Below are 144,179 nucleotides of genomic sequence, written 5' to 3'. Positions count from 1 at the left end.
CCATGGATATGCCTCCCCAGACCATCACTGACCCACCACCAAACCGGTCATGCTGAACAACATTACAGGCAGCATAACGTTCTCCACGGCTTCTCCCGACCCTTTCACGTCTATCACATGTGCTCAGGGTGAACCTGCTCTCATCTGTGAAAAGCACAGGGCGCCAGTAGCGGACCTGCCAATTCTGGTGTTCTATGGCAAATGCCAATCGAGCTCCACGGTGCCGGGCAGCGGGCACAGGGCCCGCTAGAGGACGTCGGGCCCTCAGGCCACCCTTATGAAGTCTGTTTCTCATTGTTTGGTCAGAGACATTCACACCAGTGGCCTGCTAGAGGTCATTTTGTAGGGCTCTGGTAGTGCTCATCCTGTTCCTCCTTGCACAAAGGAGCAGATACCAGTCCTGCTGATGGGTTAAGGACCTTCTACGGCCCTGTCCGGCTCTCCTAGAGTAACTGCTTGTCTCCTGGAATCTCCTCCATGCTCTTGAGACTGTGCTGGGAGACACAGCAAACTTTCTGGCAATGGCACGTATTGATGTGCCATCCTGGAGGAGTTGGACTGCCTGTGCAACCTCTATAGGGTCCAGGTATCGCCTCATGCTACCAGTAGTGACACTGACCCTAGCCAAATGCAGAACTAGTGAAAAATAGTCCGAAAAAATGAGGAGGGGAAAAAAATGTCAGCGGCCTCCACCTGTAAAGCCATTCCTGTTTTGGGGGTCGTCTCATTGTTGCCCCTTTAGTGCACCTGTTAATTTCATTAACACCAAAGCAGCTGAAACTGATTAACAACCCCCTCTGCTACTTAACTGACCAGATCAATATCCCAGGAGTTTATATTGAATTTATTAATAGATAGGCGTAAAAAAATTTAAGTAGTCGTTGAAAATACTCTGAATTGGCCACATAGTAAACATAGCCCTACTCCTGATGGGCAATTTCAGTTACTACTACTCAGAGGAAATTTGAATTTATAACAGATTTGTACTTTAAGAAAATGTCAAGAGCCTTAAAACAGTTTTATCTTGGTCAGCTCTCCAGTTTTTTTTTTTTTTCCCCCTCCTTCTTTCAGTTAGCAAGAGAATTGCTTCAAAGCTAACCAAAGTTATTACTAAAATAGTTTTACCCTCAAGCCCTTAGCATGAGGGTAAAAATATGTATGCCAGGTAATTCAAACACTTTCTTTATTCTGCACTCTGCAAAGTTATTTTCATGGCTATTCCAAATGGTTTTAGTTCAAATAGTGCTTCATAAAATGACCATTTTTAGTTCAGCATCAAATTTATATATATATATTTTATTGGAAAATAAGCTTTAAAACACAAATACAACAGCTCTTAAAGATGGGAGGACTTGCTTTTCCTTGACATCATTTAGAAAAATACCAACGCCTCCCCAGTTCACATCAGCAATAGCCATGTTACTCACCGGTGTCTTCATACACCAGCCTAATAGTTCAGTGAGAAAATAGCATGTCACCACATTAAACCACTTTTTCCAGTGATCCAGAGTCAGTCCTAGAAAGCATAAAAGAAGCAACAGGGCAAACTGTGTGTGGGACATCAGTCACACGTTCTGTCATGCAAACAAGTGGCAGTTAGTGCTCGCTGTGGTTCTTTGGAGACCCAGAATCTCTGAAATATCTTTGTAACCATTCCCAGACTGAGTTATTTCAATCACTTTCTCCTCCTCCTCCTCCTCCTCCTCCTCCTCCTCCTCCTCCTCCTCCTCATCATCATCATCATCATCATCATCATCATCATCATCATCATCATCATCATCATCATCATTTCTGGAATTTTTTTTCAACTTAGCAGACTGTGTTACTGGGTAAGACCTGTTAACCAACTTCATGCTGTTGAAAAAGTTTTATTTAAGTGTTGATTTGATTGAACAGGGCTGACAGTAATCAAGCCTGATTGGGTCTAGTCCAGCTGAAACTTATTATGAATGCAGTTTCAGAGATTTGGTGAAATCTACTATGGAGGCAAATACATTTTCACACAGCTGCAGTTGGTACTGGATAACTTATTTGCTTCAATAAATAACATTATGATTTAAAAACTGTATATTGTGTTTACTCAGGTCGCCTTTGTTTTATGTTAGATTTTGTGTTAATTTCTGAAACAATTCAGTATGAGATATACAAAAACAGAAGAAATCAGGATCAGGGCAAATACTTTTTCACAGCACTACATTTGCACATTCACTTCAGTATGAAAGCAAACAAATCCTCTCTACCCTATCTTCCTCCCTTGACTCTCTGTCCACTATTTTCCAGACCAGCATGCCCCAGTGCCATCCCATGGCTGACTGATACGTTACATACTAACAGGACCAAACTCCGGGCTGCAGAGCGAATATGGTGAAAATCCAAGACTCGCTCGGACCTGGATGCCTACAAACTACTCTTAGCTACTTTTCACTCTGCTGGAACACTCTGCAGGGCTCATTACTGAGTCCTTTTCTCGATCTACACCTTCTCCCTTGGCCCAGTTATAAACTCTCACGGATTCAAGTACCACTGCTACGCTGATGATACCCAGGTCTTCCTCTCCTTTCCACTTGGAGCATCAGACATTTCTGCATGCATTGCTGCCTGCTTGTCAAACATCTCTTCATGGATGTCTGATCACCACCTCTAACTCAGCCTCTCCAAAACAGAGGTTCTTCACCTCCCAGCTGGCCTGTCCTCCTGTCACGATCTATCGATCAAACTGGACAACTCACTCATTTTGCCTACGTCCTCAGCTAAGAGTCTGGGAGTGATGATTGACTGAAGTAAATCTTTCTCTCAACACATCGAAGCCACAAGCCGGGCCTGCAGATACATCCTGCATAATATTCAATTCAATTCAATTCAGTTTATTTTTATAGAACGCTCTTCTCACGCAATGACACAGAGCGCTTCAACTCAGGCATAAGGCAAGAAAAACAAATACATCAAATAAGAAACAAAGAAGACAGTTGACTAATAACTACCATAAGACAGTACTTTTATAGAGCTATAAGTATGCCTTCTGGCCACAGAGAAAAGGAACAAAAATTCCCAACTGAAAGTCGAGGGAGAAAAAAATCCTCTGGGGGTCCAAGGGCCAGTGGTTGCCCACCCCTCCTGGGCATTCTAGATTAAGTAACAATTCTAAGCCAGTTAACAAGTAATAATGATATTGTTGCTAAATGGTATCTTTAATCCCCAGCTCAGCACGGAACGAGACGTCCATCATGACAGTTGGTCATCATCTTCAGTCAGCATAGGATTCATCTATCACCACTGGCCGGCCTCCTCAAGTCTTTGTCAAGTCAATGCTCAACAAAAAGAAACAACAGAGTTAGTAATTTGTAATTTAAACAAGTCAATTTAATATGCATTGGTATAAAGTTGGTAAAAACAAACACAGGCAAGTGGAATTACATTTCGAGGTGGAATGCCTGAGTGAATACGTAAGTCTTTAGTCTGGATTTGAAAAGAGAAACGGACGGGGCATTTCTGACAGTAACTGGCAAAGTATTCCACAGTTTAGGTGCTCTATAACTAAAGGTGTGACCTCCTACTGAGGCCTTATTGATCACATTACTTTAAGGTAACCTGCATCCAATGAACGACAATATCACCCTGGGATATAAGAATCAATAATCTCACGAAGGTAAACCGAAGCAATGCCATGTACTGCCTTATAGGTGAAAAGAAGGGTTTTATAATCAACTCTAAATGAGACCAGGCGCAAATGTAACAATTTAAGTACCGGTGTTATATGGTCATACTACCTAGTTTTAGTGACAATTCTTGCAGCAGCATTTTGTACCAACTGTAGCCTGTATACTGCCTGGTATGGACAACCCAACAGTAAAGCATGCCAGGAAGTCCAGCCTGTATGAAAGAAAAGCATGAACCAGTTTCTTAGCATCCCGTCTACATAGAAATCGCCGTAATTCAGCTATGTTTCTTAATTGAAGGAAGCAACACTTAGTCAAAGCATTTACATGAGATACAAATGACAGCTTCCCTTCCAACAGGACACCCAAATCTTTGACACAATCCATACGCTTGAAACTAATACCATTTTTTTTTTGTAAAGACTGGCGTGATTATGTCGAGAGTTTTGGCATCACCACCCACCACAAGTACCTCTGTTCCACTGGCATTTCGAGATGAAAAATTTTTACTCATCCGTAATTTTATACTGGTAAAACAATTAGCTAAAGGCACCACATGTGGTGGATCATCATGCTTAAACGATACATATAGCTGTGTGTCATCAGCATACGAATGGAAATTCACATTGTGTTTGCAAATAATGTCACCCAATGGTAACATATAGAGTGAGAACAGTAATGGCCCCAACACAGAGCCCTGTGGCACACCATACTGAACCATAGTTGAGATGGAGGGGGTGCAGTCATCAAATTTCAGTGCAAGTTGTTCACGGTTAGCTAAATACGAGTCAAATCACTTCAGAACGGTACCTCTTAGTCCAACCAGGTTTTCAAGTCTACTCAGCAGGATACTATGGTCTACAGTATCGAATGCAGCACTCAAGTCCAGTAACATAAGAACAGAGATCTGACCAGCACCAGAAGAGATGAGAATATCATTAACAACACGTGTGAGCGCCGTTTCAGTGCTGTGACCAGTGCGGAAACCAGAGTGTAATTTTTCAAATATATTATGATGATTAAGATGTTTTACAGTTTGGGAAGCTACAATCTTGTCTAGAATTTTGGATAAAAATGGTAGATTGGAGATGGGTCTATAATTACATGGGTTATTACAATCCAGATCCGAGTTCTTTAGTGGGGGTCTGATAACGGCCATTTTAAAAGCTTTGGAACACAGCTATTCAGTGATGATGTATTAACAATATTAACAATAGGTTCTGCAAGCACGGAAACTGGGGCTTTCAGTGATTTAGGGGGAATTGGGTCTAAAAGGCACACTGTAAAAAAGGCAACTTACAAAAGGTTCTCCAAATAAACATAGCAAAGTAAATTGAACTAAGATAGTTTGATTGCGGGGGGGCGCAGTGGTGCAGTGGGTTGGACCAGGTCCTGTTCTCCGGTTGGTCTTGGGTTTGAGTCCCGCTTGGGGTGCCTTGCGACAGACTGGTATCCCGTCCTGGGTGTGTCCCCTCCCCCTCCAGCCTTGCACCTTGTGTTGCTGCGCTAGGCTCCAGCTTCCTGTGACCCCGTATGGGACAAATGGTTTCAGATGGTGTGTGTATGTGTGTGAGATGTAAATTGATTGGAAGTGTTCATGAATCACACTTAGTTAATTCAACAAATTCGTTCCTTAAATGTTACAAACATGCAGTGTTTTGGTGATCTTACTAAATAATTTTAGTTTTCCCTTGAACCTTCACATTTCATGCAGTTTGAATCTTGGAGTGCATGCGCAGCATGATACTTTGACTACTTGGAAGTTTCCAAGAATTGATGTTCATGTGAAGAAGCAGTTTCGTGCCTAATCAATCCAGCATTTTCTGCAGAATAACAGGGATGTATAAATCATTTTTTAAACAACCACACGTTATTTGTCATATAATGTGTATTGTGCTCTTCCTAAGCTGATTGTCTAATCTAATTTAGTGGTTTTACTGATTTTGCGCACTTTTGGGTGCTTTGTGCACATTATTTAAAGTTTTGAGAGAAGCTTGTCAGACAAATGGGAAAAAGGCTTTAATTTTAATCGCTTGATTAATGGAATAATTGCATGAATAATGTAATCAGTATTAAATGAGACATTTGCTCATGTCTTTACAAAACGGCCAATATAGACGTGAGGCTTTCAAGTTGGGGGATAGTGAGAAGTACAAGTGGGCTCGATACGACCTACGCAAGTCAATTAGAGCGGCAAAAAGGGCATATTCCCAAAAACTTGAAAGCCTCTATCTGAAAAACAACACACATAGTATGTGGCAGGGAATCCAGGCAGTCACAAACTATAGGAATAACACAGACAGTACGGAGGTTAGAGACACTACCTTACCGGACAGCCTTAATAGTTTCTATGCCAGATTTGACAGATTCAACATGGATATCCCTACTAAGTCTCCCTGTGACCCCGAGGACTCTGTTTTCCAGGTGACACACACACAGGTCCTGAAGGCTCTGAAGCCCTGTAAGGCAGTAGATCCAGATGGCGTATGACCTAGAGTCCTAAAGACCAGTGCTGAACAACTAGCAGGCATGTACATGGATATTTTCAACCTTTCCTTATCACAAGCAGTAGTCCCGCATACAGTGCTGTGAAGAAGTATTTGCCCCCTCCCTGATTTTTATTTTTTTTGTATATTTGTCACAGTTAAATGATTGAGACCATTAAACAAATTTTAATATTACACAGCTTTCCAAAAAATGTGGTTAATCACAGTTCATTCACAATTTAACGGGGGGCAATTACTTTTTCACATAGGGCCAGGTAGTCTTGGACAGCTTTTTTTCCCTTAATAAATGAAATCATCATTTAAAAACTGCATTTTGTATTTACTCGGGTTATCTTTGTGTAATATTAAAATTTGTTTGATGATCTCAATCATTTAACAGTGACAAATATGCAAAAAAAAAAAAAAAAGAAAAATCAGGAAGGGGGCAAATACTTTTTCACAGCATTGTATATTCAAGTCCTCCATCATCATACCAGTGCCAAAAAAACCAGATGCTTCCTCCCTGAATGACTTTAGACCAGTGGCACTCACACCAGTTGCCATGAAGTGCCTAGAAAAAATGGTACTTACTCACATCAATTCTGTGGTCCCTGATACCGTTGACCCTCTACAGTTTGCTTACCGGCCTAATAGATCGATGGACGATGCGGTGGCCATGGCCCTCCACTACATTCTACAACACCTGGACTGTAGCAGAACATATATCAGGATGCTTTTCCTGGACTATAGTTCTGCTTTTAACACCATTCGGCCAGGAAAGATGATCACCAAGCTGACTGACCTTGGGGTCCAGACTGCCACCTGCAACTGGATTCTGGACTTCCTCACAAACAGACCGCAGGTGGTGATGATGGGAAGAAGGGTCTCTGGTGAGCTCACGGTCAGCACAGGATCACCGGAGGTCTGTTGTCTCAGCCCGAAACTCTTTACTTTGTACACTTATCACTGTGACTCTACCCAGGACGACACGGTTGTCATCAAGTACACCGACGACACAACCATCCTTGGTCTCATTAAGGGTGAGGACAAGTCAGGGTACAGGGCCTCGGTCAACAGCATTCTGGTCTATGGTGAAGAGAACGACCTCATCCTCAATGTAGACAAGACGAGGGAGTTAATCATAGACTTCAGGAAGAAATCTCCCCCTCTGCAGTCTCTCATCATCAGGGGGACTGAGGTGGAGAGGGTTGACAGTCACAAGTTTTTGGGGCTTCAGGTGACAACGAACCTGAGCTGGACTGAAAATACTGCTACCATAGTGAAAAAGGCTCAGAAACGGTTTTATTTTATCAGACTGCTCAGAAAGGCTGGAGTGAGCCTTCGTCCCCTCACACAAGTCTATAGAGGTCTTGTGGAGAGCATCCTCACTACTGCTATCACTGTCTGGTATGGCAACACCACCCAGGCAGAGAGGAAGGCCCTCCAGAGAGTGGTGAAGACAGCAGAGAGGATCATTGCGACTGATCTTCCATCTATGGATAACATTTATACACAACGCTGTAAGAAAAAAGCCCAGAAAATCATTGGCGATATACATCACCCAGCTCACCTTTTCTTCAGGTGCAAAAAGTCAGTTTAGAACCTGAGGCACAGCAGAGCGGACAGTATAATCACACACAAAACAGTTTTATAACAGCTTTTTCCCTGCCACAGTGAGACTCATGGCATAAACTACATAAGGACTGATTTAAGATTCCAGCCACCTCATATAAAGTGCAATATTTAACCTCCAAGTGCAATATTTAACCTCCACGGGGGTAATAATAATATGTGCAATAATAACATGTGCAATAACCATTGGAGCATTAACATTATTATTAACATTAACCATTAGCCTGCTAATATTATTAACAGTATTATTGTAGTCTTTACTGTGTATTTCACTGTGTATGGGATATTTTCCTGTGTACTTTGTGTGTGTTTTGTGTGTATTGTGCATTTTATTCTTGCCCCCCCCTTCTTAAAGTATTTGCTCCCTTTTTTAATAGTATTTCCTCCTTTTTTAGTATTTACCTTCTCTATTACTGCAGTAATTTTATTTATTGTATTATTGTAGTTTTATTTATTGAAGTTTTAGTGTATTTATTGTGTAGATGTTGCTTATACGTTTGACTCTTTCAGCATCGCACAAGAATTCCTATGTGCCCGGACCATGTGTACATGTACAAATGGCAAATAAAGTTCTATTCTATTCTATTCTATTCTATTCTATTCTATTCTATATATACTGTGTTCTCCTGGCCCTGGCCATCCAGACGGTTTTACTGCCATTTTTTTAAAACCAAATGAGATTTGCACACGTTACTTCAACTTTTGATAAAAGCTTGTCTGTGGGACACACAGGAAAAAGGCTTTAATTTCAATTGTTTGAATAATGAAAAAATCGTGTTGAATAATGGAATGAGTATTACACATGAGACCATTTGCTCAAATGTCTTGACAGAATGGCCAATATATTTAATTCTTATATTCCAGGGCGATATCTTTGTTCACTGAATCCAGGTTACCTTTAAGGTTACCTTTATTTTAAATACCTGTGATCAATAAGACCTCAGTAGGAGGTTGCGCCTTTAGTTATAGAGCACCTAAACTGTGGAATAGTCTACCAGTTACTGTCAGAAATGCCCTGTCTGTTTCAGTCTTCAAATCCAGACTAAAGACTTACATGTTCACTCAGGCATTCCAGCTCGAAATGTAATTCCACTTGCCTGTGTTGGTTTTTACCACCTTTATACCAATGCATATTAAACTGACTTGTTTAAACTACAGATTACTAACAAATTACTAATTCTGTTCTTTCTTCTTGTTGAGCATTGTCTCGCTACATAAGACTTGAGGAGGCCAGCTGGTGGTGACAGACGAATCCCATGCTGACTGAAGATGAAGACCAACTGCCATGATGAATGAGACGTACCATGGTGAGCTGGGGATTCAAGCTACCATACAGCAACAATATCAGTATGTGCTGCCCTTGGGCCTGTAGTTTCAATCAAACCCTTTTCTAGCCCCCTGCTCAGCTAGAGGGTCCAAATCCACCTTCTTTCTCTTAACTTTCTTACTTTTAGTTTTTTTTACATACAGTTTTAATGTAAACAACTAAATCCATCTGACTCACATGCAGTCAGTTATCACAACTGGTTCTATACCTGGTTCTGTACTGGAGTCACATACGGTAAACTGGTCCTGTACTGGACCCCCAGAGGTTTTTAATCTCTTGTTTTTCAGCTGGGAGTTTTTGTTCCTTTTTTCTGTGGCCAGTAGGCATACTTAAAGCTCTATAAAAGTACTATATTATGATAGTAGTTAACTGTCTTCTTTGTTTCTTATCTGATATATTTGCTTTTCTTGTCTTATGCCTGTGTTAAAGTGCTCTGTGTCACTGCGTGAGAAGAGCGCTCTATAAAAATAAATTGAATTGAATATATTGTATTCTGGCCCTGGCCATCCAAACGGTCTTACCACCATTACTTTAAAACTAAATGAGCTAGCCTAAATATCTGTATAAAAATGGGAACATGATGAAAAGAGGCTGTTTTTACAAAGAAGCATTCATTGAAGAAGGAAAAATTTTGAGCAGGAGGAAATGCAATGCAAATATTGCAAATTTTCAAATTCTGACCCAGAGGTCCACAAGACACCTAATGTCACATATGGTTTTGTTACTTTACATAATTAAATTCCCCTGCAGTTTGCTTACCGAGCAAACAGGTCTGTGGATGATGCAGTCAACATGGGACTGCACTACATTCTGCAACATCTGGACAAACCAGGGACTTATGCGAGAATCCTGTTCGTGGACTTCAGCTCAGCCTTCAACACCATCATCCCACACCTCCTCCTGTCCAAATTAACCCAACTCTCCGTGCCCACCTCCATCTGTCAGTGGATCACCAACTTTCTGACAGACAGGCAGCAGATAGTGAGGCTGGGAAAATTCTCATCCGAAACTCGCACAATCAGTACTGGAGCCCCCCAGGGATGTGTGCTCTCCCCACTGCTCTTCTCCCTGTACACCAATGACTGCACCGCGAAAGACCCCTCTGTCAAACTCCTGAAGTTTGCAGACGACACCACACTCATCGGCCTCATCCGGAATGGCGACGAGTCTGCCTATAGACAGGAGGTCCAAGAGCTGGCTGTCTGGTGCAGTCATAACAACCTGGAGCTGAACACGCTCAAAACAGTGGAGATGATCGTAGACTTCAGGAGAAACACCTCAGCATTATCCCCACTCACCATCATGAACAGCACTGTGGCAACAATGGAGTCATTCAGGTTCCTGGGCACCACCATCTCACAGGACCTGAAGTGGGAGCCCCACATAGACTCCATTGTGAAGAAGGCCCAGCAGAGGTTGTACTTCCTTCGTCAGCTGAGGAAGTTCAACCTGCCACAGGAGCTACTGCTGCAATTCTACTCTGCAGTCATTGAGTCCGTCCTCTGCACCTCTATAACTGTCTGGTTCGGCTCAGCTACGAAGTCAGACATCAGAAGACTGCAGCGGATAGTTCGGACTGCTGGAAGAATCATCGGCACATCCCCCCCAGCTCTCCAAGAACTGCACTCGTCCAGAGTCAGTAAAAGGGCGAGCAAAATCATTCTAGACCCCTCACATCCAGGCCACTTCCTCTTCGAACCCTTGCCATCTGGCCGGCGCTACAGAGCACTGAGCACCAGGACAGCCAGGCATAAGAAAAGTTTCTTTCCTCAGGCCATCTACCTCATGAACACCTAAATCTCTCCCCTAGAGAGTAAACCGTGCAATACATAATGCTATTTATATTTATAACTATTTATCACATTTCTCTTACACTCCCTTGCATTTGTATCTAGCGACTATTTTTGTACTATTTTTGTATATTGGGTACTTTATATTTTTAAATATTTTTTATCCCTTGCTCACATACTCTATCTTCTCATCTGTGTCTTGTCACTGTCATTCTGTCTGTGCTGTGGTAGTTCCTGTCACCAAGACAAATTCCTTGTATGTGCGAACATACTTGGCAATAAAGCTCGTTCTGATTCTGATTCTGATTCTGATTAACACTTTTTGTGGAGTTGTTTAACATACATGGGTAACATGCATCGAGTTCAGGGTAACATGCAAGTTATGTGAGTTAAAATGCAAGACTTGGTACCAGTAAGGTCATTGTTGTGACATTGGACACAAACAGTTTAAATAAAAGTTATTTAACCAGTGTTATGGTTTGTCTTTTATTTAGGAATCTCAGCTGACAGGCATTAGCCCGGTTTAGGTGATCCGTAGCGGCAGCCTCCTGGTGTGAAGACTCGGGGTGCAAAGACAAGCAATTTACCTGTGGGAGTTCCCCGGGGTAGGCCACCAGTACTGTGTTCTGCTAGGGATCATGCGTCCAACATGTCGACCATCAAAGTCTTCCACGGTAAGCGAGCCGTGCGATTTCGCCACCACCGAAGACCTGGGCGCTCTCGCTGCTACAGTAACCTGGTCTATCCTCACCTGTCAAACCTTCCCTCTTGCTTTACTTTCTCCATGGGACTCTGGAACTGCCAGTCTGCTGTGAGAAAGGCTGATTTCATACCAGCCTACGCCTCCCATCTCTCACTGGACCTCCTGGTCCTAGCTGAAACCTGGATCACCCCAGACAACTCAGCCACACCAGCAGCACTCTCCACTAACTACTCCTTCTCTCACACCTCTTGTTCCTCCAGCAGAGGTGGAGGCACAGGCCTGCTCATCTCTCCTCGGTGGGAATACTCTATTCTTCCTCTTCACTTGCATGATCTGTCCTCATTTGAATGGCATGCTGTTTCTATCACTGCCCCAATCACTCTTGTTGTGGTTGTTCTTTATTGCTCTCCTTGCCCTCTTGGCTGCTTCTTGGATGACCTTGACATCTTGTTGAACTCTCTCCCAGAGGATAACGCCCGTTGATTCTCCTGGGTGACTTCAACCTGCATGTCCACGACATTCATGCAAGCGGTCTTCTGTTGCTCCTACAGTCCTTTGATCTCTCCCTGTCCCAATCCCTTGCTACTTACAAAGCGGGCAACTGTCTTGACCTTGTATTTTCCCACAACTGTGGCTGTCCTCTCCTCTCTGTCACTCCGCTGTATGTCTCTGACCACTTCTTCATTTCCTTTCAACCCTGCCTCACCACTAACTCCTCGCCTCTTTCTGCACCCGTTGTCACCTTTCGCCGCAACTTAAAATCTCTCTCGTCTTCCTGCTTTGCCTTTGCTACTCTGTCCGCTCTCCCTTCTGCTGCACAATTCTCAGATCTATCTACAGATGATGCCACTAACACTTTCCTCTCTGCCCTATATTCCTCCCTTGACTCTCTCTGTCCTCTGTCTTCTAGACCAGCACACCCCATTGCTACTCCATGGCTGTCTGATAAGTTACGTGCTAACAGGACCAAACTGCAGGTTGCAGAGCGAAGATGGCGTAAATCCAAAACTCCATCGGACCTGGATGCCCACCAGTCACTCTTAGTTGCTTTTCAATCTGCTGTCTCTTCAGCTAAAACCTCCTTCTTCCACAACAAAATACAGTCTGCATCTAAAAAACCACACAGACTCTTTGCCACCTTCTCATCCATTCTGCGCCCCTCGCCACCTCCTCCTCCCTCTTCTCTCATTGCTGACGACTTTGCTTTGTTTTTCAGAGACAAAGTCAAAGCAATCATTGACAAGTTCTCAGCATCAACCTGCCTAGTTCGTGCTGGACCTCCCTGCGAAGCTATCAATTCAAGCTAGCAAATTCAAGCCGCTCTCCGAATCTGAAATCTCTGACCTCCTGATATTGCGCAGAGCCACCACCTGCTCGCTTGATCTGATCCCATTGTTGCTCCTACAGAACATTTCCCCACAACTCTCCACCTTCATCTCTAAGATCATCAACTCCTCGCTCTCCTCTGGTTGTTTCCCAGCTGCCTTCAAAACTGCTCTAATTTCACCTCTGCTAAAAAAACCCTCCCTGGATTCCAATCTGGTTGACACAGTCCAGTCTCTCTCCTCTCCTTCCTGTCTAAAACCCTAGAGTGGGCAGCCTGTGATCAACTGTCTGATTTCCTCACCTGGAACCATCTCCTCAGTGGTTATCAGTCTGGTTTCAAAGTTGGTCACTCCACTGAGACGGCTCTTCTGGCGGTGTCTGATGCTCTCCAAGCCGCTAGAGCCGCCTTCCTCTCCTCGGTCCTCATCCTCCTTGATCTGTCTGCAGCATTCGATGCAATCAACCACCGGGTTCTACTCTCCTCTCTTAACCAGCTCGGGATCAAAGGTGCAGCACAAAGATGGTTTGAGTCCTACCTATCTGACAGATCTTATCAAGTGGTCTGGCGGAGCTCTCGTTCTTCTCCTCTGCCTCTCTCAACTGGTGTCCTGCAGGGCTCGGTATTGGGTCCTTTTCTTTTTTCGATCTACATCATTTCGCCAAAGATCTTTCCAGCTCATGTACGGTGTAAATGTTCATACACCGTAACTTCATGGGCATCACCAGGTAAAGCCTTTAATCGGCCATTATTCTGGTATTGTATTTGCATGCTTGTGTATCTTATAATATTAAAAAAAAATGGTAGGAGGGTATCAGAATTTGTCTATCCTGTATTTTATGCACCTACTTGAATGATGAACCTAGGTGCAGCAAGTGGTAGGTAACAAATTAGGTTTACTTGAGAGTCAGATATCTACAGCTATGTCTCTTTCTCTTAATGCCACGCATAAATTGTACTTTTGCTGAGATGTACGTCGCTTTGGACAAAAGCCTCTGCTAAATGAATAAATGTAAATGTAAATGTAGACTATTTAAATAGTAATTAATGAATCCATCTGGCCTAGTTATGTTCAGCCAACAAAAATATTTTTGTTCTGTGATTCATTAGGTATACATAATTATTTATGTTGTGAGAACTTATGATTTTAACGTAATCTTCGGAGTTGGGTGGACTTCAGTCCCAATTTGTTGAGATAACTCAAAAAGTGCTTGTAATAGGTTCCCTTTTTATTTTAAGTTGACTCTTTTTTTTTTTTTTTTTTTACAGTGCAGGTAGTACCTTTCATAGAGCGAATTAGCACGGTAATTTCCTCTACAGTTATTACGTCAAAGCTACTGAGATGGTGCGGAGAACTAATATTATCATCGTCAGAAGCGCTTATGCTGGCTAAGACCGAACAAGAGGGCACTATGGATTCGCGGATATTCTCTAATTTACTATTTAAAAATGACATAAATTCACCATTAGTAATGGTAGCAGAAATACATTGTTTATCTTTGTGTTTACCAGTTAGTAAGCGATGGAATTAAACAGGAAGCAAGGGTTCTTTTGATTTTCATCAATTAACTTTGCATAGTATTCAGATCTGGCATGAAAAAGTGCTTTTTTATATTTTTTTAGACAATTGGACCAGGCTACATAATAAACGTTTAGTAGAACGACATTTACGCTCTAGTTTATGACATTCTTACTTTATTGCATGAGTTGATTCATTGAACCACGACAAGTTTCTTACAGTTTGAATAAGTTTAGTTTTTGGTGGAGCCACAGAGTCTAGGGCGAATTTTACCACTGAATTATAATCAAAAGCCTTTTGATCAATATCTATGCTCGTTCCAAAATCAGAGCTATATATATAACAGATATAATGAATAATTTCAGCAGTAGTATTTTCATCAATGTGCCGCAGGATTTTGGTCTTACCGTGGTCGGATGGCACCGGAAGGTATAGATCAAAGGTTAATAAGCAATGATCAGAAATAGCCTTGTTTAAAGGAATAATACTAACATGATGAACATCTACGCCATAGGTTATGATGAGATCGAGCGTATGGTTACGGGAATGAGTAGAACCGTTAACAACTTGAGTAAAACAGACAGAGTTTAAGAGAGATGTAAAACTATTAGCGAGATGTAGCATGCCGGGGCGGCTGGAAGAGGGAGCGGAGTCACGGACGGGCCAGCAGCAGCAGCTGGGACTGATCACAATCTCTATTTCTTCCCCCAGACCCGCCAGTGAAATGGAGAAAGAGATGGAGGAGCTGCTGAGACAGAGTGACCCAACCACGACACCAACCCCGATTGCAACCCCATGCTTGAAGCCCCTTCACGGTCTATGTAGTGGGTTCAAAATTAAATGGAAAAAAAGTTAAGAGATGGCACCCGAAAACTATTTTTTCTCTCTTTCGCATTGAGCAATGCAAAACAGAAAGACAGGGGATCTCCTCAGCAGTTTATGTATAGGCTGGTGGGAGTAAAGCAGAGAGTGTTGTTTGCTTCACAACAAAGTGGATCTGAGTGTCAATATGACAGCAAGCTAGTTCAAGGCGTTTTTCTTCATTCCCTGTACCAGGGCTTGAATGAAAAACGTGCTTATGTTAGGAGAGACCTTAAATCTGTTTTATCAAATCCAAAGGTGACAGATGACTTCATCCTTGAGCAAATAACACAGTCAGTTAGTGAGGAGGCTGAGAGAAAAAAATGGCTTGGCCCAACCCATAAGCTCAAAGTAGCTAATGCTAGTTCAACACAACAGGATGATGTTAATGGGGAAGATGATCTCCAGACTCGAGCAAAATTTAAAGCCAATCGTGCTGCCATACAGGAAGTGACTTCACAGGTGTCTGCATTAGCTAAGAGTCTGGAGACTGTCGTCACTGCATTGGTAAGTAGAGAACCAGAACACATCCTGGCGGTTTCATCAGGCACAAGACAGTTGGTCAGACTTGAAACCAAGGGAAAGTGCAAGCAGTGTATATCTCAGAATCAGGGCAGTTGCACTCACTGTTTCAGATGCAGCCAAGAAGGTCACAGGGCAGTTGGTTGCCTTCTGAAGAAAAGCCAAGTGTTAAACTTGGGAAGGTCACTGGGGAGGGACCACCAGTGATCGCTGTACATCATGTGTCTCATGCTATGGCCTCCAGAAGGAGATGCTAGCAGCAGAAAGACCACAAAGACAAGGCCTGGAACCAAAGAGAAATTTGTTGCCCAGTTAATTGGCAGTAAGTGTATGATAATGTGTCACTTAAATAGAGTCAAAGTTCAGATGCTGTTAGACAGTGGGGCTCAGGTTAGCATCGTAGGAAGGACATGGGTTGAGAAAGCCTTGCCAGAGGTCAGAATCCAACCTCTTGAGAGCTTGTTAGCTGGCAGCCAGCTCCATGTCACAGTAGCCAACAGGACCACTATACCATTTGAAGGCTGGATTGAAAGCCTGCTGGAAATCATTAGCAGCAAACATGGAAAAATAGCGATACATGTACCCATGCTAAATTGAGTCCAAGTTGTGTGGACTGCCCACTGCTGGGATTCAATGTAATCGAAGAGATCATTAAAGGAAACAGTAATAAGGCAGATATCATCAGCCTAATTGATCTACTCTCTGAAGCTATGAGCATACAAAAGGACACTGCTAAGTCTCTAGTTTTGTCCGTGAATGCTTCACTCCAGGAAATGTTAATAAGCTGTGTTGTGAAGACTGGGAAAGGAGGAGTTACTATCCACCATGGTCAAATACAGGAGCTGAAGTGTCATTTGGGGTCTTGGCCAGACGGAGGCATGATGATATTTGAGCTGGCCCTGGACCAAGGCTACCCAGAGGGGTTGGAACTGTTTCCCGCTCTTGTGGATGTGCCTCCTGGTGCCTCTAAAATGGTAAGAATCCCTGTTCAGAATGCAACGCATCATGATATCTACCTTCCTCCAAGACTAGTGTTAGGTAGCATTTAGCCAATTGTCTAAGCCAGACCGGTAAGCACTCAGTCTAGTGCTCTAAGACCAAAGGATGAGATCAGTGACATTTTGCTGTGCTCATCACAGCTCATTTCTGATGTTGATTGTGAGGGGAAAGAACAGCCAAATGAAGGTGGATCCATAGAAAAATGGCACCCACCTGTTGTTACCTCAGTGAGCATGAACAGGAGGTAGTAAGACAACTGCTTTATGAGGAATGGGACATATTCATTCATGAAGATGGAGACATTGGATGTATACCCAGTTTGAAGCTGAAAATCAACCTTGTGGATGACACCCCTGTTCAGAAGTGCTACAATGCTATCCCAAAACCTCTGTATAAGGAAGTTAAACAAGACGTGCAAAATCTTTTGGAAAGAGGTTGGATTCAGAAATCCGTATCGGCTTATTCCTCGCCAGTGGTATGTGTATGGAAAAAGGACAGTAGCTTATGCCTCTGTGCAGATTTTCGAGAGTTAAATCGTAAGACCATACCTGATCAGCATCCCCTGCCAAGGATACAAGACCTCTGGATAGCCTGGGTGGCAATGCATGGTTTTCCATTCTGGATCAGGGTATTGCCTATCATCAAGGCTTTCTTAGTGAAGAATCCAGACATGTTACAGCTTTTAGCACACCCTACAGGCTATATGACAAGGTTTGCATACCCTTTGGATTGACAAATGCCCCAGCGGCATTTCAGAGATGTGTGGAAGGAGTGTTGGAGGGTTTTAGAGATAAGTGCTGCGTCCCATACTTAGATGATGTGCTTTGCTACTCAAAGACCTTCAGTGAACATGTGGCCCACCTCAAACAAGTACTGCATCATATGCATGAACATGGCATAAAACTTCGACCAAAGAAGTGTGAGTTGTTCAAAAGGCAAGTGAGGTATGTTGGTCGCTTGGTGTCAGAGGAAGGAATTCAGGTTGATCCAAAAGACCTGGATGGAGTGATGACACTGAAGGACAGGAAACCTTGCAGAGTAGGAGAGGTTCGCACATTGCTTGGATTCTTTAGCTATTACAGGTCATTCATCCAAGATTTCTCTCGGCTGGCAAAGCCTCTGTTCGAATTACTCCAAAGCCCAACACATACAAATGGCAAAGCCACCAAAATGCAGTCCAACAGTCTGTGAGGTAAAGGTCACAAGTAAGACAAAGGGTAGTTACACTCCAGAACCGCTATCACATGGTCTACAGAACATTAGAGTGTTGTTTCAAAACTCGTCGATAAGTTGACCAATCCACCCATACTAGCTTATTCAGATTTTGAACTTCTTTTTATATTGCACACAGATGCCTCAAATGAGGGACTAGGAGCCGTACTCTACCAATGGCAGAGTGACAAATTACGCATCATCGGATATGGGTCCAGGACACTAATGCCAGCAGAGAAAAATTACCATCTACACTCGGGTAAGCTGGAATTCTTGGCACTAAACTGGGCAATTTGTGACAAATTTCCTGATTACCTTTACTATGCTCCAACGTTCACGGTTTACACAGATAATAATCCATTGACCTAATTCCTCAGTACTGCCAGGTTAAACGCTGTGGGTGGATTGGTGAGCTAGCTTTGACATAAAATATAGACCTGGGAAAATTAATACGGATGCGCACACACTGTCAAGGTATCCTTTAAAACTCCAGGACTATTTGAATGAGGACATAGAAACATTGTCCCCAGAAATGGTGTCTGCAGTGTGGCAAGGCTGTAAAGGGGTGAGAGATGACAGTATTCTATGGGCAATAGCCTTGCAAATAAACTCTGAGGATGAAGGTAATCTAGTGGTGCGAAGTGTCCCAGTTGTTACACCAGAGAAGATTAAAGAAGCTCAAAGAGAAGATAGTGCCATCAATGAAATCATTTCACTGAAAGAAAAAGGTTGGATCCTGAATGAAAAGGAGAGAAAACATCTGAAGAAAGAAACTAGGTGAATATTGTATAAATGGAAGAAACTGGAACTGGAGGATGGAATTTTATACAGGAAGACAGTACAACACAAGCAGCTAGTACTCCCCCAGAAGCTTAAAGGGATGGCACTAAAGAATCTGCATGATGACATGGAGCACATGGGAGTAGAAAAAGTGACCCATCTTGCACAAGAAAGGTTCTATTGGCCCATCATGCAGAAAGAGATAGAGGAATATGTGACAAAAAATGTGCCTGCATAAAACAGAAGCACCCTCATGCCCAGCACAGAGCAGCAATGGGCTCCATTTCCACCAGTTCACCATTTGAGTTGGTGAGTGTAGACTATTTGCATTTGGAAGCAAGTAAAGGGGAATGTGAATATGTCCTAGTCGATCATTTCACACGTTTTGCTCAAGCTTACCCAACAAAGGATAAGTCTGAAAAGACACACACACACATTTTCAGAACCGCTTGTCCCATACGGGGTTGCGGGGAACCGGAGCCTACCCGGCAACACAGGGCATAAGGCTGGAGGGGATGGGGACACACCCAGGACGGGACGCCAGTCTGTCGCAAGGCACCCCAAGTGGGACTCGAACCCCAGACCCACTGGAGAGCAGGACCCGGTCCAACCCACTGCACCAACGCGCCCCCTCTGGAAAGGCAACTGCTGAAAAAATATTCCAAGATTTTATCCTTGATTTGGCTACCCTGAAAAACTCCACCATGATCAAGGACGTGAGTTTGACAATAGCCTGTTTAAAAGACTACAACAATTGTCAGGAGTTACTTGCTCACATACTACTCCATATCATCCTCAGGGCAATCCAGTAGAAAGGTTGAATAGAACGCTTCTTCAGATGTAGTGGACTTCAGAGGAGAGGAAGAAAAGTAAATGGAAAGACCACCTGCCTCATATAGTGCATGCCTACAATTGTACAAGGCATGAAGCAACTTGGATACGGCAGGGCTCCACGATTGCCTATTGACTTTTTGTTTAATTTCAAACCGGAGACTGGAACATCAGACAGTCATACTTTTGCGTAAAAGTAGGCAGCCAGAATGCAAGAAGCTTACCATATTGCAGCAGAAAATAGTCAGAAATCTTCAACCAAGGGCAAGAAATACTATGACCGGACAGTGAGAGGTGCTACCCTGCAACCAGGTGATAGAGTGCTAGTGAGGAACCTGTCTGAGAGAGGCGGCCCAGGAAAACTGCGTGCCTACTAGGAGAAGGAAATACACCGTGTGCTGGAAAGAGTGAGAGATGGCCCGGTTTACAAGGTACAGCCAGAAAGTGGCAGCCAGACTTCCAGGATCCTACACTGTAATCTCTTACTGCCCATCAATGACTTACCCATTGAAAGCCAAGTTCCTGCGGAACAGGAGACAAGGAGAGTAAGACAGAAAAGACACTTACAAGCTCATCCTGTCAGTAAGCCAGAGGCTGATGAGTCAGATGAATAAGAATACACTTACCATTATGATCTTCGAAGACAAATACCTTGTTACCAACCCTGTGAACCTTAGCCACAGAAATTGGACAAGGTACGACAGAGCCACTCCAGGCTTCGTGCAACAGCCAGCGAATTTTGTCCTGCCACGGAGAGGAGCATCAGAGAAAGTCAGGATACGAGTCTGGTTCAAGATGAACAGGTACAGTCTCCCCAGCTCCCCAGCTCCCCAGTCACCAGCAAGCAATGAAAGATGGGGATCAAAGAGAGACAGGTGAGTTGGAGATGGAAAGGGTGGACGAAAGAAAAGAGGCAGAGAATATAGAGAGAGGAATGGATGCGACTGAAACAGATGGGAATGTAAGGAGATCTCAAGCGATTCGAAGGCCAAGGGAAGTACTTACTTATGACTTCCTTGGTAAGCCATCATACAGACCGTGGAGAGCGGAAGTGAAGTCACTGTGGTATATCCTGGCTTGGTGCACACTTCACACCCCTTACCACTGCCCTATGCTCAGTCATCCATGCTGTTCCTACTGTCATGACCATGCTTATTGAAGAAATAATGGAGTAGATAACATGGAACATAAAAAAAAATAGGAGAGAGTGTAGTGGGTTCAAAATTGAATGGAAAAAAAAGGGAAGAGATGGCACCCGAAAACATTTTTTTTCTTTCTTTCACGTTGAGCTCAGTTGTTGCAGAATAGTTCATAACTGACCAGTGTGTGGACGCTGTTCAATAATAGATCCTGTAGAGGGCGCTGGCAGTGATAAGGAACCTCTGGTTCTGGCAAAGGGTCAAAAGTGAAAGAAATAAAAGTCACCGCCAGAACCGGTTACATGCTAACTCGCGTCTGGTCTCCTTATCACTTTTCAGTTCACTCCTACTCATCAACTGTCACGTCCCCCGCAGCCAGCACATCGGCGACACCTGCTGTCAGGGTTAAAAGCAAGCAGGGATAAAAGGGGACGCCGAACAGGCCAGGATGTGGAACCTCGTTTTGCCATCTTTGTTTCCTTCCCAACTGTGTTACAGTGAACCATTCCGATCTCGACCTTTTGCTTGTGTATTCTTCGACCATGTTCTTTGTCTCATGCTTTGTACTCCGTTTGCTGATCGCCGGACCTACGCCTGCCCCACGACTTCGCTTCTGGATTACATCTGTCTGCTACAATAAACTTCGATCTCCTAAACTCTGCACTTGAATCCGTCATCATTAGAAGCGCAACCATGACAGAAGGTTCCACCTGCAACCAGGACTCAGCAGAGTATGCACAGATGGGGACTGCGCTCGCTGCACATGGCATGCTCCTCGGAGCACACGACCAATCTCTGAAGCGCCTAGAAGAAACTGTCGAAAGACTGATTCAGGCGCTGCAAGCCAGGGGAATAATCCAACCCACCATGGAAGCGGCGCCCGCGGCTCCAGCTTTAGACGCCCCACCCACACCGCCGGAGGCATCAGGTCCAGTGACGCACATCGCAATCCCAGAACGGTATGACGGTGCCCCCCACCATTGTCAGGATTTTCTGATGCAATGTGAGTTAGTGTTCAAATGCTCTCCTCGCATGTATCAGGCAAATGAAGCTAAGATTGCCTTCGTCCTGTCATTACCAGTCGGTCTGGCTTGGGCCGCGGTGGGGTGGCGCACGGGCCAGAAAACTACCTACGCTGCCTTTTGTGAGAAGTTTGAGGCAAGTATTTGACCACCCACACTCTAGCCGCACCACAGGGGACCGTCTCATGCGTCTCAGCCAGGGAAACTGGACAGTGGCTGAATACGCTCTTGAGTTCTGACCCCTCGCGGCCAAGAGCAGCTGGAACTCCACTGCCCTCCTCACCTGTTTCAATAATGGGCTGAATCCCCGGATACAGGCCGAACTGACCTACAGAGGGGAGGACTGGACCTTAGACCGGTTCGTGGAGACGGCCATAGCCATTGACAACCTTGACCGGAACAGACAGCGCCGTGGGGGTCAGACTCTCCCCCCCGCATCCAGGTCTGAAGAGGAACCCGAACCCATGCAGGTGGAGCCAAGATGACTAGGACCTGAAGAAAGGAGACGGCGCCTGGTGGGGAACCTGTGCCTCCACTGTGGCTCCCCGGAACACCTCCGTGCAGCCTGCCCGGTTCGGTCACCACAAGGGACCTCCAAGGAAGCCAAGGTGAGTGCCAGGGAGCACCAGGGCCAACTGAGATTGCCAGTATGTATCACCTGGGAAGGGAACCGGGTACATACAAGCGCTCTAATAGATTCTGGTGCAGTGGGTTCTTTTATGGACTGGGGCTTTGCAAGAATGCACCATGTTCCCCTTAAATCCTGTGAAGTCACCTTAAGGGTTAAAGCACTAGACGGCCAGCCCCTTGGATCCAGTGTAGTGGACACTCGGACCATTCCACTCCAGCTTGAAATGGGAGCATGCCACCAAGAGGTACTGACGTTTTTCCTGATCAGAGCCCCTGATACCCCGATTATTCTAGGCTACCCCTGGTTGACACAACATAATCCAATCTTCCGCTGGAGCACTAACGAGCTGGTGTCTTGGGGAAAGACCTGTCACTCTTCTTGCCTGACTCTCCCTTGTTGTGCTACTTCAGTTGAGGGCGTAGAGGGTCTCCCCCAACCGGAGATACCCCCAGACTACGAGGACCTGCGGGAGATCTTCAGTAAAGCCCGAGCAGCTGAACTGCTTCCGCACCGACCCTGGGACTGCGCGATTGACCTCTTGCCAGGTACCACACCACCCCGGGACCAGGTGTATTCTCTATCTCTACCTGAACAACAGGCCATGCAGGAGTACATAACCGAGGCCCTCATTTCAGGCCTTATCAGACCATCTATATCTCCTGCAGCGGCTGGTTTCTTTTTTATCAGCAAGAAGGATGGGGGTCTTTGGCCATGTATTGACTATCGGGGGTTAAATGCAATCACGGTCAAGTATCTGCATCCATTGCCCTTAATCACTGCTGCCTTGGAAGGCATTCACGGTTCTACCTGGTTCACCAAGTTAGACCTGCACAAGTGCGTACAACTTGATCAGGATCCGCGAGGGGGATGAGTGGAAGACGGCGGTTTCCACCACTCTCGGTCATTATGAGTATCGGATCATGCCATTTGGCCTGGTAAATGCCCCCTTGGTCTTCCAAGCATTTCTGAACCATGTGCTGGGGGATTTCATTAACCATTGTGTTATCGTATACCTAGACGACATCCTGATCTACTCCCGGACCCAAGAAGAACACATCGGGCAGGTACATTCAGTCTTAAGGCGCCTCTTACAGCACCGACTTTATGTCAAGGGGGAGAAATGTGAATTCCACCAGCGCCAGATCCCCTTCCTGGGTTACATCTTGAGCCAGCAGGGGATCTCCATGGGCCCCCGGAAGGTCAGTGGGGTGACATCCTGACCCAGGCCAACCACGGTAAGAGCGCTCCAACGCTTCCTTGGCTTTGCCAATTTTTACCGTCGCTTTATCCGAGGTTTCAGCACCGTGGCCGCTCCCCTTACTGCACTCACCACCAGTAAGGAACATCGGCTCCCGTGGGGAGAGGAAGCGGAAAGGGCGTTTCAGGAGCTAAAGACCCGGTTCACCTCTGCCCTGGTGCTGAGACAACCAGACCTTTTCTTGTCCTTCGTGGTGGAGATCGATGCCTCCTCGGTTGACATAGGAGCCGTCCTGTCCCAGATGCAAGGGGACCCGCCGAAGCTATATCCCTGTGCCCTCTTCTCTTGAAAAATGACCCCAGCAGAACGAAATTATGATATCAGGAACCGGGAGCTCCTTGCCATCAAACTTGCACGCGAGGAGGGGTGACATTGGTTGGAAGGGGCTGTCCACCCATTTCATGTACTTACCGATCATCAAAACCTCGAGTACCTTGAAACCGCTAGAAGGCTAAATTCCCGCCAGGCTCGATGGGCCTTATTTTTTACCAGGTTCAATTTCACTGTGTCCTATTGGCCGGGATCGAAAAACACGAAGGCAAATACCCTGTCCCAAATTCACGACCCCAAACTGACTCCGACCACCCCGGAGGGGATTCTGCCCAAGGAATGCATTGTGGGCTGGGTCCGATGGCAGCTTATCCAGGACATCCAGGATGCCCAAGCTAGTGAGCTGGAACCACCCGGGAGACCCACAGGAAGAGTTTATGTGCCCAGTCAATTCCGTGCCGCTGTGATGAAGTGGGCAGATGAAGCCCCGGAGGTGGGTCATCCCGGTATCCGGCGCACCCTCTCTCCTTTACAGGGACAATTCTGGTGTCCTTCTGTGGCAGACAACGTCCAGGCCTGCGTTACTTGTGCACAGACACAGACCCTGCCCGAAAAGGCTGCTGGACTCTTGGAACCACTGCCCACACCAATTCAACCCTGGACACATGTCGCCCTTGACTTCCTAGTTGATCTACCTGCCTCTGAGGGTAAGACAGTGGTACTTTCTGTGGTTGATTGCTTCTCCAAAGCCTGTAGATTGATACCTCTCCCAAAGTTGCCCAATGTTCTTGAGGTCGCAGAGATCCTATTTGAGCAGGTATTCCGATTGAAGGGACTTCCAGAAGACATTGTCTCCGACCGAGGATCACAGTTTACCTCCCAAGTTTGGAAGGCCTTTTGGAGGTGGCTCGGTGTGACGGTAAGCCTTACCTCAGGATACCACCCACAGGCCAACGGACAGGTCGAACGCCTGCAACAGGATATCGCAAGGTATCTCCGGGCCTATTGTTCCCAGCGACTGCACCAATGGGCTTGCTTCCTGTCATGGGCAGAGTACGCCCACAACTCCGCTCAGAATTCCTCCACAGGTATCTTGCCATTCCAGTGCATTTTGGGATATCAGCCTGCTCTATTTCCTATAGAGTCCCCGCAGAGTCCAGTCCCAGCCGTGGAGTCATGGCACCGAGAAAGCGACCGAGTATGGCGGATGGTCCAGAACCACCTGCTCCGCAGTTTCGAAAGGTATAAGCGTCAAGCAGACCAACACCGGCATATCCTTTCCTTCTTGCCTGGGCAACGAGTGTGGCTCTCCACCCGGGACCTTCACCTGAAGACCCCTTCGAAGAAACTTAGGCCCTGTTACATCGGCCCCTTCAAGATATTACGCAGAGTGACCCCGGTTACTTACCGCCTTCAGTTGCCCCCAGATCTCCGAGTACACCCTACATTCCATGTATCCCTCCTAAAGCCGGTGGGGGTGTCATTACACTAGCCGCCGGTAGACACTGCACAGTCCCCTCTGTTACCTATTGATGGGGATTGAACCTACAAAGTTCGGACCCTGCTGGACTCCTGTCGACGGAGGGGTCGGCTACAGTATCTGGTGGATTTGGAGGTGTACGGCCTGGAAGAGCAGTCATGGGTGGCAGCCTCTGACATCCTAGATCCTGCACTAATCACTGTTTTTCACAGGGACCATCCAGAGCGTCCGGCCCCTCACCCCCGGGGGCGCCCTCCTTCTAGGCCCAGGGCGTCCGCCCGTTGGGGGGGTACTGTCACATCCCCTGCAGTCAACACATCAGTGACACCTGCTGTTTCATAATGGAAACAGGGATAAAAGGGGATGCCGAACAGGCCAGAATGCGGAACCTCGTTTTGCCCTACTTTGTTTCTTTCCCAACTGTGTTACGGTGAACCATTCCGATCTCGACCTTTTGCTTGTGTATTCTTCGACCACGTTCTTTGTCTCATGCTTTGTACTCCATTTGCTGATCGCCGGACCTACGCCTGTCCCACAACTTTTTTTTTGGATTACGTCTGTCTGCTACAATAAACTTCGATCTCCTAAACTCTGCACTTGAGTCCGTCATCGTTAGAAGAGCAACCATGACAGGCACCCTTGTCTGAGAGTGGGGTAACATCTACCCATTCCCCCCTTTGTCTCCTTCCCTGCACAACCCTGAATAAACACCCTCCTTTAAGACAAAATTCTTACCTGTCCCGGTGCATCCTTTACACGAGAGTATCCGACGACACGTCTATATGAATATTGAAATCACCCATCAAGATTATTTTGTCATGAGTAATGACTAAATCGGTTATAAAGTTACTAAATTCCTTGAGAAAAGAGAAATACGGTCCAGGTGGACGGTAGGAATATAATTATATTGGGTTTTGACTTGAAATCTAGCTGTAGAACTTCAAATGAAGTAAAATTATCATGATTTCTGGATGTCATTTATAATCTATTACTGAAAAGAATGCCGACTCCACCTCCACGACGTACAGAACAAGATTTATGGAAATAATCATATTCGTCTGGAGCGGCTTCTATTAGCGAAATTGTACTGGACTCACCAAGCCAGGTTTCGTTAAGAAAGAATAGATCAGACTTGTAATTTAATATTAAGTCGTTTACTAGAACAGCTTTACTTGCTAGTGAATGAATATTTAACAGACAGCGGTGGTAAGTTGAGAATGTTTGTTTTAATGTATTTTAGGTTTCTTGTGCAAGTGCTCCTATCACTAAGTCTAGTTAAACGCCGTGGCCTTATAATAGTTTCTATGTTTCGGCTACACTTAACGCTTTTATTTAAAGTTTTGATTTGAGGCCCACATTGGACAAGGTACAAGAAACCCCATCACATGAGAAATGACCACTGGTACCAGAACGAGTAACAGACCCATCAATACGCACAGCTGCTGAAGGACATGACCCATGGCCGAGTCAGTCCTGCAGCTTGCAGGCCAAGTTCTGGGACAGAACAAACAAACCCCTCCAGCTGAGGTGTACACCATCATGCGTGAAAAACCTGGGCCTTTCCCAGAAATCATCCCAGTTATTAACAAATATAACAAATGATATACGATTAGAGTGGAACCACATCCCAAACCACCTGTTCAAGGACACCAGTCTACTGTAGACTATGTACCCCATGAATAGTCTAGGTAAAGGACCAGAAACTATTAGGTTACGACATTTCTATCTGGCCTTATTACACACAGAAATAAAGCGGCTCTTTAACACCTCAGACTGCTGATAACGAATATCATTACCACCAACACGCACCATCATAGTCGACACGGCATTATTGGCCAGAGAGCAGACACGTCAGATACACGTGCGCGTGGGAAACACTTCACCTTTACACTTCGAATCCCAGGCCCCCTAACTTTAACATTCCGGACAGCCGAATCCCCCAAAATAAGTACATTAATTATTATTATTATTTTTATTGCTATTATTAGGTGAACTGCTTACAGCCAAATATCTATTTTGGGTTTGGACGGGAGAACCCAAACCAGGAACCCGTGGCTTAGCTTCGCTTTATTTAACTCACTCCGAACAGTAACCCAGTCACCGTGAGAGTGCTCTGGGGTACTCAGCTTTTCATTAGCTATACTGGGGCCTGTAAGTGTTGTCTCCGAGTTCAACACTACGGAGGCATTGGGACACACCGAGTCCACCAAACTCTCCGTTTTTCAGACAGAAATCAAATTCTTAATGTGCTCTTCTAAATTGTGGTCATTATTTGTTACGCATTTCAAGCAAATGAAATGTTCGACAATGTCAGCAGGTGCAAGTAAGCAATACATATTACATGATACACAACACAGAGGTGTGCTATCAGACGATACATTCAAGATGGAACTTACGTCAAACAGGTACTCCATTCTTTTGAAAGACGCCGTCTCGGCTACCGATGTTCGACTCCTCGCTCTGGACGCTCTGCCTCACTCTGGAAATATTACTATATAATAATATTATTTATATATATTAATATATATAATAATAATATTATTAATATTCACAGGATCCATCCTTACCTCACAACTGACTCTGCCCAACTACTTGTCCAGGCCACGGTGACATCTCGTCTGGACTAATGCAACTCTCTCTTGTGTGGCCTTCCCGCTACTACCATCAAATCTCTGCAGCTGATACAGAATGCTGCAGCATGAGTTATGTTTGACTTGCCAAAGCCAGTTGCCATGGATCTTCTCTACTCGTTTCTCTGCACTGGTTTCCTATAACTGCCCAGATCAAATTCAAGACCCTGGTTATTGCCTACAAATGTATCAATAGAACTGCTCCTGGCTGTTTACAAGACTTGATCGACCACTACAACCCAACCAGACCGCTTCGCTTGTCTACTTCTGCCCACTTGGTGGTCCCGCACACAAAAGGTAAAGCATGGAAGTTCTCAGTTCTGGCTCTGTTGTGGTGGAATGACCTCCACAACTGCTGAAACTGCTGAAACTCTGTCTACATTCAAGAAGGGTCTGAAAGCTCACCTTTTCTGGACTCACTTTGCCCATGATCTCTCAAACTCATCTCACACACACTCACACACTGTCTGAAACTGCTTGTCCCAAGCAGGGTTGCAGCAAGCCAGAGCCTAACCCGGCAACATATGGTGCAAGGCTGGAAGGGGAGGGTACACACCGAGGATGGGATGCCAGTCCATCGCAAGGTACCCCAAACAGGACTTGAACCCCAGACCCACCAGAGAGCAGGCCCTGGCCAATACCGCTGTGCCACCGCACCCCCCCGCTCATGTACGGTGTAAATGTTCATGCAACGTAACTTTATGATCATGCTCAGATAGCCTTTCCACAGTCACTACTTCTGAATTGTACGTAAATGTTTGTATACCTTTAAAAAAATGTAAGAAGGGGATCAAGAATAGTCTATCCTGAGTTTTATGCACCTAGTCATGCGATAAACATTGGTGCATAAAGCGGAAAGAATCACGTCTGTGTCACGTCCACGTCCACAGCACAAGCAACAACACCTGACTCTGCACTAACTCATGAGTAATTACTCACCTTATAAAGACCCTCTTCAGCTCCCGTACCCCTGTAGAATCTCGTCAGGGACAACCGCCCTTTCCCGTGACACTTCGTTCACAAGCATCGCTAGCTCTTCGTTCACTTCCTCCGGTTTTTGACTCTTCGCTTCGTTTTCTGAACACGTCCACGGATCCTCGTCCATGTCCTGTTCGCGGTTCGACCAACCCTTTCCCTGTCCCCGACACTGAAAACTTGCCTCATCTCTCATATCCTGACAAACAATGCTGCACTTGGGTTCAGCCATCCCGGCTCCCTGTGTTCCGCGTGACAGTCTGCAGCTGTGTCTTTATTTCTCCTAATGTAATGCACATATTGTATTTCTCTCAGATGTACGTCGCTTTGGAGAAAAGCATCTGCTAAATGAATAAATGTAAACCAAATCTACCGGCCATCACTGAAGTATTGTATTGTTGGATTTTTATTCAATTCACCGTAATCCTGATATTAAGTGGAGTTGTACAATTAACATTATATTTCTATGAGATGTATATCACTTCGGAGAAAAGCATCTTCTAAATGAATGAACACAAATGTAAAATGGTAGCTAGATCATTTCATAACCTAGATATAAGATAACATTCTTAATGATCCAGAAATGTTTATTTGGTCCACTACTAGGCTCAAAGACACAAAAAACTGACACAAACATCTGAACCACCATACAAATCATTATTGATGACTGTTGTATGTCCAGAATAAATCATCAGCGCCCTAGAAGTGAGGTCTGTGAAGCAATTGTACAAAAACAATATGAATCATTATGAATGATTATAATGATTATGAATCATATAATTATGAATGATTATTAAGAATAATCATTGTCCAGAAGCTGCATTTGTTCATTTACAATATAAATGCAGCACTATAAAGTGACTGATAAAAAACTTACTTTGTTTTCAGCAACTTATGATATGAGCTCCCAATTCAAAGTTGGTCTTCAAGACCAAATATATCTATGGATAACAACTGTCACAGAGTTTTGTGGCTTTCAGCAGTCATCATGAGGTCACGCACCCTTGGAAACAGACAGACCAACCAGCATGGTTCAAAATGTATATCAACAATGGGAATTACACACACATTATATATAAGCCAAGGAGTTATACACACATACTGAGGACAGCTGGCAGTATAGTAGTTAGAGCTGCTGCTGCCTTGGGATCTAAAGGTTACAGGTTTGATTCCCCCCTCCAGCTGTAGTATCCTTGAGCAAGGCATTTACCCTAAATTGCTTGAGTAAAAAATTTCACAGCTGGATAAAAGAGTAATTAATTGTAAGTTGCTTTAGACAAGAGCATTAGCTAAATGAATAAATGTAATATTAGAATATGACAGGTGGAAAAACTAGGCTTGCTTGAACACCAGAAGACATCCCATGTACTTGTTATACCTATAGCTTTTTGTAAGGGTACTGCAAGTAATCCAATTTTACAAGATTGTCATGGCAATGTTGTGGTTACGGCCATAGGTTTACAATCTGAAGCATTTCAGCCCATGGCCCAGGAAGAGGCCTGCTGTATTGGTTTTTTTTAGACTAAGATTTAATGTGAATTGCCTGTGTTGCCGGGTGGGCTCCGGTTCCCCGTGACCCCGTATGGGAGAAGCGGTTCTGAAAATGTGTGTGTGTGTGTGTGTGTGTGTGTGTGCTTCAAAAAATATTGGGTTTCATAAAGAGGCATTTTTTTAAGCCAATTCCGAGTTTCTTTTTTAATGTCAGATAAGTAACAACATATGTTTGAGTTCAACAATCATAAACAAGAACAGTCCATTTTCAATGGCTTCTTTGTGCTGTCATAGAAATGTATTACTTCTTTATCAAGTGGTCAGACTTGAACTTTTGTTTCCTTTTCAACTCTCTTAACACTTTTAATCTTCTGATTTTATGACACTGAATCTCTACACACGCCATACCATGTATGTATGATTATTACTTATTACCTAAAACTCACATGAAAGTAAGTAAACACTGTAGGACGTTCAGGGGATATGTACTTGCGTATAGTGTGTTATCCTCCCTGCAGGAAAAGGGACTCAGCAGCGCTGAGGATATCGGGATGAAAGAGGCTCGCACATTGGACGTAGCGAGTTCCTCATAAGTTAAGTTTAGTTACCAATACATGCAGCGTGGAGAGGGGCGGAGCTATGTGGAGCACGGTCGAAGAAGCCTGGAAATAAAACCCTGGTCCCTGTAGCCCGCCGATCGCGGGTACGAGGAGAGCAGCATGACAGCGGGAACTCTCACCCGCACTGTCCAGCTTTAGATCGCCACACCGCAACTCAGCGAAGCCGCTCGTGGTTTCCAGACGCGCCATGGCCGCTCAGCGCGAGCCCTCTGGCGGACCATCGGTACATTCGGTGCACTCGGACCCGGGCTCTAACAGCGAGCGAAGCGGCGACTCCCCAGCCCCCGGTTCGGAGAACGACTCCTGTGGTCCGTCCTCGCCGCTGGACCCTGAGTGGACCGAGGAGAGGTTTCGCGTGGACCGTAAGAAACTTGAGATTATGCTAATAGGTAAATTATGAACTTCTATCGTACAGAAACAACCTGTTGCTTCAGGAGAGTTAAGTAAGTGTGTTTTATACAACCTGGCTGTACATCCATAGTTTTCGGACGAATAGGAAAGTTGCCGTAAACTTAGAACTGAACGAAACACATTATCTGAACCGCTTGTCCTATATGAGGTCGCGGGGAACCGGAGCCTACCCGGCAACACAGGGCGTAAGGCTGGAGGGGACACACGCGGGACTGGACGCCAGTCCGCCGCAAGGCACCCCAAGCGGGACTCGAACCCCAGACCCACCGGAGAGCAGGACTGCAGTCCAACCCACCGCGCCACCGCGCCCTTTTCTTAACGAAACACTCTAAGAAATATTTCAAATTATTTGTCTAGGGCAGTTACAATAACTAGTATTAATGTAAATAATTTTAGGTAAAGTTAGTAAAACTAAAGGCTGGTGAAACTTCTGTTAAATAAATTGGCCTATTATTAAGCGAGCGTTGTATTAAAGCACGCAGACACGGTGTAAAGCTGAGAATAACTGAAGCGCCCATCCTCCCCCTAGCCTCCGCGTCAGGCTAAATTCTCCGACTGCAGCGTTAAACGTTCCGCTCTCGCGCATCATGTAGTGAGCTGCGCCGTCTCGCGTTTCATCACCTGATCGATTATCAGTTTGTGGGGACGAAAATTTATGGAGACGTGTTTTCCCCCCCAAGCAGAATTAAATCACCGCGCTTATTATTATTATTATTTTTTTTATCGCTCTCTTGTTCGTTTACTGGCTTTGGGCTGAAAAATATTTTTTTAAAAGCTGCTAAAATGTAATTAGACCGTCATGGATTCCTAAGCGTAACACACACACACTGAACCGCCTGTCCCATACGGGGTCGCGGAGCCTACCCGGCAACAGGGCGTAGGGGGAGGGGACACACCCAGGACGGGACACCAGTCCGTCGTAAGGCACCCCAAGCGAGACTCAAACCCCAGATTCACCAGAGAGCAGGACCTCGGTCCAACCCACTGCGCCACCGCACCCTCTGCGTCATATATAATATAAAGTAATTTGTTTGCATAACTGCACCGCACATAAGCTTTCTTATAGTATTTGATAAACCTTGTTATTGTAGCTGCAGAATATACTCATAAGGCAATTCATTAGAAGAATATTTAATTAGCTGTTATTGGAGAAACTGCAGAACCCATTCACATGGGCACAGTTGGTTTAGTATTAGATGAAATGAAGCCATGTGCTAATGACCTGTACTAGGACAGGCCATACATTTTCTGGCTTCATTGTGTTGCAAAGCATTCTGTGAAGCAGCAGTTTGACATTATTTTTTGGACATGAGCCTGGCTGTGTGGCACATTATTTACATGGAAGAGAAAAGGGCTGTACCCAGTGGGCACCTCTGAGCTCATGCACCTCAACATGAGCCCATTAAGCCCTGGATGTTGAAGTGTTATCGGTTTGAAATGCAGTGCAGAGCTGAGATGTGAAAAAAGGTCCGGAAAGAAAAGTGATGATGGCTCTAAGGTGTCCTTCAAATGTGTGTGTGTGTGTGTGTGTGTGTGTGTGTGTGTGTGTGTGTGTGTGTGTGTGTGTCCGTCCGTCCTCCAAGGGACTTTCATCCTGCCTACCCAGCACCTTAGGCTTTCTGCACTGTTTCCAGATCACTGTAACCCTATCATAAATTATTACTGAGCATGGATGCTTGTTCTTATTAAGTCCTTAATCAGGTGTTTTCCAATTACAGTTTTTCCTCTTAATATGCAATAACCTATAAAAATAGGATATGTGAACCAGTATGTAATGAAGTTTGTCCATTTTCCAAGTATTTCTTTAATAAGGTCATGAATATGGCATCCCTACAGCATTTCTTGTACATGCACTGATAACTCTTCTGGGAAAGCCTGGGAAATGGCTTCATGATTTCAACAAGCAGAACTGTAGTACAATGAAGACTGTGAAACACCTTGTTGGAAACTTTCAGAAGTATAACATACCTATGAGCAAGTCTATTGCAATCCTATAGACATCTCCAAAGTTCTAAGGACAGTGTAAATCTTGGTACAGTGGCTGTCTCCTGTCCCAGGGTATATCATTACCCTAAAGTGTGTGTTTGTTTTTTTTTTTTTTTTTTGTAGCTTCTTTCTGAGTTGTGATTATTGGTAACATTTGGATTCTTGCCTCATATTACCAACACAGATAGACTTTGAGTTATCTTTGTAGGTCACTTTAGTAGCTTAAATGTCTAAAATGTATAAACAAAAAGAAAAAAAAAACTTTATATATACAGAGCATAACATGCTGTATTTTTGACAGCTGCTGTCCCCCCATTCATTGTAGTTTAGCTGTGTGGAATTCAGCTTTCTCAGCTGGAGGCACTTTGATCATCAACTGGTGTATATTCTTTTCCATTCCTCATGTCCATGTTGCTGGACTTCAGCATGAAATTTGCCCTAGATGTTAGGCCATGCATAGTGTTAATCACTTCCTCTCAATGTATTGCCCTCCTTTAAGCTTTCATTGGCCTCTCCTCATCAGGTCTGTAAGGACCATTTTCTTCAGCAAATTTGGTATACCCAAACATCTAATTTTTCATGTACGTGACTAATTTTGGAAATAAATCTTGCTGCAAAAATTTAAAATTTCAAACTCCAGTTAAAGGCATGGTTAAATATTCATTCTTAGATTTGTCCTTGACATCCTTGCAGTCCTTTTGATGCATCCAGTAAACTTTGCGAAACTCTACAGTTGAAAGCTTTTGAAATATTGTTCTTGAGCAAAAACTAAACTTCAGCAGTGATTCTTTTTTCCTGCAGTTATCTTCATGGTCCAAATTTGGTTTGTATTTTTTCTATAAATCTTGCAATATCTTAGCTATATGAATTTTGAAGCAGCATTAAAACATAGCTTTGCTTGGCTGTTTTATCCTTGTGCACATAACAGTTGAGAATATTTGAGGAATGAAACTTGTGTATTTGTAAGCTTTTCCTTTGACTAGTCAATCAAAAATGGTTTTCTTAAATTTCTAAACTGCAACAGTTTACCACATTACTAGCAGTATATGAGTTTCAGGAGATTACCCTCCTTCAGTAAGATAAGTAGACATAGCGCACAGTTATGCTTAATACACAAAGTTTGTGAGTCATGTTTTAGTCTCGTACAGTTCTTTATCCACTGCTGTACCATTCAAACTATGAATTGTGAACAACAATAGCGATAGTGGGTGTGAAGAGTCATTTTAACTGTTGCAAATTAACCAGGAGGAACTGGTGTAGCTAGTATTAGGACTGTGCAGAAGCCTCGTCTTGAATTCTCAGCTTAAGTATCAAATAGAATTGGGTGTGTTTATCTTTCTCTGACATGAAGATACTTCCATGTGACTCACACAATTTGCAGTAAATTTTCTGTTTGTTTTCTTATGTCTGGTAGGAGCGTGTAAATTAGAAGCTTTTTTCCCACTTGGCTTTCTCGGTCTGTGTTTGGTATGTTTGGCCTCGTTGGTAGCATTTCAGAAGATTACAGAAGTTAATCTGTAAGGGAGGTGGTAGCAGCTGGTTTAAAAGTTACTCCCCCCCAAGGTCTTTTTCAGACTCTATGCTATTTCAGCTCATCATGGTCTTGGCTGTAGACCTGTTGTTCTGTGCATTCCTCAGAGCTACATGTAATCACTCCCTTTCCTGGAAAACAGTGAAAGCAGAAGCCATTTTGCCTGCCACATCACTCCGGTTGTATGGATTTGTCTGCTAATGTTCACAGGGACACAAATCACAGATGGACCTGGAGCTCACTTCAGGCAAACATCTTGAGGGACGTGGGGGTTTCCACTGAAATTTTCCACTGGTGTTGTGGTCAATACATTTCCCCCAAGAGAAAATACTTTTCTAATGCAGCATGTTTTCCTTCTTTACTCCACGCTGTCAAAACAATCACTGTACTCATTTCAATATTTACCCTTTGTGTGTTTTTTTTTTTTTTTTTTTTTTGTTTCAGATGTATTGTGTTTTTGTATACTTTCACTTGTTTCTTCAGATTTGAGGTAAACCTTGGGCTTGGAGGTTTTTATATATGCCTGAGGAAGAACATGTGGTCAAATGTTCACAGGATGAATATTTTTGTTAGACAGATTGTCCTTACTATTGCTATAATTTTTTTTTTTTTTACCCAAATCCTGCCCCTACAGATACATTGGTAGGAAGGATGGGTTTAAACTTTAAATGAAGTTACAAGAACTGGTGTTTTTAACATAAAAATTATATATATTGAAACAGACAGTTGTATATATTGTATGTATTACACCCATAAGAAAATACTGTACTGGTTTTTGAACTATACCAGATTTGATCTCTGCCCACTAAATGAGAATGTGACCTCTTTAAGAGATCATTTAAACTGACATTACATTCTTATTGTGAGGTATAATGGGAGGAAAAAAACTCTCTCTAAATGTATAGCACTCACTTTCCAGAAACAGGGGGATTTTGGTGAGGGGTTATTGGTACATGCCTTTTACTGCACTGTATATTGTGTGCTGTGCTGAACTCTTTCAGTCCATATCAGTGTCATGATGCAAATCCCCAGAACTTGATCCGATTTCTTATTCTGTGTTCTTGACGTGTAAATCAGAACTAATGATCCATGTTCAGTTACTTGGGTGTGAGGCAGCCCTTTTCCTTCAGAATAGGAACATGTGGTCTTCTCTCTTTTGGATCAGAGAGTCTGGATGAGAGAAGTAGTGTTGTAGGGAGAATTCAGTGCGAAGACTCACTATAATGAAGTCATTGTGTAATACAGTTTGTTGTATTCCACATTTATTGTCTATAAAGGTATCTGTGACATCTATCTGTTTACTCTTACAGTATGTGAATTAGAAGTTTTAAACATCTAAAATCACATCACACTTTTTGTATTGAAATTGCCCTTTAAAATACTGCGTACTGGTTCAGTATCGTCAGAAACGTGATGTTTGCTTTACGTAATGGCATCAAATTTCTGCATGTACACTATTTTAAGTAAAGTATGAACACGACTGTGACTTAGCTGGAGCATTTTTGGACAACTGTGTAAACTCCTGACAGCTGACAAAAAGGCCATTCTCTTCAGGTCACTATGAAGGATACAGAAAATTCAGTGGAACCCAAAACTATTTAAGGGGCTAAGGCAGTGCTCCCAAAAGCACTGACAACACAGCAGAAATGTTATGAATACATTTTTAAAGAATCCAATGCCCATATTCTCTGTTCAGATTCCCCCCCCCCTTTTTCCACTTGGAACGATAATTTCATACATATGGATATGATTTTTTTTTTTTTTAAGTACAGATGAAAATGGTCAGGAAGGATGACTGTTTAAAGGGTGAAAGTTTCCCATTTGACAGTGGAGACAGTTTTTCTCAGGCAGTGTTTGTTTGTCACTGTTTAAGGTGAAATGTGCAGTACTGAATCCACTCTGTGGAGAGTTCTTTTTGACAAGAAGGAAAAATGTAAACTTGGAGCTGGGTCAGCCTCATGAGTTGTAATGTATAGAAAATGAAAATAAACAGTTATATCACTCTCACACACATTGGCTGAAGCCGCTCCTCCCAAGTGGGGTTGCGGCAAGCCAGAGCCTTGCATAGGGCTGGAGGGGAAGGGGACGGACACACCTAGGACAAGATGCTAGTCCATCGCAAGCCACCCTAAGCAGGACTTGAACCCCAGACCTGCCAGAGAAGGGCCCGGCCAAACCGTGTGTGCGTGCATGCGTGCGAGATCACTATATATGCACTTTTTTTTTTTTGTGTGTTTTTTTTTTTGCTGTTCTTGAAAGGGTTAGTAACATCTGTGTAACAGTTGTCATTCCGGAGCTCTTTCTTCTTACTATTTTTGTCCTTCAAGACCTTTGGGAATTGATCATGTCTTCCATATTTCTGTTTAAATTCTGAGGTGCCATAGCTCCGTATAAATCTTTGAGGAAGCGCAAAGGTATATTTTCAGACATTTTTTTTTCCTTCTAAAGATCTCACTAAAAGTGCTGAAGTATCAAAATATGCTCAGACAATGACTTTATAAGGAGAAGTATTAATCTGTGTATTGTCTGAAAGTTAAGGTGACTGTATTCCTGATCAGTTTGAGTATCAGGTCATGTATTTTTTGTGAGACTATGATTATTTAGATTTTGATGCAAAGACACTTGAAAAAGTTTTGGAAAAATGACTTACTGAAATAAAAATGTCACAAGACTACAGCTTGCTAAGAAGGACTAATGTCTTTTTTACAAATTGTATTGAGTTTTTATTTTAAAATAGTCTTACTTTTTTCTTAAATATTGAACAGTTCAGGAAAAAAAACATTTAAAGTGTCAGGTATCTCTTATAAATATGTATATCGAGGCTATATGTAAAATTGAGAGAGTAATTGTAAAGTTATTATAACACTTATTACAAGTTCTTATAAGAAAGAGCTGAACATACTGGGCTGCTTTGTGACAGACTGCCATCCTGTCCTGGGTGTGTTCCTTCACCCTCGAGCCTTGGACACTGTGTTGCTCGGTTAGGCTCCAGTTCACCGCAGCCCCACTTGGGACAAGCAGTTTCAGACAGTGTCTGTTAAGCATATTTATTAGCTATAGAAAAAAAAGCTAACATTCGTGATTCTACACTATAAAGGCGTCATTTAATACTGGGTGAGTAAGGCTGTCGAAATGAGGACTAGCATAAACACAACTATTTCAAATGATCCAACATCACATCCAGTGTCTGTGTTCAGCTAAACATACCAGAAAAAAATTGGTGAATTAGTAGTATTATAGAGTATGGTGTTAATTTTACCTGTCACATTTTTTTTCCCCATCTGTTGCAGAACAGGAAGTTTTGCTTTGGCAAAGAATCCTGAAATATGCACAGTGTGGGGGAAGAAAATGGTGTAACCACTTAGCATTGTTTTATTTGACCAGCAACTGGGAGTTGCAATGGAAATCTCAGGCATATTTTGTGTGCGTTTGGCAGAAATACTGCGAGTAGCCATATGAGCTTTGTTTACATATCCTTAGTCTTAAGACATGGGGAAAACTCATTGGAAGGTTCACGCTGGTTAATTTCCACCAGCTGTAGGATAGATTTTTAGTTTTGAAGAAAACCTGGAGCAAGCAGCTGACTTTGCTATGGCAGGAGAAGGAATGGGCTATTATTAAAAAGTTAGTTCATGTCTTGAGGACAGTGGGGAAAAATACAGCCAGTTTAAAAATTGCTAGTCTACTCTTTTTCTCCTTTTTCCCCAGACTTTATTAAATTCCACAAAGTTAAATATGCCAAAGATACAAGACACTACAACACATCCACATCATACTTCCATTAAAATCTTTCTCATCATAGAAATGAGGGACATTATTAACTTGCCTTTCTAAATACAGACAGTGAAAAACATTAGAGGTGGTTAAAAGGAATTATGAATAACTGCATCAAGAACTTGGGACTTTAAAACCCTGTAACTTTAAAAGTGTTCAGAAAAACAGTAAAATCTGGCTGTCATGCTATTCCCCTGGCGCGGTTGCGTTGGACCCAAGTGCGGGGCACAGGAAGCTTGGTCAAGGGGCGGTTCAGTAGATATTGTCAGGGAACAGGCAAAGGGTCACCGATGTACAGAATCCAAAGGGGCAAGTCCAAGAACCGTAATCCAAGAAACAGGCGAGTGATCAGGCAAACCAGTGACTCGGAGAGGAGGAGCAGGGTGAGGATCGAGGAGCAAGACTAGGAGCGCGAGTGATCAATAAGGCTGAACAAGGTTCCGCATCAGGCTGTGTTCTGCAGCCCCTTTTTAGCTTGTGCTTGCTAATTTGAAGCAGGTGTTCCCTGTTGCGCAGCCATGGGGTACGTGACAGTGGCCATGAAGCACCCATAAGAAAAGTACCCAAGCTTTATCTTAAAACTTAAGTCTATTGCTATTACTGTATTTTCAGTTAAATCAGAATACACATTCATATGACTCCATAACACACACATTTAACATGTTATTGATGTTCAAATACCATTAAAACATATTATAATCAAAAATCAAATAATTGTTCCAAACAAAAATCCCCCTCCTTCTCAGCTGCCAGGCGGTACTCTTCCCCAGGCCTGATGAACTGAACCTAGGGGGAGACCTCAATCAGTAAAGATCAATAACCAGTAAACTTGAATGATTTGGAACCACTAGTGTGGAGGGGGAAATCATCTCTTTCCTTTTGAGGATAACCATCAAAACTGCCCCCCCCCCCCAGGGCAGTACCAGTGACTGACCTAGCCTTCCTCCTACATCTCTTCTTTCTCCTGGTCCTTTCAAAAAGTCCTTTGCACTGTCAGTGTGACCTGGAGTACTTGACTCTTCCTCTACCATGGACCCTGCAAAAGGTTCCTGTGAAGACATTCCAGTCACACTGGCCTCAGACAATAAACAGTCCCTGTCTTACCTCACCTCCCACCACTGGTCCCTTCTGCTCTGCAGTGCCATCAGACAAAGGCAAGGTTCCTCCACCGTACCCTGTCGATACCACCCCGGCTTGCACCACTTCCACAGATTGTACTGGGTTGGATGGATTGTGCTGTGGGCAGCTACAGGAAAGGTTATCCTCTCCCCTGCACTGGGCACAGTGACGAGGCTAACACAGTCTTTGGCCAGCTGGCTCGTCTTCAAGCACCACTGGCACTTCATATTTTTACAGTTTGTACTGGTCCCTAGCTGAAACACAAATCGCAGGAGGGAGGCTGACCCTGATTTAAAAAAAAAAAAAAAAAAAATAGGCAGCTGTAAGAGACGAGGCAGGAGACAGGAGATGCAGTCGCTCGTAGCTGTGGGCTTTTATTTGCCTAGACAGCGGAGAAGGACGGAGATGGGAAAGGGGGAGCAGGGAACAGGTAGGGAAAGGTTTCGTGCTGGCTGGGAGAGTCGGGTCGATCAGGACATGGGCTTCGTGTCAGGGATCTGGTCTGCGGTCGTCTCGGTCTGGTTCTCCTCCTCGGTTTCTTCTCTCTACTGCTGGGCACCGGGGAAGAAATAGGGGATGAAATCAGCCCCAGCTGTGGCTGCCTTAACCCCGTCTCCGCCCCCTCCCCAGGCAGCTTCGGCGTGCTACACCAGCCTTTTATCTCACCTAAAGTGAAGTATACCGGAGGGTGGCAGAACCCCCAGGATTAGGATGCAGGCAAACAAAAAAGCGTCTGTGTCCACTCTAAAGGCTGCCGCGACGTCTGCTGACACAACTTTGCAGAGGACTGATAAAAGACAAGGACAGTCACTAGTCTTTAATCAGTCCTCTGCAAAGGCTCAATGGAGTGGGGGAGCAGCTTAATATGTAAAGCACTCAGTCTACATGTCTCCAGCACCCTTCAATAATGTTTGTTGATTGCCAGCATGACGTCAAAGAAGGATGATGGCCTGTTCTGGATGCAGACAATGTCCTCCACTGAAAGTCCCAAGAGATCAAAGGCAATCTCATGAACGAAAGGAATCTGCTCAGAAAATCCATCAACGTCATCCCATTTCCTCCAGTGGAAGCATATGGTGTTCTTCAAGGTCTGCATTCCTAAAGCTGCCATATTCATTGTGGTCACCATGGCCTTGTCTGCCCAAAGAGCTTTTGATGTCTTCAAGAGGGACCTTTCACTAGACTATCTGGATGGTGGACAACCCACCTGAAACCCTGCACCTTAGACTCAACAGGCTGCCCAAAATAAAAAGCCTACCAAGGAGCAGAGTTTCCACCCGAGAATGAATCATGCCACATCCCATCCCATGTTACATTTACCTAACACATTATGTTTATTTACTTAGCAGACACTTTTCTCCAAAGTTACTTCCAAGGTAATCTATCTAGTGTTATCAGCCCACATACCTTATTCACCAAGGTGACATACACTGCTAGATACACTACTTGCAATGGGTCACTCCTCTATACATCAGTGGAACACACTCTCTGTCACTCACACACTACAGGTGACTCTGAACAACATGTCTTTGCACTGTGGAAGGAAACCCATGCAGACACGGGGAGAACATGCAAGCTCCATGCAGACTAAGCGGGGATCGAACCCACGTCCTCTCACACCTCCCAGGCTCTGTGAGACAGCGGCGCTACTTGCTCTCACCTCTCACTGTACTGTCATGTTGCCCAAAAGCCCACACTTTTCCCCAAAGCGACTTACAATGTTAGGGTTACAATTATTTACCCATTTATACAGCTGGGTAATGTTACTGGAGCAATTTAGTGTGCATATCTTGCTCGACAGTACTACAGCCAGAGGTGGATATCAAACTTTTGGATTCAAAGGTAGTAACTCTAAGCACTACACTACCAGCTGTCCTTGTTGTTACTACCAGCATGTGCTTATAACATGTTATCATGTTAAGTTCCAGTCTGGCCCACCTAAAATCGAAGGTGTTACACTTTAATCTTTGCCAAAAGAGTGAGAAGCAGGAAGACTCTTGACTTTATACACCTTATGCTTCTATATTCTTGTTGAGCCTCATAGTGACGATTTTAGCTGGAGACATCAGTAGTTAGCATTTGCTATGCTTCACCTCACTCAGATAATTCTGTTACAATTAGCTGGCTGGTGTTGTAAGTACAGCATTGTATCCCTGTGGCATCCCTGTGTCACATTTGGGAGGAAGGTACAATAAATGTATCATAATGACCCACGCAACTGAAGGGCACTCCCTTCCAGAAGGAACAGAAATCCATCCATCCATCCATCTTCCTCCACTTATCCAGGACCGGGTCGCAGGGGCAGTAGTTCAAGCAGAGCCCTCCAGACTTCCCTCTCCCCGCACACCTCCTCCAGCTCCTCTGGGGGAACCCCAAGGCATTCCCAGGCCAGCTGTGAGACGTAGTCTCTCCAAAATGTCCTGGGTCTGCCCCGAGGCCTCCTCCCAGTGGGACATGCCCGGAACACCTCACCAGGGAGGCGTCCAGGAGGCATCCGAACAGGTGCCCGAACCACCTCAACTGGCTCCTCTCGATGCGGAGAAGCAGCGGCTCTACTCCGAGCTCCTCCCGGGTGACTGAGCTCCTCACCCTATCCCTAAGGGTGCGCCCAGCCACTCCGCGGAGGAAACTCATTTCTGCCACTTGTATCCGCGATCTCATTCTTTCGCTCATGATCCAAAGTTCATGACCATAGGTGAGGGTAGGAACGTAGATAGACCGGTAAATTGAGAGCTTCGCCTTACGACTCAGCTCCTTCTTCACCACAACAGACCGGTACAATGACCGCATTACTGCGGACACCGCACTGATCCGTCCGTCAACCTGCCGCTCCATTTTTCCCTCACTTGTGAACAAGACCCCGAGACACTTAAACTCCTCCACTTGAGGGAGCAACTCCCCCCTAACCTGGAGGGGGCAATCCACCTTTTTCCGACTGAGAACCATGGCCTCGGATTTGGAGATGCTGATTTTCATCCCCGCCGCTTCGCATTCGGCTGCAAACCTCTCCAGTGCACGCTGTAAGTCTTGATTTGATGAAGCCAACAGGACCATATCATCCGCAAAAAGCAGAGACGAGATCCTGCGGCCACCAAAACAGACACCCTCCGTTTCCTGGCTGCGCCTAGAAATTCTGTCCATGAAAATAATGAACAGAATTGGTGACAAAGGGCAGCCCTGGCGGAGTCCAACATGCACCAGGAACAGGTCTGACTTATTGCCAGCAATGCGAACCAAGCTCCTGCTCCGGTCATACAGGGAATGAACAGCCCATAGCAGCGAGCCCCGAACCCCATAATCCCGAAGTACCTCCCACAGGATGCCACGAGGGACATGGTCGAATGCCTTCTCCAGGTCCACAAAACACATATGAACTGGTTGGGCAAACTCCCATGAACCCTCCAACACCCTAGTGAGGGTATAGAGCTGGTCCAGTGTTCCACGGCCAGGGCGAAAACCGCATTGCTCCTCCTGAATCCGAGGTTCGACTATCGGTCGGATTCTCCTCTCCAGTACCCTGGCATAGACTTTCCCAGGGAGGCTAAGGAGTGTGATCCCCTTGTAGCGCCACCCTCCATTTCGCCTAATTATGAGGGTGGTGCCCTGGGTTCTATTCCAATAGAAAACCCAAACTCCGGTATTTCAACAGCAAATTTAATAAATTCTCCAGACCCCCATAGAAATATTCAAAGTTATTAACCCCAAATTGGAAATCCCCTCAAAACAAATGCAAACATAAATAAAACAACCGAACAGAAAACACACGTACACTCAATATCTTACAACAAGCACGAATAACCTTGGTGCTACACACTTTTAAATACTCCGGAGTATTTAACACACGTAAAAACCCCTCGTTGCAGGCCTGGACGCAGCTCGTGTCCGTTGAGACCCGAATTATGGGTCGCTTCACTCTTGCGAGCAAAAGAGGAAAAAAAAACCCACAGTTTACCTTATCCCCGTCCACTCGCGTTCGGGGCGGATGAAAACCCCAGCGATGCCCGAGGAACTTCGCGCGTTACCGGTAGCACGAAGCGCTATCGGGTTCTCCTCAGTCCTCCTCCGTCACACCGGCGTAGCAGTTCGACGAGACGGGCTGAGCCTGAAAGCTTGTCGCCTTAACTGTCTCATCGGACCACGAGGACACCACAGAAACTAAACTCTCGCCAACACAATCCAACTGCAGAGAAGTGATATTTTCTCTCTGGTTACTCGTCCAGCAACCAGAAAAATATTGCCTCCTGACACTCTGGAGCGCTCTTTCGAACACCTCCGTCTCACACTCTCCTCCGCACGCTCTCCTCTCTCTCGACCCCTCTAGAAAAGTCTCGAAACTTTTCCCATTCCTTTCATCCCCCCTGTTCTCTCATTGGTTCGGCAACAAACTGAACCCCCCAATCAACTCACAGTGCGTGCAAAACTAGCACAACGTGTAGGTTGCACCTGTCCCAACAAATGGTGGTAGAGCTTCAACCAAACTAGGACTCCAATTAATGAAGCTTTATTTAAACCTTCAAAATTAAACACGCAACCTAGTAGCGCTACAGGGCTACACCCTATAGTGGAAACACAATCTCCGGTCCCCCTTCGTAAAAAGAGGGACCACCACCCTGGTCTTCCAGTCCAGAGGCACCATTCCCAAGCTCCATGCAATGCTACAGAGGCATGTCAGCCAAGACAGCCCCACAACATCCAGAGACTTGAGAAACTCGGGGTGGATCTCATCCACCTCCGGAGCCTTGCCACCGAGGAGTTTTTTGACTACCTCAGCAACTTCAGCCAGGGTAATGGACGAGTCCCCCTCTGAGTCCCCAGCCTCAGCTTCCTCTACGGGAGGTGTGTCGGAGGGATTGAGGAGATCCTCAAAGTACTCCTTCCACCGCCCGAGGACATCCTCAGTTGAGGTCAGCAGCGGACCACGTCTACTGTAAACAGTGTTGGCGGAACACTGCTTCCCCCTTCTGAGTCGCCGGATGGTTTGCCAGAGTCTCTTTGAGGCTGACCGAAAGTCTTCTTCCATTTCCTCACCAAACTCCTCCCAGGCCCGAGTTTTTGCTGCGGCGACTGCCAGAGCTGAGCTCCATCTGGCTCGCCAGTACCCGTCAGCTGCTTCAGGAGTCCCATGAGCCAGCCAGGCCTGATAGAACTCCTTCTTCAGCTTGACGGCATCCCTTACCTCCGGTGTCCACCACCGTGTTCGGGGATTGCTGCCGCGACACGCGCTGGAGACTTTATGACCACAGCTCCAAACTGCCGCCCCGACAATGGAGGTGTTGAACATAGTCCATTCGGACTCAATGTCTCCAGTCTCCCTCGGGACCTGGTTGAAGCTCTGTCGGAGGTGGGAGTTGAAGACTTCTCTGACAGGGGCCTCCACCAAACGTTCCCAACAGACCCTCACTATGCATTTGGGCCTGCCAGGTCTTTCCAGCTTTTTCCCCTGCCATCGAATCCAACTCACCACCAGGTGGTGATCAGTTGACAGCTCAGCCCCTCTCTTCACCCGAGTGTCCAAGACATATGGCCGAAGATCAGAAGAAACGACTACAAAGTCGATCATCGACCTCCGACCTAGGGTGTCCTGGTGCCAAGTGCACTGATGGACACCCTTATGCATGAACATGGTGTTTGTTATGGACAAACCGTGACTAGCACAGAAATCCAATAACAACTCACAACTCGGGTTCAGATTAGGGGAGCTGTTCCTCCCAATCACGCCCCTCTAGGTGTCACTGTCGCTGCCCACGTGGGTGTTAAAGTCCCCCAGTAGAACGACAGAGTCCCCAGTGGGAACGCTTTCCAGCATGCCCCCCAGAGACTCTAGAAAGATAAGATAAGATAACACTTTGTCTGTTTACACAGAAATTTGTCTTGCTTCACCAGCTCAGCAATCAGTTTACCTCAGACATCACACAAAACAATAAAAACCATTACATAAATACAAATCCACAGAAACAGCATGAATAAATATGCATTTGCATTTAGTGCAGGTATATCAATCAAAATCCAAACAATAAATGGGGTGTATCTGCTTGTGTGTGTGTGTGTGTGTGTGTGTGTGTGTGTGTGTAAATATGCGTGCGTAGGGTAGAAGGGGGGTTGACTCCTTGACCTGCTCTGTTGATTCAGTAATGTGATGGAATGAGGAATAAAAGAATGTTTGTACTTATTCCTCTTACAGTCTGGCACCCTAAAACGCCTCCCAGAGGGCAGAAGCTGAAACTCCTCATGTAGAACATGGGAATGGTCTGTACTGATCTTCTCTGCCAATTTCAGGGTATGCTTGGTACAACTGTCGAGGAAAGAATTTACTAAAGAATGACCCACCATCTTTGAGCAAATGTTCAGCAGTCTTAAAATTCTGCTTTTCAGGTTGACTGAGAGGCCACAGAGCCAAACCGGGCTTCCGTATAGCAGAATGCTGCGAATTGTGGAACAAAAGAATAAATAAACAATCTCCTTGCTGACACCAAAACATCTGAGCCTCCTCAGAAAGTAGATTCTCTGTTGGACCTTGTTACATTTGTAATCCACATGACATGACCAAGATATGGCATTATCCACATACACTCCCAGATATTTAAAAGTTGAGGACTGCTTTATAGGTTTGTTGTGAATGGTGACTGGGACTGGTGTGAACTGAGGGAATCCAAAAAAGATTTCCTCTGTTTTGATGGGATTTAAAATAAGGGCATTTTGGGTACACCATTGGGCCACTGTGTTCACACTGTCAAAATAGGAGTCTGGCTTCTCCCCCTTGGTCATCAGTGCTACCAATACTGTGTCATCAGAAAATTTGATGAGATAATGATTAGGTGTACTGATGACACAAGCATTGGTGTAAATAGTAAATAACAGTGGTGAACTGACACAACCCTGAGGAGCGCCAGTGCTTCTTATACGCAAGGGGGAGTATGTGTTATTAATTTTAACCAGCTGATGTCTGTTAGTGAGAAAAGAACTGTACCAATGAATGAGACATGAATTTATCCCCAACTGCTGCATTTTGGAGAGCAACAAGTCTGGTTTGATTGTATTAAATACCGAAGAAAAATGGATAAACAATACTCTAGCATAGGGTTTGCTTTTTGGTGTATCCAAATGCTTTAAAACAAGATGCATGAGGGTGGCTACTGCATCTTCAGTGCTGCGCTCGCACTTCTAAGCAAACTGGTAAGGGTCTAATTTTCCCTGAATAGACTGAGAGAGTAAATGGGAGATGATTTTTTCCAGAGATTTCATCAGTACAGAAGTAAGAGCTACAGGTCGATAACCATTACACTCTTGAGGACATTTTTTCTTAGGAAGTGGTATTACATGGGAAGTTTTCCAGGCTGTGGGGACCGTGTGTGTATCCAGCAATTGCTGGAAAATGGGCTGCCACACAGGGGCGAGCTCCTCCCTGTAGTTCTTCAAAACAGAGGCAATGATGTTGTCGGGGCCGGTGGACATACGTTCATTAAGATTTCTAAATGCGTTGGCCACCTGTCCTGCTGAGATTTTCACTCTATCATCAGGCCTTATAAGTACTGATCTCAGCACATCACTGCAACTCTCTACCGTCCCAGAGGTCTCAAACCTGCTGAAAAAAGTATTCAGCTCTACAGCAGAGGCCACCTCGTCATTTGTTACCAACGACTTCTGTTGTTTGCTGGGCATACCTGCCATGCTTTTCATGGTCTCCCACATTTTTCTGGGATTATTAGCCTTCAAAGACTCTTCGAGATATCTCTTATGAATATCCTTTGCTTTCCTAATTTTATTTCTCACCTCCTTGTCCCTCTTTTTCAGCTCCAGTTTGTCCTTATTTTTAAAGGCTATTTTCCTCTGATATATTATACATTTTATATCTTTAGTTATGTAGAATTTGTTATTAGGGTACACCTTAATTGTTTTTATAGGAATAATAGGCTCAACACAAAAATTAATGTAGTCAGTTGTAACTGAGCATGCTGAGTCCAAAGTGCCCTCCCTCAGCACCTCCCAGTCAGTACAGTCAAAACAGGCTCCCAAAGCCTCTTTGCTGTCCTGTGTCCAGTGCCTTACCACCCTTTTCAAAGGTTTATTGCTTTTTAGTTTGGTCCGATAAGTTGGAATAACATGCACCACATTATGATCAGAATTGGCTATTGGGGGTTTGCTTCTAGATTGGTTGGCATTACTAATGTTTATGTAACATTTGTTCAGTATGTTATCCTTCCTTGTTCCGCATGCTACAACCTGTTGAAATCCTGGCACAGTTTTCTCCAGGTTGCAGGTGTTAAAATCACCAAGGACAATGGTGGGAGCATCGGGAAACTGTAGTTGTAAATTGAACACACTGTCCGCTTGAAGCAGCAGCCCGATGCACTTTGCCACTTGGTGGAACATAAACAACAAACAGCAGGATGCAACCAAATCCCAGAGGGAGGTAAAATGGTCTCAACCCAATACCCAGCAGTTCAAAGTCATTATTACATAATAGCAGTTTAACAGAATATTGACGACACCACCGCTCATTTATGTAAACACATCCCCCCCCGGCTTTTTCCTGAATTTTCATTCCTGTCTGCTCGTACAAGTGAAAAGTCGTTTATACCAAAAAGAGAGTCCGGGGCAGCCGCTTGCAGCCAAGTTTCAGTAAAACAGAGGAGGGCAGCTTCTCGAAATTCAAAAGCATACCTCGCATATGTCCTTATCTCTTCCATTTTATTCTGAATGGAGTGCAGGTTAGCCAGGATTATAGCAGGTAGTGCCGGTCTGGATCCCCGTGACCGGAGTCTCCTCCTGATTCCTTCCCGTCTCCCGCGCTTTCTCCTCCGGGCTGTTGATCTGCTGGTGTCACCACAACCGAAAGCCATCGACCTGGTCTGCGTCTCAATCTGTCCTGCTGGTTGTTTCAGATCATTCCGAATGTTGTCCAGTAGTCTGGGTGCCGCTTGGTCTATCAGTCCCATGGGGATCCGGAGAGCCAGGAGTGTGTTTGGACTATAACTAATCGCACTATGCCGGCGCTCCATATTGGCAACGTCACACATGCCCAGCGTTTACACAAACAAACACAGTCCGAAGAGCAGTATAACTATCACAAAACAAAGGAATAAAGGACACACCAACACACCAGATGCATTGCTATTAGAGCAGGTAAGCGAGTCGCCAGCTGAGCAGTGCCATCAAAAAGGCTGGGTACTCTGCACTGCCGCTAGGCGCATAAGCACAAAAGACAGTGAGAGACCGTTCCCTGACCCGAAGGCGCAGGGAGACGACCCTCTCATTCACCGGGGTAGACTCCAACACATGATGGCTGAACTGGGGGGCTATTAATAAGCCCACCTGCCGCCTCTCACCCTGGGCAACACCAGAATAGTGGAGAGTCCACCCTTGGTCGAGAAGAGTGGTTCCAGAACCCAAGCTGTGAGTGGAAGTGAGCCCAACTATATCTAGATAGTATCTCTCAACCTCCTGCACTAGCTCAGGCTCCTTCCCTGCCAGTGAGGTGACATTCCAAGTCCCAAAAGCCAGAATTGGCGCCCGATGTTTGAGTCAGCCGGGCACTCGGCCACGACCACTGCCCAAATCACAACACACCGGCCCCTTACGGCCTCTTTGGCAGGTGGTGAGCCCACCAAAGAGCGGCTCCACATCTTGGCTTTGGGCTGAGCCCGGCCAGGCCCCGTGGGCATAGACCTGGCCACCAGGTGCTCGCATGCGAGCCCCCCCCCAGGCCTGGCTCCAGGGTGGGGCCCTGGTGACCCCATACCAGGTGGGGTGAACGAGAACCTTGATTTAATGGTCATCATAAGGGGGTTTTGAACCGCGCTTTGTCTCGTCTGTCACCCAGGACCTGTTTGCCGTGGGAGACCTTACCACGGGCATATAGCCCCAGGCAACATAGCTCCTGAGATCATTCAGGCACTCAAACCCCTCCACCACGTTAAGGTGGCAGTTAAGGAACAGAAATTGATTATAAATAATTGATGTAAACAAGGAAACCCATGCAGACACAGGGAGAATATGCACACTCCACACAGATTGAGTGGGGATCAAACCCACATCCTTTCTCACCACTCAGTCGCTGTGAGACAGCAACGCTACTCACTGTGCCACCATGCCACCCATGTATAAGTAGTGTGTCTAGCAGTGTAAGTCACCTTGGTGGGTAAGGTGTGTGGGCTGGTAACACTACATAATATCCGTTGTAAGTCACTTTGGAGAAAAGCGTCTACTAAATAAATAAATGTAAATAGTTTGGGATCAAAGGAAGAGCACTAAGATGGTTTAAGTCTTACCTATCTGACAGATCCTATCACGTATTCCGGCAGAGCTCCCACTCTTCTCCTCTGCCTCTCTCACCCAGTGTCCCGCAGGGCTCGGTACTGGGTCCTCTTCTCTTCTTGATCTACACCTCCTCCCTCGGCCTGGACATAGCCTTCCACGGATTCAAATACCACTGCTACGCTGATGATACCAAGGTTTTCCTCTCCTTTCCACCTGGAGCATCAGAAATTTCTGCACGCATTGCTGCCTGTCTGTCAGACATTTCTGCATGGATGTCTGAGCACCACTTCCAACTCAACGTCTCCATAACAGAGATTCTTCACCTCCCAGCTGGCCTGTCCTCCTGTCACGATCTATCGATCAAACTGGACAACCCACTTGTTTTGCTTACCTTCTCGGCTAAAAGTCTGGGAGTGATGATTGACTTAACTATATCTTTCTCTCAGCACATTGAAGCCACAACCCGGAGCGGTCATTACCTCACGACTGACTCTGCCCAACTACTTGTCCAGGTCATGGTGGCATCCCGTCTGGACTAGCACAACTCTCTCTTGTGTGGCCTTCCTGCTACTACCATAAAACCTCTACTGCTGATACAAAATACTGCTTCACGAGTTATGTTTGATTTGCCAAAGCCAGTTGCCATGTATTTCCTCTCCTCGTTTCTCTGCACTGGCTTCTTATAACTGCCCGGATCAAATTTAAGACCCTGGTTATTGCCTACAAATGCATCAATAGAACTGGTCCTAGCTATTTACAAGACTTGATCAGCCACTACACCCCAACCAGACCCCTTTGCTCATCTAGATGCTTGGTGGTCCCGAGCATGAAAGTTAAAGCATGGAGGTTCTCGGTTCTGGCTCCACTGTGATGGAATGACCTCCCCTCTCACTCATAACTGCTGAAACTCTGTCCACATTTAAAAAGGGTGCGAAAACTCACCTCTTCCAGACTCACTTCGCCCATGATCTCTCAAGCTCATCTATGATGTAAATGTTCATGCACCATAACTTTATGATCATACCCAGATAAGCCTTTACACAGTCACTACTCCTGCATTGTGCATAAATGTTTGTGTACCTTTAAAAAAAGAATTGTAAGAAGGTGATCAGGAATAGTCTATTCTCAGTTTTATGCACCTAGTTGTGCGATGAACATTGGTGCATAAAGTGGAAACAAAGTTTACTTAAGAATCACATGTCTGCAACTGTGTCTCTATTTCTCCTAATGTAATGCACAAATTGTATTTCTCTGAGATGTACGTCACTTTCGAGAAAAGTATCTGCTAAATGAATAAATGTACATGTAAATGTAAATACAGGCAGGCCCTGGATTACGAACGTCCGACTTATGTACAACCCGCAGTTACAAACCACCCCCCCCCGTAAAGCCTCCTATATTAAAAATTCGAGTTACATACACACACACTTTCAGAACCGCTCGTCCCATACGGGGTCGCGGGGAACCGGAGCCTACCCAGCAACACAGGGCGTAAGGCCGGAGGGGGAGAGGACACACCCAGGATGGGACGCCAGTCTATCGCAAGGCACCCCAAGGACTCAAACCCCAGACCCACCGGAGAGCAGGACTGTGGTCCAACCCACTGCACCACCACACCCTCTGTGAGTTCTATACAATAATTCATAATACAAACAGGCACTACTTTGCGATGCACATCAAAGCATTGCGTGTTTGCAGTGGTTCGTCAGCTTGCGGGTGCGTGAGCTTGAGGTAAGACAAAGACTTAGTTCTTTTCAGTGGGACTGTGACGCTGACGTCCCAAATGTAAGCACCTGCCCGATATCAGAGCAGCAGTGAAGTCACACCTGCACACCCTAGTTGCAGAATCACATTTGAGAAACCTGTCTCTCCAGCTCTCTCGAGTGAACCCACGACAACCTACCCATCTTTCCAAGTCCCTCATGCTCCTCAGTCCCTCGTTCCCAGTCTTGATGTCCACGGCTCCTGACACTTACATCGCCTCCTCGACTATGACATCGGATTTACCCCAAGACCTACGTTTGTGCATAGACCGACCCATGCCTGTCCCCGACCACGAATCTCGCCTGCTCTCTTTTGTACTGACAGTAAAGATCCTGCAATTGGCTCTACTCACCTACCTCAGTCTCCTACCCGCTCAGTATGACACGGACCACGTTGCTGTTAACAGTGTCTTGTGTGTGTTATTGTATTTAGCTTTAAATTTTTTTTTTACCCTCATAATCAGGGCACGAAAACATAAATGTGATATTTTTATCATAGAAAGGTACACTATATACTATATATTAAAACAAACATTTGACTAACTGATGTTAGATCCTTGCGTAACTGTTCCAATTTACACATAAATTTGACTTAATGACAGACTTAGGAATGGGTTAGGGTTAGGGTTAGGGTTATTATTAGTTGTAAATTCTCACGCAGTGACACACTAAAGGAGTGCTGACCTAAAGGATAAGACAAATAAGCACATAAGATAGTTGACTATGTACTAGAATAATACATTATTCATACAGTTATTAGAGCTATAAGTACTGGCCACAGAGGAAAGGAACAAAAAACTCCAAACAGAAAGTCAATGGAGAAAACAAACCTCTGGGGGACCAAGTGCCAGTGGCTGCCCACTCCTCCTGGGCATTCTAGATTAAAAAAGACTTTCAAGTCAATTTACAACTAATAATAACATTAAAGCTGAGTGTTAACTTGATGTTCCAGTTCACATAGGCGCATCTCATCCATCATGGCAGGCGGTCATCAGCTTCATTCAGAATGGGGTGCTGGCCTCCTTGCATCTTATTATAGGAAATCAATCCTCAAGAAGAAAGAAATTGTTAGTAAATGATGACTGAATGAGATTAGAGAGGTTTCTAGAGATTTGCCAATTCCCAAATTTTGGACCAAGAGATGGTTAAAAGGCCCATGAAGTGATTTAATGGTTAATCAGACAGAAGGAAAATGTAAAGAAAGCCATATGCATTGCATAATAATAACAACCCTTACATTTATTAATTTTTCTCCAAAGCAACTTCCAATGAACACTATGTAGTAATATCAGCCCACACACCTTATTCACCCAAGGTGACTTATGGTGCTAGATACACTACTTACAGTGAGTCACTCATCCATACACCAGTGAAACATACTTTCTGTCAGTTTCCCACACACACTGTGAGTCATTTTAGAGTCACCAGTCCACCTGAACAGCAGGTCTTTGAAAGGAAATCCCATACAGACATGGAGGAACATGCAAACTCCATACAGACTGAGCAGGAATTGAACTCACGTCCTCTCATACCACCCAAGAACTGTGAGACAGCAGCACAACGCACTGTGCTCCCCTTAATAATAATAATAGTAATAATAATAATAATAGTAATAATAACAATAATAATAATAATAATAATAATAATAATAATAAATTAATAAAAAAATAATAATTAAAATAAAAATTTTTAATATACACTTGTTCATAAAGTGCCTTTAAAAGCTGTGTCTCAATGGCTTACCAGAAGCCAGTGCTGGAATTGTGAATTAGGTGTGATGCGGTCACTTGCAGAAGGCCCAGTTATTCTAGCTGCCAGCTGTGAACATAGCTTGTTCAAAGTGGGTTTTGATGAACTGCTAAAAAGCATATTGCAACAGGCATTTCTAGAGAAGACAGATGTGTTCATTAGCTTTTTTGCAACAGAAAAAGGTAACATGGGAGAGTATGGCAATGGTTCTCTGGTGAAAAAAACTAGGTTTTATCAATATTTTGCAAATCTGTATTAAAGGTGAAGCAATGACCACCTAGAACCCCTAATACTATTACATGGCACACCCCATAGTTCTCCACTCTTTCTCCAAGCAGCACCAGTCCAACTGGTTCTTTGTCTTACTATAAATTGGCTCTGAAGAGAAATGTGATTTTTGCCAGTTATCGCTAACACAAGGGGAATATGCAAACTCCTCACAGGGATCAAACTCATGTCTAATCACACAGCTGAAGTATTGTGGTGCACCACTTTTGGTATTAAACAGTCAATGTGATTAAGACATGAAACGTTTAAATAAAAAGAGGTGTTTTAAAAGAGATATTTTAGTTTCAACAACTCCAAGTAGAAAGTAATTCTGATTCAGTCAATCATTGATTATCATTAACTGCTTGTCTAAGACATGGTCACAATGGTTAGGTACCTACCTCTGAAACACATGTCTCAGATTGTGGAGGAAACCTTCATGATCATAGAGAGAACATACAAACTCCACCAGATATCCACCCATGGAAACTTAGGCAGCAACGATGCCTCCTGGGTAGTTCTGGTGTTGTAGACCAATATGGTGGTACTAAATGGCAGTGTGCATTTTGGTGACCTTGGTTCTATAAAACAAGAAGGGTAATTAAGATATTTATCAATAAAAACATTGGCGCAGCAGAGAGCATAGTGGTTTGAGGCATCATCTTGCAGTTGAAAGACCTGGGTTTGAATCCCAGGAGTAGTATGCTTGAATAAGGTTCTTAGTCTGAATTGCTCAAATTAAAATTCTCCAGCTGTTTAAGTAGCTCAGTGTACTAACATTTAAAGTTGTTTTTTTTTTTTTTTTTTTTTTTTTTTAGAAAAGTATCAGTTAAAGAAATACATTCAAAACAAAAATAATGCTCCCTAGAAAGAGTTTAACAATAAGGTTGATTTGTTTCGGTTTGAAATTACAAGACATGTTGTTTTGAGTTTGTATGTTATTTAAAAAAAAAAAAAAAAAAAAAGGGGTGGAATTTTAAGTCATTTTAGATGGTGAGGGAAAGAACATTGTTAAGGACACAAGCTGTACCTCTTATGAAACAAGTTTGTGTTTTCAGTTTTTCTATGTAGCAGTTAGGACAGCATGGTGACACAGCGTTTCCTGTCTAGACACAGGTTTTAATCCACCTCAATCTGTGTGGAGTTTACACGTTCTTCCCATGTTCGTGTGGGATTCCTGCAGGTCCAAAAATGTGTTTCAGGCGAATTGGATAATCTAAATTTCCCTTAGCCTGTGAATGAGTGTTTATTACATTTCTCTGTTGTATAAATGGGTGGTAGGAAGATTATACTGTACTTACCAGAGCAAGTCACTTAGCTGTTTACTAGCTGATGATGCCAAAGGATATGGAATTGAATTACCATTCCTTGCTGTTATGTATTTCATCAGAAATTCCTTCAGTAAAAACCCCTGCCATATACATAGAGAGAATACTGCAAGTCACAAAGCAAATAATTTTTTTGTCTTAACCACTCAGCCTGCAGGGTGTAACAATATTCCTTTTTTTCTTAATTTTTTTTCTTAAATGCAGAACTGCTATTTTGCAAAACACTATTATACTGGGACTTGAACCCTCAATCTCATGGACACAAAATCAGTTCTTCAAACACTGCTCTATAATTCACTTCATCTCAGCTTCAACAAAAGACAGTGATTCTGTCTTCATATTTTCAGCTTGTTTTTTTGTGGTGAATATTTGGGTTATACATACCTAGGAAATGCAATTTACTATTGTTGAAAAGGGGCTGTTTGCCAGTGTCTGGTTTTGTCCACAAGCTGGACTCAATGATTTGTGAAGAATGTTTTCAAACGAGAGGAGTGCGGTGCGGTGCGGTGCGGTGCGGTGGGTTGGACCGGCTCCTGTTCCCCGATGGGCCTGGGGTTCGAGTCCCGCTTGGGGTGCCTTGTGACGGACTGGCGTCCCGTCCTGGGTGTGTCCTCTCCGGCCTTACGCCCTGTGTTGCTGGGTAGGCTCCGGTTCCCTGTGACCCCCGTATGGGACAAGCGGTTCTGAAAATGTGTGTGTGTGTTTTCAGATGGTGGGCAAAACCACTTGAACTGATGCCTGTAATTTCTGTTATAAGCAGTCAAAGTACTCTTTTCTCCTTGAAAACTGTCCTCATATTTATACATTTAACAACATAAACTGAGATTTAGTACTGTTAAGAGGGATACCCCATCACATGTTGACATTGTCTGACATAGGAGGTATCCTTCAATGTAAAGCTGAAGCACTGTTAGGCACCAGTGTTCTGCAACCATGCTGCTAATCTCATAGTATATATTTTAATTTAAAAAAAATCCTTTCTTGATTTCTTGAAAATTGATGTTTCAGTTCTTTCATACCACAGAACTTTTGCTACAATAAGCATTTTTCTTGACATGAATGAAGAGGCTTTTATACACATCACAATTTTTGCTGGAAAGGTTTACTTAAGAGACTTCTCTTTTAGCCCGAAGATGATTTTTAAATGAAAGACTATTAAGGGAATGTTTTGGTAGGATGGAGAGGCATCCTTGACATTCCTGGTTCTTAAATCGTCCTGTGCCTGCCTCACTTACCCCTGTCATCTGCTTTGAGGGCTGTCCTCTAAATAAAAAGACCCTTCAGCTCACTTTTCGTCAGGCTTTATAATTACGGAAGCCACATATAGTCCTGGTAGGTATGGTATCTAACAGAACCATGCTCTTTGTCATTAGCTACTAACCCCAAACACCTTTGACTAGTCAACACTTTGCCACCATCCAAGAGTCCCTTACAGTTCCCACAAAGGTTACATTATCCATTAGTCACTTATGCAAATTAAAAATATTTACAATTCAGTGTTTGTTCTGGGGGCGCAGTGGCGCAGTGGGTTGGACCTGGTCCTGCTCTTCAGTGGGTCTGGGGTTCGAGTCCCGCTTGGGGTGCCTTGTGACGGACTGGCGTCCCGTCCTGGGTGTGTCCCTTCCCCCTCTGGCTTTACGCCCTGTGTTACCGGGTAGGCTCCGGTTCCCCGTGACCCTGTATGGGACAAGCGGTTCTGAAAATGTGTGTGTGTTTGTGTTTGTTCCTGCTACGAGGGGGCGTGGGACTCTACAGTACATTTGACAAAAAAACTCTGTTGAACATTTTACTGTTGGCATACTTCCATAATCTCTGTGTGAACAGTTGGTAATTTTTATCAGAGACCTACTGACCAAAGTGTGAAAAGTGTTTCAGAGGCTGTAAAAGACTGACTTTTCAGGAGTTCATTCACATCCTTTCAGACATGCTTACTTCTTTTCGCTGCATTAAATGTTAGAAATGATTATTATGCATTGAATATTTAACCATGGATCACTGTGACTGATATAACCATCTAGGAAAGAAATGTTCCGGAAACAATTAATTTTTTACAAGAAAGAGAAACTAGTATCGCAACCATATTTAAGTTTAAGAAATTATTCACTCAAGTTTCACACATTTTTAACGGCTCAGAATAGATTACCAGAACACGAAAAGTGTCTGGTACCACACACTGTCCAACTTGACAGGTAAAATTTCTCCATTCATCAATTCCGCCTGTTGGCGCAGCCATCTCTGTGTTAGAGAAGTGGTAAATTAATTATACTTAACGGAGGTAACAAAGTACACGCTTACACCATCAGTTTTCTTAAACCGGAAGAGAAGAACATTTATTTACATACGTGCTTCATCAGAACACATCACATACAAAGGTCATGTGATCGATACTTCACCAAGAGGAGAGCACACTGAATAGAACCTCCAACACCCCCACTTGCTCTCATTCTCTACAGGCCTATTTACAATATAACACACAGTTACATCCCTGTATCAACAACATTTATGCCCCAAACATAAAGCTTTCAAACTTTTCTTTCTTATACTTTGTCATTGGTTTATTCATCACATCTGCAACCATTTCTGTTGTTGGACAGTACTCAATTGTTATTTTACCATCACTGATTGCTGATCGAATAAAGTGGTACCTAACGTCAACGTGTTTACATCTTTGTCGACAAACAGGGTTTTTGGAAAGAGCAATTGCACCTTGGTTATCCTCAAAGATTTTTACCGGTGCATACTGACATCCACTTTCCAGTCCATTCATCAGCTGTACAAGGTACAGACTTTCTTGCGTGGTCGCAGCCAGTGCCATATATTCCGCTTCGCATGTTGACAAAACAACTGTAGGCTGCTTCTTTGACTTCCAGGAAATGAGGGGACCATTTTTGGTTAGACTAAAACAGTATCCAGTCGTACTTCGTCTGTAATTTGGATCTAATGCCCAGTCAGCATCGCTGTATGCTGTAAGTTTCAGCTTCTCGTTACTCTTCTTGTACGTCAGTTCTTGGTTTAGTGTACCTTTCAAATACCTCATCACATGCTTCATTGTACACCAGTGTTGCTCATTTGGTTTTGACATAGATTGAGACAGTTTACTGACAACCCAACTAAGATCTGGTCTAGTACATGTCATTAGATAAATCAGACTACCTACTGCTTCACGATACTTTGTGTGGTTTACAGAGTTTCCATCACCGTTATACTCTAGCTTTTGTTCACATGGGGTCGACCTGGACTTACAATTTGATGTTGAACCTTTCCAGTATTTTTAAGATGTACCCTTTTTGATTCATTTTCACAACTCCATCCATTTGCTCAAAATCAATGCCTAGGAAATGTTTCAATTTACCAAGGCCTTTCATCTTGAATTTAGCTGTCAGCATCCTTTTCACATCATTTAGTAACTCGTTGGTACTAGAAGCAATAATCAGATCATCAACCCAGATTATCAGCATCACTCTCTCTTTTTCAGTTTGTTTGCTGTAGACACAAGAGTCTGCAGGGTTTTGCATAAAGTTATTTTCACTCAGGTAATCATGCAGTACCTTATTCCAGTTTCTACCTGACTGTTTCAGACCATACGATGACTTGTTCAGTTTACAGACAAGTTTCTCACCACTATCTGATTTTACCTCAAAACCTTCTGGCTGTTCCACATAGATCTCACAATCAATTGGAGCATGTAAGTAAGCCGTCTTCACATCCATCTGATGTAGAACAAGGTCATACTGTGCTGCCATTTGCATCAAAACACTAACTGATGTGATATCCCTTAGCAACATATCTAGCCTTATACATTTCACTGTTATCTGCATTGTTCTTGATTGCATAGACCCATCTACCCCCCCACTGCATGTTTGCCTTCGGGTAGAGCCATCAATGTAAAGTTCCATTTTCTGTTAGAGAATCCATCTCTTCTTCCATGGCTTTAATCCAGACCTGTGATTAGGTTGAACTCATGGCTTCCTTGAAGGTTTGTGGTACATTACACATTCTGTAACAGTAGTTAATAGTAGTAAGTATCTGATCATCATCTTCAATATCAGTTACGTAGTCAGATAAGTATTGGGGAGCTTTCTTGTTCCTTTTGGGGTTGCTTCTATTCTGAATATTTTCAGTCTGATCATCATTTTGACGATCTGTTTCATCTCCACTATCATGAGACTTCCCTGAACTCTGTTCAGTGATGTTTGTTGTTACCTTAGATGGCAAAAACTTCCCCCATAAACATCCTCATCTGGTATTTGTGGGTCAGTTTGAGTTTGCTGCTCGACAGCACATTTCTTGAAGAATTTGACAAGCCTGTGTTTAAGGACTTTTCCAGTGTCTGTGTAATAAACTAGGTATGAAGGGCTATTCTTGTCATACCCAACAAATATTCCCTTCTCACAACGTGAATCTAGCTTCTTTTTGTCATGTTTGTATGCATAACACATTGATCCAAAAACTCTCATCTTTGAAAGATCCGGTTTTCTTCCTGTCAGCATGTAGTATGGAGTCTGCTTCACTCTGTTATTAATGCATCTGTTGCGAATTACTGCAGCAGTCATCACAGCAGAAGTCCATAACTCTTTTGGTAATTTACTCTCAATGAGCATGCATCTGGCCATTTCAAACAATGTTCGCCAACTTCTTTCAGCAGTACCGTTTTGGTGGGGTGAATATGGTGCAGAGGTCTCATGTTTAATGCGATTTTTGCTTGGCAATGACCGAAAATCTGTTGCTGTGAATTCAGTGCCATTATCTGACCTAATACAGTAACATAAGGAGCAGTGTTTGCTAGGAATTTTTCCATAGCCTTTACAGTGTCACTTTTAGCTTTCAGGAAGTAAACAAATATTGTCCCTGAGAAATCATCAACAAATACAAGTGCATACCTGTGACCGTCTTTAGCCTCTGGTTGAATAGGACCAGCCAAGTCTGTGTGTAGAAGTTCAAGTGGGACTTTGGCACGTGCATCGGGTTCTCTGTTCCTGCTTTGCACAAATTTGCCTTGTGTGCAGACTTCACAGTTCAGTTTGGACTTGTCAATCTTTCCTTTGATTTCCATTCCTTCCACAATATCTGGCAACTTGGAAACATCATCATAGTTGCAGTGGCCAAGGATTTCGTGCCAAGTTTGAATATTGTAACAGCCGTTACAATAATCTCCTCCCCTATCTATAGTGTTTAGATAGTACAGTCTATTATACTCTTTTATTTCAAATGTCGTGCCATCCTTGTGAATGAGCTCGTCATGTCCTTGTCGAAAATGAACAGAAGCCCCGTTGGCAGTCGCTGCTTTAACAGAGAATATGTCTTGTGGATATGAAGGAATGTACAGTGCTTTCTTTAGCGTTGTGCTCACTTGCTTACCTTCACTGTCAATCAAACATATCTCCGCGTCACCTCTCTTCAGCGCAAGGCCACTTGCTCTTGTCCCGTCCGCAAGCTCAATGAAATGTTTGCCCGTTTGGAAAGTATCGTCAAATTTCTTAAACTTTCCGATGTCAGTAATTATGTCTGATGTTGCTCCCGTGTCAACCATTAGCCCTTTATGTTTCAGCCCGTCTAGTTGATAATCACACGTTTTGAAGACAAATGCAAGTTTATCTGCGTCCTCTTCATCTGTCACTTGTTTTACGTTCTCTTCTTTTGCGTCTGCAAGATGCGTCTTTGTGTGTTGAGCTTTTGCAATAGCTACACCACTGTGTTTGACTTTTACAACATTCATTTGGACATCTCCGGGCTTTATGTCCTTTTTGACAGCAACTATAACATGTAATATCAGGGTCTGCGTTTCTCTCTCTCCCTCTTATCTCAGAAGCTGCACCACTTGCTTTCATAACGTTGTCGTCATTTGACCTAGCATACTTTTCAGTGTTTTCAAAACTTCTGAGCTTTGTCTTAAATTCTGCAAAAGTCATATTTTCATCACTCTGTGTTACATGAACTGCGAATGGTTTAAACAATTCTGGCAAACCTTTAAGAATTATTGCAATCAACAGTCCATCACTGAGCGTCTCCTCAGCATTCCTCAGAGCTGTAATGGCCGTTTCTGCCCAAATAATGTAATCTGTAACACTTTCATTTGCGTTTTTCTGAAGGGATGTTAATTCTGTGTACAGGTTAGTAATTTGCGGCTTCCCTTTACCTGCATAGTAGCCCCTCAGTATCTGCAGCGCCCTTCTTCCGTCATCTGAGGCTTCTCTCATTACAAGGGAAAAACTTTTATCATCCAAAAACTGAATCAATTCTGCATAGGCTTCTTCATTTTTATCAGTGTCGTCAATCTCGTCTTCGTCCGTGCTCTTTCTATCGCTCGATGTGGGGACTTTCAATATGGTCTCTTTCAGTCTCAGCAAACGCAAGTGCCCCAAAAACTTTGTCTCCCAAAGTTCGTAATTCTTTTCATCTCCGTCGAAACACAGTCTACTCAGTCTATTACCAACTTCGCTCCTGGGCCCATAACCTGTTGGCGCAGCCATCTCTGTGTTAGAGAAGTGGTAAAATAATTATACTTAATGGAGGTAACAAAGAACACGCTTACACCATCGGTTTTCTTAAACCGGAAGAGAAGAACATTTATTTACATACGTGTTTCATCAGAACACATCACGTACAAAGGTCATGTGATCGATACTTCACCAAGAGGAGAGCACACTGAATAGAACCTCCAACACCGCCATTCCAAATCTTTATTCAATGAATAAAGATGCAACGAAAACCACGCAGGTGGTCGCTATGGGTCAGGTTTCACTCGATGGTATCAACAACAACAATACTCCAAAAAATCTTCAGACTAATATAAAGTACTCATGGCTTTCAGTATCTGCCATCTATGTCATATATTAAAATCATACTATAAAAAAACCAAATTACACACACATTGTCTGAAACCACTCGTCCCATACGGGGTTGCAGGGAGCTGGAGCCTAACCCAGCAACACAGGCTGTGAGGCTGGAGGGGGACAGGACGCACCCAGGGCGGGACGCCAGTCCATCGCAAAGCACCCCAAGTGGGACTTGAACCCCAGACCCACTGGAGAGCAGGACCTGGTCTATCCCACTGTGCCACCACCCCCCAAAACCAAATTAAATACTACAATAACTCATTATTAATAAACAACAACACTAAAAAGTATAAAACATCAGCAATACTAAAATTCAATAAAATCCTTCTAAAATCACATATTAAAATATCTTTCCAAGCAATAGTCTTCCTCCTCCCCAGCTCTCAGGTGACACCCCTAACTGAAACCTGAAAAACTGAACCTAGGATGGGACCCCACCCAGGACAAATCAATTACCAACACACCTGAATGATCTGGTCCCACTGGGAAGGAGGGGTAATCTTCTCTGCCTTTTTGTGGGGTGCCCATCAAAACAGGTACCTGCAGTGTACTACCGGTGACTGGTCCAGCCTCCCTTCTTTGTCTCTTCTTCCTCCTGGTCACCCATGAAAAGTTCAAGGACGCATCCACCTGACCAGGAGAGCACATAATCCTCTTTGGCCGGAGGCATTACAGTAGTGCTGGCCTATTGGGAACCGCCAACACTGGCCACTACATAACCATACCTTACCTTAGTCTCCACCACCTCTTCCGTCTCACCCCCAATGCCCGTTGATGATGGTGCTGCCTTCGGGCCATCCTGTGCCGATGCCGCACTGCCTGAGATGTCCCTCTCCTCCGCATTGGGAACAGCAGCGGGGACCTACGCAGTCCCTGGCCAGGTGGCCGGTCTCCAAACATCGCCGGCACCTCATGTCCTTATAGTTCTTCTCTGTGTACCCTCGGCCCCAATATAGATGACAGGAGGGAGGCTGCCTTTGATAAAACAGGTAGCCTGTGCTGCTGTAAATGTTAAAATATGCAGGAGGGTGGACAAAACCCTCCATCCTCGTAGGGACAGGGCAAAAACATTTCTGAAATTATCTTTGCCCATTCCAAAAGCCCAGCTCATCTTCCACATCTTTGTGTCCTCCAATGATATCAACAAACTCCTTCAAAAATATTTCCACAGCTGCTGCTGAAATAAAGGGGTCGAAGACATGGACCTTCACAATCCTCCAGTCTTTCCTCCAAAGAGGTTCCACGAAGTAGGAGTGCCAGATGGCATGATCACTGTTCTCCCTACATGTCTTCAAAATCTTCCAGTACTTGGTCAGCAGTGTGAGGTCGGAGAATGATGACGGTGCGATGAAGCTCCTGAAAGATAGCAACTTGCTTGGGAAACTTGCCATCATCCCCCCGGTTCCTCCACCGAAAGTAAATTGTTTTCTTCAAGGTGGCCTGCATCTCCGTAACTGTCATCCTCGCCATGGAAGTCATCATTTCTTCAGATCCTCAGACCTGTCGACATTGGCAGGAAAGCTGGACTAACTAATAAATCTACTAAAAATGAAAACTCTTTATCACCCTGTGGGGATAACGGACAAGCCACCCGAAACCCTGCACATTAGGCTCCACGGGCTACCCAAAAGTAAAATAAACTCCTAGCAGGGAGCAGAGCTTTGCCCCAGGAAAATTGCAGTCATGCCACACACAGTCCTCTATTAGGCTCCACTCTGCCTCTGCTAAAATCATCGGTACTACACTTTGATCTTAGTCAAAAGGCAGAGGAGCGATGGTGGCTTCCTTTTCCCACAGGAAGCTTCTAGACAAGTAGTAAAAGAACAAAACATCCACTCCTCTGATGTAATTGAAAACAAAATCCAGTTAATACTGTTGTATTTGTATGGTATTTATAAAAGTGGCATATTTATCACCTTCATCGGTAAAAGAAAGAAAATATTACTGGTATTACTGTAGGTCAATAAAATTATTTCAGTTTTTTTTTTTTTTTTTTTTTTTCCGTTTCTCCTGGTCAGGGTCGTATCAGCATGATAAGTAAATAAAGTTTTTACTTTAATTAACAAGAACTGTTGGCTTCCTTTTCTCACAAGGACCTATGGATTTTCCTTATAGTGCTTTATAAACGTAGGAAGTGTTGTATGTAATACCTTCATTGGTAAAAGAAAGAAAATACTGATATTACCGGTCAATGAAATTAGTTCAAACTTCTGTTTGACCTGGCGAAGGTCACATCAGTGTAACAACCAAGTAACATTTTTCTTTCAGTTAACACAAAGTGTTAGCTTCTTTTTTCCTCACAGGAAGCTTTTAGGCAAATAGTAAAGGAACAAAACATCCAATCCTCTGAAGAAACTGAAAAATAAATCAAAATAATAGTGTTGTATCTATCACTTTTATCAGTAAGAAAAAAAGAAAGTATTACTAGTTGATGAAATTAGTTTGGTTTCTTTTTGTTTTTCTTGGTCAGGATCATATCAGCATAACAACAAAATAAAGTTTTTTCTTCAATTAACATGAACGGGGAGCTTCCTTTTATCACAGAAACCTTCTAGACAAATGGTAAAAAGGCAAAACATCCATTCTTTTACTCCCCTTGAAGAAGAAATCCAGTTAATACCCTTAACGTTTCAATTAGGGTGGTTAAATGCATATGTTTCTTTTCTTAAGGGGGTGTGTCATATGCAAATTAAATAGAATTTGTATCCAATTGGAAATTGCTCAGTATACGCCTCTGGAAGTTATGAAATCAATAAGGACCTAGGGATTTTTCTTATACCGCTCTATAAATGTAGGAAATGTTGCATTAACACCTTTATTGGAAAAAGAGAAAATATTACTGGCATTAATGGTTGATGAAATTAGTTCAGGCTGTTGTTTTTCCTAGTGCAGACTGTATCCCTCCCTCCCTGCCTCCCTCTCTCATCCTTTGGAAGATTTATGACCTCCCTCCTTACATAGTCATGCTTTACCCCCGAGACGAGGTTGAAAAGGCCTCTCTGGATTGTGCGGGACAAGGGGTACTCCTGTGCAAGGTAGATCAATGTGGGGAGGATGTCCACCTTCAACGCCAGCATTTTTCCTATCAAGGAGAGAGACCTGGTCTTCCATAATCCCATTTTTCATCAGGGCTTTGGCCGAGTGTCCTTCCCAACTGACCCTGGCAGCATTTTCCGAAATGAGGTTGACACCAAACACTTTGAGAGGACCATAGCTTCAGGAAAAACCTCCCATGCAGTCCTCTCTATTTTTCCAGCTGCCTAAGTACTTGATAAGAGACTTGCCGAGGTTCAGCGCCTCACCAGAAGCATGCCTGAACCAGACCGACTGCCTGGCCAAGTGATTGGTCTAAGCAAAGGAACAATGTAGTGTTGTCCGCGTACTGGGCCAGCTTCACTATTTCGCCACCTTCCCCCAGCAGGAGCAGCCCGTTAATCTCTGGGTGGGTGCGAACAGTGGCTGCCAGTGGCTTGATGTGAAGTATTTAGAGGAACAAGGAGAGTGGATGCCCAGCCCTGCCTCACTCCGCTAAGCTGAAGCACCCACCACCCAAGGGAGTCATTGATGGTAACTTAGCCACTTACCTTGGTGTAAAGCGTATGTACCCACCTCAGGAAACTGGGGCCAAAGCACAGGGTGTCAAACAGAAAGCGGTGGTCTACTCGGTCAAATATTTTCTTCTGGTTCAGATTAAGCAGCACAAGGGGGACCTTTCAGTCCTCCACCCAGGTGTTTGCATCCTGAACCAGGTGCAAATTCCAGATCGGGGAAAGCCCAAGCAGCCTGCACGTCTGGTCGCGATGGACCAGGTCAGCCATTACTTCTTCAGGAGCTTGGTTAGGACCTATTTAACACGTTTATTCAAAAACAATTTGTCTTTTTAAAAGAAACTAGTACTACACTGGGGGGTGCGGTGGCACAGCAGATTTGGCCTGTGCCTGCTCTCTGGTGGGTCTGGGGTTGGAGTCCTGTTTGGGGTGCCTTGCGCCCTGTGTTGCTGGGTTAGGCTCTGGTTTGCCGCGACCCCGCTTGGGACAAGCGGTTTCAGCCTGTGCATGTGTGGTATTATACAAAGTACGGTGGTGTATGAAGTAGTGCTGTTGTTTCACAGTACCTGGGGGGTGCAAGAGAACATGAGTGCGATCCCAACAGTTTTTCCACAAGCGGAGTTTAAATGTTCTCCCCGTGTTTGCTTGTGTTTCATCTCATTATCCAAATGCGCATGTTTCAAGGGAATTGGTGAGTGTAAAACATATCAGAGCAACTCACTGGTTGTGCATCTAGGTTTGTAAGTCTCCTTGGGTGGAAAATGTGGGTTAAGTTCTGGAGAGTTCATTAGGAGAAAAATCATCACACACATCATCTGAACCACTTGTCCCATATGGGGTCACAGGGAACCGAAGCCTAACCCGGCAACACAGGGTGTAAGGCCGGAGGGGGAGGAGACACACCCAGGGTGGGACGCCAGTCCGTCGCAAGGCACCCCAAGCGGGACTTGAACCCCAGACCCACCAGAGAGCAGGACCCGGTCCAACCCACTGCACCACCGTGCCCCCAATTAGGAGAAAAATGTATAATAGAAAACACTGAAGTTATCAAACACCAATGCACTGTCCTCTACATACTGTAGCCTTAGTGGTTTGACAATCAGCTGAACTCCCAGCCCTCACACGACTCTGAAGACAAGTGTTTCTTAACTTTTGCCCACAGATTTAATGCTTTTAGGCGTGAAACTAAAGACAAAGAAATTAAGATACAAAATATCAATAACCCATATCCAAATAAATATACCAACCATAAAGCATCATAAATAGTCTAGTGTACAAAAGTAAATATGCATTATTTAAATTAATCCTTAAAGATTTCCTCTGATTTACAAAACATTATCAGAGAATTTCTATTCAGTATTTCTGTATGGTAACATCATCAATAAGTTAACATAACTACCCAAATTATAAAATCTCCTGACAAAATAGAGACTATAACATTAATAAAGTGAAACTGATGTGGAACATACAGACAATGCTGTTGCAGGGTTGAGAATAAAAAAGATTCGGAGAGATTAGGAGAGGGTGCACTGACAGTAACAACAGGACTACTTCCTACTTCCTGTCAGAGAGGAAGCATAAAAGTCTCGGTAATGCGTAAAATATAAAAGAAACCGCCAGTAGGTGGCACCAACTCACATTTTGCCTATTATTTATGAATATGATAAACAATTTACATTCAAACACCTTCAACAATTGTTCAAACTTCAAACTCAGGTAATCATAACTAATTTACCAATAACTCACTGTTACAGCACAACTAAATTCTCATAAAACCCTAATTTACACATATTTTAGAGCTTTCTTTCAAAAGCCTTCTACACAAATAGTAAAGGTGCAAAGTTTCCCACCATGACCATGTTCCTGAAATGTTAAGAAACTCATGCAGTTAATTGTCCTTAATTTTTCAGTTATGGTGGTTAATTGCATAAATACTTATTTTGTTTAGGAGATGTGTCATATGTGAAAATAAAAATAATTTATATTCAATCAATGATGCTTGATCTGCGTCAGGTACTGTGTCGATTGTGGTGCGGGCGTGGACGTGACATGCGTGATGTATGTCTCTGGTGGTATTCTTTTTTAAAATTGCTTCATTAACTTTCTCAGCTAATGAATCATTGTAATCCCTGTTAAGAATCTGAAGATTTTGTAACAGTAACTTTATGGCTGTTTACATTTAATAAATTATTTATCTGTTGCTTTTTCTAAAGCAACTTCCCATTTATACATCTGGGTTTTTTTTTTTCTTTGGTAAGAAGGGTTTTTCTTTTTTTTTTTTTTTTTGTCTCCCTCAATTTTCAGTTGGGAGTTTTTGTTCCTTTCATCCGTGGCCAGTAGGCATACTTATAGCTCTATAAAAGTACTATATTGTGATAGTTAGTACTCAGCTGTCTTCTTTGTTTCTTATCTGATGTATTTGTTTTTCTTGCTTTATGCCTGTGTTAAAGCGCTCTGTGTCACTGCGTGAGAAGAGCACTCTATAAAAATAAATTGAATTGAATATTACAGCAGGAGATGTGAGTTAAACTTGCAACCTCTGGATCCAAAGACAGCACCTCTACTCATTATGCTACCAGCTGTTGTGTTGCACTTCCCTGCTGTACTGCATAGACCATTAATTGACTGTAGATAGTGTGTTAAGCATTGTAAATTACCTTGGATGAAGAAGGGTGTCAGCTAAATATTTCATTGTATTCATCATGAGTTGCTTTGGAGAAGGGGGTAGCTGCTAGTGTAGTAGACTGAATTGTTGCCTTTGGGTCCGAAGGTCCCAAGTTTGAATTCCACCAACTCCTGTAGTACCTTTGATCAAGGTATTTCCAGGTTGTTTCAGAGAAAAGCCTCATCTAAATCAGTGAATTACTTACACACACACACACTGAAGAACACAATTGGGACCAGAGCAATCATGACATGACTATCAATCAAAATTTAATGCTAATGTCCCTTGATTTATTTATGGGTTCAGTGAAAGTCTTGGATAAAGCTATGCAATTATTGCAATTATTATATTCATTTCCATTTATTCATTTGTAGACACTTTTCTATTGCAACATGCAACTCAGAGTAGACAAATTGCATTTCACGAGTAAGGAATTTTAGACAAAGACACAATTAGTAAAGTATAGTTTTTCTTGAGGGCATTATACAAGTAGTTGCCTATAGTATTGAATCTGGTAAAAAAATCAAAAGATGATTGTGATAGACAGTGTAATGCAAATTTACATAGCTGTTATGAGATCTGGAGAGAAGTGGGTCCATAAGAGATATGTCTTTAGACTCTTCTTAAAAGATGCACTCAAATGGAAAGTGTATCTGTATTTTTAGGGTTTCTGTCTCATTTGAACTACATTAAAATTTAAAAACTATTAAATTTTTCTAACTAAACAATCAAAAAATAACTACGTTCCATGAACTCTGATTTTGAAAGAATCATTCCACAAATATGTGGAACATTCCAAGCCCATGGTAATGATTTTCCTGTAGTTTTTCCAGAGAAAAACATCATGCTTTCATAAGTTTAGGCACACAAAGAAGACAAATGTCGCATGCACTGCAGGTGTTTGATTGTACACTGTTGCAAATAAAGACTGAAACACTAAAAATATACCTCTTTAAATGAACCTTTGAAGGTTTAAATGAACCTCTTTAAAAATGAATCTTTTTAAATCAAAATGTTTCTGACATGAAAGAACACAAATCAGAAAATGTATCCACCAAGTGTAACATCTGTTAATGTTTCAGGACTTTGAAATTTTAAACTTCTTATACATTCTAGTAATTAGCTAGTATTTCATGCCTTGCTACAGTATTTATATAATGTTTATAATCTCCTTTGCAGCTGCCACAGAAGGGAAGGTCAATGGAGAAGGTTTCTTTCAAAAGGTAAGACTAAATCTTCATTTTTATCGAGGTAGATTTACTTCAAAATAACCACTGCTGTTAAAGTAATACCTGTACATCGAGCAAGTCTCATATAACCAAGGGTTGTGTTCCCTGTATCTTTACATACTTCAGTTTTGACAGTGCATTTGTCAATGCATTGTTGCGTTCTTTTTCTGGTAATTTTAGAATTTTTGTGTCTGCAATGTACTAAACATATGGTGCAGTCGGTCGGACTAGTGAGTTGCAGCACTTGAGCTGTGCAATCGGACATGACTTCCATCCCAGTTAGGTCTATTTGGACTTTGCATGTTTACCCTGTGTCCACTGGGTTTCCTCTAGATGCTCTGGTTTCCACCCACAGTTTAAAGCCATGCATTTCAGGTGAACTGGCGACACTAAATTGTCTGTATGTGTGACTGTGTAGTTCACACATGTGGCTACCCAGTGACTTTGTTGTAATCTTTTTAGTTTTTTAAAGATTAATCTGTCAAAACCTAGAAGCAAGAATTTCTTTTCTTTTCTTTTTTTTTTTTTTTTTTGTTAATATATTTACCGATTTCCATAAGAAAACACTTTGAAATTCACATGATGGGCAAATTCAATTTCATAGTTATTTGCCAGATTGTCATACAGCCATCAGTAATGGCTTTGCTACTGTAGACTTTATGAAACTGGGAAAACTGATCAGCAGTTTCATTAACTGCAGATGTTGTTGTTGTGGCAAATGTTTATTTTCAGACTGCAAACAGCAAAGAAAATTACATTCCTCGTCAGAATACTTGATTTCAGATCACTTAAAACTGCAGGGTGAGGGGTGTGGTGGCACAGCGGGTTTGACTGCTCTCCAGTGGGTCTAGGGTTCAAATCCTGCTTGGGGTGCCTTCCAATGGACTGGCATCCCATCCTGGGTGTGTCTCCTCCAGCCTTACGCCCTGTGTGTTGTTGGATTAGGCTCTGGCTCGCTGTGACCCCCCCCTTGGGACAAGTGGTTTCAGGCAGTGTGTGTGTGTGTGTGTGTGTGTGTGTGTGTGTATCTGCACAGTATTTCAGTCATTTGTATTTGATCTTCTTCATGTTACATTTTCAGTTAATGCCCAAAATGAGTTGTGCTTTTTCCTGGACTGCCTTTTGGCTTCTTGGACAGCCATAAGAGTAGTGTGAAAGATACAAACAAATTTTGTTCTTGGGTTCCCATCAAGTATTTTTTACCATGACTTCATGAAGTTATGCACAATAGATCAGTTTTTTAATAAGGAACAATCAAAATATAAAATATTTTACATACAGAAGGCATTAAAAAAATCTCTTAGCAAAGAATCTCAGCAAGTGACCATTATAAAATGTGAGATTAGACTACATCAGATTATTTGGTTGGTGACTTTGTTACTAGCCAAAAACACTTTTGGGCTGTACCTGAGTGGGATAAAATGGACAGAAGATTGAAAGCAAAGTGTCCTACATCACTGAGAACTGATGCAGAAAAACTGAGAAAATATTTTGATTGGGTTCCTGCTGGAACTAACTGAATTTGTTGCATGGTGGGGGAATATTTTCCAAAATATGTACTCAGTTTTTGACTTGTACCGTTGTATTAGATTTTTCCTGCTGTGTAATGTTAAAGAGTGAGACTAATTTTGTGTCAGTTGTATATCCTGTGTATATTTTACTATGGCATGAAAATATGTAAAATTTAAGAAAAGTAAAAGTAGCCAAATACTTACGAAAGATGTGCTTGATGTTTCAGGTTAATAAAACATAACAAAATTAATCTTGTGATGCTCTTCTGTTCAGTCCAGGGCCTACCCTACCTCATATCCTGTCTTTCCAGAATAGCCTCTGGATAGCACAAACCATACAGTTGAAGAAAATGCAGTAGCTAAAGTTTTGCAGTCAATTTTGAATGCATGATAACTTCCTCTGAGATTGTCACAGAACCTAGCCCTTGAATAAATCAAGGGATATTTGTATTATAGAGGTTTTATTGATTGTAATGTGGTTAACCAAATCACATAAAAGACTCCCAGTTAAAGCTGTGTCCATAAACTGAGAATCCAGTATATGGCAATTAGTTATAGACCCTCTCATTTTTAGTGTAATGGAGTTAATTTTGTACTGTTTCTTTTAAAGCTATCAGTAGTTTTTGTAGTAATTATTGCTCTCAGGTACCTAAAATTGTGCTCAACAATACTGTTCCCTTGTTAGCTATGATGTGGTTGTAATTAAGTGATGCCTGAGTTGGCATTCTCCAGATGCTGAAAACTGTTGGAAGCTGTAGTAAGATTCCTGTGCTTTAGCTGGAGCCTTATAGTTTGTATTTCAAATGGAATGTTCCCTCCCATACCAAAGTTCTGAGTAACTGCATGCATGTAATCAATGCAACTGATTGCTTATGAGGGGTATGTTGCAAAATTAGTCATGACTCAAAGGTTTTGTTTAAAGGCTTTATCGCTTTAATTGTTTTGAGTTTGACTCCAAAATTTTCTTCAGAAAAACAGATGGAACACAAATATGAATTGGAGCCATGAATGTGTTAGTCAACTGTTAATTTCTTTCTCTACATACAGAGCGAAAGCTGTTTCCGCATACTTGACATTAAGTCAAGCCTGTTCAATGTGGGTGTGCCTTGTCTCCACTCCTGTTTGCGGTTTTCATGGACAGGATATCAAGACGCAGTCGAGGCCAGGAAGGCATTCTGTGTGGGAGTCAGAAGGTGAGGTCTCTGCTTTTTGCAGATGATGTTGTCCTTTTGGCACCATTACAGGGTTGCCTCCAACACGCACTGGAACAGTTTGCAGCCGAGTGTGAAGCGGTTGGAATGAGGATCAGCACCTCAAAGTCTGAGTCCATGGTTCATTCACGGAAAAAGATGGCATGCCCCCCTCCAGGTAAGGGGAGAGAATTTGCCCCAGGTGGAGGAGTTCAAGTATTTTGGGGTCTTGTTCACGAGTGAGGGGAGAAGGGAGCCTGAGATCGGCTGCAGACTGGGAGCAGCGGCAGCAATAATGCAGTCGCTGTACCGGACTGTAATGGTGAAGGGGGAGCTGAGCCATAAGGCGAAGCTTTCCATTTACCAGTCGATCTACGTCCCTACCCTCACCTATGGTCATGAACTTTGGGTAATGACCAAAAGAATAAGATCGCGGATACAAGCGGCCAAAATGAGTTTTCTCCGCAGGGTGTTGGGACTCACTCTCTGTGACATGGTGAAGAGTTCGGAGATCAGGGAGGAACTCAGAGTAGAGCTGCAACTCCTCCACATTGCGAGGAGCCAGTTGAGGTGGTTCAGGCATCTGATAAGGATGGCCCCGGGGCGCCTCCCTTTGGAAGTCTACCAGGCATGGCCAACTGGGATGAGGCCCCGAGGTTGGCCCAGGACCCTCTGGAGGGATTATATCTCACAGTTGGCCTGGAAACAACTGGGGATCCCCTAGGCTGAGCTGGAGGAAGTTGCGGGGGTCAGGGGCGGCTGGGCCTCTCTGCTCTCCCTGCTGCCACTGCGACCCTATTAGGACAAGCGGGATGGATGGATGGATGGATGGATGGAAGGAAGGAAGGAAGGAAGGAAGGAAGGAAGGAAGGAACAGTTCATTTCTAAACAAAGTCAGTAAACCAGACTGGTAACATTGATGATAGACTAGGATAAGATGAGTCACTTTACATTTTTACCGCATCTTGCTGCAAAAATAAATGTTTTTAGAAACAGCTTACCTGTTTAAAATCAGAGTGACCTAGAACTAATCCTGGAAAGAGTTTAAGGTGGGGTAAAGTTTGGAAGAAATGTCAGCCTAAGGGAATCAACATAAGCAGTTTGGAAGGCATCACTGAAGTAGTGTAGGGTGGCAATGTGGTGGTTAAGTATGGCTGGTGTCTCATAGCACCACTCCACAGTCAGTGAGAGTGAATGAGTGTGTGATTGCCCTGCGATGGACTCACATCTTGTTTGGGCTATAACCTGTGCTTCCAGGATGGGCTTGGAAACACCATGGGTCTGTACTGGACAAGTTGTTGAAGGAAATGGGCAGATTGAATTAATGTAGAATCAGATGGTTCTGAAATTTTAAATGGTCACGCTAGTTACATTGCATAGTTTCAAAGTTGGACATTCACTGTAATAAGTACACTTTGAACATTGCCTTGAATGAGGTATACAAAGGTAACTAGTGAGGCCATTCATGTCAAAGAGGAGGTCAAAGCTATGCATTATGAATCCAATGCAGTTCAGTGGGATGTAAACAAAACAGCCTCTATCCTGTAAGTATTTTGACACAGCCTGCTTATAAAAACTCAACTAGCAAATCCAGTCTTTAGGAATGTCCACTTCAACAGAGGCTGTGTAAGAACTGACACCCAAAGGATAAGTTTTCATTACTGTCCCTCATCCTTTCCCTCCCAGCTGTAAAGGCATTTCTGGATAGGTAAATGTAAGCTTAAAGTTGTTTGTATAACTGTATTCAGTTGTCTGTATTTATGTGTGTCTTGTAAACACTGTTATTCACTGTAAATGGATTTTGGAAAGTTGAGTGAAAACTGCTGAGTTTATTTTTGAGAGTGATCATCATGTATGTACTAACCCTATAATGTGAAATATGGAGCGTAAGGTGGAAAAACCAAGAAAAGTTACTGTGGTGAAAAAGGGTAGGCAGTTCCGTCCACTCACCTTAATATATGGTGTGAATCTGATCAGTTGAAAATATTATTCGCTTAGATGACTCTACAGCTTCAGTAAAAACAAGACCTACTCTGGGTTATAAAGTGAAATGTTTTTACAGCTCCGGGGGTGCGGTGGCGCAGTGGGTTGGACCACAGTCCTGCTGTCCGGTGGGTCTGGGGTTCGAGTCCCGCTTGGGGTGCCTTGCGATGGACTGGCGTCCCGTCCTGGGTGTGTCCCCTTCCTCCTCCGGCCTTACGCCCTGTGTTGCCGGGTAGGCTCCGGTTCCCCGTGACCCCGTATGGGACAAGCGGTTCTGAAAGTGTGTGTGTGTGTGTTTTTACAGCTGCACATTGAAAGATCAAGTTTAAGTTGTCAAAAACCAACACCAGAAACAGTCTTCACAAAACTTTGCATCATGTTTCCAATGATTTACCCTAAGTGCACACAGCTACAGTGTTTTGCAGGACAGTATTTTAGATACCACATACAAATTTAATTCTTTGAGTCTGAGGCAGCATAATGGTGAAGCTGTGCACATAATTATGCACTTATGTAAATGAAAATCCTTAACACATTCATGTGATGCTACTTATTTTCTCTACCTAAGTCATCCTACCAGTATAGTTGTTTTATGCACAAAATAATTTTTCCTTTCTCTGTCGATCAGGGTATTTTAAACAATTTTGAAGTTCTTAGATTACAGTTATTGCAAAAGGTTTTTATGTAGGATTATTATAGGGTTAACTGATTTCATTTTTATTTATATTGTCACTTCACCAGTTAGTGGGATTTTTTTATTAATTGTTTTGGGTTTAATTTTGGTTCTGACCTTTGCCAAGCTCAGTAAGTAGTAAACACCAATGCAAATTTGAGTGTTTTCTTTCGTGAAGACCTACCCGCCCCACACTCTGCATTAAGGAATTGTCTTTTTGTGTCATAGTAGGATCCATGAAAAAGGGCTTTTCACTCACATTGCCACACATTCTGCCAGCAAGAAACATGGGACTTTTTTTTTTTTTGCTCTCTGTATAGTGTGTCTCCAGGTGGTGCAGTGGCGCATCGGACTTGGCCAGGTCCTGCTCTCTGGTGCGTCTGGGGTTTGAGTCCTGCCTGGGGTGCCTTGCGGCAGGCTGACGTCCCCTCCAGCGTGTGTCTCCCTTCCAGAGGTTTCAGACAGTGTGATATTGTGTTTCCAGTTATGCATCCCTTGCTTCATTCTCAAAATCATATCTTTTTGTCATTTCTTCTGGCCTGGAGTTAAACTCCTTGTTGTTGCAGGGTTATGCCTGACCTGTATACTTGTTCATTGTAGATTCCAGTGAGATTGTTGTTTTTCACAAGTTTATCAGGCTTTTTCAAAGGCACCATCTGATGCTGTCAGTTACCCCTGTTTTGCTTTGTGAGAGTCTTGTCCAAAAGCAGTGCTCAGCCTTATTTGTCTTTTTTTTTCTGTCTGTACCATTTAATTTCTGTCACAAGTTAACTTCAATGCATAGTTTGACCATTACTCATGTCTCACCTCCAGCTGCCTTCTGAACTGTCCTGTAAACAAAGCCATGTGAAATGGCCTCACTCATGTATTTTGAGTTAATGCCAAAGGCCATTTATGTGGGAGGAAAATACTGCTTCATTGGAGGAATATTAAACTTCTTCCCATTTTCAAATAAAAACATTTTTGCTGCAATTTGAAACCTTTCCATATTTCTTTAAAAAGCATAGCTAAAGCTTCTGTATTTAATATTTCTCATTTTTTGTCGAAGTTCTTCTGTAATCTAGGTCACCAAACTTGCTACTGGAAAATTTCATAGCAGCTGCTGTTTTACGCAACCAAAATGACCTGTTTCTCAGGATTACAAACACCTGCTTATTACTGCCCCTTAAGCCAGCTATTGTAAGGAAAGAGATGGACTTGGGGACAATTTTAGTATTTGCATCACAAAAAGTCACACATTAAAGGATGATTCAGTAAAACCCTTTCCAGTGCTGCTTCTTTGCTAGAAGTACTTGGCAAGATGTAGATTTCATGTTCATAGATTTTCATATTACCTTGACCATAAATGTACCCATTTGATGGTGCTTAACATACACTTGCTTGTTTTTTCATTGTACTATGAACACTTTATATTAAGAATGTGTGCTGTGCAAAATTATAATGAAGGTGGGCTGCCTGTTAAAAGATAAGTATTACACTGTCCAAAGTGATCCACTTCAGTAATATATAACTATTAACTAGTAACTATTTTTGTATGAACTAAACTGTTTATTTATGGAATCTGCTGGTTTTCAAAGACAAAATGATGAGGTTGGCTACTCATATAATGTCTATCTGTCAAACTGATTAAACTTTACAAATATGCCCTGGTACCTCTTCTCCAGTTACTGTTACTGCCATTGATGGATTATTTTACAGTTCCGTCAGGATGTGATGTTGAACTCGATCAGTCAGTTTTGGAACAGAAAATCAACCCCAATGGTTTACCAGCTCCAGCATTTCTTGTTTCTGTCTCCTGGCCAACAAATGATTGGGAATGAAAAGGGTTTTAACATTTTTGGGTTTTGTAGGAGGTGACTAACTTATTAACAGTAAAAGCACACCTGTTTTATGCAAACATGCATGTTTTTTTTTTTTTTTTTTTTTTTATACTGAGATTTGCTGATTGACTTGAAACAGGAATTTGCTTTGCACGTTCCATACACAATATTCAAAATATCAGGAGGATGTAGAAAGCTTGGAGGAGTTGCCAAGAACTCTGCAAGGACTGTGGAATGCACACTGTGTTAAACCTGAGACAAAGTCAAATTTGACACTTGTTATATTTTTGGGATCCTTTAATTGTTGTCAGGGGATGTGGTAGTGTAGTGGCATAGTGGGTTGGACTGGGTCCTGCTCTCTGCTGGGTCTGGGGTTCGAGTCCCACTTGGGGTGCAATGTGACAGACTGGCATCCTGTCCTGGGTATGTCCCCTCCCTCTCCAGCCTTATGCCCTGAGCTGCTGGGTTAGGCTCTGTGATCCTGTATGGGACAAATGGTTCAGAAAGTGTGTGTGAAATTGCTGTCAGCTTTTCAATATGCTGCTTCCATTACAGCAATGATAGTTTCACTGACTTTCAAAGACTGGTTGGATTTCATTGTGACCTTGTATGTTTAATTTTGACTGTATCTTCCCTTACAATAGAGAAAAATGTATCTTCATGTAGGGCTTAATATGTAATTACAATCATACACACATTGACTGAAACTGCTTGTCCCAAGTGGGGTTGTGGCAAGCCAGAGCCTAACCTGGCAGCACAAGGTGCAGGGCTGGAGGGGACACCAGTCTATTTCAGGGTACCCCAAGCAGGAGATGAACCCCAGACCCATCATGGAGCAGGCACAGGCCAAACCTGCTATGCCACCATACCCCCCTTAGTTACACTCATAACCTGAGATATGCCCTTTCGAGTAACAGGAATTCAGCTTCACAAGGAGTTTCATTTAATACCCCTACTTTGGCTTATGAGACTTTTCTTTGCATTTACGACATCATTTCGGGAACATGTTATAAATAGGGGGGTAAAGTATAATGAAAGGAAACAGTTCATCCTATGACAGTGGCCTTCTAAAAAACATTGCTCTTTTTTGGTCATCTTGTTAATAAACTTTTGTGGTAAACCAAAAAAGAGCCCATGTTTTGAAGCCCAACAACAATCAAGCAATCATATCATGGCTTCTTGGGAGATCTGTGAAAGGTCAGGTTTAAAAATAACTCTAGTGGAATTTTCAGGCAGCACTCTGTGAGCAGTAATTATTGTTGTCCTGAGAACAAATTTGTGGGTAACACTGCTCTAGTCATTTGCCTTGTGGTACTTTGTTCTCCTTTCTTACATTTACTCATTTGGCTGATGCTTTTCTCTAAAGCAGCTTGCACTGAATAACTTAATGTTACAGGTATTAAAAGCCTACAATTATTGACCCATTCATACAACTGGGTAATTTTACTCCAGCAATTTAGGGTAAGTACCTTGCTTGAGAATACTACAACCTGCAAGCTTTGGATCACGAGACAGTAGCTGTAACCACTATGCTACCAGCTATCCCCAGCTATCGCCTTCTCCCCCTCTATCAGATATTGACCATGTCCAAAAAATATATACAGAAGAGGGAAATTGTTCATGCCTTCAGATTCTGGATGCAGGGGTGCACCCAACCCCCCACCTGTTCTTTCTGAGAGATCCACCAGAGAGAGCCATTCCCCCAAAACGCAGCACTAGGGTATACCTCATCCTTTCTAAGGTCCATTTGATGCTTCTCTTTGTCACATATTAGATGAATGAAGTCATTCACCTTCATGTGCATTTATATAGTAGCTGACCGAAAAAAGTAGATTGTCTTGCTTGGCTTTACCCTTTGGGATCTCAGCCTCTTTAACTAGAAATAAATGCAATGTCAGGGGGAGGGATAACTTTACACACCACGGGACTCAAAATATACATTTTTCTTGTTGTTGACAAACCTCAATCAACAGTACAACAGTAATGTTTATATACTGTATGTACATATATATACACACACAGTATTTACTGTATGTATGGTTTCTCATTATCTTCAGTCTCTCGCCTTTTCTTGCTTCATGACACCTCTGTAGTTTACCTTCTACTTTAGTTTACCTCCTTTTGATGCCAAGTTACTTTCCATGCCTCCTTTCTCCAAAATTGCTCATTCTCAGTCCCTCATTCCCTAGCTGTGGAACGAGCATCCCCTCTGTATCACATCTGCTCCCTCTTTCCTGGCTTTGAGGCACCTTCTGAAGACCCATCTCTTGATGTGATGCCTTGGGACTGCTCCATTCTTACACTCGGCAGCGTACTGAACATAACGAACTTGTTAATGCTGTAGTTGCTCTTGTAGTTGCTTTGCCACTGTACTTCAACTAAGATTTTCCCCATGTGATTGCTGCCTTTATGCTGTTTAAATACACCCTATTGTAATATAGTGTATTAACAGTGACACTGCAAGTCATTCTTTATACTTGTTTTATATATACAAGGGGCGGTAAGTAGCATAGCTGTTAGAGATGCTGTCTTACACTTGATAAGATAAGATAAGATAAGACTTTATTGTCTGTTTGCACAGAAATTTGTCTTGCTTCACCAGCTCAGCAATCAATTTACCTTGGACATCACACAAAATAATAAAAAGCCATTACATAAATACAAATCCACAGAAACAGCATGAATAAATATGCATTTGCATTTAGTGCAGATACATCAATCAAAATCCAACCAATCAATGGGGTGTATGTGTGTGTGTGTGTGTGTGTGTGTGTGTGTGTGTGTGTGTATGTGCAAATATGCCTGCGTAGGGTAGAGGGGGGTTACCTCCTTGACCTGCTCTGTTGATTCAATAATGTGATGGAATGAGGAATAAAAGAATGTTTGTACTTATTCTTCTTACAGTCTGGCACCCTAAAACGCCTCCCAGAGGGCAGAAGCTGAAACTCCTCATGTAGAACATGAGAATGGATAGACCCAGGTTCAAATTCTACTTCTTGCTGTAGTACCCTAGAGCCAGGTATTTACTCTGAGTTTTTCCAATAAAAATTACACACACACACTGTTTCGGAACCGCTTGTCCCATACGGGGTTGCGGGGAACCGGAGCCCACCCGGCAACACAGGGCGTAAGGCCGGAGGGGGAGGGGACATACCCAGGACGGGACGCCAGTCCGCCGCAAGGCACCCCAAGCGGGACTCGAACCCCAGACCCACCAGAGAGCAGGACCCAGTCCAACCCACTGCGCCACCTCACCCCCCCTCATAAAAATTACATTTGGGTATAAATGTGTATCTCATTTTAAATAGATTAACCCTGGATAACATTTTCAATGCTAGCAATAAATTTAAATGTTTTTATATAGGGGGACAAAATGACCTATAAAACATAGAAACTGCAAATAATATATGAATATCAACTAACCAGATGTAGGGCTACTGTTTTCCCTTCAGAACTCCTTAATACTGCCTTACAAGTCCTGAAGTGCATGTAGTGGAATATTAGACCATTCTTCACAAAGGACAGGAAGGAACTAGAGATCTTGTTCTCCAAAATGTCCTGCAAAGGCTCAGTAATATTCATTCATTCTTATTTTGGGGGCAGGTAGCATAGTGGTTAGAGCTACTACTTTTGCTACTTTTGGGTTTGAATCCCACCTCCTGTAGTGTCCTTGAGCAAGCTGCTTACACCGAATTGTTCCAGTAAAACTTGCACTGCTAAATTGGTAAATAAAAGGGTAAATCATTAACTTAACTTAATGTGGTAAGTCACATTGAAGAGAGTCACATAAATGAATCTACTTTTGCATCCATTTATGGAGCAATTGTCATCATGGAATTCATTCTACCTGAAAAAATATAATTGAAGCACTAATTATTTGGCAGGGGGGGTGCGGTGGCACAGTGGGTTGGACCAGGTCCTGCTCTCTGGTAGGTCTGGGGTTTGAGTCCCGCTTGGGGTGCGTTGTGACAGACTGGTGTCCTGTCCTGGGTGTGTCCCCTCCCCCTCCAGGCTTCCACCCTGTGTTGCCAGGCTAGGCTCTGGCTCCCTGCAACCCCGAATGGGACAAGCGGTTCCGAAACATGTGTGAGCGTGTGAGCAATTATTTGGCTTTTTCTGAAGCTGTTCAGGTGTTCTATGCTGCTTTAGAAACTAACCTATTAAAGTGCTAATTATAATTCTTTGTAAAGCTGGCACACATTGATATTCAGCTTAATATGTATGATCCACCGATGTTATTGCTTCTATAATTTTAGTGACTTATTTTGTCTTTTTATTATGTTTTCATTATTTTCCATTGTTTCCACAATTTTTTCCACGTACAGTATGTGGTGTTTTACACCAAGAAGGAATCATTGAGAGTTCTGTAAAAGAAAGTTTCCTGCCAGCCTGTAGGGTATAAGTTGACAAAGGATAATTGTCATTGATTATTTCTAAGTGAAACGGGAATTGTTATTGGCAGCACTATATATAACGCGGGCTTTTTTTGCGCGGGAGCAGACGAGATTCCATGGTGTGAAGTGAGATTGTGACACGAGCTACTGTTCTTAATAAACTCTTTTATTTGCACACTCCAAGTGTTCCAGTGCTTTGTTTCAGTGAAACCTCCAAAGAACGTTGTACCTTCCTTTCAGATACCACACAGTATATGATGGAAAATTGACAAACTGACCCTGTCAGGTTTGTCAACAGTTATTCTACTGGAGCATGGGCTATGTGTGCTCATAGTGGGAAACTGGTACACACATTTCCTCAGACTGAAAGGTGCAAATACACTTTGAAGGCACAGCTGAATCAACAGCACACACTGAAGCGGCACCAGGGAAAGAGGATTCTGCATTCATGTTCATCTCTGCAATGTTGCACAAATCCATTTTCATTCCATTTTCCCATTTTATAAATTGTCTGTTTAAAGACAACCATAAACAAGCATATTTACATCATAACACATGGCATACTTTCCATCTAAAAAAAATATAAGTTAATGGAACCACATAAGGTATAAAAAGGTTTTTCTGACAATGTGACAAATTTAATTTTACCATCTTTTTGGGTAGCTATCCACCCTCTGTAATTTGGTCCTTTTCCCAAAATAGCTGTCTTCATACATATGAGGAACTTCCCTGATGCGTGAACATTTAGTCTGAAGTAGTTTTTGGTTGAATTTTAAGGTCAAAGTCTATAGCTGAGTATTTGCTCTATTGTTATTTAGTGAAAATATTTTTATGAGAATAATAAAAGCAGGGGATTTTTGTGTTTAACCATGAAATCATCACAAATCAGTATTCATTTCTGATACCTCAAGTAGAAACATTTGGGGCTTCGAGAGCAACAATGTGGATTGTAGTTTGTTTTGCGGTCATATCAGAATTTCTTGTAAGAATAGAGTAAAATTCAATGACTTGTTATATTAAACCTATTAAGTGACAATTCTTCATAGATCTAGAATTCATTGATGTCAGGACACTGCCTGCTTGAATATTTACAGAGCAATTTAATAACTACTCATGTTCAAACAAATTAGTGAAAGATTTTCTAGGAACTGGCAAAAATTTGGTGCATTAGTTGGCAGATGATTACAGTACTGAAAAAATCTCTTTAACTCTTAAAAATCTGAACTGTTCAAGGTTTTTTCATGTGATCTTACAATGCAAACAATAGTATGCATAAAGAAAAGCCAGCAAAATGTACATACAAAACTGTATCCCTGAAAAAACCAGATGGTTCTTATTTGATCCTCGTGACTGAACAGCTCAAACCCCCTGTTGCTAAACAGGATGTAGTTGAAGGTGAGATGATGTGTTAGTTTGTGAATAATAAATGTCATTAATAGAGGCTTTGCTCTTACACCTGGGGCTGGGCATTTGTTTTTTTTTTTGTAACTGCATATATCCAAATTCTTCTCACAGCATGTGGTACATTCATCAGGGTACTCAAGTTTTGCACGTTTTGCAAGTTTTTGATCCACTTTCTGAAGCTAGCAAAGTTGCCTCTACAACAAGGTTTTCTACAGCATGATGTGTTTGAAAGGTACATTAAAAGCATTTCTTGTTTTAATTAATTGTTTTAATCCTGACTCCTTCGAGTGCAAGACAGCAGTGCTCTTCTGACTGTGATTTTTTACTTAGAAATGAGTGAGAATTAAATAATTTAATTTAAACTTAATTTCAGCACATAAAATCAGCTGCTGAGCACTGTTGTCATCTTTGTCCAACAGCTCTCACTTAGTATGTTGCTTTTCACTGATAACATGCTTGTAATGCAGTGCTTCAGCTTCAGACAGAATTGTTTAGTAATAATTTATTAAGTTTAATTTGGCAGACAACATGTATTCCTTATTGCAGTCTTGGTCTCTGTAAATTGCGTGTGAATGACAGTATTTAAAAAAAGGCCTTTTATTTGAAACGTATCGGTGCTGATTTTTATTTTAGTTTTTTAAATAATTGCTTTAATCCGTATCTGTTTTTGAGATTTGAAAGCAGGATATTTTACTGCTTTCAGGCACTTTGTCATTAATATCAAAACATCCTTATTTTGGCTGAGATTTCCTCTTTATTTTTTATTTAACATTACTCACTCTTTCCTGGCTAAAATTTAACATACTAAACCATGAATGTCATACAAATTTCAACAAAATTAAGAACACAAATAACAAAGACTGAGAATACGGGCAGGCTGAGCTGTGCTGCATTTTATTAGTCACCCTCATATTCTGTGGGATATTAACTAGGGCAGCACAGTGGCACAGCGAGCAGTGCAGATGCTTCACAGCACCTTGGATGTGTGTTCAAATGTGACTTTGAATGCTACAAAGCTGATAGTCTGTGAACACTGTCTTTGCATGGGTTATCTCCCGCAGTCCAAAAGCATGTGTTTCAGGTGGATTTCTGGCCCTAAATTGCCTTTAGTTTGTCTGATGTATTGGTCTCCTGTGATGGACTTGTGCTCTGTCCAGGGTGCCATGTGCTGTTTACTTCTGCTACAGGTTGGATAAGATGCGATATTATAAAAATAAGCATATATCTAAAATAACTCTATAGTAAATGCAATAATTAAATGATCAATATGGCACCTATGGTATATATTACTATACTGTGCTCTAACAGACATTTGTTGGATTTTTTTGTACTGAACAGCTTGACTTTGATAGGAAAAAGTAAATTAGTCATTGTTTAGTATACATTTTGACTGGCAATTGTGAACTGGGCCATATTGTGTGCCATAGGAATTACATTTACATAAAAAATGTGAAGGGACAATGTCCAAGAAGCCTGCCGCAGTTAGGCCATTAATCACTGCCTGCACACATACCATAGATGGGGCTCCTGCATGCTACATAGCAGCCCATTCATAGAGGGCAAATGATTAATCAGAGTGATGTCAGGGAAATGCATGCTCTCTTGGCACAGACTTTTTTTTTTGCTTTAATGTCTCTTTACAATTCTATTTTATGATAGTGTACAGTATCAAAAACAATGCAGTAAATGTCCTGAAAACAGTAACTGTTCATTTTTGATTTTTTTTTGAAAGGGCAAACTCTCACCTTAGCTTTCAGAACTCTGTCTTTCTCATTTGCTTCGTTTTTATTGCTGAATTGTGAAGGCTGTGTCCACAAGAGCTGTTAAATAGATTTTGTATTTGCACACAGAGAAGCAGCCTGGCAAATTTTGATTGACTGCTTCATGTAATCGCATATAAAAAGTTATTTTTATCTCTTTCTTAATATCACGTTTCTGAATATTTCTTCAGATTAATCTTCCCTGCAATATTTGTAAAAGTGCTTTTACAGAAAAAATGTTTCACATATGACCCTTCAGCTGTCACAGTAATGAAGTGATTTGAGAAGTTGTGTCATTTCTGTGTAGTTCCTATAGCAGTTATGTTACCTGTGCAATGGCTATAATGTAGTAAAATGTTTCTTCAGCTTGACTCAATTAAACTGCACCTTTCAAAGAAGTCATGTAGAAACCCTCAAGCTGGTGGCAGTTTTTGAAAACATCAGGCGATTCTCAAACAATCTTTCAAATAAAGTTTACAAAGGTTTTGAAATATTGCAAAGGTTTTGGAACATTATTATGTAAAAAATATTATCTCTGTTTCAGGTTATGGAAGAAACAAACACCCAGGTAGCTTGGCCTTCGAAACTGAAGATTGGTGCCAAGTCTAAGAAAGGTAAATAAATGTTCATGTCTCTTTCTTATGATTGCAATTTATTTTAATGGTACAAGTGTACCAGATATGTCTCAGTGAAATGTGAGACCCTGGGAGGTGACTGCCAACAACAATCATTGGGTCCTATAGCCAGGAACCCTTGACTGCCAACCACTAACTAAAGGATCAGCGACCACTGGATCTGGACAACTTCACCATAATTGGACTATTTCTCTACCTTGATATAGGTAGCCTGTCACCACAGTAAAATACCCAGGAGGGCTGGACATCCACTTGCACTTAGAACTCCAGATGTTTATTTTTCTCCCCTTTTCCACAACTGGGAGGTCTTTTGTTTTTCTCGCCACTTCTGGCAGCTGATTTATTCTAATATTTATGTTTGTATTGCACTATTCCCTTTTCTATTGAACCACTCCTTGGAACTATTGTCAGCCGTCTGTACCACCCTGGTGAGAAGAGCACTCTATTGAAGATAATTAAATTGAGCTGAATTTAATAGAAGTGAATCTTTCATTTATTATAAATGGATAGTCATAATACATCACCTCTCTGATTATGTTCATTTTGCTTTTATGTTGTCCCTTTGTCTTACATATTATCCACTGTTTAAATCTTCTGTACTGTGATGTTAAAAGCTTTATTTTGTGTTAAAATATGTTTTTTTTTTTTCACTTTAACACCTTGTTATTGGATTTCATGCATTGCTATAAGTCATTAGTACTTTCATTTCAAGCTTCAGTTTTAACCTCATGAAAATATCTGAGCCGCAGGATTTAAGAATGGGCTATGTGTGATATATTATTGTTATATATTGCCCTGTTCTGAAATACAATACTGAAATTATACTCTTGTGCACATATGTTCAAAAGAAAAACGTATTTTACCTGCAGTAACTAATCTTAGACAGAGTTTATTCTCTAAAAGTTATGCAGAGACATTTCTGTCATTATGGGGTTGTTTTAATGTAAACCTCCTTTTTATTTCAGGGTGCTTGCTGTGATTTTTGTATGAAACATCAAATTCCTCTATGCTGATACAGGTTTTTCGTTCCTGCTCTCTTCTTAGTTCTTAAGCACAAACATGTTTCTCAGAACTTCTGCTTCATACAGTAGATAAATTTTGCATTATATTCTATGTAAGAGAACTTTAAGACAGACAAATACCAGTATTACATGTGATTAACAATTGATCAGTAGACCACTTTCCAGCATGCATTGCTTGTATGGACATTTCCTCTTTGTGGAAGGTTGCATTTGAGTCTTGAAGGATGTTTAAATTCTAATATATTACTGTGTGGGCTGGCTAATGCTTTTAATTGTAGCTAGTATTGTTCAGTTATTCGCAGTTACAGTATGAGCTCATGTATGAAGCATTCTTTTCAAGCGAATGGGTCTGAACTCATGGGCACAATTAGACACCTGAATACTGCTATTGCAGTGCAGCTAAAGGGACATTCTCCTTGTGTTCCACATGAAAATTCATTTTGGAAATGTATTTATATTGTTAGTAATTTATTATTATACTCTATATATAAAAAAAATTTCCCCACTCCCCCCTTTTTGCAGGCTGTCTTACTCCTTCAAGCTCAGGTCCTCTACCAGAGGCCTGGGAGCTTGAGGGTTCTGCGCAGTTTCTTAGCTGTTCCTTGGACTGCGCTTTTCTGGTCAGAGATCTCGGATGTTGTTCCCGGGATCTGCTGGAGCCACTCTCCCAGCTTAGGGGTCACAGCCCCAAGTGTTCCGATTACCACGGGGACCACTGTTGTCTTCACTTACCACATCTTTTCTAGCTCCTCTATCAGTCCTTGGTATTTCAAGCTTCTCATGTTCCTTCTTTCTGATGTTACCATCGCTTGGAATGGTGACATCTATCACTACGGCTTTCTTCCTCTGTTTGTCCACCACTACTATGTCCGGTTGGTTATCCATTACCAGTTTGTCAGTCTGGATCTGGAAGTCCCACAGGATCTTAGCTTGCTCATTCAGATGTTACACACACACACACACACACACACACACTTTCTGAACCGCCTATCCCATACGGGGTCACAGGGGACCAGAGCCTACCCGGCAACACAGGGCATAAGGCCGGATGGGGAGGGGACACACCCAGGACGGGACACCAGTCCCTCGCAAGGCACCCCAAGTGGGACTCGAACCCCAGATCCACCAGAGAGCAGGACCCAGTCCAACCCACTGCGCCACCGCACCTCCATCAGCTGTTATATATATACATATCTCACTTTGGAGAAAAGCATCTCCTGAATAAATAAATGTAGAGTAATTGTATATTTCTTGTGATGTATTTGCTGTTGGGATCACACATAATTCAAATTTGGTTCTTGTAAGTGAGAAGAAATGCCTTGTACCTCAAAGTTGGTGTATTACATTTACATTTATTTACTTAGCAGACATTTTTCTCCAAAGTGACTTCCAATAAACTCTATGTAGTGTTATCAGACCACACACCTTATTCACCAAGGTGACTTACAATATACTGTACACTACTTATAATGGGTCACTCATCCATACATCAGTGGAACACATTCTGTCACTCACACACTATGGGTGAAAAAATGCAACAAAACATCAACATTTAAGAGGACAGTTTGAGAAACAGGTAATGAGTGCCAAATTCATTCATTCCAAATTCAGTATTAACTGAAACTCGTTATAAATTCAAATTCTTATAACTGAAATGTTTGTATCTTGGGGTATGTCTGTGTGTGTGTCTGTATAAAGCGAAAATTCACTGAGTATTTTGATATAAATTCATTTATTATAGTGATGTATAACAGTAGACATGATGGCACAGTGAGTTCAGCTGGTGCCTGCTGTGTGTTAGAGCTGGGATTTGAGCCCTGCTTGGGGTGCCTAGCAATGGATTGGGATCCTTCCCTGGGTGTGACCCCTCTTCCCTGTGCCCTGTGTTGCTAGGTAAGCTCCAGCTTGCTGTGACTCCACTTGGGACAAGTGGTTGTTGACGATGGATAGATATTTGTGTATATGTAGTATACAGTGTATGTATCAGGATACAGTACTGGCTGAATTTGCCATTTGCACATTAATCATAGAATCAAAAATATGCTATCTAGTGGATATATCTATGTTGCATGCTAATAGCAGGATTAGCACCCAAGGGTGGTATGACTGTAAGAACAGTAACAAAGGTTTCCTCTTTAAGTCCTAAATGGCAAAAATAGAGCTTTCATTGACTGCAGATTTTTCAAACTTACATTGGTACAGTAGACCTTCTGACTCTTTTGCCAAATGATGAAAATATTTTGTTAGTATCTCCTCCTGTGTAATGTAATGTAAAGAAGTAATCTGCAGCAATACCAGAAAATGTAACATTGGATAAGGAGTACAGCTCTTGCCCTTTTCACACCGGGGTAGGAGATTTAAGAGAACTGCTCCCAGCCTAATATGCTGCATCTTTTTTATGGCATGACTGTTGTGTGTGTGACAGTTGCCATAGAAACTTCTAGGCAACTGGCTGGTCATGGTCACAGAAGAGCAAGAATAAGTGAATGTAGTTTTTTGCTTAGAACTGTCCTGTTGAACAAATTCTTTTTGATTCAAATCACACACACACACTAAAGCCACTTGTCCCAAGTAGGGGTTGCAGCAAGCCAGATCTTAACCCAGCAACACAGGGTGTAGGGCTGGGGACACACCCAGGACAGGATACCAGTCTGTCACAAGGCACCCCAAGCAGGACTTGAACCCTAGACCCACCACAGAGCAGGACAAAGCCAAAACCACTATGCCACCAGGCCCACCCTAATTCAAATCAATTACATTCAAAGTATTTTCTGTGCTCTCTGCAAGGGATTGTAGCAGCCACTAGAGTAAAATGTAAAAATAACGTAAAAATGTTATTGTGCTGCTACGGGCAGCTAAATAAAAGTGGCAAAAAGTGATTTCTTCAAGAAGAAACATGAATTTCTGGAGATCCAAGGTTTCTCTCACTGTCTCGACTGTAGATATTGTGATGGTAGTATGAGCAGGAATAGTTCACGTAAGGACGTTCAGTCCAAACACATTTATAGAGTGTTGTGGCACCTGAAATGTCCATGACACTCCTTTGAGAAGTTATGGGGGCAGCTAGTAGCAAAGTGATTAGTACTGCTACCTTAAAACCCAGAGGTTGTATGTTCAAATCCCAACTGTTGTACCTGTGAACAAAGCAAAGACTTGTGAGGGTGCAGTACCACACTTCTGTTTGTTTCCATATTAAGAAAAATGAGCTAGCCTTAGTTTCCATGACTTTCTGTATAACTGTAAATATTATGAGTAAGCAATGCAAAACAATGTCAGGACCAGATCCTGACACATTCCCTTTTTGTCAAAATATACAGCTGGCACCCTGAGGTGATAAATATATGGTGTAAACATAAGTGTACAGAAGCAATTTTATGTAGAGGTCAGTGGATGTTGTTTAATGAATGAACGCATGTGTTCACACATCTTTTTTTCTTTTCACATTGTAACTGCCAACATTACCTTGGCAGTGGTTTGAAGGTTGTAAATGTTTACAACTGCCATGGTGGAACTCGAGAATCCAGCCGAAGGACTCAGATTACGTAGCAGCAATAACCAGAGGGGCAGGGAGGAGAATCGTCAGGGACAGGCACAGGTCGGTTGATCAGCAAACGTCATTCAGAGGGCAGTCAGGAATCAGAACCAGGAAAACAAGAGCAAAGGGTCTAAAAGCCGAGCAGGAGGATAACACACAGGTAAAGAACTCAGGTGAGGCGCTGCAGTTTCTGTCATGGAGGTTCTGCACTCAGGAGTGTCTGAACTGCCCTTTTACCCCATGCGTCTTTGATCAGTTACAGGTGCAGGAGCAGGGCACGCAGTTGTGGGGATGACAGAACTCCCCCTACAGGCGGCTCCTGCCGCCCTATGCCGCGCAGGAAAATGGGCATGGGACGAGTCGCTGGGCGGTCCAGGTGGTCCCTGTGGAAGTCTGCAATGAGAGCAGGGTCCAAAATATCATGCACAAGCACCCAAGACTGGTCCTCTGGCCCGTAGCCCTCCCACTCCCCCAAATATTGGAAGCCTTCGTGCCATCAGCATGAGTTCATCAGTGCCTTCACGGTGTAGGCGGGCCCTCCATCCACCTGTACTGGAGGAGGCGAAGCATCGGTGTGGGTTTTGGTGACCTGGAAGAATGATGTCCCACAGGGAGACGTGAAATGTGGGATGAATGCGGAGTCGGGGTGGCAACAGGAGCTTACATGTAACCGGGGTCACTTGACAGAGGACCTTGAAGGGCCCAATGTAACAGGGGTTAAGCTTCCTGGATGGGAGATGTAGCTTCAGGTCTTGATTAAATAGCCAGACTCTCTGGTCAGGCATGAAGGAGAGGATGCACCAGTGCTGGTCTGATTGCCGCTTGTACTGCTGGGTAACTGTCTGAGGTGGTCCCGGACCAACCGTCAGGTCCCTCGCTTTCTCGGTACCAGTCTTCTACAGCAGGTACAGGGTTAGACCCGGTGTGCCAGGGAAACAGAGCGGACTGATAAACAAGAATGCACTGAAAGGGGGACATACTGGTGGATGAATGGGTGAGAGCATTGTGGGAGTATTCTGCCTCAGGGCAGGAACTGGGCCCACTGGTGCTGGTTCTGGGAGAAGTAACTGCACAGGAAGCTGGGGATGTCCTGCTGGAGCCTCTCGACCTGCCCATTTGCTTAGGGATGGCAGCCAGATGTCAGGCTCACCGACACCCCCAGCTTGTCCTAGAACACATGTTGGAAAATAGCCTTGGCCGTCTCCAGGGCTATGGGTAGCTTAGGCGATGGAATCACACAGCATGCTTTGGACAACCAGTCTATTAAAGTGAGTATCGCGGTCTTGCCCTCGGATGAGGGGAGGTCTACCAAGAAGTCCACCGTGTCACATCCCCCGCAGCCGGCACATCGGCGACACCTGCTGTTTCCTAATAGAAACGGTTATAAAGAGGGACGCCAAGGAAGCCTAGGTGCGGAACCTTGTTTTGCCTCCTTTGTTTCCTCTCAAGTAGTGCCACAGTAAACCTCTTCCGACATCGACTTTTGCCTGTAAATTCCTGACCTCATTCTTTGTCTAGCCCTCTGCACCACGTTTGCTGATCGCCTGACCTACGCCTGTCCCACAACCTTGCTTTTGGATTCCGTTTTGGCTTTATTAAATGGCTGTTTACGAAACTCTGCACTTGAGTCCGTCCTCGCGAAGCACAACCATGACACACCACCACGTGGGCCCAAGACACAGGCAGAGGTTCCAGCAGCCCCCCGAGTTTCTGGGTTGACAAATTAGCTTGAGAGCATGTGGGGCAGGCCTTCATGTATTCCCTTACATCCTCCCACATCGCGGGCCACCAGAATTGTCCTTGCAGGGGAGAGAGGGTCCAGCTCAACCCTGGGTGTCAGGCAGCAGGGGAGTCGTGGGCCCGCTGTAAGAGGGCGATCCTCATACTCACCGGCACATAGCCCTTGCCATTGGGTTGGTCAGGGGACCAGGTTCGATTGCCTGGGCAGCCTGAAGATCTTGGAACAATTGCCACCTAACCAGAGCTATCACGCAGTTCCGAGGCAGAATCAATTTGGGGTTCTCGATGGATGGGTTGGGCCGTGCAGGCGTAAGAGGGCATCAGCCTTGGTGTTCTTTGAAACCAGTCTGTAAGACACCGTAAACTGGAATTGGGTGAAAAACAGTGGCCACCTAGCCTGGCGGGGGTTGAGCCAGCACGCAGACTAGAGATACTCAAGGTTGTGGTGGTCAGCCAGAACGAAGAAGGGATGCGCTGCCCCCTCCAGCTAGTGCCGCCACTCCTCCAAGGCCAGCTTGATTGCCAGCAGCTCTTGATTCCCTGTATCGTAAGCCAGAGACAGTTTACATGAAAAAGAGTTGCAGGGATGGAGCCTTGGGTGGACTCCCTTGCCTCTGGGATAGGACTGCCCCACTCCAATTACTGAGGCGTCCACCTCCACCATAAAGGGGAGAGTGGGGTCAGGGTGGCACACGATAGGTGCTGACGTGAACTAGTGCTTGAGTTCCTGGAAGGTGTGTTGAGCGTGGTCAGTCCAGGCCAGACGGGGCTTTTCACCTTCAATGAGCATGGTTAGGGGAGCAGCAACGCAACTGGAACCCTGGATGAAGTGATGATAAAAGTAAGCAAAGCCCAGAAACCACTGAAGGGCCTTTACTGTGTTCGGTTGTGGCCACTTCAACACTGCCCAGACCTTCTCTGTGTCCATCGCCACCCCCTCCTTGCTTAGGATGTACCCGAGGAAGGAAAACTGTGACTGGTGGAATAGACACCTTTCCTCTTTCACAAACAGGTTGTTCTGGAGGAGCTATTTTTGAGACCTCGATAATCTATACAGGGACGAAGGACTCCGTCCTTTTTCCCAATGAAAAAGAATTCCGCTGAGGCTGGAGATGTGGAGGGCGGGATAATGCCCGCCTGTAATGCCTCCGAAATGTAGTCTCTCATGGCTTTCGGTTCCAGGAGAGACAGGGGATAGACCCGGCCATGTGGTGGAGAAGTGCCCGGCCAAAGATCAATGGCACAATCCCAGGGACGGTGTTGGGGGAGAGCCACTGCTCGGGTCTTACTAAACACTTCACGGAGGTCTTGGTATTTGGGAGGAGCCGCCACAGGCTGTGCAACTCTCTCAACTGCTCTCAACTGAGGTGACCCAACATGGGAGAAGCAAAAAAACACAACCTCTTCCTGATGACAAGCCCCAACCATCATCTGCAACACAGCAGTACAGGTCTCCACCACTCCAGTGCCCAGTGGCTGTCTGTCCAACACACTGACCCGTAATGTTACGTTGCATTTTCATTCAGGAACGCAATGAGCCTTTGCAAACTCCATGTCTATAAAACAGCCCCTGAGTTCACCAACGTGTCTGTGCTTATCTGTTTTCTGACCACTGGTACAGTCAGCTGTAATTCAGATTGGCGCGGCACACTGACCTGGGAGTCCGGGCAGGCTTTTTGTGCAGGGCGCACCAGGCTGGAGGCGCGGAAGTGGCAGGGCGAGCCGCAGTAGAGTCACAACCTGTTTTGGAAACGGTGCAGTCTCTTCTCAGGGTTCAGACGGCCTTGTCCGAGTCACATCGGTTCCTGGGCTTCCACCGCTGGGTAGGGCACCAGGGCGACAAGCCATGATCACGGGGTATGCCCCCGTGCCAGGTTATCAATGGTAATTGCGGTCTCCAGTCACAAGTGTAAGGTCCAATCCTCCCCACAATAGGCAAGCTCTGCCTGAATCCAGGGGTAAAGCCCCTTCCGGAAGCACATCAGGATGGAGGTAGAGCTCCAGCCAGTTTGTTCCGTCAGGATCCGGAACTCCCAAGAATGCTTGGCAACCGAATGATTGCCCTGCCGAATCTTCAGGAGAGGATCGCCAGCAGTCTGGGTGGAGAGCGGGTGATCAAACACAGTCTTAAACTGCTTTTTGAATGCGGCATAAGTGTACGAGATGCGTGTCTTCCAGACCGCTGTTGCCCAGCGGTGCACAGCACCCATCAAGAGTGAAAGCAGGTAGGCAATTTTAATATTGTCTGACTGGTAAAACTGTGGCGAGCTGGCAAACACAAGCTCACATTACATAAGAAAACCTTAGCAATCATCAGGCGCACCGTCATACCTCTGTGGTGTAGCAAGATGAGTGTCCTCAGGTGGCTTTGCGATAGTGTGACGAGGTCGGTTGAGCGCCACTGAGTCCATGATATAAGCGGAACCTCCTGTCATGGCGGAACTCAGGAATCCAGCCAACTAACTTAGATGCAGTAGCAGCAGTAACCAGAGGGGCAGGTAGGAGAATAGTCAGGGACACACACCGGTCGGTTGATCAGGAAACATTGTTTAGAGGGACAGTCAGGAATCAGAAACAGGAAAACAACAGTAAAGGGTCAAGCAGCCGAGCAGAAGGATAATACGGGGTAAAGAACTCAGGCGAGGCACTGTGGTTGCTTTCATGGAGGTTCCGCACTCAGGAGTCTTTGAACCGCCCTTTTATCCTGTGCCTCCTTGATCAGTTACAGGTGCAGCAGCAGGGCACACGGTCGTGGGCATGACAGCAACAATTTGCTGGCTCAGTTTGGGCTTTTTCCCCAAATACTTGAACTCTGATAACAATAAACACAAAAATAAATATTACTTACACAGGCTGAAGCCGTTTGTCCTGAGGCGAACCAAAGCCTAACCTGGAAACAAAGTGCACAGGGCTGGAGAGGGAGGGGACACACCCAGAATGGAACGGCAGTCTGTCGCAAGGCACTCCAAGCAGGACTCAAACCCCAGACCCACCAGACAGCAGGACTCGGCCAAGTCTGCTGTGCCGCTGCTCCACCACGCCACTGCGCTCCCACTGAGATGTATGTTGTTTTGGAGAAAAGCGTCTGTTAAATGAATAAATGTAAATCTTTAAATGTAAACGTACATTTATGTTTATTGATTTAGCAGACGCTATTCTCCAAAAAGGGGTTAGGCTTTGGTTTGCCGCGATCCCATTTGGGACAAGCGGTTTCAGACATTGTGTGTGTGTGTGTGTGTGTGTGTTTTCTCCAAAGCAACGTACATCTCATAGAAAATACAATGTGTGCATTACATTAGCAGAACAAAAGATTTGGATACAGACATGTGATTCATAAAGCAAAGTTAATTTGTTGCATTCCACCATATGAACCAATGTTTATCACACAAGTAGCTGCATAAAGGTTCATCCAAATAATCACTCACACTCACACACACACACACACTTTCTGAACCGCTTGTCCCATACGGGGTCACGGGGAACCGGAACCTACCCGGCAACACAGGGCGTAAGGCCAGAGGGGGAAGGGACAAACCCAGGACAGGACGCCAGTCCATCGCAAGGCACCCCAAGCAGGACTCGAACCCCAGACCCACAGGAGAACAGGACCTGGTCCAACCCATTGCGCCACCGCACCCCCCGTCTAAATAATCGACAGTTCCCAATCACAGTTTTTGAGTAGCTGCATGAGAGTCTATCCATTATTCAACAGTTATGATCTCAAAGTTATAGCGCATGAACACTTACACATTAACATGTACTTAAGAGATCATGGGAGAAGTGAGTCTGGAAGAGTTGAGTTTTTAGACCCTTCATAAATGTAGAGAGAAATTCAGCAGTTCTGAGTGAGTGGGGAGGTCATTCCACCATATCAGAACTAGAACTGAAAACCTTTGTGCTTTTGCTTTTGGACCTTTTGTGCATGGGACCACCAAGTGGATAGAGGTGGAGGAGCATAGCAGTCTGGTTGAGTCTAGTGGATGATCAGGTCTTGTAGATATCTGGGAGCAGTTCTATTTATAATTTGTAGGCCATAACCAGAGTCTTGAATTTGATCCGGGCAGCTATAGGAAGCCAATGCAGAGAAATGAGTAGAGCGGACACATGGGAATGCTTCGACTATCAAACACAACTCGTGCAGCAGCGTTCTGTATCAGCTGTAGAGGTTTGATGGCAGTAGCTGGAAGGCCAGACAGGCAAGAGTTGCAGTGGTCCAGGCGGGATGTCACTGTTGCCTGGACAAGTAGTTGCATAGAGTCTATTGTTAGATAAAGGCGGATCCTACACATTTTATGCAGAATGTATCTGCAGGTCCGAGTTCATGACAGGAATACAGGCCAGTTGGGAGGTGAAGGATCTCTGTTTTGGAGAGGTTGAATTATAGGTCGTGATCAGACATTCATGCAGAGATGTCCAATAGGCAGCCAGCGACACTCAAGGAAATGTCTGTTCCTCCAGGTGGAAATGAGAGGAAGAGCTTGGTATCATCGGCGTAGCAGTGATACTTGAATCCGTGAGAGGCGATGATAGGGCCAAGAGAAGAGGTATCGATTGAGAAGAGTAGGGGGCCCAGTTCTGAGCCTTGTGGGACACTGGTTGAGAGAGGCTGAGGAGATGAATGGGAGCCCTACCAGATCACTTGGTAGGATCTGTCTGATAGGTAGGACTCAAATCATTTTAGTGTTGTTCTTTTGAAGCTGACCAAGTGAAGAGAGTAGAATCCGATGGTTGACAGTGTTGAATGCAGAGGAGGATGAGGACTGAAGAGAGGGAGGCTGCTATAGCACACTAGAGAGTATCTGACACTGCCAGAAACCCTGTCTCAGTGGAATGTCCAGATTCGAATCCAGATTGATATTCCTCAGGGACATCATTCTGGGTGAGGAATGCAGCTAATTGGCTACAGGTTGCCCGTTCTGGAGTTTTTGACAGAAAAGTGAGGAGGGAGACTGGTCTGTAGTTCTGGACTGAGTCAGGATTCAGAGAGGGTTTATTTACCAGAGGTGAAATGAGGGCAGTTTTAAAGGCAGATAGGAAGCAGCCAGAGGAGTGCAAGGGATTGATGATCCTGGAGGTGAAGGTGGAGAGTTGCAGGGAGATGGTCTGTAGGAGTGTCAATGGGATTGGATCAAGGGAGTAGGTGGTGGCTCTGTGTGACAGCAGGAGATCAGAAATTTCAGTTTCTGACAAGGACTTGAATTTGGAGAGAACTGAGGGTTTAGGGTTACAGTGGTCTAGAGCCTTTTCTGGATGTATGGAATGCACAGCTAAGGAAGGGTACATCCTGGATGGGGTGCCAGTTTGTGGCAGCACAATGATACACATCTCACACACTCACATACTCACTCACACACACATCGTCTGAAATCGTTTGTCCCGAGCAGGGTTGCGGAGAGCCAGAGCCTAACCCAGCAACACGAGGTGCAAGGCTGGCGGGGGGGGGGTAGAGATTACATAATGTATTAAATGACACATTCCGCTTAAAATGATGACTAAATTCCTAGCTTATTCTTCAGAGGTAAAGTTTTAACCTTTATGTAGCTAATGAACTTACCTGCATTTTTACTCTCCAAGACCTGTCTTGTTAAAAGACAGAGATAAAAAACACACACCCTGTCTGAAACCACTTGACCCAAGTGGGGTCGTGGCAAACAGGAGCCTAACCCGGCAACATGGAGCTGGAGGGGGGATACACCCAGGGCAGGACACCAGACTGTCAAAAGGCACCGCAGGCAGTACTCGAACCATAGACCAGCCAAACCTGCTGCACCACTGCACCCCCTGAGATTAAAAAAAAAAATAAATAAAATAAAACAGGTTAGAGATAATCTTTCTTTTTTCTTTTATTCATTCATTTTTTTTTGAAGATGCTTCTCAAGGGGCCATAGGAGCTACAGGCAGTGCCATTTGGTCAAGTTAATAAAGGGATTTGTGTGCCATTTGTATAATAAAACACATTTTTTTGTAATATAAAGTTGTATTAGCCTCTCTAAAAGTACCAAATAAAGTGAAACCGGTCCTAACACCAAACCTTATAGAGCTTCATATGGAACAGGGGTAGCTGTTAGCATAGTGGATCAAGCTGTTACCTTTGGACCCAAAGGTTGCAGGCTTGATCCCCACCTCTGGCTGTTGTACCTTTAAGCAAGGTGTTTACTCTAAAATTGCTCCAGTGAAATTACCCAGCTGTGTAAATAAGTGTAACCTCAACATCGTAAATTGCTTTGGAGAAAAGTGTCAGCTAAATAAATAAATATAATGTAACATCCAGGATGCTCTGGAGTCATAAATCTGCAAATATTGTAAATAATTGCTGAGATTAAAAGTATAGTGTTGGGTGCTGGCCTAGACAGGTCCATACCAGACTATAGTCTAAGTAGTGTGATAGTGGTACAGCAGGTAAAACTGACACCTCAGAGTGCCTGGGCTGTGTAGTTGGATGTGGATTTGATTCCTGCTCACTTTATGTGGGTTATGAATTCCCTGTGTCTGTTGGGTTTCCTCTGGGTGCCTTGTTTTCCTACCACAGTCCTAAGGTGTGTGTTTCAGGTGAAAAGATGACTATAATTTGCCCTTAGTGTCTATGTTGGTGTGAATGAGTGTGTTTGCTACATTGCTATGTTGTATACCCATGTGAACGAATGTTGGAAGTTTGCTTTAGTGTGCCTCACACTCTAAATCTTGGATTAATAGGTGTCAGCTAAATACTAGATAATTATTGAATGTTGCTTTGGAGAAAAGTGTCTGTAAAATTAATGAATGTAAAGGATTTCTTTCTATTAATAGCAGCACTTAAGAGAATTAGTATTGTCCAGTTAAGAGGATAATGGCATACCGTTAACAACTGGATAATGTAGTGGGAAAAATCCTGCTAAATTTATGCTGATGTATTTTGGAAATCTGAGTGTGTAATTTTATTTTATATTTCATATTTGTACAATTCCTTTTTCCAAAATGTTTTTATACAAGGTTTCAGTCTATATATGTTACATGTATATTTTTGTTTCCAAAGACATTTGCAATGTTCACCAAATTACACAATTGAATGTCAGAAGCAAAAGTGTCTCTTGTTTTTCCTTGCAGACCCTCATATCAAAGTATCCGGAAAAAGGGACAACGTGTTGGAAGCCAAAGAAAAAATCATGTCTGTCCTCGACACAAAAGTGAGTGAGAAATGTATTTCTTGGAGCACCTTCTCCAGCATCCTGAAGCAATTCAGAAGCTGACATACTGTAACTCATGCCAGCTTTTTTCCTGACTTTGGTCAGATTTTATTTTTTCTTTTTTTTGCCCAATTCTATCTTGGCTCTGCGAGCAGCGGAAATTTACACTGGAAACCAGTTCCAGGCCTAAAAGAGAGCGGCAGTGGCTCATCTAGAAAAGGTGAAGGAAATGCTTTTGCTCCAGGCTTGAGGAGCGTGTGCCCTGCCATCGGACGTATCAAAAGTGTTTGGCAGAGCTGCGAGTTTGAAGAGCAGCCAGATGGCCCTTGCCTTCCAGGACAGGAAAGGATCCTGCAATCGCAAAGTACCCCCCCATCCAGCCCAGCCATACTAGGAAGTAGTTGCGTGGGAGTAATCTCATCATGCAGTGAAACAGAGCAGACCCCATCCCAGGCCTTGACCATGTTGCAGTGCAGCAGGATGCCCTTTCAGCTCTAACTCACATTACACAACCACACTGCTTCTGTTTTCTCATCATGATAGTGATGACTGCACCACTTTCAGTGCCAAGACTGAAGACTCACTGCTTTACATTTACACCAATTTTTGTAGCTGACTCTTTCCTTTAGAGAAACTTACAGTGTTAAGCCATTTCCAATGATTTACCCATTTATACACTAATTTGTACTGAAGCAAATCAGGGTAAGTGCCTTGCTAAGGGTACTGGCGAAGAAGGTAGGATTTGAACCTGCCTTGTTTAAGTCCAAAGGGAGGAGTTTTGATCACTACAATACCTGCTGCCGTTGCTTTGAGATACAGTATCTAAGGGAAGGTAATCAATGGTGAAATAGAAAATTAATTTTCAATTTTTGCTGCTCTTGTTGGCAACACAAACAACTTCATTCTAATTTATCGAGTCATTCAGTTGCATAAATGCAGGTCGTTCCCACAAACACCCATGTTCTCAGAAAACAATGACTCTTTGAGCTTCATGCACTACATCTAGAGCTTTAGAATATGTTTGTCATCCTTTTTGCTTGAATATGTTATTGCCCATTGAAGCAATAGGTTGCGGTATTTTAATGTTTCTTTGTAACTGTCACACCCACAAGCCAAGCAGCTGCACCTCATGGTAGTCAAAGTCAGGCATGAAGACAGCGCCGTCCCAGCACAATGTTGCAGAATCTTGCAATGTCCTTGCTTGCGAATTCAGTGTTTCATCCCTTGCATCGTGTTCCTTGGTCTTGTGTTTACCTGGCTTTCGACCTCTGTTTGCTTTCCCTTGTTCTGAGTACTGTCTTGCCCTCTAAACCACATTTGCAGCTCGATTGACCTGTCCCTGACCACCGATTTCGTCTGCCTCTGTGTGTTTGATTGGATCCGGGATGACCTCACCCGCACTTGAGTCCGAACCACCTACCTCCTGCCTCCCGTCCTTGACTGTGACAATAACACAAGGACCCTGTGTAGTTGCTTATAAATTTTTGATATTTTTAAATTTGTGCCAGATTGAATTCATTCCTTCATGTTTAATTCCGCTAATTTAACTTTGCGCAAAATACATTTCACACACAAATACTGGAATCACTTTTGAAAATTAAGCAGATGCAGAAGTTTCATACCAAGAGTACACTTGCTCCAAGTTAGTTCTTTCATAAGGTATGTGATTAACAGTTTTGAGCAGGAATCAAGCTGTTGTGTCTTCCTAGCTTTTCTGCTACAGTTCCCTAAGATTTAGGAGATTTGTGAGTTGCTTTGTTTTCACTCTTCTCTCCAGTTCATCCCAAGCAAGTATTGCCCACATGCAACTTTTGACTGGTACTGTACATTTATATTAAAAGAAAATCTGAAAGGTCAATTTTCCTTGTGACAACAAATTTTAAATAGCCTACAAATTCACTATGCTTTCTGGAAGCAATTAGACATTCAAGTCAGAGACCCATTTTTTCAATTTTTGACCAGTTCAGCAGTGTGACAACCAAGGAAAGAAGCTGTTCTGTTGTGAATCAGAAGGACTCTTTGCTCTCTTCAGTTCCACCTCAGACCTGGCACACACTGAAGCAGCCACCTCCAGATATCACTTGGGTACTATGGGACTCTTTTTTTTATCTATAGTGCTGCAGTGGAAAATAAAGAATCCTGCAAAACAAACCACATATTAAGCAGTTAGCCGCGAAGATGTCTGAAGATGTATAAAACATTGAACCAAATATGACCTGTAGCCCTGCCTGTACTGGATGGACAGAACTTTCTTGATCTTGAAGGAAAAGGCACAATAATTTCTTTCTTATGAACATAGACTAACATATTAAGTTAGCTGTATTCGGGGAAATTGTGTCTCTCTCTCTCTCTTCCACTTGCAAGTTTGGTTCTTCACTTGCCACAGGGTGCATAGGTTCCGGTGTGTCAGCATGAGTGCGTGCTATGTGTGGCATCCGGTCATAGAGTGGTACTTGGCATGACAAAAAGGCTCTGGTGGATTATCCTTGTTAAGACTTTCTGTCGTCTCTGACAGGGAGTGTCACAAAGCTACCAAAATTCATTTTATTGGAAATACCATTAATCCTTGTTGTTCTCAAGCTAATAAAACTGAGTGTGCTTTTTTGAAGGAAGTCACTGTGTATTTTTACATTTATTGATGACAGTCTTCTCCAGGGTGGCTTGAAATGTTAAAATAGGAGATTAGATTGACTTAAAATGTAAAAATAGGATTCCCTGTCAACCCAATTATAACTAATATTTAATGTTAATTTTTCTTTTATTTTTATTTTTTATTTGTTTTTTGATTTGTCCACTTAACCGATACTCTTCTCCAAAGCAACTTACAGTGTTAAATGACATTATTTACCGATTTAAACAGCTGGGCAATTTTTACCAGAGTAATTTAAGATAACTACATTACTCAAAGGGTACAGCAGCATGAGTGGTATTCGAACCAGGGCAGCAGCTCTAACCATTATTTTTATTCAGTGCGTGTTTCTCGAGTTCAGATGAAAACTGTTGCAAGTATGTTACAATATTTATTACTGCAAGTGGTTTTATTTTATACATCACAGCTGTATTATTCTGGAACAGGCTATCATTTTGCTGAATCTTTCATGGAACCAGTTTCTCACCACTCTAGATCAGACAGGTAGCATATGCATGAGCTGAGTGTCTTTCTTCTACCGCAGAGCAACCGAGTGACCCTGAAAATGGATGTCTCCCACACTGAGCACTCCCACGTTATCGGGAAAGGCGGCAACAACATCAAGAAGGTCATGGAGGACACCGACTGCCACATACACTTCCCCGACTCCAACCGTAGCAACCAGGCTGAGAAAAGCAATCAGGTCTGTTCATGCCATTGCTCCCATCATCCCATTTTCCATTTTAATTAAAATTTGTTCTCTCCCTCATCATTTCATTATTTTGCTGTCATTATTCTAGAGTAGCGTGTGGCTGTATAGCACTGAACAAACCCCATCCCCTCTGCTCTCGCAAGTTAAGCTGGCTCGGGCCAGGTTTGTGCTTGGATGGGAGACCACCTTGCAATAGCCGGTGCCTCAGGCGTTGCTTCTTTCACACGCGGGGGTAACACACACCCTTCAGTGTGTTCTTTCTGTGGGGGGGGTGTGGTGGCGCAGTGGGTTGGACCAGATCCTGCTCTCCAGTGGGTCTGGGGTTCGAGTCCTGCTTGGGGTGCCTTGCGACGGACTGGCGTCTCGTCCTGGGTGTGTCCCCTCCCCCTCCGGCCTTACGCCCTGAGTTGCCGGGTAGGCTCCGGTTCCCCACGACCCCGTATGGGACTAGCAATTCAGAAAATGTGTGTGTGTGTGTGTGTGTGTGTGTGTGTGTATTCTAGAGTATCAAGTACATGCTGAACAGGCAGAAAATGCAAATGTACTCCAGCTGAGGAGCCATTGTCAGTGCCTTGAGTTCAAACATAAACTAAACAACCTTGTACAATTTCCTCTTCTCCACGCCTTCCCAGTTCACCCACTGACCCTGCTTAACTAATGTGACCACCTTTGAATGCCTCACCTCCTCTTCCTGCCTGTGGACCTGCTCAATAACCTGCCTCCATTTGTCTGCTTCTGGGGCAGCACTCCACAACCGCTCAAATGTACTCCAGCTGAGGAGCCATCGTCAGTGCCTTGAGTTCAAACATAAACTAAATAACCTCGTAAAATTTTTTGTTGTGTTTAACATTATTCTGTGTATATTGATACACAGGCATTACATGATTTTACTGTATTTTACTGGGATGAAAAAAGTTTTTAGCTGTTTCTTAAGTGAAACTCAAGAAGATTTGCATTGTGAGATCTTTGTTACCAGACGGACTTGCTCAGTATTTTCACGACTGCAGATTAAATTTGGTGGGAGACATTGTGTGTCATGTCAAAATGTCATCACTATGATTACAGAGAGTTTCTCCAGAAAGCAAATAAATGAAAGCAGATGCGTCTTCAGGTGCAACTCATAGGGCTGTGAACTAGCTGGCATAATATTAGAGGAGCTGCTTTTATTAAATTTATACCTACAATAAGTGTAATTGTAGACAAGTAGAGGACAAGGCAATTGAGAAATAAGAATGAAAACAAAATAAATTTATCTAGAACATGGAGTCCATAAAATATAACAGGTGGGTTTCGGGGGCTCTATGATTAATTATTTTCTCTGTCTAGGTGTCCATTGCAGGCCAACCAGCAGGTGTGGAAGCTGCTAGAACCAAAATAAGGGTAAACATACAAATCGAACCCCCACAACATTCATTAACTGATTAACATGTCTGTCTTTGTACAACGGAGATATTATGTATCTTAATGTACAGTTGCCCATCTGTTATTCCGCAAGAAACCATTAAGAGCTCCAATATAGTTAAAGTATTAGAGATGCTCATCCCAAATGCAGGACAGTGACAGTGGCTGGCTATGTCTTGGTCACATATTGATATTGATAATTTGAAGACTGACAAAAACATCAATTTCAGAATAAATGTATATCTTCAAAAACAATGCAGCTGATTAGGTAAAACATGAAACACGGTCTCACAGTGCCTGAGAATGTGGGCTCGATCCTTACTAGGTCTGTGTGGACTTTGCATGCTCTCCTCGTGTCTGCGTGGGTTTCCTCCCACAGTCCAAAGACGTGCTGTTCAGGTTCCCCCATAGTGTGTGAGTGACAGAGAGAATGTGTTCTGCTGATGGATGAGTGACCCATTGTAAGTAGTGTATTTAGCAGTGTAAGTCACCTTGGTTGAATAAGGTGTGTGGGCTGATAATACTACACAGAGTTTGTTGGAAGTCGCTTTGGAGAAAAGCAGCTATATAAATACCTTGTCTTTATACTATTTTTGTTTGAATACAAGTCAAAGTGCATTTACAAATCACTCCTTTCTGTTTTTATTAGCATTTTCCATACTCTCCCAACATTTTTCAAATTAGGGTTATAGAAAGGGCAGTACTGTTGTACCACAGAGCCAAAATTTCTCTAGTGATATAAGCAGTGAAAGTAAGTTTGGTAAGTTGTTTTGGATAAAAGCATTAGTTAAGAACATAATGATTATATAATGACACAAAAGATTATGTAAATGAAGGTAGGTGCTGTCTGCCTTTTGTTGTTAGTAAGTGCTGTTTGTGAAAAGACAGGCTATGAACAAATCCTGTGATCAAGATGGACCCTGTGAATTCGGTGTTGACAATGTGGTGGGGAACATATGCTGTAGATCAGAGAAAAAGTTTCATGAATCTGAGCTTGTAGATATGTCGTTTCCCTGTTTCAGTGGACGTTGCCATTCCTCTCATGTGAGCTGGTACTGAGCAGACCACCCTAATGTTTCACTGTCATTATAATGCCTGACATATTTCCTCTGAAATCGAACCAACAAAAACAAGTTCAATTGGCCTTTGTTTCCCAGCATCTGCATTGCCAGTGGAACACACTTCAGTGCTTTTAGCAAAAAAGTACTGCAGTTTTGTACATGACCAAGCCATTGTTTAAACAGCATTTCTTGGAATAAATTTAGTAATGGCCGTATTTGATAGTTTTAACTAAAATGTTCATCAGAAAATGAGTGATGGTGGTCTTTCCTTATTGAAGGCCCTCATCCATTGTGTTAGGAAAGATCAGCCTCTTAACCCCAATTTTTACCTGCTGTGTAGAGCCATTCCAGATTATGTTCCATGTGTTCAATTTGTATATTGCTATAAAAAAAGTATATGGCCCCTTTCTCATTTACTCTGTACTTGCAGCTTTTTGACAGTAAAGTTGATCAGATGTTTTTTGTTAATTTGTCAGTACATGAATTTAGCCTGAGAGAGAAAGAGACAACAATATTGTTCTTATGTCTTTGCTACAGATGTGGTGTTTTACACCAAGAACGAATCCTTGAGAGTTTTGTAAAAGAAAGGTTCCTGCTGGCCTGTAGGGTGTAAGTTGACAAAGAATAATTATTATTGGTTAGTTCCTAAAAGAAGCAGGAACCGTTATTGGGGGCACTATATATAACGGGACCGGGGGGTGTGGTGGTGCAGTGGGTTGGACCACAGTCCTCCTCTCCGGTGGGTCTGGGGTTCGAGTCCCGCTTGGGGTACCTTGCGACGGACTGGCGTCCCGTCCTGGGTGTGTCCCCTCCCCCTCTGGCCTTACGCCCCATGTTGCCGGGTAGGCTCCGGTTCCCTGCGACCCCGTATGGGACAAGTGGTTCTGAAAATGTGTGTGTATATATAACGGGGGCTTTTTCGCGCGAACGCAGATGAGGTTCCGCGGTGTGCAGTGAGTTTGTGACGCGAGCTACTGTTCTTAATAAACTCTTTGTTTGCACACTTCAGGTGTTCCAGTGCTTTGTTTCAGGGAAACCTCCAAAGAACGGTGTACCTTCCTTTTCGGACACCACAGTTTTGGCAACGAGGATGGGATGTTTTACCGTAAAGAAACAGAGTTATGAGTTACTCCGGTGAAGCCTGGGACAGAGATACTAGTAGTGTGGAAGAGTGACGACGGACAGAGCTGGTCGAAAATGGCTTTTGGGAAGCCCGAGGATTTCCACTTCGACGAAAGTGAGGAACAATTCGATGCTTATTTGGAAAGGCTCGAGCAGTATTTTGCGGCAAATGGATCGGGAGACACCGAAGAAAAGACAAAAGCGGTATTTCTGACGATTGTGGGAAAAAGGACTCATAGTCTGCTAATGGACTTATGCACACCCTTAAAACCAGCGCAAAAGACTTTCACGGAGCTGATTGAGCTGCTGAAAAACCACTATGTCCCCCGGACAAACTTCATCGCGGAGAGATGCAAGTTTCACTCCAGGAATCAACTGGATGGCGAATCGATAAGTGAGTACGTTGCGAATTTGAGAAAATTGTCAGCGACATGCAAGTTTGGACAGTTTTTAGATGAGGCTTTACGCGATAGATTTGTGTGTGGCGTGAAAAGTGCTGAGCTCAGAGACCGTCTGTTAAATGCAGCACATTCTAAAGACGTACCCCTTGCACTTGCAATAGAAATGGGGCTGGCGTTTGAAGTGACTTTAAAGAGTTCGCAACAGTTTTCCCAAAAGACTTTTAAAACACACGGACTAGTGGAAAAGAAGGGTTCCACGAAGGCAAAAGATGCCATTGTAAAACTGTGCTACAGATGTAACGGTAAGGGGCACAAGCCCGATGCTTGCAGGTTCAAAGATGTTAATTGCCACGTGTGTGGAAAAAGGGGACATGTTGCGCGAGCCTGCCGAACGCGTTCGGAAGGGCAAGATGACGCCAAGCAAGCCATGTTGAAGTGGACGAAGCACCTGGATGCCGCCACGTTGCAGGACCACGTTTCGATGTATCCGAAATCGCCGCTAACCGCGAGGAGCAACGAACTCTGTGCATCTGATTGCATTGCACCCGAGCGCGGACACGGAGGAGGAGATTACCACGCACTCCAGCTACAGGAAGCCGGACTTGCCCGCACTACTACGGAGTCACGAGTCCGTGATGGTCCCAAAGAACGTGATATACAAGGGACAGAATTGTTTGCTATTGACACGAATGTGCACAGAGTAAACAAGCCTTACTGTGTTTATGTCCGAATTAATAATGTGCGAGTGAAAATGGAGGTAGATACGGGGGCAGCTGTTTCTGTCATTTCAGAGAAATTGTACTACCGTAGATTTTACAAGGTGAAACTAGCTCCAGCTAACTGTGTTTTGAAAACATACAGTAAAGAGTCCTTAGAGCTTAAGGGTAAAATCACAGTGAGGGTGAAAAATAAGGACCAAACACACATGCTAGACTTGATAGTTTGTAAAAGGTAATGGGCCTTCTCTAATGGGTAGAGACTGGATTAGTCACCTGAATCTAGATTGGTCACGCATAAACAAAGTGACTAGTGAGACCGTGGAGCAGTTGTGTGACAGATATTCGTCTGTGTTTCAACCAAATTTAGGGATGCTTAAGGGAATCAGTGCTGAACTCCATGTAGTGAAAGAGGCGATGCCAAAATTTTGCAAGCCACGCACTGTGCCCTATGCTTTGCGGGATAGCGTTGAACAGGAGTTATGTAAGCTAGAAGCAGAAGGTGTCATCTCTCCTGTCAGTTACAGTGAATGGGCAGCACCCATTGTGTGTATTCCCAAAAAGGACAATAGTGTAAGGATATGTGGAGACTACAAGGTTACTATTAACCCTTGGTTGGAAGTAGAGCAGTATCCTTTACCTCGAACACAGGATTTGTTTGCTAAGTTGTCAGGAGGTCAGAGATTCACTAAATTAGATTTGTCTCAAGCTTATCAACAAGTACCACTAGAGGAAAGCTCCAAAAGATACCTTACCATAAATACACCAAAAGGGTTGTATACCTATAATAGGCTACCTTATGGGGTTGCTAGTGCTCCAGCCATTTTTCAGAAAATTATGGATCAAGTACTACAGGGCATGGATGGTGTAATATGTTATCTTGATGATATCTTGATCACAGGAAGTGATACAGAAAAGCACATGACAGCTTTAGGAGGAGTTTTAAAGAGATTGCAAGCATATAATCTCAGAGTCAGATGAGAAAAATGCCCTTTTTTCCAAAGCAGCGTATCCTACTTAGGGCATGTCATTGATATGGAGGGTATTCACCCCATGAAAGAAAAGACTGATGCCATAGAAAGGGCTGCTGTTCCCACAAATGTGACAGAACTCAGGTCTTTCTTAGCATTGTTAAATTATTATGGCAAGTTCATTCCTAATCTTTCCACCATCATACAACCCATGACAGAGTTGTTGCATAAAGATGTGAACTGGGAATGGTCAAAGAAATGTCAGGCAGCTTTTGAGAACGCAAAAAGACATTTAATGTCCCATCAAGTTCTGATTCATTTCAACGCTGAGTTACCTTTAGTCTTAGCGTGTGATGCATCTCCTGTAGGAGTGGGTGCAGTACTCTCCCACAGAATGCGTGATGGTGGTGAGAGGCCTATTGCATTTGCTTCAAGGATGCTGACAAAAACTGAGCGCAGCTACTCGCAAATCGAAAAAGAGGCTTTAGGATTGGTATTTGGATTAATGAAATTCCATGATTATCTGTTTGGAAGACAGTTTACCTTAGTAACAGATCATAAGCCCCTGCTGAAAATTCTAGGTCCTAAAGCAGGGATACCTACTCTCGCTGCAGCTAGAATGCAAAGATGGTCTTTGATCTTGTCTGCATACAAGTATGAAATCCAGTACAAGAGATCAGAACAGCATGGAAATGCTGATGCCTTGTCGAGGTTACCCATGAACGATGATAATGCCATTAGGTCTAATCCAGTGTATAGGGTGTCTTATCTCGAAGAATTACCTGTCACTGCGAACGAAATAGCACAAGAAACGGAGGCTGACCCTGTGCTCAAAAGGGTTAAGGAACATGTAATGTGTGGGTGGCCAAAGCATATATCTGAAGAAGTACTAAAGCCATACTTTTCAAAGAAATTTGAACTTTCCGTGGAAAATGGTTGTCTTCTTTGGGGGTATCGTGTAGTAATACCTGAAAAATTGCATGACAGATTACTGGCAGAACTTCATGACAGTCATTGGGGTATGGTAAAGATGAAATCGTTGGCTAGAAGTTTTTTTTGGTGGCCTGCCCTTGATATGGACATTGAAAATGTAGTTAGTCAGTGTGACGTGTGTCAGCAACAGCATAGCATGCCTGCTCCTGTTCCTGTACATACATGGAAATGGTCATCGGGACCCTGGGAGCGAATTCACTTAGATTTTGCTGAGGATCACCAGCAGTTGTTTTTGGTAGTAATGGATGCTTATGCTAGATGGCCTGAGATTGTTCCTATGCAATCAACTACTTCAGCAAACACGATCCAAGTCCTGATACATTTATTTGCAGCTTACGGTCTTCCTCAGGAAGTAGTCACTGATAATGGACCCCAGTTTACGTCCCGAGAATTTGAACAATTCTTACTGCTGAATGGGGTCAAACATACTAAATCTCCTGTGTATCATCCTGCCTCAAATGGGTTGGCTGAACGGTTGGTGCAGAATTTAAAAAGAGCACTTGCAAAGAATAGAGCGGTTGGGGGTAAAACACTTCAACACTGTGTTGCTAATTTTTTGTATAATTACAGCAACACGCCTCATAGTGCTACTCACAAGACACCAGCAGAGTTATTCCTCAAGAGATCAGTTCGTACGCGATTGTCTCTGATCAGGCCACACTTTTCACAGGCTCTGAATTGTGCGAGCCCTGCTAAAACTGAGGAACCCTGTAGAGTCAGGACCTTTACTGTTGGGCAACACGTTTTGGTAAGAAATTACAGGGGAGGGGAGAAATGGTTGCATAGTGTCATTTCAAAAGTGCTAAGTCCAGTCACTTGCATGGTTGATGTGAATGGAAACTGTGTAAAGAGACATGTGAATCAGATGCTGAGTAGTAAATCTAGGTGTGACAGGGGTAATGTTGAACATGGTCATGTTCCTGACAAGGGAAGGAACTGGGTTTATGATGAGATTGACATGGATGTTAAGGGGGGCAGTGAAATTGTCATATCAGAAAGCGCTGCAACTGATTCAGAGACACGGTCAACACCTGAAGCAGTGCCGCTCTCATCAGCATCATCCTCATCACCGTCCTTCCCCACTGAAAGTGTTTTTGTGAAAGCTCGTCCTGTTCGTAGCAGGCGTGCTCCCCAAAGGTTGAATTTGTAAAGAGTAATAATGGAACCATGGTTATAATGGAAATTTCAACCTGTAACCAACAGCAAGAGAGAAAAAAACAAAATTGTGTGTTGATTGTTCTGTTGGTGGTTGATAAAGATTGTAAATATTTTGTTCTCTTAAGCGTAGTAAGAGATTGGAAGCTACAGGGGAGGAGCTGTGGTGTTTTACACCAAGAACGAATCCTTGAGAGTTTTGTAAAAGAAAGGTTCCTGCCGGCCTGTAGGGTGTAAGTTGACAAAGGATAATTGTTATTGGTTAGTTCCTAAAAGAAGCGGGAACCGTTATTGGGGGCACTATATATAATGGGGGCTTTCTCGCGCGAACGCAGATGAGGTTCCGTGGTGTGAAGTGAGTTTGTGACGTGAGCTACTATTCTTAATAAACTCTTTGTTTGCACACTTCAAGTGTTCCAGTGCTTTTGTTTCAGGGAAACCTCCAAAGAACGGTATACCTTCCTTTTCGGACACCACAATAGACTTACTTTTAAGCAATGGGATACTGAACTTTTCCATTTTAAGCTTTTTAAAAAACATATGATTCTTCTCATTTTTATTCTTTAAACAAATGCTTTGATCTAAAGGAGGCCCCCAGAACATATGAGATTCATATTGGCTATATTTTTCACTTTAGTAATTTATGTTGTTTACTCTTTTTTGGCAGCAGTTTCTTGAAGATACTTTCAAGCTATTTAATCATGGCATGTTGCCAAAAAGAATGTGTTTGTTAGAGTCGATAGTCTAAAAATAGCCTTGTGTCTAACTTGATTATCTCACAGAACCCAGCGTTTGTATCTGTCCCCCCCGGTTAAGGTTTTTGCAATGCTTGTCTCTTCATTTTTGTGTCAGATGCAGTGTTTCTTCCAGCTGCATGTATTATTCTGACTATTAGCAGACCCTTAGGAGAAGTAGAACAGGTTACGGTCTGGCATTGTAGTGAAATGAGAAACAGACTGAACCAGTCCTCTGTGCTATTCTGATTTAGTACCTTTGCAATGAAAGGTTTTAGGATTCCTTACAGAATGCTGGTACAGCTGGTCTTTTCATATCAAGTCTGAATAAGACACTGAGGGTTTTTGTTTTTTTTCTATTCAAAGAAGCTAAATCTGTTTGCTGATCTGGACCATTCTGTCCCTTAGGAGCTGATTCCCCTTGTTCTGATGTTTGAGTTGCCAGCCATTGTGCAGCCAGACCCAAACTCCCTGGCTGTGCAGCACATCTCCCAGAGCTACAACATCTCAGTGTCCTTTAAGCAGCATTCCAGGCTGTATGGAATAACGGCAGTAGTCAAGGGCTCACAGAGCAACTTAGCAGCAGTCAAGGTACAGTACTGTACGACATTCTGACACAGTGATAAATATTCTGCTCTTATATAACACGTGTAGCGATTAACTGTTCCTAATTCATTCCTGAAAACTGACTGAATGTTGAAAGACCAAACAATGAAATTACTTGTACCATTATTTTTATGAGTAAAAATCATGAGGAAAAATTCCAGTTTGTTCCAGCCCCAGCCCAACTTCACCCTCAATGGTGACTAACAATTATGAGAAAAAAGCAGAATAAAAAGTAGTGTAACCCTTTAAAATGTTACATACTTTTCCTTTTTAGAAACTCTACTTTTTCGGGTCCCCTCCCCCTCCAGCCTTGTGCCCTGTGTTGCCGGGTTAGGCTCCAGTTCGCCACGACCCCACTTGGGGCAAGCAATTTCAGACAATGTCTGTGTGTGTGTGTGTGTGTGTGTGTGTGTGTGTGTGTGTGCACTTTTTTCGGTTTGTTCCTAGAAAATAAAAAATCAGTGACTCCAGTGTTCACAAAACTTTCCTGAATGACACATGTGTTCAGGGGGCTTTTTAAATTGCATATGTAGAAAACATGAGCATGTGCCTGAAAAACTTCATCATTCTACATCTGAGTGTTTCTTAAGTCTTATTGGAACAGACAGAAGAACAATTAATTTTCTTTTTATTTCATTGTACTTTGTTAACCTTTCCCTTCTTTACATTATAGATAAATACAGAAGATGGTTCAAGATGTTTTATAGTTGCTGTTTCTCTTCTTGGCCCCATCACTGCTGCTGATGATTATGGTGTCAGAACCCCTACAGAGCACACTTTCTGGACCTGTTTGGTAGATGGCAAGCTACTCGCTGAAATTTCTCTTGTGCAGGTCCTAGTGCATGTATTTTGTTTTTAATGATTTCATCAAGTAAACTTGAAGTAAAACCATGTTTGTGTGCATGGACTGGTTTGAAGAAGACAAAGGCTGAGAACATGGATACCCCTTTCCCACAATGCAGTGCATTTCAATCTTGGTGCAGTTTTAAATTACATTATTTTTTTTTTGTAGCACTAAATTTCACTGGCAAAGATGTTATCATTGTTTAACCCTTCATTACACATCACAATAGTTCATACAGTGCTGTGAAAAAGTATTTGCCCCCTTCCTTTTTTTTTTGCATATTTGTCACAGTTAAATGATTCATGTTCATGAGATCATGAAACAAATTTTAATATTACACAAAGATAACCCAAGTAAATACAAAATGCAGTTTTTAAATGATGATTTCATTTATTAAGGGAAAAAAAGCTGTCTAAACCTACCTGGCCCTATGTGAAAAAGTAATTGCCCCCTAAACCTAATAACTGGCTGTGCCACCCTCGGCGGCAACAACTGCAATCAAGCTTTTGCGATAACTGGCAATGAGTCTTTCACATCGCTGTGGAGGAATTTTGGCGGCCCACTCTTCTTTGCAGAATTGTTTTAATTCAGCCATATTGGAGGGTTTTGAGTATGAACAGCCTGTTTAAGGTCATGTCACAGCATCTCAATAGGATTTAAGTCCGGACTTTGACTAGGCCACTCCAAAACCTTAATTTTGTTTTTTTTTTTTGAGCCATTCAGGGGTGGACTTGCTGGTATGTTTCGGATCATTGTCCTGCTGCATAACTCAAGTGCACTTGAGCTTGAGGTCACGAACTGATGGCTGGACATTCTCCTTCAGGATTTTCCGGTAGAGTGCAGAATTCATGGTTCCATCAGTTATGGCAAGTTGTCCAGGTCCTGAAGCTGCAAAGCAGCCCCAGACCATCACACTACCACCACCATGTTTGACTGTTGGTATAATGTTCTTTTTATGAAATGCTGTGTTAGTTTTACGCCAGATGTAATGGGATGTACACCTTCCAAAAAGTTCAACTTTTGTCTCATCAGTCCACAGAATATTTGTCCAAAAGTCTTGGGGATAATCAAGATGTTTTTTGGCAAATGTGAGATGAGCCTTTGTGTTCTTTTTGGTCAGCAGTGGCTTTCACCTTGGAACTCTCCCATGGATGCCATTTTTGCCCAGTCTCTTTCTTATGGTTGAATCACGAACACTGACCTTAACTGAGGCAAGTGAGGCCTGCAGTTCTTTAGATGTTGTTTTGGGTTCTTTTATGAGCTCCTGGATGAGTCGTCGTGCTCTTGCAGTAATTTTAGTAGGCCGGCCACTCCTGGGAAGGTTCACCACTGTTCCAAGTTTTCTCCATTTGTGGATAATGGCTCTCACCATGGTTCGCTGGAGTCCCAAAGCCTTAGAAATGGCTTTGTCACCCTTTCCAGACTGATACATGTCAATTACTTTGTTTCTCATCTGTTCTTGAATTTCTTTAGATCGCAGCATAATGTGTTGCTTTTTGAGATCTTTTAGCGTGCTTCACTTTGTCAGACAGGTTCTGTTTAAGTGATTTCTTGATTCAACAGGTCTGGCAGTAATCGGGCCTGGGTGTGGCAAGTGAAATTTAAGACAGCTTTCCAAAAAATGTGGTTAATCACAGTTCATTCATGATTTAACAAGGGGGGATTACTTTTTCCACATAGAGCTAGGTAGGTTTGGACAGCTTTTTTGACTTAATAAATGAAATCATCATTTAAAAACTTCATTTTGTATTTACTTGGGTTATCTTTGTGTAATATTAAAATTTGTTTGATGATCCCAATCATTTAACTGTGACAAATATGCAAAAAAATAAAAATCAGGAAGGGAGGCAAATACTTTTTCACAGCACTGTAGATGTATATTGTAGCATGCAGCACTCTGGCTTCCGATGGGGCAAAGAAGGAAGAAGGCAGCATTCATCTGAACACTGGCAGACAGGGGAATAATGCTCTTGGTCCAAGGACACTTTTTTCTCAAGAACCTACACTTTTTTTTAAATTCCTTTATTAACTCCAATTAAAAATTTAAAAAAAAAATAGAAACAACCAGTTGAAAAATTTCAAATAAGACACCCACAATAGCAACACACAACTCAATAAACTCAAAATCATTCAAAGTTCAATGAAAACTCAACAAAACAAGCATTAAACACCAGTTAAAACATTAGATACCAATCATGACAACTTTGCTTCAGTTCGTCTCCATCATCATCCAATAACCCAAAAACTCCAGAAATAATGCATTCAGAAGCACAATTGCACACTCCAAGAAGTCACTGGACTCCAACAAAGTACTCGTGACTTTCAGTATCTGCCATAACTATGAAATATTAAAATCATACTATAAAGAGAGAAAACCAAAATTAAATACAACAATAAAACCTTATTGTTGAGGAGTAATCTTCTCAGCCTTTTTGTGGGGTGCCCATCTGAACAGGTACCCCCAGTGTAGTACCGGTGTCATGCCAAACCTCCCTCCTTTGTCTCCTCTTCCTCCTGGTCACCCCTGAAAAGTTCAACGTCGTGTCCTCCTGACCAGAAGAGTGAAAATCCTCTCCGGCTAGAGGCACTACAGTAGTGCCCGCCATTTGGGACCTGCTAACACTGGCTGCTGCAAAACCATACCTTACCTCAGTCTCTGCCACCGCTCCCATCTGGCCCCCAGCTCCTGTCGACGATGGTACTGCCTTCGGGCCATCCTGCATTGATGCCGCACTGCCCAGCACCACACCAGCACAGGGTAGCCTACATTGGGGGCAGCTATGGAAGAGATGTCCTTCTCCTCTGCAATGGAAACAGTGGTGGGGACCTACACAGTCCCTGGCCAGGTGGCTGGTCTCCAAACATCACTGGCACCTCATGCCCTTACAGTTCTTCTTCCTTTGCCCCCGGCCTCAACACAAACTACAAGAGAGAGGCTGTCCTTGATAAAACAGGTAACCCGTGCTACCACAAATGTTAAAATACACAGGAGGATGGACAAAACCCTCCATCCCCTCAGGGTCAGGGCAAAGACATACTTGAATTTGCCTTTGCCTATTCCAAAAGCCCAGCTCATCCCGCATGTCCGTGTGTCCTCCAATGAAGTCAACAAACTCCTTCAGGAAAGTTTCCATGGCTGCTGCTACACAAAGGGGTCAAAGATGTGGACCATCACGATTCTCCGGTTGTTCCTCCACAGCGGTTCCATGGAGTAGGGGCGCAAGGTGGCACGTTCAGCACTCTCCCTACACGTCCTCAAAGTCTTCTAGTACTCCCCCTTGGTCAGCAGCATGAGATCGAAGAATGACAACGGTCCATTGCATTGGATACACACCACATCCTCAATGTGGAAGGTCAGGAGTCCTTAGACAACCACCCGAACGAAAACAAACTGCTCGGGAAGATTGCCGTCATCCTCCAAGTTACTCCACTGGAAGAGAAGAGCGTTCAAGGGGGTCTGCATCCCTGGAACTGACGTATTCACTGTGAGAGTCATCGTTTCTTAAAATCCTCGGAGCTGTCAACATCGGCAGGAGAGCTGGACTAAATAATAAAAATACTAGAAATAAAATCTCCATATCACCCTGAGGGGACAGCAGACAGCCACCAAAAACCCTGCACATTAGGCTCCACAGGCTACCCAAAATAAAATGAAACCCTACCAGGGAGCAGAGTTTCACCCCAAGAAAATTGCAGGCATGCCACACGCAGTCCTGTATTAGGTTCCATTCTGATCCAGCTAAAATCACTGGTACTACACTTTGATCGTAGCCAAAGGCCGAGAAGCGACCTTAGACCTTAAAAGAACCTACAGCCTCCTTAGCACCCCCCCTCCGAAGCCACCCCCGGCAACTGTCTCCCTTTTCCACTGGCAAATACAGTCACCCCCCATATTTTCCCCATAAATCCCCACAACTGTTAAACACAATTCCATTTTCCCCATAATTCAACTATTTACAATGAACATATTTTCCCACTCAAACTCATGGTAGCGTGCATCGTAACAATATACAGGGAGTGAGTGACTGAAAAAGTCTTATGTGCTTAATGTTTTCCGTGAGGTTGGAGAAGCACTCATTCAAGATACACAGGACAAGATATTATACCCCATGTGTATTTATCAACAGCTCTACACAAATTCCCAGTCCAACCAACATGAAGCCACAGAGAACATCCAGCGTAGCCAACAGACATCTCCATGACCTGAGACCGAGAAGCTTAGTTATCTTCTCCAGCACACCAAATACTGCACCTCCACTAACTCAACAATCAGTTAAACCATAGCTCCATGCATCCCTTCTAGACACTGCACCTTCATACCCCCCAGCAGAAACTACAAATACAACACTTCACCAACTTAAACTATCCTAATTAAAGGCCGCACCTCCTTAATCACTGTCAGCTGCTTCCCATTACTACCCACCTACCACTTATTTTCCACCATTACTCCCCTCCATCCAACCTGCAGCCCTAACTACCCTGCTCTCTTTTCAGTCATAATCACTGACTTGCCTTCTCCACTGCCTCAGACAGCTCCTTCACCGCTGCCTTTAATGAGCGGCCTCTAGTATCAAATTCCCCCAACAATGATGTAGCTGATTTAGCCACAAATCCTCTAACACCTACCTCCGCTGGTCTCACCTGAGCTCGCCATCCACGGTGTTTTGCCTCTGCCACCAGATCTGCATACTTTGACAGCTTCCGCTTGTAAGCCTCCCCAAGTGCATCCTCGAATGGCACTGTTAAGTTTACAAAGTACACAATCCGCTCACACTCAGAATATAACACCATGTCCGGACACAATGAAGTAACCGCAATGACCTACAGAACCTGGAGCTGCTTAGTCACATGAGCCAGCAGCTTCAAGTCCCGTGCGTTACCCCACCTACCAGAGCATGTCTACCCTTGCATAGTGCTACTCTCTGCTGCCCGCACAAAACCAATTGCTTTAGCTAAACTGCAAACAGGCAGAGAATTCACAACTTGCCACTTACCCTCAAACACGCCTGCTAAACATCTAAAAAACTTGATTATGGCATCAAGTATAGATAGCACCCCTGCCCCAAACTAACCTTACACCCTGACAAAATGTGCCTCAGTGTTGTCACACTGCTACATGACTTACAAGAACCATCACCACCTACCCACTGCTCAACATTCTGTGGCACTGGCAGCACGTAAAAAGTCGCTCCAACAATGAACTTAAGGTGACTCGCCTCCATAGCCCATACATCTTGCCAGCATAATTTCCTCTTCTCCACACCTTCCCAGTTCAACCACTGACCCTCCTTAACTAATGCAACCGCCTTTGCACACCTTGCCTCCTCTTCCTGCCCATGGACCTGCTCAATAACCCGCCTCCATTTGTCTGCCTCTGGGGTAGCACTCCACAACTGCTGCATATGGCCCGAGCCAAACCCTGCCTTCCCCCTCTGCATGTGTCCAAACATGTCCGACAACATCAGCACCCCTTTAGCGCTTTGGACCGCATCTCTGGGATTCCACCCCCTACCTGTCCTCACCGGTGGCACCACCTTTTTGACAACCTCATCTTTTGACTTTACTAGAGTCAGCTCCAGACCTACCTTCACACACTTGTACTCTTCCACCAAACTTGTCACTGGCAGCTTCAAGATACCCTTATCATATAATGCTACACTACTTAAGAAGCATGGCCCTCCCAGCCACCTTCTTACTGTCATACTAATAAGCTGCTCGATCTTCTCAACCTCTCAAACACACACACACACACACACACACACACACACACACACACACACACACTTTCTGAACCACTTGTCCAATACAGGGTCATGGGGAACCAGAGCCTAACCCAGCAGCTCAGGGCATGAGACTGGAGGGGGAGAGGGCACACCCAGGACGGGATGCCAGTCCGTCACAAGGCACTCCAAGTGGGACTTGAACCCCAGACCCACCGGAGAGCAGGACCCAGGCCAACCCACTGCGCTACTGCGCCCCCACCTCCCAAACAGAAAATTCATATACCATAAGTGGCCACTTAATATGTGGAGAGAATCCGAACTACAGACACCATAATTTTAACTTACCAGGAGGGAAGCACGCATCAATGCTCTTTATACCTTCCACAACCACCTCCCTTAGTACCACAACCAGGTCCTTATCACTTAACATGGAACTATACCACCTTCCCAAGCTCTTAGCTTGCTTCTCCAGAATAGATGTATTTACTTCCTCACCAATATAAAACTTCTCCTGCACCACCTTCCCACCAACAATTGAGAGACTCCTTGATTTACTCTGCTTAACCTTCAACTTAGCCCATTTCAAGTTGTCATTGAGCTTGGACAACAAACGACGAGTACAAGGAGCCGTAGCCATAACTGTCATCATATCATGCATAAATGCTCTAATAGGGGGTAGACGTGTCCCATCCCGCAACCTCTCACCACCAACATCCCATTTTTACACCCTTATAATAACTTCCATTGCCATTGTAAAAGCCAATGGTGAAGTTATACATCCAGCCATGATTCCAACCTTCAACCGATGCCAAAACATTGCATAGCCTTCTGTAATAAAACAAAACTAAATATCTGCAAAGTAGGCTTTCACCAGCCTTGTAACACTTTCAGGAACCTTAAAAAACCTGAACGCCTCCCACAACAAACTGTGTGGAACTGACCCATAAGCATTTGCTAAGTCCAAGAATACCACACGGAGATCTCTTTCTCTTTCTTGGCAGACTGAATCTGATGCGAAATCATACTGGTGTGCTCCAAGCACCCCGAGCATCCTGGAGGCCCTACTTTCTGCATGGAGGTATCAATCAGCCTGTTGGCTTTCAAGTACGCTCCAACCTCCTTGCCACAACACTAAACATGATCTTCCCTTCAACATTGAGAAGGCTAATAGGCCTAAACTGGCCTCCCCCAACAGCATCCTTCTCCTTAGGAATAAAAGTTCCTCCCGCTCTCCGCCATGACTTGGGAATTACCCCCTTCTTCCATACAACAGCCATCAGCCTCCACAAAAATTTTAGTACACCTAGTGGGCACTTATACAGGTACCCTGTTCGGGCCAGGTGCCAAAGAAGCCCTTGCTCACCACATTTCACCTTGCACCTCCTTCCCCATGTCCCACACACATCAATTTTCCAATCTATCTCCCCTACAGGGGGGATATCCACCGGCAACTCCAGTCCACCATCATGCTCTTTACTAGAGTAAGCCTCACGTAGATAACCATCCAGCTCCTGCTTTTCTACCATTAACATCCCAGACAGAGATTTCACAAACTTGAAAGGATCTCTGAAAAACACCACTCTGGCCCTCTCCTTCTTTCTTCTCCTCCTCCTTACAAGCCTCCACTCTCCTTAATACAATCAGTCTACTCTTTATACCCGCCTGCAAAACACAAATACTCTCCCTTTCCCCCTCCTCAGCTTGCCTTCATCGTCTTTTAAAGCTGTCTTCTGTCCAGGACAAGCCTCTCTATCTCTACCTGCCGCCTAGACTTCACGACACCCAGATGCTCCTTACTCCTCACCTGCATTATCCCAAATCGCTCTGTCTCATAGTTGTAAATAACCTCCCCCAATCTATAAATCTGTGAATAACCTCCCCCAACTTACTCTCTGCTGATCTCTTCAATTTACTCAAGATACCAACCAAATCATTATCCACAGTATCCCATACTGCAGCTTCTCTGCCAGCTAGCCACTTAACCTTTGGCTGTTGCCCCCTTGTCTTTTCCTTCCTTGGTTTAGCCCCTCCTGTCTGCACAACCTCACTGCCTGTCTTTCACCATCCTGCAACCTAGTGCCCAGTCCCACTTCCTTCGTGCCAGGGGTACTGATATCCAGCAGACTTTGCCGTGAAACCTACTGCTGGACTTCAACTGACTGACTTGAGCTACTTCTCAAGAAGTAGGCATCAATGTGGGGCCCCTGCCCTCCCACATCCAGGCACCTTCTCCTTCCCTGGTGAATCCTCAGGCCTCTTGTTGATGTTACCTTCCTCCACCCACAGATACAAATCTGCAGCTGCCTTCCATCACCATCTGAACTGATTCCCTTCTTGCACAACTCGCTTCGCATAGCCATAATGATTTGAAGATCAAAAGCCATGAAATCCACCTGTGAGCCATCTTCCACCCCTGCTCTCGTTGACTCATGGGGTATCACACCATTTGATTAATTTGTAGCCATGATGGGTGTATCCAACTGGCTTCCACAGCCAGTGATGCTGCTGCCCTGAGTTGCTAGCCCACAGCAGCCCCTGATGGGGTCTGTTCCCTCCTGCCAGCTGTCTTTCCATGCCGTCACATGGTCTTTCCCCTGTTGCCAGCTGCCCTTTTCACAGCAGTCACTAGCTTAACTAGACAAGACATTCAAGATACAGAGGACAAGATGTTGTACCCCATGTATATTTACCAATGGCTGTACGCAAAGACCTAGTCCAACTAACATGAAGCCACAGAGAACATCCAGTGTAGCCAACAGACATCTCCATGACCCGAGACCAAGAAGCTTAGCTACCTTCTCCAACACATCCACCAACCAAACCAACACACTGAACTCAGCAGTCCAACCCGAACCAACACACCCACCAAACCAAACCAAACGAACAAACCCACCAACCAACTTCACCAACCGAACCAACAAGCCCACTAACCAACCAAACCAGCAGGGTACCAACATAAAAAAATTACTTTAAAAAAGTACTTTATTTCCTGCTCATGCATAGAGCCTGCAGTTTTGGGGGCATGTGTGCTGTGTTGTGAACATTGCAGTCTGCTGGGAAATGCTAAAAGGACTGTTAATAGTTGCAAAAGCAGGGCATGCGCAAGACAAGAGTATTTTACATGCCTGACTAATTGTAAGAGGGAAATATTCAGCCATTCCTTGACTTGTGTGAAAAACAGGGAACCCATGTCTTCTTGTTTTCCACTCAAGTTAGCTGTGCATGTTGGACTGAGTTTTAATTCAGCGTGGTTTTGAATTTGGCAGCAGATCCCAGTACTAATCACTGCCCAAGGGTATCCTTTGCGATTTAGGGGAGGGGGTCGTGAAATAAAGTACTAAAAAAAACCTAAAAATAATATATACACACACCATCTGTCCCATACGGGGTTACGGCGAACCGGAGCCTAACCTGGCAACACAGGGCGTAAGGCTGAAGGGAGAGGGGACACACCCAGGACGGGACACCAGTCCGTCACAAGGCACCCGAAGCAGGACTCAAACCCCAGACCCACCAGAGAGCAGGACCCAGTCAAACCCACTACGTCACCGCTACTTCTAGGACAACACATACTAGCTAGCCTAGAAAGTAGCAATATCAATCTACATTTAAAAACATGTTTTGTCACAGGAGGACAGGAATGCTGTTCAAATATCTTATTTATGTTCCTCTGAAAAACACTGTGAAACTAGACTTGTTATGAAGCTCATTTTAAAAATCTTTTATGAAGCTCATCCAAAATCTGAAATCCCACATATGGCTTCAGGTATATTGTGATATTACCCCGAATCTACTATCTGGGTTTCAGAGAGGTACAGCATTGCTGCTGGAGCACCTTGCGGGCAGCCTGGCCAACACTATCTCTGTCACCACCCACATGGACATCGCACCCCAGCACCACCTCTTCATAATGGGCCGCAGCAGTAGCAATGTCAAGCACATCATGCAGAGGACGGGTGCCCAGATCCACTTCCCTGACCCCAGTAGCCCACAGAAGAGGTCCTCTGTGTACCTTCAGGGCACAATCGATTCCGTCTGTTTGGCACGCCAGTACATCATGGTAAACGCATACAGTCTATTGTTTCCTTTCTAAGACAAGAGAGACTAGCAGTTCATAGCCCATAGAGTCAAGCGGTATCCTGTACTGTACATCAAGTATAATTTCAGTGAATAAATGCCTGAAAAATGTGACTAAAATTTAAAGAAAAGATTTTCACCTCAAACTTATGTTGAGAAAACTGTAAAAGATGATTTAAAATGAAAACAAAAATGGCTTAATACATGGAAAAAATAAATCTGCTGAAGGCCTCCCAGGACTTGGCTCATGCATATTGAATGTGGAGCTACATGCGTCATATATTCAAGTTCAAGTTGTTTTTATTGTCATTCCTTTATACAGCTTGTATACAGTGGAACAAAATGTCATTTCTCCAGAGACCATGAAGTGTGTACATATATATATATATATATATATATATATGTAGTATATATATATACTCCTGTTCTGTGTTGCACTAGAGAGTGGGACCCAGCAAAACCTGCTATGCCACCGCACCCACAAAATGTTGGATCAATCTTGAGCAATTTTAATTTTACTGCCAGTGGAATCAAACAGTTATTAAAGTTATTTTAATGAACTACCAGTCTTTTCTAGTTCTGACCTATGTATTTGAAGACCAAGCACTGTTGGCTTTAACAATTTCTGTTCTCATTTTGTGGACATGGATGTGTGTATGTGTGTGTGTGTTTGCACTCATTATTCAGGGTTGCCTTCCACTGGTGTTGATGTTTGACATTAAAGAGCATGTGGAAGTGGAGCAACTGTGCATCACAACCCTTATGGAACAGCTGGATGTATTCATCAGAATCAAGCCAAAGCCAAAGCAACCTAGTAAGGTACATTTCCCAGCTGACCGCACAACCCCTCTCACCAACCACAAGTAAAATTTAGAGATTCAGTCTTCACTGCAGATCTAATGACTTTTACAGCCTCCACTGAGCTTCACATGTGCTCATGTACTGGTGCACTGGAAAGGATGAGATCCCCACTATCGATGAGGGTAAACTTTCAGTTTTTGCCCACATGCCTAAGGCTGATATCCAAGATCACACCCAGAAGACAATATGCAACATATTGTCAAGATTTTTCCTAATTCATCAGTCAAGCACAAAATATCAAATCTTGCAGAGCATTTGTGGCAGTGCTTGTAAGAACCTTCCACACCCTTAAAAGCCAATTTGCTCAAGGCATGCTGTCTAGATCAGATAAAGAAAAGCTTTGCCTAGATGTTAACAGAGGGGTTCAGCAGGCCGCCTATGGTGCCAGTTGTATTCTTTGCTATTTCCAGCCATAATAATGTGACATGCTTTTCATATCCAGATGTTTTGAATTTATTATTTTTTTCCATTCGTCTTTTGCTGTCCTCAGTTTGTTGTACCGTTTACTTACACCCAAATGAACACTTGCATAGCTCTGCTACTGAAAATGTTCTGACTTTTCTTTGTCCAACACATATTTTAATTTATCTTTTCTGTGAGGCAGAGTCCTCTCAGAAGCCTCCCATCAATGATTCAGAGAAGTAACGTATTTCTCCAGGGCATTATGTTCTGAGAGATGTCTTCATACTCCAACTGCCACTAAAGAACAAGTGAATATTATTGAAAAAAGATATTCACAAAATAAATTAGGGAGCTATGCACCTTTGTTATTAAATTCACATATTTTATACGTATACAGTACACAATTAAATGGCACTGCATATGTAAAAAAATAAGAGTTTTCTAATCTATGTGTGGTTTGATTTTTTCTTTTTATACCACAGATAACCAGACTTCTTTCATTTATTGTATTATGTCATTTTCGTACCTATTATCCCAAGATATCAGGTATATAATCGCAATTGATGTTTCCTCAATGACCAGAGATGGATCAGTGACATTCTCTCTCCACCTTCTCACCTTTGGCACACCAGTCTGTGATTGTGAAGAGTGTGGAGAGAAATGCCTTCAGGATGTATGAAGCCCGGAGATTCCTGCTCGGCCTCGAAAGCAGTGGGGTGTCTGCACCTTCCAGCAGCAGCCCATCCACTGTCCTATGCCCCATCCGTCTTGAAATCCTGGGCTCATCTGGCCTGGGGCTTACCAGCATGGGTAGGGAGCGCACTGAATGCTCGTTGTACTCTGTCACTTACCCTTGGTCCATTGTATACCCTAAGAGTTAAGAGATCAATATTGCAGAGTACTACTAAAAGGTCTGAGTATGCTTGGACAATCACATAGAACCTGCTTGTAAAGAAGTGGACGGAAGGTCCAGATCAAACTTGTTAGCAAAATGCCCTCGGGGAAGGACAAAAATTATTTTCCAAAAGCTGGGCTTTTGACTAGTACGGTACCTCATATGGATCTCAGGGGACTTAGTGCATTCTAAATAGTGTCCGTCACCAACATTTTTTAAACCAGAGTATCTCTTTGATTGTTAGTGAATTATGAGTATTCCACGCTTTTTACATCACCAGAATTACAGTTTACAATGTTATAACATCAGTGTGTTGGCCTTCATTCTGGAATTGATTTGTAAAATCTTCTACTGGAAAATGGAATGTGACCCTCAAAGTTCTAGGCTACAAGTTTGTCCTTGGAACCATAATTTGAATATTTTCTCAGGTTCCCTGTTTAATCCAGCAAGTGCCCTGGCTGGAATTCAGAGACTGATGTGAAGTAAACACTGTGGCACATTGCTAATTAGTCTTCAGAACTAGTACCTTGAAAATACCTTAGTTATTATATGTGTCACTAGTCAATTGATGATGCAGTAGCACCATCTCCCCTTTTCATTTGGTCATGTAAGTCATCTGCCTCACCATGAAATGTTGCTTCACTCCCAATGTGAAATGTTGCTCACTCGGTATTCTCTTTTGTTATGAAATGCAGTAAAAATAAGAACCAAGCATTCAATGTAACTCAGCACTGCTATTTTAAATCCAGATTTAGGCATTGGTTTTATATGCCTACATAAATAACATCTGGAATGAAGAACCAGTTGTCTGTGGAGTTACAGCTAAGCTTTGTTTTGACCATTTTTGTTTGGCCTTTTGGGCCCCACAGTTCCCTCCGCCAGCAACACTTCCACCCCTTCCCCCCTCCTGAACACCATAAACAGCTCTGCCAGTCTTCTGCAGCCCACTGGTCTGAGTGGCCCCAGTCAGCTGTGGTCCAGCTCCCTTGCAAGCCCAACAAGTTCACCAGGTGAAAACCACCCATGGCCTCCATTCATAACACAATAATACATAGAATTCCAGTATTACTAGTTATTTTCTTTCCAGCTGATTTTATGCTAAATGACGTGGTTTATGTGTACACATCTATGCAGTTACACAGAACCATACATTTAATGGAACCGTTTTAGAAAGTGCCTTACAAGTATCAAAGCAATTTCCCATGAGGGGCTCAAACCTGCAGCCTGGTAGCCATAGACCTTTGTGTCTGATTCCTCAGGGTTTCCACTGGGCCTGATGATGCATCCTGCCACTCATGCCACCCTGACCAGTATTCTGCTATCAGGGGTCCAGGGATACACTCAGAGCACTCCCTCACCCCCTCCAGGTCTTGCCCCCCTCGACACGCATGTCAACAGGATACCCGACTGTGGCACGACAGTTTGTGCGCTCAATGGCCACATGAAGGTACTTCCAATTTGTTCTCACATTAAACTCCATTACGTTTGGTACAACTTCAAGTATGGATGATAATCAAATACAATCACTAGATTGGTAGGTGTTTGTAGATTTCTGTATGCTTTGTCTTTGAACATGTGAACATTGGTTTAAGTAATTCTAATTAGTGCCAAATAGTTATGGGGGGCACGGTGGCGCAGCGGGTTGGCTGGGTCCTGCTCCCTGCTGGGTCTAGGGTTCGAGTCCTGCATGGAGTGCCCTGTGACAGACTGGCGTCCTGTCCTGGGTGTGCCCCCTGTGCTGCCGGGCTAGGCTCCAGTCTGCCGTGACCCTGCTTGGGACAAGTGGCCTCAGCCAATGTATGTGTGGTTATAAATGCACATGTGTTGAAGATTCATTCATCATCTTTGCTTTCAGTTCTGTTCTATGGAATAGATATTTGCCTTAGGTTGAATCAAGAAACCTTTCTACTTATTTTTGTTTCCAGCATCCTATCTCAGTTTACAGTAGGATGTCCACAGTGCCACTGGAGGACAAGGTTTTGATCTCCAGCCACAATGACCCGGAGGCCAGCACACATAGTCCATCTGAGTCAATCTCCAGCAAGTCTAGTGCTAATGAAAGTAAGGACTGATTTACCAGAGATAATTTACGCATCTGTACCACTAAACCTTTTTATTAAATTATCTAAATAATAATAATAACAATAATAATAATAATAATAATAATAATAATAAAATGACACATTTCAGTACAAGTATCAGTATAAAGCACCATACATGGTCTTATACTACTAAAGCTATTATCCTCTCTCCACTACTGGATGAAATTCAAGTCCCATCTTGTTAACCAGAGGTGTAATATGTCATGATTTTTATTTGTTGTTGTCTTTGCCTGTAAAAGTGTGAAACAGGCAAAATTGTATAGTGATATTGTCTGTGTAGTAGCTAGAATAGTGGCCAAGGGCTTGCAACATGAAGGTCTCAGAAGTTGATCTGCTGTAGTTTCCTCTGGTAAGGGGTTTAGTAAAATTTCTCACCCTGTATAGCTGAATAAAATTCAGCCTTTCAGAGGCCAGCTGTTAGTGTAGTGGTTACAGCTGGTGCCTTTAGACCCCAAGGACCCAGGTTTGATTACCAGCTCGTCCTGTGGTAGCTTTGTTTGAGGTACTTGCCAAAATTGTTCCAGTAAAAATTATATATAAATGGGTAAATCATCATAAGTTACTTTGGAGAAAACCATCATGTAGCCCAGGAGGGGTGGGCTGCCAGTGGACCCCCAGAGGTTTTTTCTCCCTCAACTTTCAGTTGGGAGTTATTGTTCCTTTCCCCGGTGGCCAGTAGGTATACTTATAGCTCTATAATAAGTTCTTCATTATGGTAGCCATTAGTTGACCGTCTTCTCTGTGTGTGTATCTGTTTTTCTTGCCTTATGTCTGTGTTAAAGCGCTCTGTGTCACTGCGTGAGAAGAGCGCTCTATAAAAAATAAAATAATAAATATTGAATGAAAGCATTGACTATGCAAATTGTTATAATGCAAGGATCATCTGTGCTTTTGCTAATCTCAGCCTCTAGTTGCTGATACACCTTAAACATGATGTATTGATGTGTGGATGAGTGACCCATTGTAAGTAGTGTATCTAGCAGTGTAAATTACCTTAGTGAATAAAGTGTGTGGGCTGGTAACACTACATAGTATCCATTGTAACTCGCTTTGGAGAAAAGCATCTGCTAAATAAATGAAAATGTAAATGTAAACAATTTCCTCCTTGGCTATGTGTTCTAGGTTCCAATGACACCTTTGTGGAAGTGGGCATGCCAAGAAGTCCCTCCCACTCTGCCAACAGCAGTGAGCTGAAGCAGATGCTGGCCTCCTGCAAGGCACCGGCATCCACAGGGAAGCAGCAAGCTGTAGAGTTACTCCAGTGTACCAAGAACTCCCGCTTTCAGTAAGTTTTCTCAGAGGACTGCCTGCACCCACACTTTACCATTAGTAATGAACCCCCGTACAGTCACTGTTTCAGCTTATTTGCTAAATTTTTTCTATACATTAAACATTTGCTGCACTCTTCGAAACTCCGAGGACATAGCACCCCCTTTTCTAGTTTCACTTTTTCTTAGTTATAATGTCAGTGACAAATAGCTGTTATTTAGTTTATTTTATTTTTGTATAGTGCCCTTCCCAGCAGGTTGCCTCAGAGTCTTTAACAAAGACTTTGTACTTGGACAAAACTATTTTTCTCATCGAACTTAAAACAGCTGAAAATGCAATGCCAGCAGTAAATTAGCTCTTACTTGGCCTGGTGGACTGGTACCAGAGACTGGAGCATTTCCTCTGGAAGTATTTTTCTCAAGTGACTGCTACAAAGGTCACCTTTGCTGAAACATAATTGGCTGCACACAAACAGGTCCCAGTCCAAGGGGTGAGGAATTGCTAAAGCGGAAACAGAGTTCCTAGAGCGAGCTGAGTGGTGACATTATGCCGCAGATCACTACTAATGTATTAAGCAACAAAGTTTTCTCACCTGGGTGTTGTTGTCCCAATTTCACATAGATTGTAAGCAATCTGGTTATATAATAATCTAGATTAAATACAATCGAAATTTTGGTCTATGCCATATACAGTACCATTTTTTCTTTAAAATTATTATGTATGCTGGAATGTACAGTATATACACTAAAGCAAAGCAGAGTAAGTTGGAATACTGATTAAGGGTTCTAGTCATAGATGTGATGTAATGCCCTTGACCAAAGTACTGGATTTGCTCTATGAAGACATCCAACTGTTAAAATTGTAACATTACAATGGTAATACATGTACAGTACATTTGGAGGACTGGTACCTACCCATAGTATTGTCTGTGTTAGATGTAATGACTTTTTTCCAGTTCAGAATGGCTGCTGTCAGATCCAGAGTCCAGTGCCTCCAAAAGCATGCTGACGGACAAGAGAGCCCCAGGCAGCGAATGGGCAGCAGAGCGAGCAGCCCAACAGAACTCGAAGAGAGCCCATCTGGCACCGCAAACTGCTTTCACTAACATGCGAGTGTGTTGAGTGTGGCCGCTTTTCTGTATGAAGGTCATATCCGACTGAAAACCACGCTACTTTTTTACATTTTTTACATTTACCATACAATTTCTTCAAAACAAGGTACATCTCATACACAATACAATGGGAACATTAAATTAGTAGAAAGAGACACTTCAAGTTTCGAGTTTCAAGTTTATTGTCATAGATACAAGTACCATGTACATGTATCATGAAAATCTTCCTGAATGCTTCTCCACAGACTATGGGCAAGGACAATAGGAATACTGCACAAACAAGACAATGACAAACAAAACAGTGTCAATGACAGTAAATAACAATAGCAGCAGTGACAGCAAGAACAATAAATGATGGTAACAGTAGTAACAATAATGGTAACAGTCAGAGAACTCAGAACGAGAGAATGAGAATGCTTGAAGTGACAGTGTAATTTACCAATGTGCTTGGGTGAAGCAGTCCAACTCTAGTTACTAAAGGTGGCACATTGGTTAGTGTTGTATAGTCTTACAGCAGTGGGGTAAAAGGTGTTCCTGTACCTAGCTGTGCGGGTTTGAATAGACCTAAGCCATTCTGCAAATGGCAGAGAAGAGAAAAGTGCCTTTGGGGGGTGACTATGATCTCTCATGATGCTCATCGTCTTTCTGAGGTAGCGTGTGGTGTAGGTGTCCTCGACTGCTGGTAGCTGTGTGCAGACGCATGATTCTAAAGTACAGTTTGTTACTTTCTACCATACTTTTAATTACATTTTCTTTTGTAGGATAGTGAAATCAACCTGCTTTAAACAGCACAACCAATAAGTGCCACAAACACACACTGGCTGAAGGTGCTTGTCTCAAGCGGGGTCATTCATGGCAAGCCGGAGTTTAACCCGGCAACACAGGGTGCAAGAGGACACACCCAGGACTGGACGTCAGTCTGTCACAAGGCACCCCAAACGGGACTCGAACCCCAGACCCACCAGAGAGCAGGACACGGCCAAACCCACCGCACCCTCTCCAATTCAGTCAAAATTCAGTCACCCTCTCCAAGTCAGCAAAATTTAATTACATTCAATTCAAATTATTTTCAGTGAGCGATCTTCTCACACAGTGACACTGAGTGCTGAACAAAGGATTAGAGGCATAAGACAAATCAAATGTACACAGACAAAATAGATATGTGGAATCAGATTAACTGGCTTCCATAGTGTTTACAGCTTTTCATTGGTCTTCCTGAGTGCTGGTGTTCAGAGCAATAATTTAATTTTAATTTAATTTTAATTTAGGCTGAAAATTAAGTGCTAAACTAAAAAAGTATTACATTATTATAGCCATGTCCAATATTTTTATTGAACTCAACAAGCAAGGTCTGTATTATAAAGGTTTTATTGATTGTTTCTTAGTAGAAAAATTACTTTGGATTAGTTCATGAACAAAACATATGAAGCTAAGATTTCAAGTCCCAGTTGTGCTCATAAACTAAGTTATAAACTGATGACACTACACAGAGTTAATTGGAAGTCTTTTTGGATAAAATTGTCTGCTAAATAAATAAATGTTAATGTATTGTCAGTGTATTGTGATTTAGTATGTGTCTCTGAATACTGAGTCCTAAAGCTTTAGATATGGATATTGTATGAGCAAATCTTTGCATGTAAATGTTAAAATTAAAGTCATTAAAATAAGCTCTTTTCAAATAAACATTATATTTAATATAATACCAGTTGTATATTTCCTAGGGTGCCCTGAATGTCAGTAATGGTACTTCATATTTTGTCTCAATACTATTAGACACCCCTCGACTTACGCAAATAGACTGTTCTGCAACCCCTTACGTAAATCAAAATTACATATGTTGGAAAAATAGACTACTGCATACGGTAAATGTATGGTATTGTACTGTGTGTTACTGTGTGTACAGTTATTGCACCTTGACATTTCTTCATTATTATTGTTGTTTTCATGCTAGCTGTTCCTTTCACGTGCTCTTTATACATGTAGCACACTTTACAATCATGTAAATAGTCAATACAGCTAAACCTGGTTCCCATGCTATACACAATAATTTTTGTCCACCGTCATAGTTACTTATTATTTTCAATTTCATCTCCAATTCGATCGCTGTATGTTTGCAAGATGGTTCTCATTTACCTTCAAGTGCACGTTTAGCACCAGGCATTATGAATGATAAAATGGGTAGAAAATATGCAAAAAAGCACTACACTGATGAGAGGAGATGCGTTCACGGCTCAAAACATGGGAAAATTGGGAAGATGCAGCTTCCTGTCTTGTCTAGTTACACTGACTTGCGCATAAAATATTTCAGATGATAAAAGTGCTATCCATAAATAATGTGTGTGGCTGGAATTTTGTACTTAAATCTGAATTAAGTCAAATTTATGTAAGTAGAGGGGTGTCTGTATAATACTTATCCACCCTGTAGATGTGAAATACCCATATTTCTTGTTTCATAAATTGAAGTAAATTTACTGACATTCTCCTCACTTTCATTTGAAATATTTCAGGAGGGTAAGTTTCATGTACATTCTAGCAGCATTGTAAAACTCAAAAGCCTCTTCATCTTTAATCCTGCTGCACAGTAATGCTGAATTTGACATTTTCATTACAGTTGCACTTTAGTGTTGTAACAGACAGGGGAAAAGTTCACAGTGTGCTTAAGGCTGGCCTGTGGACCATGACTGAGAGCAATGTGGAAAAGCAATAACACAATTCTGTGCAAATTACTTTTCAGGCGTTTGACTACGAACAGAAAAAACTCTTAGCTACTAAAGGTAAGATGCAACATTAGATTTTGCAGTTCTTAAATTTACACATTTAGCTGATGCTTTTCTCCAAAACAACTTCAGACATTAATTTCCTTACCGTTATCTGCCCATTTATAAAGCTGGGTCATTTTTACTGGAGTACCTTGTTCCAGGGTACTCAAACAGGAGGTGGGATTAAAACTTGGGTTCTAATCACTGTAGCACTTTCTGCTCCAAATATATGTTTGATACCAGTTCATGCAAAATACAGCATTATATCTCTGTTGCTTAAAGATTCTTTGTGTGAAGGATATGGCAAGCCCATAAATTAGACTAAAACTTCTTTAATTTCTTTCCAGCAGCCATTGTATTTTATTGTACATGTTTACCATCTACATTTTTCACAACTGCAGACAGTTATTTGTTTATAATACCTGCATTTCTCAGATGTAGCCTTCTACTCTCATCTGTCAGTTGTTTTGTCTTCTACGTGTCACATAAGCCATGTTGAAAAAGCCTGTGGTGACGGAGGTGCGGACTCCCACCAGCACTTGGAGCGGCCTTGGCTTTTCCAAGTCTATGCCAGCAGAGACCATCAAAGAACTCCGCAGGGCCAACCATGTGGCCTATAAACCCACCATGATCATGACCTATGAGGTGAACAACACATGTCCTCACTACAAGCCAAATAAGCTCAGCTGATTATTTTTTTTTGTTCCTTTTATTAGGCTGATGTTTGCCTTTTAATGCTCCGTTACTGTAACAATGCTGTCACTGTAACCCCATGCAGGACTCGCCTCTGTCTCGATCCAGCAGCCGGGAGGGGTTGGGCAGTGGCAGCGACTCTACAAACTGGAGAGAAAGGAATGGCAGTGGGATAGCCATGCACCCGGAGTTCCCTTCATCAGTGAGCAGCCCCAAGAGGAAACAGAACAAGTCAGGTGAAGAGAGGAAACCTTACTCCTCCTGAGTGGCTCCACCTTGAACTACTATATTTAGTATTACATTACTATAACTTCGTAATTCTTGAAGTCACAATTTAAAATCATAATAAAGTTTATGATTTATATGCTAGGACCATGTGACCAAAGGCACTTTTTATATATTTAAAATATAAATTTTTCTATTATGCAATGGTGCTGCCAAGAGAGGAGTTACTTCCATCGATTAATTAACAGTTTGTTCATGTTCTCAGTCAGCTATGAGCATTATGTAGAATTGAGCTGTATTGGCTAAAGCTGTCCCTTATCACACTGAATAATAATTGTTATTCAAGGTAAAATTTTTCCCAGTGGTAATAGTTTTGTGGGGCAAAAAATCTTATTTAATATGCTGAACATAGGGGGCGCGGTGGTGCATTGGGTTGGGCCGCAGTCCTGCTCTCTGGTGGGTCTGGGGTTCGAGTCCCGCTTGGGGTGCCTTGTGGCGGACTGGCGTCCCGTCCTGGGTATGTCCCCCTCCTCTTCCGGCCTTATGCCCTGTGTTACCGGGTAGGCTCCGGTTCCCCGCGACCCCGTATGGGACAAGCGGTTCTGAAAATGTGTGTGTATGTATGCCGAACATTTCTTCTAATTGCTTTTGAGCTTTTTTTATAAAAGCTTTTTGTCCTATTTTTGCGAGGAAGAAATGGTATTTAAGTTTCTCAATAATGCTGACATTTATGAAAAAGCGGGGTTTCTAGTTTTACAGAATGAATTTATTGTATAATTTTCATAGTACATAAAAAAATCTGAAATATGTTTTTCATTCCCCCCTACGGGGCTCTTCTAAACACCGGCTGATTGCCAGCGCTGTTAGTTATTTAGTCTATTTTATTTTAAAGATTTAGTAACAAGATGAATGAAAAAAGCATATTGTAACAGCATGGACAGAAGATTAATATTAAATTCACCTCTAAGACATGTACATATTTAATTTTTACAACTCTCCAAGTGTAATGCAATATGTAAATCTAAAATGTAACATCTGGCAAAATACAAAAAAGGATAAGTGTAATAAAATAAAGAATAGGTAACAGGAGAAAATGTTAGTAAAGGTTAACACCAACACTTATACAATGCAGATCCTGAGTACTGCAAGTTTGCAAGGGGTTTATTTCTGAAAAAGGGCCACAGAACACAGACACAGTGCAATGAAAGTAAAATATTAGCACAAACAGTGTACAAACAGCGATTAGAGGATTGCACATGTAGCGTGTCGGGGGATGTATAGCATCTGGGCAATCAAATTAGAATGAGACTGATTATATATTTACATTTATTCATTTAACAGATGCTTTTGTCCAAAGCGACATACATCTCAGCAAAAGTACAATTTATGCATTACATTAAGCCAAAGAGATGTAGCTGCAGCCATGTAAGTCTCAAGTACACCTAGTTTGTTACCTACCACTTGCTGCACCGAGGTTCATCATGCAAGTAGGTGCATAAAACACAGAACAGACAAATCCTGATACCCTCCGACCAAATTTTTTTTTTTCCTTTTTATAAATATTATAAGATACACAAGCAAATACAATGCCGCAGTAGTGGCTGAATAAAGGCTATATCTGGGGATGCTCATGAAGTTACGGCGCATGAACATTTACACCATACATGACGTGGAGAGATCTTGGGCGAAAAGGTGAGTTTTCAGACCATTCTTGAACGTAGACAGAGTTTTCACAGTTCTGAGTGAGAGGGGAAGGTCATTCCACCACAAGGGAGCCAGAACCGAGAACCTCCGAGCTTTACCTTTTGTGCGCGGGACCACCAAGCAAGCAGAAGTAGACCAGGGAAGGGGTCTGGCTGGGGTGAAGTGGTTGATCAAGTCCTGTAAATAGTTGGGAGCAGTTCTATTGATGCATTTGTAGACAATAACCAGGGTCTTGAATTTGATATGGGCAGCTATGGGAAGCCAGTGCAGAGAAATGAGTAGAGGAGATACATGGGAACACTTTGGCAAATCAAATACAACTCATGCAGCAGCATTCTGTAAACTCTGCAGAGGTATGATGGCAGTAGCAGGAAGGCCACACAGGAGAGAGTTGCAGTAGTCCAGACGGGAAGTCACCATGGCCTGGACAAGTAGTTGGGCAGAGTCAGTTGTGAGGTAGGGACAGATCTTATGAATATTATGCAGGATATATCTGCAGGACTGGGTTGTGGCTTTGATGTGCTGAGAGAAAGACAGGCTCTTGTCAATCATTACTCCCAGACTCTTAGCCAAGGAGGTAGGCAAAATGAGCGAATTATCCAGTTTGATCGATAGATCGTGACAGGATGACGGGCCAGCTGGGAGGTAAAGAATCTTTGTTTTGGAGTTGGGGGTGGTGATCAGACATCCATAAAGAGATGTTCGACAGGCAGGCAGCAATGCGTGCGGAGATGTCTGATGCACCAGGTGGAAAGGAGAGGAAGAGCTGGGTATCATCAGCATAGCAGTGGTATTTGAATCCATGGGCAGCTATGACTGGACCAAGGGAGGAGGTGTAGATTGAGAAAAGAAGAGGACCCAATACCAAGCTCTGCAGGACACCGCTTGAGAGAGGGGGAGGAGAAGAACGAGAGCTCCGCCAGACCACTTGATAGGATCTGTCAGATAGGTAGGACTCCAACCATCTTAGTGCCACGCCTTTGATCCCAAGCTGGTTAAGGGAGGAGAGTAGAATCTGGTGGTTGACTGTGTCGAATACTGCAGACAGATCGAGGAGGATGAGGCTAAAGAGTAACTTGGAGGGCATCAGATGCTGCCAGAAGGGCCGTCTCAGTGGAGTGACCAACTTTGAAACCAGACTGATAACCATTGAGGAGATGGTTCCAGGTGAGGAAATCAGATAGTTGATCACAGGCTGCCCGCTCTAGGGTTTTAGACAGGAAGGAGAGGAGAGAGAGACCAGTCTGTAATTTTCAACCAGACTGGGATCCAGGGAGGGTTTTTTTTTTTTTTTTTTAAAACAGAGGTGAAATTAGAGCAGTTTTGAAGGCAGCTGGGAAACAGCCAGAGGAGAGCGAGTAGTAGTTGATCTTAGAGGCGAAGGTGGAGAGCTGCGGAGAAATGTTCTGTAGGAGTGACGATGCGATCGGATCAAGCAAGCAGGTAGTGGCTCTGCGCAATATCAGGAGGTCAAAGATTTCAGATTCGGAGAGCGGCTTGAATTTGAAGAGGATAGCTTCCCAGGGAGATCCAGTGTGAACCGGGTAGGTTGATGCTTAGAACTTGTCAGGGATTGCTTTGACTTTGTCTCTGGAAAACAAAGCAAAGTCATCAACAGTAAGAGAAGAGGGAGGAGGAGGTGGCGGGGGACACAGAAGGGATGAGAAGGTGGCAAAGAGCCTGTGTGGTTTTTTTTAAATGCAGATTGTATTTTGTTGCGGAAGAAGGAGGTTTTAGCTGAAGAGACAGCAGACTGAAAAGCAGCTAAGAGTGACTGGTAAGCATCCAGGTCCGATGGAGTTTTGGATTTATGCCATCTTTGCCCTGCAGCCCGCAGTTTGGTTCTGTTAGCACGTAACGTATCAGACAGCCATGGAGTAGCAATGGGGCGTGCTGATCTAGAAAACAGAGGACAGAGAGAATCAAGGGAGGAGGATAGGGCAGAGAGGAAAGTGTTAGTGGCATCATCTGTAGATGGATCCAAGAATTATGCAGCAGAAAGAGCAGCAAGAGTTGCAGAGGCAAAGTAGGAAGGCAAGACAGATTTTAAGTTGCGGCAAAATGTGACAGTGGGTGCAGAAAGAGGCAAGGAGTTAGTGGTGAGGCAGGGTTGAAAGGAAATGAAGAAGTTGTCAGAGAGGAGAGGACAGCCACAGTTGCGGGAAAATAAAAGGTCAAGACCGTTGCCTGCTTTGTGAGTAGCAGAGCATTGGGACAGGGAGAGATCGGACGATTGTAGGAGCAACAAAAGGCCGTGTGCATGAATGTCATCGACATGCAGGTGGAAGTCACCCAGGAGAATCAACAGAGTGTCCCCTGGTAGAGAGCTGAACAAGATGTCAAGGTCATCCAAGAAGCAGCCAAGAGGGCCAGGAGAGCAATAAAGAACAACCACAACAAAAGTGATTGGGGCAGTGATAGAGACAGCATGCCATTCAAATGAGGAGAGACCATGCAGGTGAAGAGGAAGAATAGAGTATTCCCACCAGGGAGAGATGAGCAGGCCTGTGCCTCCACCTCTGCCAAAGGAACGAGAGGTGTGAGAGAAGGAGTAGTTAGTGGAGAGTGCTGCAGGTGTGGTTGACTTGTCTGGGGTGATCCAGGTTTCAGTTAGGGCCAGGAGGTCCAGTGAGAGATAGGAGGCATAGGCTGGTATGAAGTCAGCTTTTCTCACAGCAGACTGGCAGTTCCAGAGTCCCATAAAGAAAGTAAAGCAAGATGGAAGGTTTGACAGGTGAGGGTAGGCAGCGAGAGGGCCCAGGTCTCCCCGGCGGTGGCAGAGACGTGTGGCTCGCTTACCTAGAAGAAGTTTGATAGTTAATATGTTGGACGCATGACCTCTTGTGCACAATTGTACCAGTGGCCTTCCTCGTTGGAATGACTCCCACAGGTAGACTCCCTCATCTTTGCCCCCCGAGTCTTCGCACCAGGAGGCTGCCTCTACTGCTGCCGCTACGGGTCACCAGCCGCTATTCAAACCAGGCTAATGCCTATCAGCCGAGATTCCTAATCGAAACCGAAACTACTCCAACAATGGCGACCAAAACAAACAACCAAACAGACGCGATTAATCGAACCACGTAGTCACGCCCACTCCCGCTACGGGTCGCAGAAATGATTCGGAGAACGTGCGCCCTACAACCCACTAAATACTACTTAAACAAATTAATTACAGTACCACACACCACTACACAGACACACAACCAATTGTATTTATCAATCCGCACAGCTACACAACATGAATGCGCGTCGGGAAAAAGCGGTAGCAAAACAGCTACACTTACCTGAAACACCACAAACAGCAGCGACGGACCTCAAACGCAAAATATAATGCACAATGAACAGGGTTGACGGCTTCCATGCAATTTAAGGGGTCGGGGGTGGAGATTTCTAATCCAAAACTACTCCAACAATAGCGACCAAAACAAACAACCAAACAGACACGATTAATCGAACCACGGAGTCACGCTCACTCCTGCTACGGGACACAGAAATGATCCGGAGAACGTGCGCCCTACAAACCACTAAATACTTCTTAAACAAATTAATTACAGTGCCACACACCACTACACAGACACACAATCAATTGCATCTATCAATCTATACAGCTACGCAACAGGAATGCACGTCGGGAAAAGCGGTAGCAAAGAAGTACACCTGAAACAACACGAACAGCAGTGACGGATCACCAGCGCAAAATGTAATGCACAAAATATATGCGTAACAGCCTCAGGAAAGATGATGTTCATGAGTGAAGTTGTATTTAAACGTATATATTTGTACTTCCTGCCAAATGGGAGAGCTGGAACTACAGTGAGGATGGGTGGGTCCTTCATGATTTTGGCTGCTCTGGTAGGTAGCTAGTACCTGAGTGTCAATGATGTGCTGAGTACTATTCGCAACACTTTGCAGGGCAGTGAGGTCTAAACTGGAGAAGTTATCATACCAAGGCTTGATGCAATAGGTCATGATGCTTTCAATTGTACAGCAGTAGAATTTGTCAGGTAAAGTCAAGTGGCTTTATTTACATTTCAACCATCTACAGGTGGTACAGTATAGAATGAAACAAAACAACATTCCTTTAGGATCATGGTGCTACATAAGACAACACAAAGCTACTTATACAGGACTACATAAAGTGCACATGTACAAACAGCACAAGACGATAACAGTTATTAACAAAACTATAGACACAGTAAAAAACAGAAGACATTACAATATAATATTAAATACTGTAGATATAAATATACTAATTAGCAGCAAAAAATACAGTTGGTCAGTACAGTATCATGGAATGGTGTTCAGCTGAGTATGGGTGTGTGTGTGTGTGTGCATGCATGTATATGTGTGTAGGTTGGTGTCAGTCAAGACTCTGGGTATGGAGGAGTCTGATGGCTTTGGGGAAGAAACTGTCACACAGTCTGGCCGTGAGGTCCAAATGCTTTGGAAGCTTTTGCCAGATGGCAGGAGGGTGAAAAAGTTGTGTGAGGGGTGCGTGGGGTCATCCACAATGCAGGTAGCTTGTAAGGTGTGCAGCGGCTGCCAAGGAACTTAAGACTACTGACCCTTTCTACTTCTTGACTATTGATGTGAATAGGTGGTTTAGTTTTCTGGACTTCATAATTAGCTCCTTGGTTTTCTTGATGCTTAGAGTCAGATTACACATACTTCTGCACTTTCTCACCGTAAGAAGCCTATTCTTTGTCTTTGATCAGACCTACTGCAGTCATGTCAACTGAAGACTACATAATGGCACTGCTATTACAACTACCATAATTATATAGTAGGTCAGATGGAATATTAATATTTAGTAGTATTTAATATTTAAGTGTGAGAAATTGGGGAGCGTGGTATCGCAGTGGGTTTGACCAGGTCCTGCTCTCTGGTGGATCTGTGGTTTGAGTCCTGCTTGGGGTGCCTTGCAACAGATTGGTGTCCCATCCTGGGTGTGTCCCCTCCCCCTCTAGCCTTATGCCCTGTGTTGCTGGGTTAGGCTCCGGCTCCCTGCGACTCCGTATGGGACAAGCTGTTTCAGATGATGTGTGTGTGTGTGTGTGTGTGTGTGTGTGTGTGTGTGTGTGCGAAATTGCTGGGGTCAGCACTGAAAGAGTGGGCTAAGATTCTTAAGTACAGATATACACTGACCATGTGAATATTTTTGAGAATATTATTGTCATAAATTCTGTTTTCTATCTAACTGACCTTTGCCAACAGCAGAGCTTTATCTGAGCAGCAGTAATTACATGGACTGCATTTCTTCAATGGCGGGCAGCAATGGCTGTACCCTCAGCATGTCCCTGAAGGGGTCCGACCTGCCAGAGTTGTTCAGCAAGTTGGGCTTGGGGAAGTACATTGATGTCTTTCAGCAGCAGGAGGTATGAGCTTCTCCTGCTCAACTGGTACATGTAGCTTCCATGCCCATAGCTTGTGTAGAAATGAGGGTCTTTTCATTTGAATTTGCAAAACATGTTTGTCTGTTGATATTCACAGAATTAAGAAGAAATCAAAGAAGAAAATGAATGTCTCTAGTTAAGGACTGCAAGTAATGTGGTGGTTAGAGCCATTTTCTTGCAGTCTGAGGGTCCTGAGTTTGAAACCCTTCATGTTATAATGCCTTACTTACCCTGAGTACAAACAGTAAAAATGATCCAGCTGTGTAATTGGGTAAATGACTGTAAGCAAGATTCTAAGTTGCCTTGATCAGCTAAATAAATACATGTAATTGTATAGGCCCATGAAATTTAGAAGACAAATGTAGAACATTTTTTCATGTCTTTGTTAAGAATATAATGGAACATGAGTGTTAGACAACTCATCTTCTCAATTCATTCTAACAATCAGTTATTAAACTCCACCTTGTCACTCTTCAATGAATAGTAGGTCAATTAAATTTCTGTCCCAACATATGCAAATAATGATTCAGTTGAACAGGATAGTGTTACAGGTTTGTTAGACACAGGCAAGTTCATTATGAACCAATGGGTGAAGCCTAATAACAATGCAAGAAAATACCATGCTTTTCAGATTGACCTGCAGACATTCCTTACCCTGACAGACCAGGATCTAAAGGAACTTGGCATCACCACCTTTGGCGCACGACGGAAAATGCTGCTGGCCATCTCAGGTTTGTACCACAGTGTATCACATTACTTATTTGTTTATGATGAAGAAGCTTTGCATAATCTTCTTTTCTTTCCTCCAGAAATACAAGTCATGCTTGACTAAAAATAACTCTGTTCCAGTCTGGTTTTCATTTACATAGTTTTTAAAAGACAAGTTTAGGTTTTCACATTAAAAATGATTTGGTTAATTGATTTATGCAGAGTTCATCAAGGGTACTAGTAATCTACATTAGACTGGGGGTCTTTGGTTCTTTGAACCTTTGGATCCAAAGGCAGTAGCACTAACCACTACACTACCAGATGTCCGCATGAATTACATTTCACATTCTCGTGGTATCACATTATAATACAATAACATATTTCTTGTGGAACCCCTGACTTTTCCAAGCTGAATGATGCAGGCTGAGAAAATTGTTCTCTTCTTGACTGGGGGCTGCTATAATAAACGTAAAGCCTGTATGTGAGGTATTTACAGTAGTTATACATGTGGGATTAATATCTGCATTGCATTGTGAGAACAGATATGTAAAGGAGGGATTTTCTTATAAAAAATATATACATACACACTGTCTGAACTGCTTGTCCCATACAGGGTCACGGGGAGCCAGAACCTAACCCGGCAACTCAGGGCATAAGGCCGGAGGGGGAGGGGACACACCCAGGACGGGACACCAGTCCGTCACAAGGCACCCCCAGCAGGACTTGAACCCAGACCCACCAGAGAGCAGGACCCAGTCCAAGCCACTGCACCACTGCGCCACCACACCCCCACTTATAAAAAATAACTGAGGGTAAAAATGTAGCCTTCTTTAAAACCTTCCAATGGGCTGGGCAGTGTCAGCAACAGGAAATATATCTTTATTTTCCCTTTCATCTCCAAGGAAACCTGCACTTAACCCAAATTATTACACTTGTCATGGACTGTTGCATAGAGCAGCCCTTTTCTCCTGAAAACTTGTCTAAATGTCCAAGGGGAATGTCATTTTTTTATTTTTGTTTGCAAGGAGTTTTTCATGAGGGGGATGCAGTGGTGCAGCTAGCTTGGCTGGGTCCCACTCTCTGGTGGGTCTGGGGTTCAAGTCCTGTTTGGAGTGCCTTGTGACGAACTAACGTCCCATCCTGGGTGTGTCCCCTCCCCTTACAGCCCTACACCCCTACACCCTGTGCTGCCAGCGTAGGCTCCGGCTCGCCACAACCCTGTTTGGGACAAGCAGCTTCAGGCGTGAGTGAGTGTGAGTGTGAGTGAGTGTGAGTTTTTCATGATGCTGGTCAGCACAGTTATGCAAAATGCTGAAACAAACTACGTTAATTTAGACCACCTTAGGGAAATCAGCTTTGAATATTCTGTACTTACCTACATTAACATCACTGGCAGGGAAAGTAATCATTTGTTTAGTATGTATGGGAAAGCCTTGCTGTGGCTGAAAGCTGTGCCAATTTAGATGACAATTTAGAAGGCTTATTTTGTTGATCTCTGTCAGATGTCGAATGCCTGTGAAACGTGTATTGGTTTGAACCTAAAATTTTCTAACTACCTTTTCTTCTTAGAGCTGAACAAGAACAGAAGAAAAATGTTTGAGCCTCCCAGCATTCGCTCCTCCTTTCTGGAGGGCGGCTCCAGTGGCCGTCTGCCGCGACAGTTCCATTCGGACATGGCCAGCGTGAGTGGCCAGTGGTAGCACTCCGAGCTCCCAGCACGGATTAAACCTGTGCCACCCATACCCTATATCCATTATTCGATGCAGCCTGGGTGGGAGTCAGCCACATTAAGGACAGTAAAGAAGTTGACACCATCAGGGTAAAAGGGAGTACAGACACCCATAAGCCTGTTATTGTCAGAGCACGTTTATACAGTATGCTCTACACAAACAGGCTCAGGTGTGAGGGGAATTTTGCTTGCCATGAAATAATGGCATAGTCAAAGCCTTGTCAAATATTATAGGATTAAAGAATTGGTTTTGGTAGTATTTGCCTTGTGTAATATTTTGTTATCTTGTGCACTTTATAAACAAAAAAGTCTTTGGTGGCGGAAGCGTGTTTGTCTAATCTTTTTCCTTTTAGGCTGATACCCTTCAAAAAATGGGACCAGATTAAATACAAGTGCTAGGGCAAACAGCACAACTAAATATGTGTCTTAATCAAGCAAGAATTTCATCGTACTTTACACAGAGAACTTGTACTAATGACAATAAACCTTGAACTGAACTGAAGTGAACTAATCTCACATGGACAGAGGAAAAAACTACCTGTTTTCTAAATATCAGTGAATGCTGGTGTAGAAACCGTGCTTTTACAAATTGCAGTGTGACCTGTTTTTTAACGTACAATACTGATATTTTCCTATTTTGTGTATGGATTTTTAAAAATTGGACTGCTTGTCCAAATGTACTTTTTATTTAATTTTTGTTTTGTTGTTATTGGATGTTGTGATACTTTTGCTAGTAATTTTGTGTCCACACTCCAGACTACTGTATGAGGTTGCACACATCTGTATTGTCCAGTTGGGCACAGCTAACCTGCATTGGCTGTGAACCTCCAATCCAGTTCACAATAATAACAGTTTTAGTGCAGTTACAAGGGCTGCTGTGTATAATTTTCTTGGTTTCTCGTGTTTCTCTTTTTTTGTATGTATTTCCACAACAAGATTAACTGGAGTTCAAGATCCCAAGTCTTCTGGTCATATTGATGGTACATATACAAAAAATATTAGCTGTTCCAATTATTGAAGTCTGTGGTAGAAACTGCTATATTTCTGCTGGTAATGTCTTCTGTTTTACAGTACATCTTTGTCTTATTTGATAACAGGCATCCAATATGAATTTTAGGAGATATGGAAAAAGAAGCCTTTCATTTACAGCAGTACATATAAAAAATTTGTAAAATATTATTTGTGCTTCATTTTAAAGTACTGTATAGAATTATTATAACTACATCTTTATTTTTCACTTGAAATTATAGACTGATGACAGTGTGATTAATAACATTATAACAATACATGAATCACATGGTTCATTCATATGTAGTTTTTGTAATCAGTTCTGTCCTAGATAATTACTGAAATGGCATGAGATCAACTAATAATTGCTGAGATCACCATGGTAACAGCCCATCTGAGTTGGCCCATTGTATATAAAGTCTGTTGAGTACTGATTTTGCTGTTACAGATACTGTATAATACAGTATTTAAAGTTCTTGCTAAAGGGAATGATTTTTCCGTGTCACACAAATGCTCGTAGAGTATAAATCTTGAGATCCATCAGCTGAGAGTCAAACTGTGAATACTGTGGTCATAGATTTGTATGAAATTATTTTCTTCAAATAAGAATGAAGAAATGAGGATTGTCACAAAGTGCCTTGTTTCTTGATAATTATGCATTTGTGTTCCTGGTTTTTAAAAGGATGAATCTTCAAGGGTTGCTGTTATGCCAATGAATTTCAGAGCTGAAGGTGAACCACTAAATTGTTACTCTGCTTTTTGTTATATCCTGAAGTTTGTAAAGTATAGCCATCCTTCTGTATGTGTTATTTACATGTGTACTTTTTTTTGTAAGAAATAGGTACAGGTTTATACAAACTGCACAATTTGTATGTTTGTTGGGATTATTGTCTTCACTAACAGGTGGACTATAGTATGCCTTATGTATTTTTATATTCTTGGTACAGCAATATTTTAATGCACTATTTTACTTTGTTTCTGGAATAATGCATAATAAGATAACACTGAACACCCCTACATAATGTGGGGCTCACCTTAATGTAAGGGATTGTCTGATTCCATTAGACAGTGTTTAAAGAGGGATTTATTTCCAGCTGTTTATTTGTTCACTTGTTTCCTTATATCTTTGACATCTTCAGAAGAATTACAGTGTTTCCACAGTTTGAATTTTCAAAGAAAATTCAAGGAAGTATTGTGATTGTCTACATTAATATAAAGAGTTCTCCTTTAGGAAAATGATTCTATTTTTTTTTTTTTTTGGACATGGCCTTCTGAAATGGTTAAAAGGTACTGATAGATGAAACAGAAAAGCATATAAGGCTGTACAATAGAAAGCACTGCAAATCACAAACTTTTGTAAATTGGATAAATGGAATATGTCAGTGTTCAGTATGTCATGATTCTGTCTGGGAAGTGGGTCATCAAACCCAAGTGCAGCGCAGAGATGCACAGGCTGAGGGGAGGATCTGAGTCGTTGATCAGGAAACTAGCGAAGGTCACCAAGGAGCAGACGTCATTACAAGGAGAATCTGGAAACCGTGAGTCGAAGAGTAGGCGACAGATAGAGGGAGTCGAAGGGGATGAGGAGATTCAGGAGAAGGAGGGTCAAGGGAACAAGGACAAGGAGGTCAGGGAAGAGGTAAGTAAAACAATCCAAGAGTGTGAGCGAAGAGTAAGGCTGAATGAGGTTCCGCATCTTCCTGTGCTCCAGGCTGTCCTTTCAC

At 43.1% G+C, this 144,179-nt stretch overlaps 1 protein-coding gene across 5 annotated transcripts; it reads left to right on the top strand.

Annotated features, from left to right (window-relative positions):
* The first annotated feature begins 31,123 nt into the window (after positions 1-31,123).
* Positions 31,124-142,389, top strand: LOC108932836 (protein bicaudal C homolog 1-like). 5 transcript variants are annotated; one of them, XM_029250855.1, is made up of 21 exons: positions 31,124-31,547; positions 69,572-69,615; positions 84,901-84,970; positions 98,372-98,451; positions 101,625-101,783; positions 103,119-103,172; positions 110,755-110,937; positions 121,328-121,579; positions 122,284-122,415; positions 123,492-123,669; positions 124,624-124,764; positions 125,014-125,201; positions 125,680-125,815; positions 126,979-127,141; positions 128,081-128,237; positions 130,971-131,010; positions 131,486-131,640; positions 131,774-131,924; positions 138,835-138,992; positions 139,642-139,741; positions 141,288-142,389. In XM_029250855.1, exons 1-21 carry the CDS (start codon positions 31,346-31,348, stop codon positions 141,416-141,418), a joined length of 2,874 nt encoding a protein of 957 aa, XP_029106688.1. In that variant the 5' UTR covers positions 31,124-31,345; the 3' UTR covers positions 141,419-142,389. The 5 variants fall into 5 exon arrangements, with proteins under 5 accessions (XP_029106688.1, XP_029106686.1, XP_029106689.1 ...); XM_029250853.1 differs by having other exon boundaries at positions 138,832-138,992; XM_029250856.1 differs by lacking the exon at positions 103,119-103,172 and having other exon boundaries at positions 138,832-138,992.
* Positions 142,390-144,179: the final 1,790 nt, after the last annotated feature.

This window comes from Scleropages formosus, chromosome 4 (assembly GCF_900964775.1).
Source record: "Scleropages formosus chromosome 4, fSclFor1.1, whole genome shotgun sequence".
Taxonomy (NCBI): domain Eukaryota; kingdom Metazoa; phylum Chordata; class Actinopteri; order Osteoglossiformes; family Osteoglossidae; genus Scleropages; species Scleropages formosus.
Note: the sequence above shows the minus strand (reverse complement) of the source record. Positions and strands in the feature narration are given on the sequence as shown.

Coding starts and splice junctions, on each gene's coding strand:
- LOC108932836 (XM_029250853.1), top strand. CDS start 31,346: ATGGCCGCTCAGCGCGAGCCCTCTGGCGGACCATCGGTACATTCGGTG. Junction 84,971..98,371: donor TGGTGCCAAGTCTAAGAAAG/GTAAATAAATGT, acceptor TTTTCCTTGCAG/ACCCTCATATCAAAGTATCC. Junction 131,011..131,485: donor AAAACTCTTAGCTACTAAAG/GTAAGATGCAAC, acceptor GTGTCACATAAG/CCATGTTGAAAAAGCCTGTG.